The 144,179-nt window shown below is 44.8% G+C and overlaps 1 protein-coding gene and 1 long non-coding RNA gene across 2 annotated transcripts in view; both read right to left on the bottom strand.

The window, feature by feature from the left end:
- Positions 1–8,620, bottom strand: part of LOC146021250 (uncharacterized) — a 10,836-nt gene extending 2,216 nt beyond the window's left edge. Inside the window, exon 1 of the mRNA XM_083155044.1 lies at positions 8,572–8,620. Within this exon, the coding sequence (XP_083011170.1) occupies positions 8,572–8,620 (49 nt within the window). The remainder of the gene's footprint in view (positions 1–8,571) is intronic.
- A 26,020-nt stretch (positions 8,621–34,640) lies between these two features.
- On the bottom strand, positions 34,641–113,381 carry LOC146019574 (uncharacterized). Its single transcript, XR_014450610.1, has 3 exons — positions 113,260–113,381; positions 36,363–36,444; positions 34,641–34,869 (listed from the first exon to the last, which is right to left on the bottom strand). It is a non-coding gene; the product is annotated as an uncharacterized LOC146019574 (long non-coding RNA).
- Positions 113,382–144,179: the final 30,798 nt, after the last annotated feature.

Here is a 144,179-nt window from a genome sequence, read left to right as displayed (position 1 = left end):
TGTACATTCACATATACATGTCATGTCTGACCTCAGTTTTATTTGGTCATTGGAGTACAAATCTGCAATTACCTACTAAATCAGACTTACTAAGTTTGCCAGTTTTTTTTTTTTGCCGCAGCTAGGGGCGTGGCCTATGCACCGCACGATCGACGCTGCCGTACAGAACGCGGCCGTACGGAACGCAGGGTGTCGCTGATGTACGCCAATTACAGAAATAGGATATAAAGGTGTGTTAGACAAATGCAATGTTGTTGCAAACATGGCTGGCTCAGAATCAGAGGAAGACCAGGTGTTGCAGGACCTGTTTGCCAACATGGACTCCAGCACCACCTATGTCTCCATCAACCCAGACCAGCCATTGGGAGAACAGCTGCCAGATGGGCCATCTACATCAGGCCAATCGGCAGCTGGCCCATCTTCAGCCTCAGCAGAATCATTGGGAACACAGCAGGTGGCTTCCCAACAGAGTAGCCTGCCCAGCACTTCGAGTACAGCGACAGGTGGCCGTGGCCGTGGCAGTGGCCGAAATAGGGCAACAGAGGAACCAACCACCAGAAACATGGCATTCGAAGCGCAGGAGCTTGCCATCCTGGTGCCCCGCGCACGGGATTGGATCGAGTGTCCACAGGACCGGTTGACACACACAAGGAGATGGAAGATCTGGGAGGACATAACGGCGGAGATTAATGCGGTTGCTCCACAAGTTTGTGAGATGGAGCACGTTAAGAAGAGGCAAGTTCATGTGTGTTACATTTGAGCAGTACAAGACCAGTAATGTTTCCATTAGATGTTAGATGGAGTTGGTCAATGGGCGGTCACGTTGCTTGGAGGCACAGACATGTTTGCCATGTCATTTAATTGATAGTTATTGTAGGGTGAGTGTGAGTGTATCTTCTAAGGGTTGGTTTTCAAATATAATATAATGTAAGTTTGGTGTAATGAGGCACATGTTGTAATCTGTTGCAGATTGCAATGGGTGGTACAGCAAACATGAGGAGTGACATGTATTAATATGTAAACTTTGATTGCAGGTGGCACGACTTCAAAACGAACCTCAAGAAGAAATTGACCCAGCGGTGGGAACACAGCCACACCTCTGGGGCTGGCCCCATGCCATCAAAGCTGAAGCTCACCCCCCTGGAAGAGATGGCAGAGTGCTGCATTGCAGACGAGGAGGTCCGGGGGGTGAGCACCATGGACAGTGAGTCCCCAGCGGAAGTCATGGCTTCTTTGCTTGAAGGTAATTAGTTGCCATGCCATAAGTAGCTGCTTCTAATTTTGCATGGAATGTGTTGTAATTGTAATGTTCTCTTTCACCAGCATCCCCACCGCTTGGTCAAGAATCTCTTGAGGAGGTTGAGGAGTCTGTGCCACCTGCCACCAGTACCAGGCCCGTGCAGCAGCAGCAGCCACTGATCGAGGCTGAATTGACCAGGTGGGTGCAGGTGCTTGGCCATATTCAGCAGCAGGGAGAGTCGGCATCAGAGCGGGTGGGTAGGACCGAGGAGGACTTGCAGGGTTTGGTCAGCAGCCACCAGAGTATCGCTGGGAGCCTGCAGGCTATGGCTGCCACCCAGCAATCAATTGCTGCTAGCCTGCAGGTGCTGGCTGATCAAGCCCTGCGGCAAAATGACCTCCTCCTCCACCATAATGAGCTTATGGTGGAGCTAGTTACCAGCAATAGGGTCCTAATGTCATCAGTTTCTGGTGCATTCCCACCATCAGCACTCCCTGCTGCCAGAGGGGGAAGACCATCCACCCCCTCACCAGCATCTGCTCCACCTGGGCCACCATCTGACCGTGGCCGTGGCCGAAGAGCTGCTGCACGTGGCAAGGAGCCTGCCAGGGGCAAACGTGCCCGCAAATGATCTTGTGTCCGCATTAATCTCCACCCTTATGTCTTCCCAAATCTTTCATTGAGCTGTGTGTGTCAGCTTCCTGTGTCCAATTCCGTGCAGAGGGTACCCACATTTGCCCTCGTTTCGAATGTCATGTTTGGTTCCCCTGTTGGCCTCTTTCGGCTACCATTACTGTCTGCTGTACTTGAAGTGTTGGTGCTATACTTTTGTTGTGAAGCCACCTGATGTGTTCCTAATGATTCTGCTGTGGCTATGTATGTCTAAAAATCATGTGTTTATGATATTTTTTATAATTTTATTCCTGGCATGGTACCTTTAAATTTGTTACGGTTTCCGTTTTATTTGTTAAGTTCATGTAATAAATATTTTTTTGTTTCCCCCAAATGTGTGGTTTAATTGATACATGTAGAAGTGACATGTGTATTTCTATTATTAATATTAAGTTGTGATCATTATTTGCAGTGTAAAAGTGTGTGAAAAGTGCAGCATATATGTGTGTGCTTACTAATGGTCCATTTAAGCTGCAATGGTTCCAATTGAAGCAGTGACAAGCGTGTAATTAACAAGTAATGAGTAAAGGAGTGGATTGTATTGTGTTCAGCTGACAATGGTTTTAGTTATTAGGCGTAGCGATTGCCTAGCGCATGACTATACTTGCTTATGGACACCGCATATTTCTTGCCTTTTTGTTCGCGTGCATTCAACGTGCTATCCGAATGCACGCCTACCAAAATAAGTGCACTCCCCCGTGTCCGCCCATGTTTCCGCCCTGTTTAGCCCACTTTGAAAGTACGCCCCTGTGTATTTCCGAATGACGCCCATAATACGCCCATATTTCACGAGTGTTTGCGGTGCACATTTCTGTACGGGATTAGTGAGAACAAGTACGGAGACCATGCGTGGCACATGCGCATAGCGTTCCCCATGCATGCGCAGACAGCTAAAAAACGCCATCCGTAAGAATACGGAAATATACGCACCAACCAGAATAAGGCCCCATGTTGTCTTTAGATCAAAAGGTTGCACCAAGGTATCTGGATGACTATGCTAAGTGACATACTGTAAGTGGGCGGCACAAACACTGGACTGATACGGCACACTTACCTTCACCCCTGGACTTATACGGCACACTTAGCATCACCCCTGGACTTATACGGCACACTTAGCATCACCCCTGGACTGATACAGCACACTTGGCAGAACCCCATGAATTATACGTCAGACTTGGCTCACCCCAGGAATTATATGGCACAGATGTTGGCACCCCTGACCTGATACAGCATACATGGCAGCACACGTGAAATGATACAGCACAGATAGTGTAACCCCTGGACTGATTCAGCACACATGGAATTATTCAGCACACGTGCCCTTATTCAGATCTGAGCTCAGTACAAATTTTTGGGAAAATGGGCAAAACCATGTGCACTGCTGGTGGGGCAGATGTAACATGTGCAGAGAGAGTTAAATTTGGGTGGGGTGTGTTGAAACGGAAATCTAAATTGCAGTGTAAATATAATGCAGCCAGTATTTACCCTGCACAGAAACAAAATAACTCCCCCAAATCTAACTCTCTCTGCACATGTTACATCTGCCCCACCTGCAGTGCACATGGTTTTGCCCATTTTTCAAACAAATTTGTACTGCGATCAGATCTGAATAAAGGCCATGGTGACACTCCTGCAGTAAAAAGAGAAAAAAACATTTTGTTCTTTTAAGAAAAAATGGGCAGCACCCTGGATTGATACTGCAGACTTAGCAGCACCCCATGAATTATATGGTACATTTGGCTCACCGCTGGATTTATACCACATACTTAACAGCCCTTGCAGTCCAAAAAACTAAATCATTTTATTTTCATTTAATTAATAAAATGGCAGGACCCCTGAATTGATACGGCAGACTTAGCAGCACCTCATGAATTATACAGCACACTTGGCTCAACCCTGGACTGATACAGCACACTTGCCAGCACCCCATGAATTATACGGCAGAATTGGCTCACCCCATGAATTATTTGGCGGACTTGGCTCACCCCTGGACTGATACGGCACACTTAGCATCACCCCTGGACTGATACAGCACACTTGGCCTCACCCCATTAATTACACAGCAGACTTGGCTCACACCAGGAATTATACGGCACAGATGGTGGCACCCCTGACCTGATACAGCACACATGGCGGCACACATGGAATTATATGGCACAGATGGCGGAACCCCTGGACTGATATAGCACACATGGAATTATACAGCACACGTGACACTCCTGCAGTAAAAAGAAAAAAAAAAAACATTTTATATGGCAGACATTCTGGCACCCCTGGACTGATACGACACACTTCGCATCACCCCTGGACTGATACGACACACTTAGCCTCACCCCTGGACTGATACTGCACACTTAAGGCCCCCATACATTAGGCCGACTTGTCCTTAGGACAAGACGGACCCAATTTCCTGTGAGCCGCCCGGCAGCTCCCCGGGAGGCTCACATACAATTTGGCACTTGATGAGCCAGTTTTTACATGTGATAAATCGCTTGCAATTTATCACATGTAAAACAAATGGGGAGCTGCAGGGCGGTGAGGAGCAGTGGGGGCGGGCGGCGGCAGTAGTGGGGGCGGGCGGCGGCAGTAGTGGGGGCGGGCGGCGGCGAGTGATGCTGACCTGGCCGGGCAGCTGTGATCACAAATAGCAGCGCTGCCGCTGCGGGACGGGACGGGACGCACAGTGGCGGCTATTAGATTTTCAAAATTCCTGTCAAATGACCGGCCGTTCTGTGATTGGCTGAGAGAGCTCTCAGCCAATCACAGAACGGCCGGTCATTTGACAGGGATTTTAAAAATCTAATAGCCGCCACTGTGCGTCCCGTCCCGTCCCGCAGCGGAAGCGCTGCTATTTCTGATCACAGCTGCCCAGCCAGGTCAGTGTGTCTGCCCGCCGTGCTCCCCCGCCCCCCGGTGTCTGCATGCATATGCCTGACAGGTGGGCAGGCATATGCATAGCATACAGGGAGGTCGGATGATCTTATGTGCTGACCGTCCGACCTCCCTGATCCGGTCCGATGCGCACGGGACCGCGCATCGGTTCGGATCATACATCACACACCTGCGATTTTGGGGCGATTTCATCCGGTTATCGGCCCAAAGTGCCGAAATCGGATGAAATCGTCCCAAAATCGTATAGTGTATGGGGGCCTTTAGTGTTAGATTTGGCAGCAACCCATGAATTATATGACACACTTGGCTCTCCCCAGAAATTATGCGTCACACATGTGGGCACCCCTGACCTGATACAGCACACATGGAATTATATGGCACAGATGGCGGCACCCCTGGACTGATACGGCACACATGGCGGCAGACATGAAATTATGCGCCAGACATGAAATTATACGGCAGACATGGCGACATTGCTGCAGTAAAAAAATAAAAACTTTTATTCTTTTAATAAAAAAAAAAGAGTAGCACACCTGGAATTATACAGCACACTTGGCTCACCCCTGGACTGATACAGCACACTTAACAGCCTTCGCAGTAAAATAAAAAAACACCTGTTTTTTCTTTTCATTAAAAAAAGGGCAGCTCCCCTGGTCTGATACGGGACACATTGGGGCATCCATGGAATTATACGGCACACATGCGGGCACCCCTGGACTGATATGGGACACATGGGGGAACACCACTGCAGTCCCATTTAACAGCCCCCCTTAGTAGTAGCCTTAGTAATGCCCCCTTAGTAATTAACCCTAATTAGGGTTTCCTCCTCTCTATACAATGGTATATTCAATCAAGTGCAATAATAGCAAAAATCTCAAACCTGCCAAGTTTTTCACACGGGTATGAGAATATTGTATTACTGAATGAAGTTGGAGACACATTTGTGCAAAGAAACCTTGATGAGAGTCCCATCACCTCCTTACATGTAAGCTACAAGTAAGCACCTTTTACTGATGGGTATAAAGAGAAAATAAACCTTTATATAAGTGGTCCTAACCCTTCTCATGTAAGCAGAGTGTAAGCTGTCATAATACCATATCAAGGCACGAGGTGATCCCCTAAAAGAAGCCCACTAATTATTACGCGGGTGACATAGAGGAATCCACCAACTCATCTAGCTCCGCGGGAACCCCGACATATATATAAACTATATGCTTGTGGACTACTACATAAATATTTTTTTTGTTTCTGTTTTTATTCACATATTACCATACGAAATAATACTGGAAAAGATACAGTCCAGAATTTCAAGCTGGTAAAATACAATCATTGTTCCATTTATTAATATTATCCACAGTAGAGCGCTGTCCTCCCAAAATACTTTATGTTGTATATGAGATTTTTGGGTACTTGTGTAGTTTCACAGCGCCACTGTTTGTTTATTAATCCAGACAGCTGTGTTTACAGATTCTTAGCTGTGTTTACAGTTTCTTAGAAAATTGTCAGCCTACCAGAGTCCATGTCCTGAGTCTGTGATTGCTGGTTTCCAGACTCCTACACTGTACTAGGCTAGCTCGCGCTCACTCTGTGCTTAATCTGTGTAAAGGTGCCCATAGACGGTCCGTTCATCGTATCCGTTCGGCACTTATATAGTACACATCACATCGCATTGCATGCCTTGTGCATGCGATGCGATGAACAGCTAGTACAAAAAGTATGTGCAGCACATACTTTTTGTACCGTACGATGAGATGCGCGGTAGCACGCAACTCATAGAACAGAACGGACGGTCTGGGAACGGACCGTCTATGGGCACCTTAACTGTACTAAGCTACGTTTTCGGTGAAATAGCGGGGGGGACACGGTACGCGTCCGACCGACCTTTTCATACCCTCACTATCCACGTCGGCGTGGAGTTGATTTTATATAGTGTGGCAAGCGCAGCGAGCCACTGTGCCCGAAGCGTGGTGAGCGCAGCGTGCCCTGCGAGGGGACGCGCATTACTTCATATGTATTCCGCGTCCCCTCGAGGGGCTCGCTGCACTTGCCACGCTTCGGGCTCGGTGGCTCGCTGCGTTCGCCACACTATAGAAAATCAACTCCACGCCGACGTGGATAGTGGGGGTATTAAAAGGTCGGTCGGACACGTACCGCGTCCCCTCGCAGTCCTCGCTGCGCTCGCCACGCTTCAGGATGGCATGGATAATGGTACCACAATGAACTGTGCTCTGTTTGTGACTCAGGTGAAATAGACGCTATTTCTGAGTACTACTGTTACTGGGATGCAACCTCTTGTTGCGGCCAACGAGACACTGTTAGCGGGTACAGACGCAATTTGTGACTGAGACGCTACTACAGCGCAAAAAAATAACGCTATTTCACAGATAACATGGTAACGTAGGTTATTACAGTGAGCGCGCGCTACCTTAGTACAGTATAGAACTCTGAAAAGCCAGTGACGTGCGGTGAGGTTAGTGACAGGTGAGGCAGGTGCTTTCGCAAAATGGGAACAGTAATGGTGCGCACCGACATTTTAAGGGTGTCGCTTCATGGGGAAGGGACATGGCCACATAATTGTACCAATAACACTGTAATGCCCCTTACACATTATGCCGCACACTGTAATGCCCATAATCAGAAGGCGGAGCTGGCCAAGGTTAGGTAGTCAGCCAGGGACAGCCGTGTGGCGACTGAGATGCTGTAATGCCGCGTCAGATATCTCACCTGCCTGCAACAGCCGTGACAGTGGCTGCAGGTGTGCTGAGCCCCATCACCATGGCTGCCAGTGCTTTTAAATAATGGGAGGAGCCAGATCTCGGTAAAAGTCCCTTAAGCAGGGACCAACAGAGGGAGGGGAAGGACGGGCACTGCAGGGTTCCCCAGCGGGGAGGGAGGGGGAGGACGGCCGCTGCAGGGTTCCCAGCTGCCGCTGTCTGTCATATAGCTTGACAGAAGCAGCGGTGGCTGCCATCGCACAAGCAAGATCAAGAGATGGAGGGGAATAGCGGCGCTGCAGGGTTCCCCATCGCTGTCACATAGACAGGAGCAGCAGCCGCCATCGCCCGTAAAACATTTAGCAGGGATAAACAGGGAGGGAGTGAGGGCAAGGTGGGTGCCGCAGGGTTCCGCCAGCACCACATGTGACCAAGGCCGGACTGGGACCAGAAATCGGCCCTGGCATTTTGAGCACACAGGCCCACCATGGAAATGAAGCGTGGCATCACAAAAAGGAGGCATTACACATTATGGAACACACCGTTATGCCTGCACATGTATTGCACATTAAATATTGTAACACATAAGTAATCCCCATATTATGCCCCTAGTAATGTCCCTTACACATAATTCCCCCAAGTAGTGCACCTTATACATTGCCCACATAACAGCCCCTCCAGTATTATTAATATTAACATCCCACTGTCTAATTAAAATGTCAGTGTGAGAGGGAGGTGCAGGGTGGGATAGAATGCAGGGTTATAAGATGGGGTGCAGTTTGAGTGGAGGGATGGAGAGTGGGAGAGGACGTAGGGTAAGAGGGTATGCAGGGTGGGTGAGGACACAGTGGGAGAAGGTGGGTGCAGGGTGGGAAAGAATGCATGGTGGAGGAAATGCAGTGTGAGATGGACGGAGGTGCAGGGTGGGGTAGAATGCAGGGTTATAAGATGGGGTGCAGTTTGAGAGGAGGGGTACAGGGTGCTAGAGGATGCAGTGTGAGAGGGAATGCAGGGGGGACAGGACACATTCTCTAATTTAATGTTAAATCCTACCTGTCTTGTATGGCTCCAGCAGCAGGTATTGCAAACAGGCAGACATCATGTGGGCGCCCAGCAGTGACAAGCACAAGAGCCGGGCGCACATCAGCGCTGTGACCCGGCTGCAGCTGGGACCTGGCTGCAGCAGTGTAAAGCAGGTAACTGCCTCCGGCGTAGCGCTGGGACACGGCAGCGGATGTAGGCTCCAGCACTGCGCTGGGACACGGCTGCAGCTATAGCCTCCAGCAGAGCACTGGGACGCGGCTATAGCCTCCAGCACAGCGCTGGGACACGGCTATAGCCTCCCTCCAGCATAGCGCTGGGACACGGCTATAGCCTCCAGCACAGCGCTGGGACACGGCTATAGCCTCCAGTACAGCGCTGGGACACGGCCGGTTATAGCCTCCCGGACACTGGCGCAGCGCTGGGACCGGGAATAAGTCTGACTGTGAGTGACTTTTAAGTCAGCTCACAGTCAACGCCTGATGTTGGCTACGTGGACGTGTGGGATGTGGACATAGGGGTGAGGGAGTTGTGCCCGGTGCCCAGCCTGCAAAATCGGCCCACATGGCCAGTCCTGCCCCGCATGTGACGCCCAAGCACTACAGAGTAGACTCAGTGACAGCGGAAATAGGCTGTCAGTGTGTGACAGCCTGGTCCACTGTCCTATCACATCAGCCTCAGTGACTTCCCTGTCACTGAGGCAGATGTGTAGATGCCACTTCCCCATTGATTTTCAATGGGCTTTGCAGTCACTTTTTCTCCCCGTGGCTTAGCCCTGCCCCCGCTGCTGACAGTTTTCAATTGTCAGCGGGAGGCACAGCTCCCGCTGCCTTACAGCCTCACCACACAGTGTCTCACCTCATAATTTATTGCAAAAAAAACAAATAAGGTATTTATTACAAAGTATATGTGTTATAAATATCTTTGTATGTTTTTTTCAATCAATTATTACAGGTGAGGCACTGCCTCCCCTGACTGCACGTCCCTGTGTAAAGCTGACAAGTTTCATACTTTAACTACACACTGACTGAGCCCGCATGGTAGTGCGCTAGCTGCAAAGTTTTTCAAAGTAAATGTAAACAGACTGCTGAGTAAATGTAAACAGACTGCTGGGGAAGAGTAAACATGGAACAATAAACAGTGGTGCTGTGAAACTACAAAAGGAAAAAGAGAAAGTACTCTCTGTTTTTGGGGGCACGCTTTTAATTTTAAAACTTAACGTTTATTTATTAGTTCATTAAAATAGATTTAGACATAACAAGACAAACATACAAGAAACATGTACAATTCCTGAGACTCCAATATGCAGAGTTCTCTGTTAGTTATTGAGGTACCACAATATATGGAGTGGACCCCGAATATTTGTTATTTTGGTAAAATACCTTATTATGCACAGAAGATTCTAAGTTTTTCAGGCCGTTACAGTTTTCTATTGACAGGAAGATATTTGATGTAAGGAAAAAAGAGAGAGAGGAGGGAAGAAAAAAAGGGGGAAAGAAAAAAGAAGAGAGGAAGAGAGGGAAGGGAGGGAGAAAGGAAAAGGGGCGGAGAGGAAAGGCAGTAAGAAGGAGAAGTAGATAAGAACCAATTGGGTGTCAGTACACCCCTGGAGTTTGTTTGTTGTCACGGTGACTGCTGCTGATTGCTCTGTATGTCTGGCTAAACCAGACTGTGCAATTGAGCGGGTCTTACCATGCGACAGTTGCAGATAAGGGTGTTAGATAGTTGGACTGTAATTCCCTCTCTGTTAGAGTGGGCGACTCCCAGATTGGCTGAGCCCTTGCAGGGAAATCTACCCTCAATCAGTAGGTTTTGAGCCCAGAAAGTGTATAGTTTTAGAGAACAAAGTTAATTGCTTTGTAGGGTGTATGTGCACGCTGCTATCTCCCACTTGCTTTACAGTATTGGTGGGCGATGAGCGGTGAACACCACCTTTAAAGACAATCTTAGAATTTCCCAGTTATGTAGAAAGAGATATTTTTTTAGAGAATAAAAGAAATTAGATAACAGGTGAAAGCAGTGATATATAGAATATGTGATTCCCCCAGGCGCAGCGCCGGCGTCTCCGTCCATATCTTGTCAGATCAAACGCCAAACGGATGGGCGGGTGCCACAGTCGCCATGACGTGCGCCTGTGTATAGCGCATCGCCATGGCAACGTGTTCTGCGCATGGCTGTAGGGGCAGCGTGTCGCCCTGACGTGCGCTTGTATACAGCGCATCGCCCTGGCAACGCGTTCTGCGCACAGCCATGACGTGCGCTTGTATACAGCGCGTTGCCATGGCAGCGCGTTTTGCGCGTGGCTGTCTGTTTACATGTCCTCCGTCTAGTGTGACGGCATGGCGTGCGTCTGTATGAGACGCTGCGCCATGGCAACGCTTGCTTCATCTAGTGTTGGTAGTGATCTGAAGCATTTGGCCTGTACCTGGGTATACTAGTACCTTTAACCCATTCCTTTAATAGCTGACAATTTTTTATATGCATTTCCTATGGACTGTTGAATTCCTGTTTTGTATCCTTGCAAGCAGTTTTATTACTGCCTATAATGGATACACCTAATATGTATGGTAGTAAGTATTATGGGTATCATTATTATAGAGAGAGAAGGGGCAGTGGAAGTGGGGTGTTGGGGAGAAAAAAATGGGGGGGGGAATGGGGGGGGGGGGGGGAAGAGGGGGAGAGGAAGGGGATGAAGTGGACATGGTTGTCTATGTGAGACTGTAAATCTTTCCATTTTAGGAAAAATATCATTTTATAGGTAGGCTGTGAAAAAAGTGCTTGAAAAATATATAGAGTGTTAAGTGAAAAAAACAAACAAACACAACACAACTTAGTGGCAAACTGGTGCCTATAAATATATGATATAGGGGTGTCAGGCAAAGTGCAAGGATTTGTGGGTGTACAAAAAATTGACATGAGTGTGAAACTACACAAGTACCGATTTTTGTTATTCACTTAAGGTGAGTACACGGGTGCAATTTCATGTAAAATGATATTCATGATAAATCGCCAGCTGCGCGCTCCCGTGTGCACTGCCTAATGGTCGCTGGTTGCAGGAGCATGCTCCTGCGACCAGCGGCTTTCCCCGGCGATCGCTGTCCTGGGAGGTCAGCGCCGGTGAGATCAGCGTTGATCTCCCCAGCCCCGTGCCGCTGCTCCCTCCATCCTCCCATCAAAGTGACAGCAGCAGCGTCTGCTGCTGCTGCGCTCCCCCTCTGCCCTGTAGCAGTGTCTCCTTTTCATCGCTGATGAAAAGGAGACACTGAGCAATATGATTGCTAGGGATATATTGCTAGAGGAGGCGGTGGCGGCCTTCTCTAGCATCCTTAAAAACAGTCTGCTGTAAGGGGGCGGCCATTTTGTGAGGGACATTTTTCATAAGAAGCCAGGAGGACACAGACAAGTAGATCTTCGGGTCCCGGCCACAGAGTGACGCGGAGGGGTAAGGTAGGGTTGGGGGGGGGGGGGGTTATGTCTTAAATTTTAATTGGTCATTATGCCACTGGTTTAAATAGTTTGTGTAAATCTTACATCTCTCAAGAGACACTAGCCATTGGGGTGAACTGTTATATTTATAGCAGTTTATTCCTTTCCACCCCATTAAAGGACAATACTTTGCTTCTTAAAGCAATCCTGGATTATTAAGGAGGAGCCTGTTATCTTTCTTGACAGTGTAATATTTTATTTTTACACAAATCAGCAACTGCTAGTTGTCCTGACAAGCGTGGAATGGTCTGATACTGTATGAAATATAACTCTCCTCCCAGCCTTTGTGGTGTACACAGATAGAAAATCCATTAGCTGAAGGCAGCTGCAGGCAATTTGCGCTCCAGGATGATCTGCTACTGTCAGACACTGAAGGAACATGCCGGCTTGTCAAATATTTTTGCAAGCTCATTAGCAAAAATACAATAGGCATTTGTGTTAGATAAATGATGGCTGAGAGTAATGTGCGGCTTAAGGGAAGAGGTCACAGTTTATTTTGGCCCAACAGAATTCATTGTCATTAAATTAAGAACTTACTGAAAATATGTCATTAAACACTGTACTTTGATAACATAGGGAAAACATGGATGATCAAATGCAGGATAAGAGGATAAGGATAAGAAGACTTCTGCCAAACAACACACAGCGGAATGACCGGCTTGACGCATATCTCATGTATAATTGTCTATGCACAATCCTTTAACTCGAGCATGTTATATAGCTACTAATGGACTACAAGTTCCAGCATGCCTTGATGCCAGAGCATGATAGTATTTGTTGTTTTGCCATAACTGTGAAGTCACAATTTGTTTATGCCTAACCTAAGACAATACGGGTCGGATATTGCACATCGCTCTTATTCCACTAATAACCAATTTATGTATCTGTTATTTAGGTTCAGATTCATACCCGTACGCAGGGCTTTGAATCCGCAGCACTGCTGATTATCAAAAGACAACGTATGCACACGGTACGCTGTGCGCATGTGTGTAATGACCTTGCGAATGGACCAAGCAAAGGCTAGCCTTTGCTTGTCGCTCACAAAGTGATTGCCATGTGTGGGCATTTGAGGGTATAACGCTGGCGTTTTTCGGGAGTTTGTAGGCAAATACACAGGCATTCTCTGTCCGTTTGGATAAAGGGCTGCTGACGTCAACGGCCTCCTTCTCCCCGCGACTTTCACAGCACTAAAGGCCCATACACACTGTGTAAATTTGAGCTGAAAGCTGCTCAAAACACCAAGTTTGAATGACTTTCAGCTCAAAGCCACCCAGTGTGTATGACCCGGCGTGAGCGGTGATGCGTATTCCCGCATCATCGCTGCGAAAGCCACTCATGGCTTTGTGGAAGGCTTTGTATAGCACTGCGCTATGCAAAGCCCCCCACACCCACTGACAGCGATTTTCCCCATGTGTGCACAGCTGCAAACGCATTCACAGTCCTGCACAGGGGCAAGGGGAGGGAGCTCGGTGGGCGTTCAACATATTAAGAATAGAATTCATAAAAAATATCAAATGAGGTTGGAGCAAGGGGAGATAGGGGACTTGTAGGACGGTTGACCATAAACCATTGAATATTTAATGCCATATATTGCCTTTAATGGAAGAAAACCACTGGGTCTCCATCATTGATAGTGCAGAGTCACCATAATATCCTGCCCCCCCCCCCTCCCCCAATGATTGGTGAAGCCATTGATGGTTCATCTTAATATTCTCCCATCTGTAATCCCTTGCAATTCCGCTATGACGGTCGAGTGCATTGTTGGCCATCCCTAACTTGCAGTGCTCCTGCCCCTGTATTATTTTGTCTTCCTGCAGCAATATCAAGCACTTTGGTTTCACTCCTCGAAGGGTGACACCCGGGTGCATCCCGCCCCCTCTAGTGATGCCTCTAGCCAATGTACTGTATATGCAAATGACAAGTCCCACTTGTCAGCCAAATCAAAGGGAGGTTAAATAAGACGAGTGAGTAGAATTGCATCTAAAAAAAGAACGAAAGTAAAAACAATATTCATTTACAATTTTAGAGCCAGAGGGCTCTTTTAAAAACATGTCATCCTATATACAGTAACTTTATGTTGTCTCTTGTCTTTATCCAATATCAAAAAGTTAACCTGAGAATTAATAAGCGGGTGAACTCTCATGGCAAAAGGTCCCATCCCTTCTAAAATTTGAATGGCCCAAGTTCTTAAGGTGGAGTAGCAATATGGAACACATGCATGTACAAGCGGTGCTACCACACTCCACTGGGGCAGGGACAGGTGAGAATATTCTGTGCACAGCGGAATTTATATGAACTATATAAATAATTGGTAAATAATAATATCTGCTTGATTTCATGTTTTAGCATTTGATATTTTTATGTTTTTTTTGCCAACACTGAGCAATAGGCATGCCATAGAAATAGTGGTAATGATCCCCAAAGTGTACAAAATGAAGCAATGCTGTTATCTGCAGTTATTACAAGACAAGATTGTTTGCCGCACTCTTAGCTCTAGAGAGGCTGTTCTCACTATACAGCATGTCAGCTGTTCACAGGGCGGCAGTGTGTCAGTGATCTCCCAATGACAGTAGGATATTATTGACCATCACTGGCCACATTCCAGATCTCATTCTATGTTATCAAATAAAACAGGTTAATTCAGGCCACTGACATAATATCAGGTTAATCATTTTTCTCTTAGTTTAGTAATACCACTCAGGTGCATTAAACAGAGTGGTAATATTGGGTAAGAAAAAATCCATTGTTACCCCCAGCACACTGAATGGAATTGGTAAACAATCTTGAACACTACATGATAATCGAATTCAGAGATATTGGTTTCATTGGTGTGCTGCTCTGTTCTTTCTGGTTTATGGTGCTGCACCCCGCACCTAGATATTTTTGTGGTGCTGCACCCCGCACCTATATTTAGCAATAGGGACCCACAATATACAGATAAAGGGATGTGGCTTTGCAGGAATGTCTGGGATTGGGATGCTATGCCCCAATTTAGCTGCTGTGGGGGCGGAGCCAGTGCTCTGTGAGCTGCTGACATGCCCCCACCCCCTCTTCGTACGCACACAGCGTCTTTTCCCTACTGCCTCCCACGGGGTTGGCTGACTGTCCTGCGAAAAGTGGGACATAAGTGGGAGGTATAATAGGCCAGTACTACCACTCTGTATAACTTTAGCTTTCTGTACTATAGCTGTAGCCACCAGAGAATCCACACTAAATTCTACTTCCCTTATACATGGCTCTCCTCTTTTCCTTGCAGTCTGTTGCATACTTATCTACCCTCCTGGAATGGCCCGGAAATTGGGTACTCCTCCCAGCCCCCCGGAAGGGTGGGCAAGCCTCCCTTATTTAGTAGAGCTCCCACATCAGCCCCCCGCACCCCCTCCCTCTCCTGGTTAAATACCGGCATTCGCGGCTCTTTGGGGGGGGGGGGGATTATGCAAATCACATAATTTAGTACCACCACCTCCCCGAAGATCCGCGAACCACGGCATTCACAGGAATGGGGGTGGGGCTTAATGACAACAATTATGACTCATAAGGTAGGCAAGTATTGTCTGTTGAGTCTTATCAAATAGATTGAGATCTTTCTCTCTTCCCAAAGAAAGGGTTAATAAAGCAACACTAAGTGCATATTATACAATCACAACGGCCTCTGTTCGTCCGTTACAGAGCTCTTCCTCAAGTGTTATTTCTGGAAATATAAATTTAATGATGTGACTGACTTGCGAAAATAAACAATAACGTCATATTTCATTGAAGTGCCAATGGCACACATCCCATAATGCTCTTTGCAATATTCAGCAAGTAATCTAATACTTTGACATTACTGTTCCTATAATAAGAAAATGATTAGATTTAAATCTGTTTTCATTTTCATTCTACGAAAACAACGGAGAAAGGTAAATGTGACGCTTTGAACATGACAATAATAATTCACAAGCAGAAAAGGATGATAATGTATTCTCTACAGGTTTAAGCTAGTGACAATTACAAAGGATTTATACTGCATATAAAGGGCCCTGCCAGTGAGAGGCGTTACTACTGTATGGCTACTCATAGAAAACTCCTTGTGGTAATAGCATAAATACCTATAATTAAAAACATCTAAAGGATTTAATTGAGGGCTATTCAGGATGAAAAGAGAGTAAAAAGTACTGTAGCATGGTCAAGTAAAACTAAAACTCTATTATCTATCTATCTATATATACAGTATAGATAGCTGCAGTAGTGATTGTTCTTAAAGGCCAGTATTTAATTTTTGGTCTTCTATTTTAAACTGTAACATACCAATGATGACAACTCTGTCGGCTGGGTGCCCCACAGACCAACAATTGAATTGTTCTGAATCAAACACTTCAATTCTCCACATAGAAATGAAGGGCAGCATTAGCTTTTTATGATATAGGATTCTATGCAAAAAATGTAACCCATTTTGTGGCACGCCAGCCATGTGATCAACATGGTGTTTGGGAATCGGCATAATTTATTAGTGCTAAGCTCCCCAGACTTAGACTGAGTGCTGCAAGCAGCCAGGAATCAGTGCTGACAATCTCCGAGCATTTATTTAAAAACACAACCTGGGAGGTGTGTTTAAGAAAACATTAACTCATTAATGACCAAAACAAACATTAACTGACCAGCAAGTTGAGTGGAAGCCATCATGATCTCCCACTATATCCATTGATTCTGCTGATCCAGTGCATTCCCAGTCCCCAAGGTTTAGCAGCTCCCTCTCCTGAGCCCTCGTGACTCTCCTGCATCGGAAGGTTCTGTCCACGCAGCCAGGGAACGCTTATTAGCATTCCTACAGGTTGCGGCCTGCATCTACAGCTGAAGCCTGGGCCTTGAGTGATGAGCCGTGCCCGGGTCCGTGGCAATCCACTGATATTGCCATTGCTCCACCTGGGTGAGGCCCTCACTTACCACCCAAAGGTAAACTTGAGGTGTCGCAGCTGCAGTCTGTTCCATTTTCGTGAGCAGCGGTCTCACTTACTGGTGTGTTCCTGCCAAAAGCACTTCCCGGGTCACAACGGAATACGGCACCTTCTGCCCAGTGGGGGTTCTGCGCACTTCGAAGTACAGATACTTCACATGCACAGAACTAAAGACATCAGAGATGTACGCACGCCATCCCAGGTCGACAGTCAAAAGGTCGACATGGGGGTTTTGCGTTGTTTGTCCCGAATTTCGACATGGGCACTGTACCGGTGCATCGCATTCCTATTGCATGGATCAATACGCTCAGAAAACTATTATATTCTCCCTCCATGCCCAAGTGGATGGTAGGGCATGAAATACAGCCTGTCGGCACATGTCGGCTCTAAAGAAATGTGAAAAACTGACTGTCAACCTTCCCAACGATGACCTATTGATTGTGTCGACCTTTGACCCCGTTGACCTTAGGTTTGTTGACCTTTTGTCTGTGTCAAGCTTCAGTGGTTCACCTAATGTATGTCAACCTTAATCGTGTTGACCTAACAACCGTTCTGAGGGATAACTTTTTCTAATGAAATAAATGGCAAAGTTCTATTACTTTATTTAACATTGTATTCAGCGTATCACTTTAAAGGAAAATATTTTATTATATTATTTAACTTTAATATGATGGACACAGGCGAAATAAAGTTAAGCATTACTCAATGCAAATCTCAACGTTGAACCAGTTTGACAGTCAGGGTGTTCCAAGGAAGTGAAATGCTGATGTAGTGGGCAATATGCTGTGATTGCAGAATACAATGTGGTGTCTACCAGAGCATCAGATAATTGATCGGACTTGCTGTAAACCTCCGGGCTCTTGTCAGTAAAATTATCTGGCACATGAGAGCACAACAAATGGAAGTGCATTCTGCATGATGGCTGGAACAGGAGAGTCGTGTACACAGCTAATGACTGGTGGATGAATGGAATCTCTATTTACACATAAACATGTGATTCTTTTATGGTTAAACCAGTATTTATGTGTCAGGAAAATAGAAAAGCAAATACATTCAATTAGAGAAAATAAATAGCAGGGTCAAGGCTCTGGAATAAAGAGTTAAGGACCAGATGCACTAAGCTTCAAAAGTGATAACATGGAGAGTGATAAACAACCACCCAATCAGCTCCTGCCTGATATTTTCAAACCCAACCTGTAACATGACAGGTTCCTACCTGATTGGCTGGTTGTTTTTCACTCTTCATTTTATCACTTTATCTCCATTGTTATCACTTTTGAAGTGTATCTGTCCCTAAACCTGGAAAATCCAGTATATATGTATAAAAATGCAATGGAAAAAGAATATTAGAAGTCACCCAAAGTTCTATAACATTAAATAAGCATCACAGAAAGAGAACTGATAAGTAGCTGCACTAGCTAATATATAAGTGTCATTTAATTCCTGAATAAATAATCTATAATCCATTAAAAATATTCCAGGGTTGGAGTTGCCCATAGGGGCGCCGGGGAAATCACCAGTGGGCCCCACTTCCTGGGGCCCTACACCTCCCACTCTAAGGAATAGGTTCCAGGCTGTGGCCCTTATTCAGATCTGATTGCAGTACAAATTTGTTCTCAAAATGGGCAAAACATGTGCACTGCAGGTGGGGCAGATGTAACATGTACAGAGAGAGTTATGCTGTGTACACACGGTCCGATTTCCTTTCCGATGTTGACGATATAGTCAACATCGGATCAACATCGGATGCAGATCGCAAGGGTTTTAACCCTTGCGATCCCGATGCGCGTTCACGTATCGGAAGCCAGAAAGTCTTGGCTGCCTTGTCTATATAGTGCAGATCTGCACTATATAGTCAAGATAGGATGCAAATCGGATGTGCCTTAAGATCCTATCCACGATCCTATCTGATCAGATCGTGGATAGGATCTTAAGACACATCTAACGTGTGTACACACCATTAGATTTGTGTGAGTTATTTTGTTTCTGTGCAGGTGTAAATACTGGCTGCATTGTTTTTACACTGCAATTTAGATTTCAGTTACAACACACACCACCCAAATGTAACTCTCTCTCTCTGCACATGTTACATCTGCCCCATCTGCATTGCAGCATGGTTTTTCCCATTTTGAGAACAAATTTGTACTGCGATCAGATCTGAATAAGGGCCTGTGTACTTTGTATATTAATTATATATATATCTCAAGGGGACCAGCACATGCACTCTCTAATGTTTAGCCAAACCTATGTGTTGCCTGGTCAAACACCCTCTGGAGACTAGCAGCACCCCTAACATGGGCCTTTACCACTGCATTCTCCCAGTGGGCCCTTCATAGCCTAGACCAGTGGTTCCCAAACTTTTGTGGATCACGGCACCCTAGAGTATCAGATTTTTTTCCATGGCACCCCTAGGGAAAAAGTTTGATACCAAGAACTTCAGAAAAAAATATTAAATTAAATAAGTTGCGCTTATATGTCCTCCTTAGGTCCAGTTATGTGGTGAGGAACATGATTCACTTCTGTTTATCCACATATGTAATAATTGAAAGTCACAAGTACTGATTTTCCTTATTACATTGACCATATATAATTTGAATTTGTCCTGGACCACCAACCCATAGCACCCCTGCAAGTGCTCCGCGGCACCCCTGGGAGCCACGGCACACAGTTTGGGAACCACTGGCCTAGACCAATACTGTGGCACCACCAATATCATAAGCAATATTGGTGGTGCTCCCAGACGAATGGCATACCGCATACACACTGAACTATATTGTTCGGTGACATTATCTGGGTCCCCCTGCTGAGCATGCAGTCATTGAGGATAGGTCAAATGGAGCTGCATGCACACAATTTGACAATACCACTCAGAAGGGCCAAATGAGCAATAGAATTTAGAACATCTCCCAGTGAGTGCATTTCATTACAAGATAAATAGAGGCCAGTGTATAAAAGCTAATCTGAGGTCATAGGAAAAAGGCATTGGGAAAGGACTGGAAATGGGTTGTTAGTGAGTCAACCTGAGTCACTGTTTAATGTAAATGGTGTCAGGGGCAGTGTAAAGGGGTAACTCGGGTCATCCAACCCAGGACCTGTTTCCACTTATGGGGAGCTTAAACCTCGAAGTTTTGGCGGGGGGCACATACAGCCTCCACTGCTGTCTGGTGTACTATGCTGACAGCAGCAAAGCCGGGGAGGAGGTGAATGGATGCCTGTGTGCGGCATCCAATCCCCACACAGATGGCGGCTGTGGGTTCGCGGAGGCTGGGGGAACCCAGCAGCATATCAATGCCCCCAGTGTGTCAATGGCTGGCAGATTTCCTGGTGCCTGTGGATGATGTCATCTCCAGGCGCCAAGTAAGGATCCGCTGACGTCACCTGCCTGGTGGGGTGGGGACACTGGTGTAAATAGGTGCAAATGCCAGGTTGCACCCAGGTTGGAGCCAGGTCCAAAAACACAGGTGCAAAAGGGGTATTACAAGAAAGACTGACAGTGAGGCCTATATGGCCTAAGCAAACGGGATGTGACCATTATCCCAGCAATGTTATTTTGCTGGCAGTATATGTGTGCAGGAGTGGCAGAGATTCTGTACACACTAGACAACAAACAGACCAGTTACTTAACTCATGTAGTGGTTTTATTGGTGATAAAGCAGGTACAGCTGTACTCACTGTTATACACGCTGATTGAATGTATAGGGCATCATACAGATCACCAGCTGGTCGGTTTATGTGGCTATACTATAGTGGTACAGTATCACTCCAAATGCATCTGGATGGAATGTAATGGAAGGTCTCTGGAGTGGAAAACTACTGTGCCACTCTAACACATTGCCACATATGCACAGTACATTTGTTGGTGGCCATCTTGGTACAGGGAATGAAGCTTCCCTGACTGATCAGTATGGCATCTGCACAGTAGCACACTCCACCTTCAACAAATGTAACTGCTACAGTGCTAAACAGACAGTCGACCACGGCTGCAGCTATCTTGGTGGTGGTGGTGGCAATGATATCCTGGAATATTTATTAGACAATATTTGTGGGAAATTCCACAAAAACACCCATTTTTTGAGGAGTACCACAAATATTAAGGTTCCCCGAATGTCACATGGAGGGGACTGCAACATAGACTGTATCAGTGAAAGATAGACAGCTTCAATGGGGACTACTAGGCTGTCAGATTTACCATGAACTGGAAAATGAAGAGCCAATGGCTTCGAAGACTGCACAAGTACAGTAGCTCTGCAGATAGAGACGTGAAGTGATTGCAATATGCTTCTATGTGGTCTTCTATATTGTTGGACTTTACTAAGACCCTTTAGTCTGTGCTTTCTCTAAAAGAACAGCTGTTAGGACTCTATTCTATTTGACCCATGCAGTACTGGTGTGCTCCACTAGGGGTGGCTGTGTGGAATCTGCACCTTTTACTGTGGACTAATGACGTGCTAAGAGTTAATTTACCTGCTTAGTGGCGGCTTTGCTCTGAGTATATAAAAAAAAAGTGAATAGGGGTTTCATCCGAAAAACTCACTTCCACTGCGGCTGTAGGCTTCTCCTTTGTAAAGAAGAGATGCCCTTTCATCCTTACCGTAGACTGAAGGACTGGAACAAAATTACCATCATAAACCTTTATCAAGTTCCCGAGATATAAATAGAGATTCATTTTTTACAAAACTCAACATATCTGACAGTTATATTATACAGTTGTCCAGTGCATGAAATCGTTAGATGGCCATTGCCAATATCCAATGATGCCCCCTGCAATATTCTATAATTAAATAAATAGGGTGGATTATAGATTTCATTCTAATCAAGTCTCCTCCTTCCATTAGCATCATGTTACTGCTATGTCTACAAGTCAGTGGCGATTAATTACTAAGAATACGAATACAAGAGAATCTGAGGGTATGGAAGAAACTCCTAAGAGATCTCCAAAAAAAACCACAGAACCCGGCGCTTTAAATAATGATAAATATATAAATATTTTTTTTTTGAAAATTTGTGGTAATTTATAAAAAATATATATAGACCAGGTTTTGGCTGCAGCAGGGGCAAGTGGGTCTGCTTGTGACTCACTGAGAAACTAGACAAAAGAAGGTTTTTTTGCACTTGCGCTGCCAAAAACTGTTTTTTAAATCACCTGCGATCCACACTGAACAGAAGGACACCAGGGCACAATAAGTGTAGAAAAATTTGATATATAAGAAAAAGACATATAATACACAAATAGACATATAATAAAATTATGTATATATAAAAATATAATATGTAGGCAGATACCATATATTCAAAAGCAAGGGTTACTCATATGCAAATGAGATCCCAGGAGGCAAGAATGGGTTAAAAATGGCCAGCAGCACCAAATGGGTCATATAGTCCGCAAGTAAGCGTATCAGCACAGTTAGTATATAGTAGCACCAGGCAGATGATAAATAGCAGGGATGAATGGGTTAATGAAGGAATGGAGCAGGATTTTAGTAAGCCAGAAATATTTGAAGCAGTTTGTTAGAATGGAAGCTCAATGCGGTGTACCTGGTTTAGCGCTTGTAACGCCAGGTGATATGAGGTCAGGTAACGCAGAGACTTTCCTTAAGGTATGCTCACCCTCCTTGATGTTTTGAGGTGGAGGGGCGGGGAGCCCAGATGGCGGCGGGCTCTACCCGCTGTAGATGGTGACTGGCGTCCTTTAATCTCCAAAGATGAGGCTGTCGGGCCGTGAGCCGGTCTGTTGGTAGTAGTGGCTATGTATGCCGGGCGGGGGTTTGTAGCTGGAAGCCGGAATGTGCACAGCGAGGCGCTGGATCAGTGATGCTGTGTACGTGACCTCTCACGTAGTTTGGTGTGCTGGCGGATATGACGTCGACGCGTTTCGTTCCCTAGCAACGGGAACTTTTTCAAGACGAATTGTAGTGGAACCCAGTATACGGTATTTAAAGGCATCTGCCATCTGTTTTTAATTATCACTTAAATGGCTAAATTATCTGATGAATTAACACTCAAAAATGTGCCCGGTGTCATGGTAATACAATATACGTAAAAAATCTGTATTTAAATAAAACAGCATTGCAAAGACTATATATATAGTTCATTGACAGTCAATTAAACGGCATTTCTGTACAGAGAGTTTAAACAATTACATAAATAGGTTATACTTAATGATCTATTGCTAGGTCTATATACTTTTAGAGAGATAGAGTTCAGTTAAATATAACGAATATTTTCCATATGAGAGAGAGACTATTTTTAACATTAGTCCATAATGGATCCATATTCTAAAAGTTTATTTGGATTAATTACCATACGTCAATCAGCTTCAAGACATATCAGCAATTTTAGTGTACTTTTTTATATCAAAACAAATATATTGGTTGAGATATTATTATAATTATATATATATATGTACCCCCAATCAATTTATACATAGATGGAATTGTATTAAGAGACTAAAAATCAATTATTTATTTGTTTAATTATTTATTTATTTATTACTTAAAAAATATGTTGTATGAACCAGAATAAGGAAAATCTTCCAATACATAAGGGTAAAAAAAAATAAGGGGGGGGGGAGAGGGGGAGACGGGAGGGGGGGGGAAGGTTAGAGTCTAGTTGGTGTAAAGATTGATTCATGTACATACTTTTTAATTTATTTGTCACATATTAGTAGGTTCATATGCTATACCAGTATTGATTTATTACTATCAGTCTGAATAGATCAAGATGTAGGGATCAATGTGTTGGGAATGCGGGGAGTATCGTCTGCAAACCCAGGGCATCATGGGGAGCCCAAGTGTCCTGGGTAGACTTTAGTCCCCGCAGTCGAAACACAACGTCCCTATTTGATATTCATGATATTGGAATCCTATCCAATGGTTCCTAGAATGCAGAAGAACTAAAGGGAAAATATATATATATATATATATAAACCAGGAAGAGGGGTAGGGAAAAAAGAAAAAAAGGAAAAAAAAAAAAGGGGGGGGGGGGGAGAAGGCTTACAAGGACTGCCCCCGGGATCATCCGAGAGGTTAGTCCATACAGGTGAAGTCCAAAGCTTCGTTCAAACCTAAGGGACTCAGGGTGTCAAGTTTAAAAATCCAGGAAGACTCGATGATACACAGCTTTCTAAACCTGTCACCTCCTCTTTTGGTGTTCCCAACATGATCAATGCCTGTTATTTTGAGGCCGGCAGGATCTCCATTGTGAAATTCTGAGAAATGTCGGGGAATGCTATGATTGACTGTTTTCTTCAAAATATTGTTGCGATGTTCTCTGAATCGAGTCTTTATACTGCGGCTGTATTTTTTCCGAAAAATAATTAGTAAATAGGGCAGATTTAATAATGCATTCGTATTCTGCCTGATCGTATTCGTATTTAGCGGCGTGTATACGGCCGCTAAATACAAATACGATTCGGCATCCTGCACGGATCAGTCAGATCTGTGCAGGCTGCAGTGTAAAAAAAAATGAAAAAAATAATCATAAAAAAAAAATGGCGTGGGGTCCCCCCCACAGGCTCAAAGAGCCAGTCCTGGTTTTAAAAAATCAGGGAACAAAGCAAGTTGGAGTTCTCTGCATTTTTAAAAACCAGAACCAGGCCCACAAGTACCGGGGGCCCTTTTATGCCCTGCATGCTGGGACTTGTGGTTCTCCAAGTCCCTGCATGCGGTGCAGGCATGCTGGGACTCATAGTTTTACAGCAATGCACAATAGTTATTTCTATTTTTTACACAATCAGCCCGGTGCCCAATGCCCAGGGGCACCGGTGACAGCCCCAGGCTTTAGTCTGGGCTAGTACATTCTGGAGGGGGGGACCCCTAATCAGGGGGGTCCCCACTTTCCCAGGATCCCTGCCCAGACTGACCAGTCAGGGGGTTAATACTTTGGCCGGGGGGACTTGTATAAGAAGTCTCCCCCCGGCTGTGGCATTACCCTGCTGGCTGGGTAGGCCTGGTGCTGGTTCACAAAATATGAGGGCCAAAATGAGTAGGGGTTCCCCATATTTTGTAAACCAGCACCAGGCCCAATCAGCCAGCAGGGTAATGCCACAGTCGGGGGGAGACTTTTTATACAATTCAATTATACAAGCCCCCCCAGGTAAAATCTGCCACTGCGAGATGGCTCTGGCTACACTGTGACTGGCAGTGAACCAAGGCAGTCCCATTGGGAGGTGTTCCCTCCCTCCGGGACACCCCTACATAGGCTGCTGAGCAGTAGCCCATAATAACCGGGTTGTGTGCATGCACAGTATGGGGACGATACTGCGCATGAGCCAGACTCGGCACCCTGAATATGCCTCCAGGGCTGCTGCAAAAGCAGCCCATAGAGACTGGGGGCCAGCACATGCGCAATACCAAAGAAGCTACTGCGCATGCGCTGGCCCCACATCGGGGACCAGTGGCTGGGACCGGGATTGGTGGTAGCAGCAGAGGGGACCACGAGCACAGCGGCAGTAGCAGTGGAGGGTGGGATGCCCCCCTCCTCTTCTGCAGAGGTAAGAGCCGCCGCTGGGCTTTACCCTCATTTGCAGCAGTCAACTGTTACTATAAAATATCCTACTTTCACTTCTCATCTTTCTGACATTCATCTTAAACTGTTTTAATCTACATGGTCTTTCACAGGGAATCATCATGAACCATGAGTACAACTTGTGGTCAAGTCTTAGAGAGCTATCTGCAAATAAATTTGATGTTACTCAAAATGTTTCTCAGGCTGCCATCCAGAAGACAAAGAAAGTTTGAGGTCAGATATTGTATTTGTGTTTCGGGGAACTAGAGCAATGTACCTCTCTGTGCTGAGCTTGCGGAAGATACTGTACATGTATTAATGACTTTCACGACAAAACGATTTTGTTCACTTCAGTTCTCATCTAAGACTTCCACGGCCATTTCCTTCCTCTTTGTAGTTCTGGCAGCTGATAAAAACATAACCAGCTTTTTGTCTGGTCTGAAGTACACTAAAGACATTTTCAAAGCTACAGCTCATCAAAAGGAATCAATGGATAAAAAAGTAATAAAATTAGAAACAAAAGCCAGAGTGTTTTTTATTTTATATTGTTTTTGAAACCAGCGACTGAAACGTAGTAGAGGCCTTTGAAAGTTTAACCCCTGGAAATAAAAGTAGTATCTGGATGATAGACCTATAGGGGTAAATTAAATTTACTAACGCTTCTAGAAATGAAAAGAGGTGATGTTTTCCACAGCAACCAATCAAATTCTGTCTATCATTTTCTAGGATGCAATAGAGAAATGATAGACAGAATCAGTATGGGCAGCATAATTTATTTCCATTTGTAGAAGCTTAAGTAAATTTACCCCATAGTGTCTAGGTAGACAATAAATATGACCCATTATCGATGTGCATTAGGGCAACAGGTACAAAATGGCTAAATATTAAAGGTCAACAATGCTTAAAGTAGACAGGCACAAACATTCACAACAATTGCTAAATAACTATCCATCTAGACTACGAATGGGAATAGCAACCCAAAGCATAGAGAGCAAAGCAAGTCATCGATAGTATATACGTTTCTACTGATGGTGATGGTGGTTACAGATTACCAAACATACAAGATTTGAGCCAAAAAATGTGTCAATCATAACTATGGTGACCTTTTGACCCTGTCAACCTTAACCTCTGTCAATGTCAACCTAATGCATGTAAATTATTTGGTATGGCCTATTGACGTTGACCTAAATTCTGTAGAGCTTCTACACCACACAATGGGGGTTATTTTAGTTCATTCTTTCTGACAAAATCCTTCTTAGATGGACAAAACCATGTGCACTGCGGGTGGGGCAGATGTAACTTGTGCCGAAAGAATTAGATTTGGGTGGGGTTTTTTCTTCAAAGTGAGATCTATATTGAAGTGTAAAATCATGCAGTCAGTATTTTCCCTGCACAGAAACAAAATAACTCACCCAAATCTAATTCTCTCTGCACATGTTACATCTGCCCCCCTGCAGTGCACATGGTTTTGTCCATCTAAGAAGGATTTTGTCAGAAAGAATGAACTAGAATAAACCCCATTGAGAGTACTGTCTATGAAATTTACCTGATGATGCACAGGTTCTTCTGAAGGCCCTATAGAAATCAGCGCTGCTATATTTTGTCCTCGGTTAACCTTTGCATTTTAAGTATCTCATTGCCGGCCCTGGCACGTCTCCAGATTACCTTAGTAAATTTTCCACATTTGTTAAGTAAAACGATCAAATTTTGCCTCAACAGTTAAAAGACTTTTGGACTCTTCCTCACTTTTTATTACATGTTTAGAAACCTCTTTTTTTTTCTTACGTTCTAAATTATTTAAGTTAAAATGACCATTTTGTAAAATACATACCCTCCTTATTTTGAGACATTATTGAAAGACCAGATTGTTCTTTTTTTATATATAAAATGAAACTGGTAAAATGTTAATCAATTATGCATTCATTAGCACACATTCATAATTAATGCAGCTAATGGGTCCCCTCATTAAGTTTTTTATTTTTTTCAGGTAAGAAATAGCGAAATAGAAATTGACTTTAATTCTGTATTCCAGACTAGTAGACTTCCTATTAGCAATCAATTATCTTAGGCTATTAAATGAGATTTGTACAGAAAATCCCATTTAGCGCTGGCGGTGACTTGAATTGGGTTGAGATGGTTAAACAAATAAAGGAATGCATATCCATTCATCTTCAACTTATCCGCTAATCAATAGAAAGCCATTTATTAGTTGTCTCCTTTCACTTTCTCTAACTTCTTTTTCAAACTTTAAAATGGTCATTTAGAAATTTGCAAATGTACTCCTTCCATTGTGGGTCCCAGGTCTGCCGCCATTGCACCCCTATACCCCCCCATTTCAATTTTGGAGATGCCATTTCTACATGTATTGTACAAGTGCATCTTATCATATGCAACATGCATGGAATTTACAATGTCAGTTTCTATGAGATGTAAAATGTAACAGCTAAGGCAGGACTGATTAGTAAGTTACTTGCACACAGAGTAGCCAAGATGGGGAGGGAGCAGGCAATAAGTTACTTGGGCCTGCCACCACTCACACGCTTCCCCCTTCCTTGCCAGGCAGCAGGGCCACTTTAATGTATGGACTCAATGGGCAAACTTCTCAAGAGCACCACCAATTCTAGTGGATTTTGAGCTAGGTCGGATTGGGTTGTGGGCATCTGCCTCCTGAGGTTCTAGGTAGGCTGGTTGCTGTGTTTGTGCTTTAAACACAATCAGAGCAGCCAGGCAGCATTCTCCTCCTGCTTCCCAGCCTGCAGCCAGACAGTGGAAGGCTGCCAGCATGCTGATTGGTGGATAGCTGGAGGAACCCCCCAATGAGAGTCCAGCATTATCTACCTGCCTCCCAGCCAGACAAAAAATGGCTCTCAGCCTGCTGATTGGTGGATGTCTGTAGCGTTCCACCAATCAGAGTGCTAAAAGCCATTCACTGTATGGAAGCAAGTGAATTTTTTTGGTTGCCTTTTTTATTTGCCCAAAGCCTACAATGCTGTTAAGAAGTCCCTGCCGGGCGTGGCTACGGCGGCGAGTGAGTAGGACGCGTTGAAGCGGAGCTCCCCGGCTAGACATCCGTCACCCCATCCTGCTTCTATTGTGGCACCCGATATTACCGCCAGACGCTGCCCGGTGCCTCACCCGTGCCCCGTACCAGCCGCCCGCCCGACTGATCCTGCTCCGGCGCGGCAGCCAGCCCGCCGGACCGTGGTGAAGACTGCGGCCTACCTCTCCCGCCGCGCAGAGTGCACCCACCCAGAAGCCGGACACTGCCGCACGCAGCTGAGGTCGCGCCGTGGAGGTGACCCCCGCGAGCGAAACACCCGCTGCCACTCACCGCTTGCTGCGGAGGCTGCTGAGAGGGGGACATCAAACATTGGGACACTCTTCTCCTGGTGAGTCCTGCGCTGCGGGCGCCATCTTGGGCTCCACGCAGCACACACACTGTACACAGCCTGCAGCAGCCCACCAGAAGGGTAGTTACATACTCTGCCAACTACACCTGCTCAGGGTATTTTATAACAGGACTGCCAGTGCCTTAAAACACCTGTGGTAAGGGTGGCCCACAGCAGCCCACACCCCACACCCCCCCACTAAACAGATCCAGCATTATAATCCACACCAGCAGCGTCTGCTACTACTGAGGAGGGGGCATATAGTAGCCCATCACCACACAGCATGGTGAAGCAGAATCACAGCGCCTCGGCGGCAAAGCTGGCCAAATTTGCGAGGGGGCAGGAGGCACAAGGCCCGTCGACACCTCCCGGAGACTCCGGGCAGGGTTCTGGGGACCCAGCTGGCCCTGGGGCCCCCCCTGATGACACCTTACCTACACCCCCGTCCCTCCAACAAATCCTAGAAGCCATTGCTGGCACTGAGAAACGCCTGTCCGACAAAATGGAGAAGGTGCAGTGTGACCTATCCCTTCTCAGACAAGATGTGCAGCGTATTAGGGAACGTGTGGGGGAGGTGGAGACCCGGGTTTCAACGGTTGAAGACGCAATAGACCCTATGAAAACCACAGTTTCTACCCTGACGCAGCAGGTCACAAGTATTCAGAATAAGCTAATGGATATGGAGGGCCGTTTGAGGAGAAACAATGTCCGCTTCGTTGGCCTGCCGGAAAGGGAGGAGGGCACGGCGCCAGAGGCTTTCTTGGAGGCCTGGCTGATAGAGACATTTGGCAGAGAATCCTTCACCCCTCAATTTGCTGTTGAGAGAGCCCACAGAATCCCTACCCGTCCGCTCCCTCCGGGGGCCCCACCCAGAACTTTTATCGCCAAACTCCTACATTATAAAGACCGTGACACGATCCTGCGACTGAACCGCACCAAAGGCCCTATCAGTAGAAATGGTGTCACCATCTCCACGTTTCCTGATTTTGCCATCGAGGTACAGAAGGAGAGGGCCTCTTTCTTCCCTGTAAAACGAAGATTGCGTGACTTGGGCCTTCCCTATTCCATGCTCTTTCCGGCCCGGTTGCGGGTGGTGGCGGAGGGAGAGACTAAATTCTTCAGCAGCCCTCGTGAGGTGGCGGCCTGGCTAGATAGATTTGCGCCTGGTGCTCGCCAGCTGGCTCCGGCCTGATCCCCTACAAACACCCAGGAAGAGGACTAAACCTGCACCCAAATGGACATATTATCCCACTCATCCATACGATCTTCAGGAATTTCTGAGACGCCAGAGTGATTTCGATGATGTCCGGTCAACGTGAATATTATTAGAACATATTGTAGTTGATCTGTTTTACTATGCCTTAGCGGGAGGGGGGAGGGGGGGGGGGGGGGGGGGGCGGCGGGGGGGAATGTTACTAAACGTTGTTTATTGTATTTTGATTTGACTAGCATAGGTGTCGTTCTAGAAGTCAAGGTTAATAGATAGCCGGGGGGCCCCGATGCTTGCATTGGTAGCTATTAACTGACTGCTCCCATAGTTCGTAGATATTGCTGACCTTTCTTGGTCTACATAGTTACTAGGTTAGGGTTACAAGTATGCCTAGGTTGGGGAAGGTATACAGGGAGGGGGTGTATTCTGTTGGGATTGTTTTTTCTATGTCTTCTAGTCTTTCTTCTTTCTCTTTTTCTATTAGTCATGCAAGGTATTCTGATTTGATATGCATACAATTGGAGAGTAAACCGTGTTTTGCAGCAAGGGTTGCGGCTTACTCAGGCCCACAAGGTGACAGCACTGACATGACAGCCCTCTACAGCCATGACGGATCTTAATATCTTAACCTGGAATGTCCGGGGGATAAATGATAGACTTAAACGTTCCCTAGTCCTAAAAATGGTTAAGCAGTACGGCTCGGACATCACCTGCCTTGTTGAGACCCACCTGGAGGGAAATAGACTAATGTCCCTTCGCAGGCCCTGGGTGGGCTGGGCATACCACAGCTCCCATACCACCCACTCAAGAGGGGTTTCGATACTGATTAATAAATCAGTACAATTTGTGTTGCTAGATGTTAAAACAGACCCACTGGGTAGATACGTTTTCCTCCAGTGCAAACTATACTCCCAGCCCTTCTTTATCCTGGCGGTTTATGTCCCCCCTCCTTTTAACTACGATGTATTAAAACAAGCGGCTGCTTACGTGGCCCAATCCCCTGGCACGCCGGTGGTGTGCCTCGGGGATTTTAATAAGTTAATGAACCAACGGCTAGACAGATGGTTGCCCCCTGGCTCCGTCCCTGCTGACGACCGCCCCACAGGCTTTGCAAAATATGTGGAGTCAATTGGTCTGCGGGATGCCTGGCGGCTAAAACACCCTATGGACACCCAATACTCCTGCTTCTCTAAAACCCACAATTCCTTCTCGCGCATCGATTTGGCCCTAGTCACCCCCTCAGTATTGCCCAGACTTAAAAACATCTGCTACAAGGCGAGAGGTGTCTCGGACCATTCGCCTCTGATGTTGATGGTGGGGATGGAATGCCAGAGGGGACAGACCTTCTGGAAACTACATCCCTCCTGGTTACTACAAATTGGAGAATCCGTAGACCTCCAGACTATGTGGGATGGGTACTTTGATATTAATACGGGTACAGCCCCTGCCCCGGTAGTGTGGGAAGCATTCAAGGCATATATGAGGGGCACCCTCATATCTAAAATTGCTTCTATCAAACGAACACACAAAGCTAAGGGTATTGAATTGGAAGATGAATGCAGACACACTGAGATCACACACTTGGAAGAGGGTTCGGAGGAGTCCAGGGCAAAGTGGGAGTTAGCACAAAATACCTGGGTCTCCCATCTAGAGGAACGCAACGCACGCAGCCTGTTATTTAAATCCCACAAACTCTACATGAATGCGGACAAGACAGGCAGCCTTATGGCTCACCTGGTACACTTAGATCGCCCTGCCAATACTGTGGCCCAAATCTTTGGCACTGACGGTATACTGAGGACATCCCCCCGGGAAATAGCTGACGTGTTTCTCACTTTTTATCAGGAGCTATACAGCTCACGCCTAAGATGTTCGCAGGGGGAACTCATCGACTACATAGATAGCATAGACCTGCCCACGCTGTCTGAGGAGGCGAAATCCTCCCTTGAGGCACCGCTTACAATTGCTGAAATAGAGGCTGCGATCCGATCGTTTCCTGGTGGGAAGGCTCCGGGCGTAGACGGGGTTCCAGTGGAACTATACAGGGCACACTTGGACTTATTCGCCCCTAGGCTGTTGAAGCTATTTAATGATCTCCTTGAACTGAATGCCATGCCGGACTCTATGTCCGAGGCGGTTATAGTCGTCATACCCAAGCCTGGGAAGGACCCTGAATACCCCGACTCATACAGACCTATCTCCCTGATTACTACTGACATCAAAATATTGGCAAAGGTCCTGGCCATTCGACTAAATAGTGTGATACTGACCATAATTCATCCGGACCAAACCGGCTTTATGCCGGGTATGTCCACCAGTATAAATTTAAGACGGCTGTATACACATATCCAGGCCACCCATGAGGAGGAAATGTACTCAGCTATTGTCTCGTTCGATGCCAATAAGGCCTTCGACTCGGTCGAGTGGCCTTATCTATGGCAGGTAATGAGACGCATGGGCTTTGGCCCACAATACTTAAAATGGGTCCAGTTACTGTATCTCCACCCGATGGCCAGGGTCTCTGTTAATAGCCATGTCTCGCCCCCCTTTGCGCTGGGAAGGGGCACTAGACAGGGATGCCCCCTTTCTCCTGGTCTTTTTGCTTTAGCTATCGAACCACTTGCCTGCATCCTTAGGACACACCGAGACATAGTCGGGCTACAACTGGGTCATAGGACGGACACAGTGGCACTCTATGCCGATGACCTACTTCTCTTTTTAAAAGACTATAGACTTTCAGTACCGATTGCCCTGCAGCTGATGGAGGAGTTTGGCAGTTTCTCAGGCCTCACAGTGAACTGGTCTAAATCCTCCATGATGCCCCTAAGAGGCCCGCCACCGTTGGCCCAGGGCACCCCTCTTCCACTCAGTTGGGTCCCCCAATTCAAATATTTAGGGATTAATATTACCAACAACAGCCATGATTTTACTCCTAAGAACCTACACCCACTGCTGTCCGTTGTTAAGGATAAATTGTCGGTGTGGACCAAGTTACCCCTAAATGTCATTGGCAGGGTCAACTTGGTTAAAATGATATTGCAACCTAAGATAACATATGTCTTGAACCAATCCCCGGTTTACATACCCGCCTCCTTCTTCAGGCACCTAAATAGCTTATTATCCTCACTGATATGGGCCAATAAGCGCCCCAGAATCAGCATTAGCACTCTCACTAGACCACGGACTGATGGGGGTTTGGCTCTACCACATTTCAGACTGTATTACTATGCTGGCCAGTTCTCGCACCTCAGGCACTGGACGCAGGACACTGACCAGAGTTCGCTCCCTACCACTTTTCTACACCAAATATGTCCTGATATCACACCCACGCAGCTGTTATTGGGTGGGATGATACCTAGGGGGGCCCCTCCATTAGTGGTCCAGGCCATCAAGCTGTGGCAGGAGGCCCAATCCTTGATGGGATACACGGCTATAGATCCGGGAGCTCCCCTCTGGCATTCCACCAGGTTGTCTGAACTCGCCTGCTTGTCAGGCAGAAGTCTGTGGTCATCTGGGGGGGTGGTGACGATTGGACAACTATATGAGGCATCTCTGCTAAAAACCTTTCAACAGCTAAAGGGGGAGTTTGGGTTATCTCAGATATATTTCTTTAGATACTTGCAGTTGCGCCACGCCCTCAACACCCAGTTTAATAGCTGTCCTCCTGTGCTACTATCCTCCCCGGCAAAAATATTCCTGGCCAATCTCGGACAGGTTAAAACCATCTCTCTGGCCTATTCATTCCTGCTATCCTTTCTACATAAAGACTCGCTGCCCACCCTTAGGGCCAAGTGGGAGGTCGATGTGGGTGCCTTTGAAGAGGAGGAGTGGGAGGAGGCTCTGGTATCACCCCGGTATGCCACGGTCTCAGCAAGATTCCAACAAGTCCAACTATTTATCATACACAGAACATACCTAACACCGTGCATTATGGTTAAATTTGGTGGACGGGCCTCTCCGGCCTGCCCAAAGTGTGGTTTCACACAGGGGAACCTGTGGCATCTCCTTTGGGAGTGTCCCCTGGTTAGCTCTTTCTGGGGGACGGTTAAGTCAGCTATTATGTCAACTGGTATACCTGGCCAGGCTCTGACGCCCAAAATGTGCATCTTGGGAAGCAAAGAAAATACGTCACTGAACAATGCAGAGGGACAATACGTGACCAACCTGTGCTCTTTAGCTAAAGTTGTCATAGCCAGACATTGGATGGCTACTCTGGGACCTACGATGGCGGAGTGGAGGGCCCTGGTTAACACCACGGTACAGCATGAAAAATATGTATATATGTCCCGGGGTACTCTACCCAAATTTGACAAGATATGGGGTAGGTGGCTGGAGTCTCCACACTCAGCACATTCCTGATGACACACTGCTGGGCTGTGGTGTTTGACCGTGGGGGGGGAGAACTATATTGTTCATATACTTGTGTGAGCCGATCAACCCAAACCATGCATAGTTATATTACTCTAATCGGAAATGATTCCCATAGTATGCGCATTAATCTATGACTACTAATCTCTTTCTCTCTTTCATCTCTGTTTCCTCTCTACTGTTTCTCTTAAACTCAAATAAATAAATAAATAAAATCAAATGCTTAGATATTCAGTCAGAATAAGATGGCAATACCACCTCTCATCATCAATTGAACTTTTTATTATAATCTTTAATACATTGTAATAAGATGATATTGTATGTGAACTGTTTGTACATTTTGATATTTAATGCCGGATCTTGATTGACTGTTCCACATGCACAGTATTTGATTGCTGTTCTGTTCTGTATTAATGACCTGTGAAATAAAAATACTCTATTTAAAAAAAAAAAAAGAAGTCCCTGCCAGGCAGAAGCAAAAGTTTTCTTCTCAGTCCCACACACAGTAGTGTGTACAGTGAGGCCAAAGAGTTGCCTGTGCAGGCAGGGAGCAATTGCACTGATTGTGCTCCACCCTATAATTGCCCCTGGGTGAATGTGGGTGAAGGGCTGAAGGTACTCATTACAGTTTGTGCATCTCTATAAGTACAGTGTAACTGCAACATTATTTTGGAATATGCATTAAATTTTTGCACAATATAAATATTCAAATTGAATATGATCTCCACTTGGAACTAGAGTTTTTTCTTTAAATATATCTTTATTATCCTTTTTGGACAATGTTTCGTTTTTTCCTTACTCTGTATTTCAAGGTTTAGGGGGGTATTCAATGTTGAGTCAGGTCTGTCGGGCTGGCCCGACAGCTGCAACCCTGTCCTGTTCTCGGACTGCTCGACCGACATTTTGCAGGCAGGATTCAATGTCCTGCCTGCCGTGGGTCGAGAATGGGGCATAGCCGCAAAAAGCGGGTGGGAATCAATTCCCGGCCGTTCTCGGCAGAACGAGCCCAACTGCTTGTGAAGTCGGGCTCGTTTTGCCGAGATCCCCTGTGCAATGCTGTCGAGGAAGACAGCATTGAATAGGGCCCTGCTGCCATCTCCCCTGTTGGGAATGGCTGCGGGAGATTGAATAACTCCCTTAGTCACTGTTTTATCATAAAGGGTGTGGCCTTTAAGGGTTAAGGGTATAGCCAATGCAAATAACACATGGGGGGCATGGAATGTATAGTAACCAATTCTGAAATTTTTATATGTTCTCCTACATAAAAGAAAATCTTTGTTTATTATTATTTCATTATTTTATATGATTTTTTTTAACTATTATTTTGACAGTTATTATTCTTATTATTATGTAAAATGCCTCATGCCGTCAGGTATATAAAAGACTAATAATAATTTTAGTTGGCAATGATCCTACTTATTGTTAAGTTATTGTATCATTAAATGATTCCCTGTTAAACTCTCTCCACATTAAGGGGTATATATATGTACTAAAGTTCGGGTTTTTAGAAGTGACGTCGCTTATAGCAACCAGATTCTACTTATCTATTTTATAGAATATTTTGGAAAATAACAGCTAGGATCTGATTGGTTGTTTGTGCAATCACGGAGTAGCAGAAACTGTAGAGATTTGGAACAATAAACGTAACAAAAGTTTTAAAGACTGAAACATTCCACAGACTCCAATGAAGCTACTGATCCAAGACCTTCCTAAGCCAGGGATCTGCTATCAAACAGACTCAGCTGACAAATGACTGTTAAAGCTTTTATCTGTTGCTTTCTTTATTGTTTGTTTCGATTTGCCGCAATCCGTTTCAGCGCCCATATACGGCACCAATTGCTTCATTGCTTTTTGCACCTAACGCATGAAATATCTAGATGCGATATTTAAAGTCAAAATGTTCTGCTTTACCTCATTTTCTCTATTGTAAACCGCATTGATGAAGCATTCTTGTCAAGATTTCCTTCCCTTAGCTTTTCATGTGTATACCACACTGTCAAGAAAAATCAGATAATCCCCATATAAAGAATGACCTTTAGTTAGTACTGTAACAGCTTAAGCCTCACGTTGAATCTCATGAATTTTTGCGAATATAAAACGTCAGTCAGCGCCTTCACTTCTGTCACTTTTCAGAATAATAGCACAAAGTAAGCAGCACACATACGTTCTGGTTAAGAGTTATTTTGGCATATGTAATAAATAATGCAATCTTCAAATAACAAGGGACAAGATTTCAACTCATTCGCTGCTGGAGTGGAGCAGGCTGTTATACCCAACATCAAGGAGTAGGTTTGATAAGTAGACTTGTAATGAAAGTGACTTAAGTATGGATTTGTACAGTTTAAGTGCCACTTTTAATAATGCTTTGTAATTGCATGGCTTGTGAATGTAAAGTAGCTTCTCTAGACATCGTAACTGCTGTCTATGGAAATGTTTAAGGCGGCAGCTAAGCCTCTTCATAGATCACAAGAGCAACTGCTTCTTTTAGAGATGTTTAGAGACTTTGGAATGTGATCCCCAATTTACTGTAACATATCCTCCAACTGTACCTTTTTTGGCCGGTACAATAGCGTTTTTATGGCCTGTACAAGCCAAAAAGTGCTTTGTACCGATTTCCTGGGTCTCCAACAATCCATTGAAAGTAGGCTTGGCCACGCACCCTTTACCTATGACCATGCCCCGTTCTGAATTTGCACAGGTTTCTCCCCTATGATGTTGGAGGGTATGCTGTAAGCATTGTTTGCTTCCTAATCACCGCCCATCTGAATGTCACCCTTCAAGAGCATTCCATAGCTTTGCCACTTTTGGAAGAAAAAATAATGGGCAGGATGCAATAAATAATAAATTCGGTAAAAACCCAATTTTCAGGGTTATTACCACATTTTCCGATGCGGAGAGTAATGCCAGGCGTTACCCAATAGAATCCTGTGGTATTCTCTATGCAGCGCTGGTTGAGGGTTCCATCACGCATCCCTCCCAGGCATGCCCTGCTTCTGGCACTGTCACTCTGCACAGAGGGACTTCTGGGTCTCAGACCCGGAAGTCCGGTGACAGGGGCACATCGCAAATGACAGCTCTTATCAGTCCTTTGCGTTAATAATCGCATATGTTTGTGAATATGCAATTATTATGGATGCGATATCCCCGCGATTTGTGGCAGGATGCACCACCGCCCACCTTGCTCCCAGCCGCAATGCCCGTCCTGCTCCTGGCTGCACACTCGCACAGGTGAGTTAATGTGGCCAGTTTGGGAAGGGGGTGTTATTAGGGAAGCCAATCTCGGGGTTTAGCATTTTTCAATCCCGAACCCTGGGATTGGCATCCTTAATGGGCTGCCTTCTAAGCTGCACAATGGCCAAGTTCTCCTGACCTCCGGGGCCCATATATATTGCACCCTCATCAACAGTTTCTACTTTTATACTTGTTGGAATATGTGTGTACAGGTGGCAGTGGTATGGCAGAGTGAGTGTACACACCAGCAAATGCAATGAGACAATGAACCGCCTGGTATTTAACAACAGTCATGCATTTGGGCAAAATTCAAACCTAATCGCAGGACAACTTTGTTCTCAAATTGGGCAAAACCATGCTGCACTGCAGGTGGGGTAGATGGAACATGTGCAGAAAGAGAGAGTTGGATTTGTGAGATATATTGTTTCTGTGCAGGGTAAATAATGGCTGCTTTAATTTTACAGTTCAAGTTAGATTTCAGTTTCAACACACAAATCTAACTCTCTCTGCACATGTTACATCTGCCTCACCTGCAGTGCACATGGTTTTGCCCATTTTAAGAACAAATATGCCCAGCGATCCTCAGGCTACATACACAGACTTGTTGCATGAAGCAGAGCATACAGTTCACCAGACTGTATCTGGGTAGCGTTACTGGATATAAGCGGTACCAGGCTCGCTAGAAGTAGTAGTAGCACTATCTTAACATATGGGTTTATTTAGGATCCCTCAATTCTAGGGACCTTCTAGCAGGGGTTTGCTGGTGCCTCTGGAGTTTCTTGTGAGACTAAAAGAAGGACAAGTGATGGAGTGCAGATCTACTGTATATACTCTGGATCTGCTGCTGTTTCTTTAATAACAACAAAAAATTTAAACAAACAGAAACCAAACAAGAAAAAAAAGAACTGCGCCAATCCAGAGATAAATATTAAAATTTATTTTTACTTAATAGCATAGATAATAGACTGCAATCGCCGGCCGGTGCAATTTAAATAAATATACAACAAATACACATTAATTAAAAGAAGATATATTAATTTATCTAAAATATATAAATCAACTTTCTGTTAATATGGTAAGTGGCATCGGAATTAGTGTGTTAGTAAATTCAGTTTCAGGTCAACAAGCTCTCTCACAGGTTAACTTGAATAATGCTTGCATGCCAACAAAGATAAATTGTTAGTTACCATTATTAGCCAGTCAGATGTAGGTATGGATAAAGTGCAGAGTGGTGCATTAACTTGAGCCTCAGCTCGCCAGCCTTGCTTCCGCCGTAGTAATGTCCACCGTCTATACCGTGGTGACCCGGCTGCTGGTTCTTTTCCAAAATAAGCAGCCCTTCAGGGTTCCTCCACGGGTGTAAGCAGCTGATAGGTAGGCGGCAATATGGGTGGTGCAAACAGCTGTATTTGTGAGTAGTCAGCGGCTTCCTCAGAAAGGTTTGTACACGCGCGTACGTTTTAACTGAAAATGAGGCCTGGTTAGTAAATTACGTCCAGGCCTCATTTTCAGTTGAAATGCACCCGCGTGCACAAACCTTTATGAGGAAGCCGCTGACTATTCAGGTGGAGAAACACGTTAAAGGGAAAAAAATAAATTACTATCTCTTCTTTTAATTAATGTTGTGTATTTGTTGTATATTTTTTTAAATTGCACCGGCCGGTGATTGCTGTCTATTGTCTATGCTATTAAGTAAAAATTTATTTGAATATTTATCTCTGGATTGGCGCTGTTCTTTTTTCTTCTTGTGAGACTAGTAGAGGTGGCTGCCCGGCTGCTTTGATTGTGAATTACACAAAATTAGAGCTGCTGGAAAATGTTCTATACCGGCCTGCAGCCAAACAGTTACTGGCTGTATTCCTGCTAATTGATGGGTGGCTGATAGCAGGTGGGTAGACTGCGGGAAGTGATGATTTTTTAACTTAAGAAGGGGCTCCAGTGCATTGCTTTGCTTAGGGCCCACAATGTCGTTAAGATGGCCCTGAGCAGTAGCTCTAAGGTAATGCGCTGCGGAATGTGTGCGCTATATAAATAACTGGTAATAATAAAATGACAGTAATCACAGGTCTCTCTGACACATCTGGAAGACATCTGACTCCCACTGTTACGCCCTATCACAGTGACAAGACGCTGCCGCACATGTGCAGTAATAGGGTCAGCGGCCATCTTGGTTTGGGATTTGAAGTATGGAGTATGCACAGTAATGCTCTCCAAGTTCTATAACTCTGTGGATATACTACTGTCAGATACATGGAAGAGAAGTTACACCTTTGGGATATAGATCGCGCTGCCCTATGAGGCAGATTTATGAACAATTTTTTAAACTAAAATAAAAATTGTTCATAAACTGACTTTTATTTACTCTGCAGATCGTGTGATGTCAGCCGCCCACCCTGAGCAGGCATCGGACCAGCATTTTCATGGGGATGCCCATAAAAAGCTGGACGTTTTCCTGCTTCAGGCTGTTGTCCCCATGCATATACCTCATCTGAATGGGGTAAAATTCGCCCCCTGTTGGTCACTGTTGAATCACCCCCAGAGTGTATTGTGTTCAAATGCTTTACATGTTAATGTTGTTTTTGCTCACCTCGTGTGTTTTTTTTTAACATTATTTTGTCAGTTTCTGATACAACTGCCAATAAAAGATACATAGGGGGAAATATACTAAGATGTGAGTTCTACTTCACATGTGATGTTGCTACGGGAGACCAATCAGAATCTACTTCTTATTTATTTAGCAGCCTCTAGAAGATAGTAGACAGGATCTTATTGGTTACCCATAGCATGTGAAGTAGAATTCACATCTTAGTAAATTTCACCCAGTATATATTTAAAAAAATATATTGGGTGAGTTATTTCTTTATATTTAGGGCTTATTAGTGATAATGACTACGTCTCTTATATATTAACTTTAATGGAACACTTTTTCTGAACATAGTTCAGCACTTGGACAGCTCCTTCTGTATTAAACTGTTCCTAGTCTGGAAAAATGGGGACTGACCTCTTTAGGATGAATTTGGTCTGTTCTGGTGGAATTGTGGCGTCTTGGTCTAGATCAGTGATTTTCAACCGGTGTGCCGCGGCACACTAGTGTGCCGCGGCCAGCTGACAGGTGTGCCGCCATGCCTCGGGTCACGGCGACACACCAGCGGAGTTTCACTTTGACAGGGGGGACGGGCAGGCGGCTCGGCATCATCCGCCCCCCCTGTCAGTGTGCGTCCATGTGCGCACTGCCCGCCCGCTCACGGCTCCCCCGCTGTGCACTGTCCAGGACTCGAGAGACGTGCTGTGCTGCTATGCAATAATCATATATCCCGCTGGACCACTAGCCAATGGGCGCTTGCGGTCCAGCAGCCAATCAACTGGTGGCTGCTGGACCGCGAGCGCCCATTGGCTAGTGGTCCAGCAGCGGGAGATATGAATATTACATATCAGCACAGCACGTCTCTCTCCCGTACATAGCGGGGGAGCCGTGAGCGGCACACTGGACGCACACTGACAGGGGGGAGGGGTCGTCGACGTGTAAGCACAGGCAGGAGGGGGGTTTGCACACGGACGCACACTGGGAGGAGGAGGTGGGGGGGAGTGAGGTGAGCGGGCCGGCTAACCATCGGCTGGCTAACTTAGTATGGTGTACTCCCACCCACTCTCCCACCCTCCTGCACTCACCCAGCCACCCTCCCACCCCACTGCAGATACCCTCCCAGCCACCCTTACACCCCACTGCAGATACCCTCCCAGCCACCCTCCCACCCCACTGCAGATACCCTCCCAGCCACCCTCCCACCCCACTGCAGATACCCTCCCAGCCACCCTCCCACCCTACTGCAGATACCCTCCCAGCCACCCTCCCACCCCACTGCAGATACCCTCCCAGCCACCCTCCCACCCCACTGCAGATACCCTCCCAGCCACCCTCCCACCCCACTGCAGATACCCTCCCAGCCACCCTCCCACCCCACTGCAGATACCCTCCCAGCCACCCTCCCACCCCACTGCAGATACCCTCCCAGCCACCCTCCCACCCCACTGCAGATACCCTCCCAGCCACCCTCCCACCCCACTGCAGATACCCTCCCAGCCACCCTCCCACCCCACTGCAGATACCCTCCCACCCTCCCTCCCTGCTGCACACTACTGGCGGTGCATTGAATTGCAAATAGCGGACGGGAGCCAGGAGTGGGCCACTGCACAGTTCTGTCCCCCTTGGCAACGAGCAAATTCAGTCCACCTTGGCATCGAGCATGAAGCCCCTGGCATTGAGCATGTAGGTAAGTGGCACTTTTGTGTCAAATGTGTATGGTGTGTTATATAGTATGTCATGGGCATTGCGGTGTGTTATATAGTATGTCATGGGCATTGCGGAGTGTTATATAGTATGTCATGGGCATTGCGGAGTGTTACATAGTATGTCATGGGCATCATGTGTGGGCTTATGTGTAATCGGAATTACAAAGTTCACTAAAATGTGCAATGGGCATTACGGTGTGTGGCATAACATGTAATGGCCATTATGGCATGTGGTATACTATATAATGGGTGTGCGGTGTGTTGGCATTATGTTAAAAAATTTGGCGCGCGCCTTCGGCGCGCACTGTCCATATTATCCCTCGTTTGCAAGAAATTTGTTGAGTCCTGGCATAATGTGTAATGGCCATTGCGGTATATGGCATAGCTTGTAATTGGCATCACGATGTGTGGCATAACTTGTAATGGCCATTAATGTGTGTGATATAACATGTAACTGGCATTATGGTATGCAAAATATCTGGAATATCTGATTAAAAAATGTTGGTGTGCCTTGGCAATTTTGAAGTCTTGTCTGGTGTGCCGCGACCTGAAAAAGGTTGAAAATCACTGGTCTAGATGGTATTTCATACTTCCTGTGCCTTGGTCATGGTCAATTATGCTGCATAGTGAGGTTACATCTGTTGTGACTAACCTGAAGTCATCCTCCCATGTTCGGTGCTGTAAGTGATTTAGTATGTGTGTTGTGTCTCTTATGTATGATTTTTGTTTTTGTACGTACGTTTGAAGAAAGGTGTCAATGTAGTGTGAGAGATTTGAGGTTAGTGAATTTATTCCAGATATGATAGGTCTGGTGGTTTGGTTGGATTCTTGTTGATTTTTGGCAGATAGAAGAATACCGGTATGACTGGGTTTTGGATTTGGATGAATTTTGAGTTCCTGTGGATTGATAATGCCTATTTCGCTTCCCTTCTTTAAGTGTTGTTCTAGTTCTAGCTTGAATTTGGGTGTAGGATCACTGTTAATATCACTGTATATAACCATAATATGCGCATGTAAATATAGATATTTGTTCATGAAAGTCAATGAATATATCAATCACTTTACGTTTACAATAAAACAATTTGTTATCAAAATATTTGTAGAATTTCAGTGACAGAGCGCAGCATTAAAACCCGCATCTTTATCTTGTTGAAGTTGTAGGTTGGTAGTCAGAACAGCAATTATTTGACCAGCACACAGAACAGATACAATACCAAATACATAATGTGTTTGTACAAATAAAAATAAGCTTCCTCTTTGATATCGTTTGCCAAGAATATAGTAGACAGGAAATGCTAACCAGAAAAGTTCTAGAGCATCAGGGCGGCACAAACTTAAAACAGAAACATACGTTCGCTGAGGTTTACTGAAGGCCGAATCTGCTTCTAATGCTCTAATTAAGAAAATTGTTAATGAATCATCTCTAGTTACTGAAGAAGTCCATAAAACTATGAATTGAGGTTAAACTTGTTTGGTACTTATATGTTAGTTGTGCACCCACTATAGTTAGTACGCTCATACCCCCACTATCCATGTCAGCATGGAGTTGATTTTACATAGTGTGGTGAGTGCAGTGAGCCACCGAGCCCATAGCATGGCGAGCGCAGCGCTCCCCGCGAGGGGACGCGGAAAACTAAGCAAATAGCTTAGTGGGCGCTCAACTAACCTCTTTTTTTAAACCGACTTGTTCTTACGTCTCCATCCAAGTCGGCATAGAGGGAGAATCATGCTGCGGCACACTCTGCACCCATTTTGCGGATATGTTGGCACTAGTCTGATCCCTCTAGTGATCAGACTCTATAGCACTGCACAGAGGAGGGGGCGTTGAATGGAGAAGGCTGTACATGAGCCTCCTTCTTTCTTAAAATGACTCTGGTTAGAGGTCTTATATTTAATTTAATTCCAGGGCGTACAGGGTCTGATTCAGGAGAGTATGCGCACCCGATGGTTCGCATACATCTTCGGTGGTGGATGGACTATGCATACCTTCCAGCTCTGAACACCCACTGTCTGACTGTGCACCCGATGGTTAGCATACATCTTCGGTGGTGGATGGACTGTGCATACCTTCCAGCTCTGAACACCCACTGTCTGACTGTGCACTCGATGGTTAGCATACATCCTTGGTGGTGGTTGAACTGTCCATACCTACGAGCTCTGAACACCCACTGTCTGACTGTGCACTCGATGGTTAGCATACATCTTCGGTGGTGGTTGGACTGTGCATACCTTCCAGCTCTGAACACCCACTGTCTGACTGTGCACTCGATGGTTAGCATACATCTTCGGTGGTGGATGAACTGTGCATACCTTCCAGCTCTGAACACCACCTGTCTGACTGTGCACTCGATGGTTAGCATACATCTTCGGTGGTGGATGGACTGTGCATACCTTCCAGCTCTGAACACCACCTGTCTGACTGTGCACCTGATGGTTAGCATAGATCTTCGGTGGTAGTTGGACTATGGAAACCTTCCAGCTCTGAACACCACCTGTCTGACTGTGCACCTGATGGTTAGCATACATCTTCGGTGGTAGTTGGACTATGCAAACCTTCCAGCTCTGAACACCACCTGTCTGACTGTGCACTCGATGGTTAGCATACATCTTCGGTGGTGGATGTACTGTGCATACCTTCCAGCTCCGAACACCACCTGTCTGACTGTGCATTCGATGGTTAGCATACATCTTCAGTGGTGGATGGACTGTGCATACCTTCCAGCTCTGAACACCCACTGTCTGACTGAGGCTTAGGAAGAACTGCATGTAATCATGCAGGACCCGTTCTGCGCATGTGCGTAATGGGTCCTGTGTTGTTTGACACAGTGCCCCCTAATCCGCAGTCTGATTGACAGCCTGCAGCCATTTAGGGGTCAGTAAGGGTTGGTTGGCGGGAAGGGTTTCCCAAAAAGTGCACAGGCTAGTGTCTGCGTCTTCCGACACAGATTTTCTGCCCTCTGCAATGTTAATTTTTTGACCATACTTCGAGCAGGGGTAAATGTTCCAGGTGCCCTAGGTTAATACCATACATACCGACTTTTTTTTCCTCCTCTCTGGGAGAAGCCCGTGGAGGATACCAGATACTGCTGCCAGGAGGGGAGGGACTAGGCTGATGTCAGCAAGCCCCGCCCACATGCCACTCAAACTCAGCAATTCACTGGTCTGTGGATTGGAGTAGGGGCTAAAATGACGCAAAATTATGCAATTAGCTGCATTTTGTTGCAGATTCTCAAAATCCCGGACTCGGCAGGCTTGGTGCAGCGGTGAAGGGGGGAGCGTGCGGAGGCTGTGGGTGGGGGGAGCGGGAGACTTGTCTACCTTTACGAGGGGCCGGAAGGGGACACGATTTTCAGGAGCCTCTCTGCCATTCCGGGAGAGTAGGCAAGCAACAACTGGTATGTAGGATCTAATGCTTGTGGCATTTGAAGGAGAAATTGGAATTAGGCTTCCCAGCTAGCACTAAATTAGGCCTTAGTTTTATTCCTCGGCTGCCCCCCTCCCCCCCCCCTCCCCCAGCCCTGGCGCCCTAGACTGCAGCCTAACCAGCCTATTGGTTAATCAGGCCCTGCCTGCGGCTTATACTGATGGCTAATGTTTGCACCGGGTGATCTGATGTTGCATTGTGGGATGCAGCTGCAGATAACACAAGCATTCAGGAGGTACCTGTATATTTTCAAATAGCAGCTGCATCCACAGCTGCTGTGTCTTCTGTGTCCATCTCTGGATCAGGATAATGGCCATAAGATGAGCCTTCTGCCCTTTTAGAAAGTTGAAAATAAATTCAATCTATTTTAAATTATTCATTTTTATTTCTGCAGAAAATCTGCTTGACTGAGAGCTTGCAAATGAGAACATCAGCCGCGATGTGCAGAGTGCTAATTGCAAAGCGCTACTGTATTGTATGAATAAATATGGTTTGTGAAAAATGTAAAAAGTGTGATAATAGGGTTGAGTGAAGCTGTGCGATATGTGGAAAATTATTCACAGTACAAGGGGAGGGGAAATCAGTTTGTAGTTAAGGGAGATTAGATTATATCTGTATGTAACACAATTTACAGTTCAACTGTCTAACCCTGGCTCCAATCTACCCGACACTAGGGCATTGGGGCAGATGTATTTAGCCTTAAATAGAGATAAATGCAAGGGTGATAAGGAGAGATAAACGTCCAGCCAATCACCTGCTAACTGCCATGTTACAGGCTGTGTTTGAAAAAAGTCAGTAAGGAGCTGATTGGCTGGACGTTTATCTCTCCTTATCACACTTTCATTTATCTCTTGTTAAGGCTTAATACATCTGCCCCATTATGTCTGCTCCCTACAGCACTCTTTGGGATATGCATTCCATTACCTTCATTGGTTTGTAAGACCTAAATGCAGCTAGGTCTATGTGGGGACAAAGGGTAGGCGATCATCAGGGGTAACTCAAAAGGATGGACTAACTACCGGGCCTGACTGTAATGTACCCCTGTCTGCCGGCACCGGGCCAAATATGGGAATGCGACCCAGTCGCAGGCACAAGAGACAAGTGAAGGGGAATCTCCACATAAAATAATAATAACAAGGCTGGCAGCGAATCCCCAAAACAAAGACAGGGACAGGAGAAGGGAAGGCCCTGCCTATCAGAGAAAGAACTAATGGTGGGCAAGGGCAATAAGGTAACAGGTAACTAACAGATATAGGAGTGTGGGCTAAGCCCACAGCGGGGCAAAGTCCAATACCCCACAAAGGATAACCAAACAAATGGCTGGACAGCCTAATGGCACCAGAGCTAGGCAGCTCCAAAAGAAAAGAACCAGGCTCCACAGGAGCACTTACGTGACCTAGGGAGATCACCAGGGAAGCTGGGCTGGGACACAGGAGCAGGATGGTAGACTCCGGTTCCCACCAGCAGACACTGACAGGAGACCAATGAAAGGTCCAGGAACAAATCTGGGAGGCTGGAAGCAGAAATTGCGCCAGGGACTGGGAAGCAGCTTGAGAAGCTATAACCGGCATCTGTGCCCAGCAGACGCCGTCTCTTTATTTGAAAAAAACTCGCGCCGCCTAGCTGACGTCAGCTGGCGACGCGGGAAGCCGCCGGGCGGAAGTTCGGGGACATTGCCTAGCAACGCCCCGACGCCCGAGTCCAGAGTGAGGCGTGAGATGCTGCCGATGACTGCCCCCAGTGCTCACGTGCCCCCTGACGTCCGCCGGCTGTCCGGGTGTTGGAGATCCCGGACAGCGGCATCTAACAGTAGCATCTTTCTTTATTGTGTAGAGCAGGGGTGGGGAACCTTTTTTGTGCCAAGGGCCGTTTGTATGGGGAAAAAATCCTTCGGGGGCCATATGTAAAAATTTCTCTTACAAATTGTCCTGCTGCAGTCGTCCCACGCTATGGCGGCTGCCACTGAATAGGACTGACAGTCTCCAGCTGCTGTTGATTAAGAGGAACTACGGACCTATTGCGAGAATTCCCCTGTACTTGACTCCCAGCAAAGCCGCTGGGCCGGTGGGAGGGCCACTCAGACCGGCTATGGGGGCCGCATACGGCACCCGGGCCTGAGGTTCCCCACCCCTGGTGTAGAGTGACATGCTTACTCCTCACAGTCTACTTATGATTTACCAAATGATCAAGGAAGATACGTTTTCTAATTTAAAAGCATAAAAAGAAAAAAGTTATTACTGTATGTTCTACTTTTTATTTACTGTGAAAATAATGTAATGCAATATTCCCTATACACAACGCAAAGGAGCAATACTATATTTTATGTTCAGTACACACAGACAATCCCAGTGGCTAAGTAAACAGTAGGTCACAGAAAACAAATAAATGCAATAATTCCCTCATTGCTTTTTTAATAAAGCGACTTTTACTACCACATCTCTGATCCGCTGTAGTCTGGAACTGCTACTATGGAGCTACTGCAAAGCCCAGGCTATCACAGGAAATGGGTTTTAGAATTCATTGGCAGGTTGTGCTTTGCATGCATGTCCCTGAAATAAAGATATTGCACACCCATGGCCGGATTAAAGTAGGGGCAACGGGGATCAGTACACATGGGCCCCCCCTCTAGCTAGGGGCCCCCTGTGGTTGGCTTGTATTTTTAATTATTATTTTTTAGCTAAAGGTTTTGTGCATGGGAGTGGGGTATTGCTGCAGCTTCACCTATCTGCTAATGTGACAATGATTCATGGTGCTGAGCATGGTGGGCCAAGACATACTGACTGCACAAGTGTGCAGTGCATTACTGGGAGTTGAATAAGTCCCATGACACATTGCACAAGAGTGCAGAGGCTGAGAGGTTTGTGCTGAACATTAATTGGTGGAGCTCATTACATGCTTCTAAGGTCCATGGAGGACAGCAGCAGCCTAGTCATGGGAGGGTTTTTAATCAGAGGCAGCACTGGGACTGCGAAGTCTCCTACAGTCCTACAGAGTAAGGTGCAGAGGGACAAACACAGGCTTTTCATGTGGTATGTATGTATACATATATATATATATATCCCCTGCAGTTACCCATTGACCAAGTTTATACTGTCTTTACTCTGTGTTTTGACAGTGTAATATTATCCCATGCAGTTTGCGGCCAGTAATGACAAGTGCAAGGGGCCCCACTGTCTAAAGTGCTCCGCCCCCCCCCCCCCCCGAAGGCTTAATCTGGCACTGTGCACACTTAGAGATTTGCTGTAATGATGGAGAATTGGCACTACATAATATCTCTATACTGATAATGTTCACGTCAATTGGTGATTTGCTATTGCCCATGCACGAGAATGCCTAAACATTTGAATGGCGCATGCGTTACATGGTGTATGTACTGCACCACTGCAGTACTGATCGAGATGCATGGAGTCTGCAATGTATTGGGCATTCTTGGGCGGTGGCAGTCAGATGCACAGAGATAGATGCCGCTCAAAGTGGATGTCCCAGCCCTTGCACATTATGATGCACATTTGTAGGAAGCACTTATACTATCCTTTACGTTGGGGCTGCCATCAGAAATTGTGGGGCCCAGGGCTGACAAAATAGGCAGGGCCCTCCTTCCCTCCCTGGCACATCTGGAATGACTGGGGAGACCTGTGTCTGCAGCACTGGCCTCACTACTCAACCTCTACATTGCTTCAAGAGAAATTTGAACTACAGTATGTAACATCATATCATAGTTTTTAAACTCCAGTCCTGGGCCCCCTTTCTTTCTAGGCCCATGACTGGAGTCCCAGAAGTCCCCCCTGATAAGTGTCCTGATTTACATTTACACACGGGGTAAATGTACTTATTTATCACCTTCTAAAAGATAATAGATAGGGGACCTTATTCTAGTTGACACGCAGCGCTGCAAAGTTCGCAGCGCTGTGTGTATTTTATAGTCCAGCCACCGCTTGCATTGCATAAACATCCATTCATAGCCCATGGGGCGACACCCACATGATTCAATGGTCGCCAAGTGGTGATGTCAGCTCCCCGCCCCTGGCACCCGCATCATTGGGGCATTATCATGAAAAGCCCAGCGTTTTCATGGGAATGCCCATGAAAAGCTGGGCATTCCCATGGGCGAATCCCCCGGCCCGCCACCCCACGGCCGCACTGTTGTGTGTGAGCAACCGGCAAACGCTCTGCATGCACAAAACAAAAACATTGCGTTCCCGTGCATATTTGCATGGGAACGCATGGACCAGAATAAGGTCCAGTATATGATTGGTTGCCCATAGCACCACCCCATCTCCAGTAGAACTCCCATCTTAGTAAATGTACCTCATAGAATATACACCACCATATATGTCCATCTCTTGTAGGCTAGTGGAATTTGTAAAAAAAAAAAAAAGACTTAACCCTTTGAGTGCCAACGATGCTGTGAGAGATGTGCAAAATATCCACTAAAAAGTACCATCCCCACTCACAACATTTTGTTGGGGAGCAATATTTATCTAAACTTGATTGACTTCAGATCATTTGTCAGCAAAAGCCAAAGCGATTCAAATTCCTCGACTACGGCGCGTCTCTCGCAGCAGTTGGCACTCAAAGGGTTAATGCCGCTATATACTAGTGCGATGGGACTCTTTTCTACACAATTTCCATGCATCAGGCTGAAAAACACGTGAAAAGTGGGAAATCATATCCAATGCCCAGTCCCAAACTCATTGGATCTGATCCATAGATTGGGACTGATTCTGGTTGGCTTGGTAAGCTGCGACGATTGAAGCTTACCAAACGCCAGAGAGGCCGCCCTGCCGAATACCATCGGGGGTAATCCGCATTGCGAGCGTAACATTCTGTTTCTGATCGCAGCACATGCACCTTCTACCAGTAACCCCTGCATTGCGTGATAATCGCCTATAGCGTTTAAACATGAATGAGACCCCCAGCACATACATCCCCATAGTTCTCCCTACATACGTGTGTACAAGTTATATATTATGTTTCTTACAGGCTCATTATCATGTGCACACAAAAAAAGGCAACATACTATTTGCTTAAATACTGTTGTTACAAAGAAACCTCATTTGACCGTTTACTTTAGGTAAACAAACACTGCATATAAATACCCAGGGAATTTACTGTGATGGGTAAAAATGGGATGCGGTCATCTATTAGAATAACCTTAGGTCTACAGTCATTAGGTCGACCCCACTAGGTCGACTGGCAGGAAGGTCGACCTGACTTAAGGTCGACATGGGCCAAGGTGCGCTGCGAGGGTCCGATTCTCATGGCCAACTGTGTCCATGTCGATTGTGTCGACATTCGGATCAAAAAACAGTGAAAAACCCATGTCGACTTTCCTCATGTCGACCTTTATGCAAATTCGACCTTAAGTCATGTCGACCTTGGCCCATGTCGACCTTAAGTCAGGTCGACCTTCCTGCCAGTCGACCTAGTGGGGTTGACCTAATGACTGTAGACCTAAGTTCATTCTGACAGATGTACCGCTTCCGGTAAAAATACAGTTTTACTATTGACCAGGCATGGATTCAGTATTAGACTCAGCAGGCTGCTCCCTGGGAGCTGCAGAGGTGGAAGCTGTGTATTGTTCTGTACAACTCATCTGCAAACCTTATTAGTCACCAGCTGATGCATCTGGCATAAAGAGATGTTACATAACTGTGCGGGTAGCTGGGGTTTAGGACATTGGGCCAATTCAGACTCGTTCATAGGGCTTCAAGTTTGCAGGCCATCCGAACATATGAGAACTGCACATGCGCACAGAATTCCGTGTACAGACCGTACACTAGGTGAATGACAGGCAGGGGGAATTTCGGGGAGGACCCCCAGCATTTCATGGGAATGCTCACAAAAACAGTGGGCGCGCACATACAAACGCTGGGCGGGCCCCAGTGAACGCAGGCAATTCCCTGTCTGTCTGGTTTGGGCACTGACGTCATGCCCCGAGCAGGCAGGGTAATGCCTGTGTGGATGCATGCAGCATGTGGCGGCTGTGAGCAGTGGCCACATTAGGGGAAATCATTCGATGGTAAGTGACCATCGAATGTTTTCTGCTCTGTGTGGCTGCATACGGATGGATGTATACATATCCCTGCACGGGGGATTCATGCAACAGGGGGGGGGGGGGGTGTTTGTCCATTTGAGAAGGAATTTGCCTTTGCAAGTGAACCTGAATAAGGGCCAATCTGTTACATAATTAAGTGCTAGTATACACTTCATACATGCCAGCTTATATAGGGATACTGTGAATGTGTTGTCCCCCCATTGCCCTCAGTTTCCTGGTACCGGTCGCCTCTTCATGACATTGCAACATCACATTGGTGGATGGTGGGACTGGCACAGGGCACAATATTGCCCTACTATAGCTCTGGTAGAAAATCCTACTAAGTGTACAAATTTCATCCTGATCATTGGGAATGGACACTGCATAACAATGGTTTGCCACCATCAATGTTTTTGTTGTGATGACAGTGGTTGTAGCATTTGATGGCGGCGTTCCAATGTTTGCTGCCATCGAATGGTAAACAATTCCATCCTTAGCTGGCCACACCGCAGTGGATTTAATCATGTGTGGCCATGCTCACTAGCGCATGCAGGGGGGGAAGGGGGGGTTCTGAGTACCCATAAACCCCCCTGACAGAAGAGCAAGCAAGCATGAAATTACAAAAGCCCTGCCCCCTTACGGCAATTTGCCACAATTAGCTGCTTAATAGGCAGGCTGGCGGAGCCACTATGATGAGACTCCCTGCCTTTGGGGGCAGAGGGGGGTCGAACCAGGGCCCCCACCGGGTCCCTCCAGCAAGCCCGGGTAATTAGAACACCCCCCCCCCTCTCTCGGCAGCCCTGACCGAGATCAGCAAGTTTAGAAAAATCCTTTTTCCAATGAAGTTGAAGGTTGCACTTTTACCTGCATTCCATAGACATAGAGGTGAATTTTCAACAAGGCAACCTAGGCACCCACCTAGGACCCAGCAGATCCCAAGGGGCCCCATAAAGAAGATATCCTGGCAGTCTAAAATGTTCCATGTGGGCAGTTAGTTTATTTTAAATGAGACACACAAAAGACTTATGCTGGGTACACACCAGAACGATGTGGCCTCAATTCCTCCTGCTTATCACGGGAACATCCCATTTTTTTAGGATGTTCCCGCATCCCTCACGGGGCCGGCAGTGTCCCACGGCGGAGAAGCAGTTGGGAGTCTCCCGTCACACATGCTGTTTCTGCAGCCGGAGGGGCTGGGGGCATAGTTAGCAGCTCACAAAGCTACTGAGCATACCCCCACAGCGGCGAAAACAGGGCGTGGTCTCACAGCAGCACCACCAGTACAGGCCACGCCACCTTCCCGCTAGGTCACGCCCCAAAATTTTCAACGCACGTCTACAGCGGGACATCCACAAGTTGGGAAGTATGCAAATTGGAGATGAACTAGGAAACACGCCCCTCTCATTGCAAATCATTCTGCACAGTTTAATTTGGCCACTCGCAGTGTAACATGATTCTGCTGGGGTGCAGATTTATTTTCTGTGAGCTTCTGCCTAAAATCTTCTATTCCCAAAAGTGTGAGTGAAGGAAGTGAACCGTCACTGAAGGGATGACCGCAGTCTGTGCCTGCAGAGTTTCTGTTATGAATATTGTCTGCTTTACCTATAAATCACTGTATTTATTCCCAGGCTGCTTCCTTATTTTTCGTGTATACTTTAACAAACTCGCTTTCATTTGAGGTTTACATGCAATTCACGCAGAAGGGGAACCAGCGTATGTCTGTCTCAAGGTCGTCATAAAGCTGCAAAGTATAGGAGGATCTTGTAATTTCTATTCAAAAGAGCTCCCTGATTCTTGCTACGTAGTCTCTATTGCTAACTACTGTATATAGATTTTAATAAAATTTGGAAGTGATGTTACGATGATAAAATCTGCTTCCCACAAAGCTACACATTTCTCTGTGCAAAAATATTGATCATTTTCTTTCTACTAAAAGTTATTTTTTAATCATAGAATTTACCCTTTTGGAGCTCCTGGTGAAAGCTCTGGGGGTCTTTACCAGTGGAGGAGAGGTGCCCTCCTGGGAGCAGGAGTCCGGCGGCAGATGACTCTATTGCCTCCCATAGTTACACCCCTGGTCTCTCCCACAACAGCAGCCTGGTGCTGCCAACATGGGGACAAAGGGTCTCAGTAAAATGTGCACTTGACCTGGCAGTGATAAAGTGAATATGTTTTGTCTTTACAGGTCCCCGCTGTCATGTACCGGCCACTGGAGGGCAGCAGTTGGGAGCAGGTGCCCCCTGGATGGAGGTAAGCAACTCTCCCCCCCCCCCTCCCTGGAGTGACTCGGCGCCCGCTGCTGCATCAAACAGTACAGTGACTTGGCTCAGCGCGGCCGTAGAGCGCGGCGGGCGGCCCGCGCAGTGTCACCCGCCCCCGACCCCCTCATGGAGCGATGCCTGGGGTGCTCCGGTACAACTTTTAATTGATTACTAAATTGCAGTACTATATGCTTCTGTTACCATAGAGGTCTATGCAGAGGTGGATTTAGACCTCATGGACCCTAGCCAAGATACCAGTTTGGGGCCCTCCTCAAACAATCCATAGCACTATATTTTTGCTGGTGATTGCAGGTGGCATCCATTAAGCACCTTGGCACATGTTCAGTCTACCAATAAATGCTCAGCTGTGTCAACATTGGCATTGCGTACAAATCTGAATCAGGCTCTTATGTAGGGCACACACCTGAACGATCATGATATGATCGTACAATGGTCACACGATCTGTATGGAACAGATCTCAGTGGATCGGCTCACCACCTCACGATCTGTACCTAGTAGAAGGAATCGACAAATCTGCAGACTGCAGCAGGTAGGATCTCCAGACGACCAGCAGTGATACGCAGCGGATCAGAATCGGATCTAAAACATGCCCAATTTACATACAATAAGTTGTGATTGTATCGAAATTGGAGGAATTGAGGCCACATCGTTCTGATGTGTACCCAGCATAAGTCTTTTGGTACAAGTAGGATTAATATCTGTGTTGCATTTAAAATAAACTAACTGCCCACATGGAACATTTTGGACTGCCAGGATATCTTTATGGGGCCCTGCTGGGTCCTAGGTGGATGCCTAGGTTGCCTTGTTGAAAATTCACCTATAAAATGCAAGTAAATGTTAGGGATGTGCATCAGCCACTTTTCGGGTTTTGGGTTCTGAATACCTTGAGGTTTTGGGTTCTAATGGGTTTTGGCAAAACACCTCCTAAGTGTTTTGTGTTTGGATTTTTTGGGGTTTTGGGTTCTGATTTTTTTGTTAAAAATGCATAAAAATGGCTAAAATCGCAGAATTTTTTTTTTTTTGCTCCTACGCTATATTAACCTCAATAACATTAATTTCCACTCATTTCCAGTCTATTCTGAACAGCTCACAATATTGGTTTTAGGGCAAAAGGTTGCACCGAGGTAGCTGGATAACTATGCTAAGCCACACAAGTGTGCGGCACAAACACGTGGCTCTGCAGCAGCAGACAGGATGGCAGTTTAAAAAACTAGGCCCCAAAAAGACCCCTATCTGGCTTGATCGTGCACTGTTTACCATGTGCAGCCAAGGAGCAGTGCGCATTTCGTGCAGCACAGAGTTTGTCTGCAAGTGTGTAACTGTTTCGATCAGTTTAACATCCAACAAGACCCCTATCTGGCTTGATTGTGCACTGTTTACACAGTGCAGCCGAGGAGCAGTGGGCGATTGGTGCAGCAATCAATTACTCTCATTAGTGGAATGCAATCAGTTGTATGCATTGAAAAGACAATTCCCTCATACGAATGACTCTCAGCAGTGGGCACCAGACCAGACATGTAGATGAGGCAGTAGTAGGCACCACACGGTAGATACTGCAGTACTAGGCACAAGACCGTTAAATAAGGCAGTACTAGGCACCAGACGGTAGATATGGCAGTACTAGGCAGTGAGCCCCAGACCAGACGGTAGATACGGCAGTATTAGGCAGTGAGCCCCAGACCAGACAGGTAGACACGGCAGTATTAGGCAGTGAGCCCCAGACCAGACGGTAGATACGGCAGTATTAGGCAGTGAGCCCCAGACCACACAGGTAGATACGGCAGTATTAAGCAGTGAGCCCCAGACCAGACGGTGGATACGGCAGTATTAGGCAGTGAGCCCCAGACCAGACGGTAGATATGGCAGTACTAGGCAGTGAGCCCCAGACCAGATGGTAAATACGGCAGTATTAGGCAGTGAGCCCCAGACCAGACGGTAGATATGGCAGTACTAGGCACCAGACAGGTAGATAAGACAGTACTAGGCACAAGACAGGTAGATACGTCAGCAATACTAGTATTGTGCACCAGCAGAATTTATAATAATTAATTTTATTATTAGGTACTGCTTGGCAGTGGCACTCAGTGGACAAGCAGCATGCAATTAATTTTTACAGTCCCACACAGCACAAGTATTATTTTTTTATTAAATTAGATATAGCAGCCTAGTATGTAGTTGTACTACTAGGCAGGTACACTTAGGCAGTAACACTGCCAGTGGCAACAGTGGACTGAGTAAATAATACTGGCAACCTCTATTCACAGTATTCAGTGCAGGCAGGCAGCACCAGTGGACTATATATAAGTCAATGAATTATTAATAATATAGCAGCCTAGTAGGTAGAGAAAATAAACTACTAGGTAGGTAGGCAGGCAGTAGCACTGCCAGTGGTCACCACAAAAGGTAGTTTTTATATTACACACCACCAGTAGCTTTATGCAGTGCACCAGCAGAATTTATATAATAATTAATTTTATTATTGGGACGGTACTGCTTGGCAGTGGCACTCAGTGGCACACGTCAGTGCACCAGCAGCATGGAATTATTTTTTACAGTCCCACACAGCACAAGTATTATTTTCTAATTAAATTAGATATAGCAGCCTAGTATGTACTAGGTAGGTACACTAGGTAGGCAGTAGCACTGTCAGTGGCAACAGTGGACTGAGTAACTAAATAATACTGGCTGATTCAGTGCAGGCAGCACCAGTGGACTATATATATATATTTAATTATTAATATATAATATAATATTACAGGCACAGCACAGCACCAGAGGTAGGCCCCAGCACAGAGGAGACAGTAGTACTACAGGTACACAGTTAGACTGTTCTCCTAAGCAGAGAGGAGAACAGAGTACACAGCAGCACTGAGGGAGACAGCCCCAGCGAATAAAATAAGTAATTACAGCACAGCACACCAGAGGTAGACTGCACAGAGGAGACAGTAGTACTACAAGTAAACAGTTAGACTGTTCTACTAAGCAGAGAGGAGAACAGAGTACACAGCAGCACTGAGGGAGACAGCCCCAGCGAATAAAATAAGTAATTACAGCACAGCACACCAGAGGTAGACCGCACAGAGGAGACATTAGTACTACAAGTACACAGTTAGACTACACAGCAGCACTGTCTCCCAGCGATTAAAAAATATTGCGTTCAAGGTCAAGCTCAAGCTCAAGTTTAAGCCCCAGCAGCAGCACCAACACACCCTCTCCCAACCCACTACTTGACTAGAGTGAAGATGGCGGGCGCGGCAGCCGCTTTTAAAGCCTCGCGAAATCCGGCGCCGGGAGATGACGTTCTGACCACGCGGACGGACCCGAGTCAGGCGGGAATCTCCGAGCGCTGCTCGGAACCAGGCTCAGAATGGTGACGTTCGTGGGGGCTCGGATCTCTGGAATACGAGTCTGCACATCTCTAGTAAATGTGCAACCTTCAACTTCATTGGAAAAAGGATTTTTCTAAACTTGCTGATCTCGGTCAAGGCTGCCGAGAGGGGGAGGGGGGGGGATTGGGTACTAATTACCTGCAGGCTCAGCGTGAGCTTCTCACTGACAGCGTGAGAGCTCATGCTGACTCTGAGCCTGCTGTCAACACAGCACTTGCTGTAGGTGTGCTGCTGCTGCTGATAAAGGGGAGGGGACAATAACACTCCCCCCTCAACTTTAGAATGTTTTTTTCACAACCTAAACATTTTGGGGGCATGGCCTAATCGCGGGAGGTGACCACGCCTCCCGTGATTAAGCCACACACCCCAAATTTTACCGGGGCCCGGCATACCTCTCAGCAGCCCTGATCTCGGTAATTTACATTAAATTACAGTTTGTACTACACTACATACAGTAGGTCTACTGTGCTCTCTTCACTCCTCTGCAACAGGGTGCCACTGTAAGAAGGCACAACTAAGCCAGTGGTGTAGCTGTAATGAGTGCAGGGTGTGTGGAGCGCATAGGCCCAAGATCAGGAGGCCAACACCAAACTCTGCATTCACATATCACACACACCTCTCCGGAGTCCCTACATCAGTTCTGTAGAAGTCTCCAGGAAAATGGAGATTTTTATCATGCCTATTAGAGAAACCACTGGGACCATGCCACAGGCACCATGTTTAGGGAGACCTGCATATGCACAGTAGACTCTGCCACTACTGTGCAGAGGGGGAGAGGAGGGCCCACACGAGGACTGCACACAGATACTCTCTTCGTTTTTAACTGCCCCCTCATCTAAAGAGACAGAGAGGGGTATTCGATTCCCCTGATGGCGAGCTATCGATGGCGAGTCATTCCGATAGCTCACTGTCAGTATTCAACTGACTCCCCCTCACTCGCTGTTTGCACTTCGCCTGTTTCCTGAGTCGAGGCAGAAACGTCGAGTGTGGCCATTAAAACAGTGGGGCTTGCCACAAATTCTCGCTGAATTTGCAGCAAACCTCGCCATTTAATGGAATCCTCGCTGTCCTCTCATGGCGAGGATTTTGCCCTTACGACGATTCAATGCAGCCGTTGAGGGGGATTGTACGGTGAGAATGGCTGTCCTCGCCGTCAAATCCCCTTGCTGTTCCCTCGCCGAACAAACCTCCTCGCCGGCCACACTGAATACCGCGTGTGGATGGCAGTTATACAGGCTTCCTGTGCGCACAGTGCGGGTTTGTTTGTATATACAGTATGGATGGAAGCAATGATGCCAGAGAAACTTGGGTGACTGCAGAATTAGCTGACCTTTATCCAACGCACTGTTGGTAATGTTCTCTATCAGCAGCGGAGTGAGGTCTATTGAAAGAGCCACAGTGGAATTTCAAGTTAATAGTGAAAAATCAGCTTCACCTTTATTTGTCATATATGTATATATGTAAATTTGGGAGTTAGTGCTGCTTTATTAAAATGCTGCAAGTATAAAATATAACAAGTAATCAGTTTTCATTAACTTGACTAAACTAGATAAATTATAGAAAATAGAACCAATGGCGAATAATATGCATTTTGTGAGACACATATTTAAAGGGACCTAGTATAAGACTTGCATTTGTAAATTGTAGTATTTATTTTTTTATTTTATTACATATCTAAACTTTACGTTTATTTTTATTCAAAATATACCTTTATATTACAGATACTCTGTATTATTCCTAGATATTACATTAGAATAATAATAATACTCATATTCATAATAATAATAATAGTGATGAATGAAACGCTGGAGGTGCTTGTGTGTGATGCTGACAACCTGTATGTAAGTTGTCAGGTGATCACCCATCTGTATAAACACATCGGTCTGACAACTTATTACACAGCTATTGTACATGAACTGCAGGGAGCTGGAATAGAATGGGATGACAGACATCTTTAACTCAATGGGCGGTATTCAATGTCCTGAATCGCTGGTTACAGTGATTCAGATTTAACATTCGCCTGCCAATCGCCGGTTTTTAGCAGTGAATCGCCATGCATGGGGATTCGTGGGGAGTCGCCAAGTCACCCTATTCAACGTGGCTGAGAATCGCCGGCCCTAACGGCGATTCTCAGCCATACCGGCGTTTCCCTACACAGCCTCATTAATGTAGTCAGTTGTTTAAAAAATCGCAGATAAATGCTAGAAACAAGCAAATTACCCTGGACAAACGCTTCCCATACAGCAGACGGCAAACGCTGGGAAATCTGGTCAAAGGGCAAACGAAGGAGTGAGGTGGGGAGGAGAATCATGGGTAAGTGAGGTGCACCATGGGTAAGAACAGTGCTTTGTGGGAGAAAAAAAAAATACCTGAAAAAATTAAATATATATTTGTATAGCACTTCTACGACCATGACATCACACAAGGGCAGCAAATAATAATACATTAGACTTGCATAGTTAAATAGAGCACTTAAAACCAATTATTTGACATGTTCCTATAAAAGTTCACCATAAAAAGATGACGAGGGGCACTCGGAGAGGAACGGCGATATGAAAGAAGAAAAAGGAATCGCCAACTTCACATTGAATACACTTTTGGCGATTCCCCTCAACTACCGTCGATTCCCCATGAAAAATCCTATACACAAAAAACGGCGATTTGTACATGAAAACATTTGGCGATTGCAGCTTCATTCACCGGTCGTCAACGGCGATTCTAGCTCATTGAATACGGTGATTCGCATTTGGAGCTCCAAAAATCACCGTCAGCCACGAAAAAACCCCGGAATCGCCATAAAACTTAGCGATTCCGGCTCATTGAATACCGCCCAATGAGTTTCTGTAACATAGATTGACAAGGGGGTCTCTCCTTCACCAGACAATGTTAAGCTGGCCATACACTTGGAGATTTATTGCGCAATCTGGCTGGTTGGAACAAAAATCTAGTAATTTTTGGGAGCAAATGACAGTTGACCAATTCCTTTGAAATGCTGGAAAACTGACAAAAACTGTAATTCAAATATTACCAGATTTTTGTTCCAACCAGCCAGATTGCGCAATAAATCTCCAAGTGTATGGCCAGCTTTATAATCGCCAGTCACCTAAAAATAGCTATAGACAGAACTTGTGGCACATTTAATAGCTTGCAAGTTACTTGGAGATTTAAATGCATATACATGGCAACATACTGTAGCAGATTTAGGTTTATATTTGCTGGTGATTGTGCTCTAGAAAAAAATCTAGAAAATAGCTGGGTTAGTTTTAGTCATGCATACAGATAGTGGTATATGCTCAATTAGTTCAGTAATATTACTCAGGTGCATGAGGAAGGGGTTAATACTGAGTAAGTAACAAGACATTGGTTCCACAGCTCACTGAATAGTATTAGTAACCTTGAACACTACATTATAATAGAATTCAGAGATATTGGTAACATATACCTGCGCAGGTGTATGATAGGTTACGGTACAACTGTTAGACCACACTTAGGTCGACAGTCATTAGGTCGACCACGGAAGGTCGACATGTGCCAAGGTCGACAGGGTTAAAGGTCGGCATGGGTCAAGGTCGAAAATGACTTAAGGTCGACATGGTTCTAGGTCGACATGAGTTTTTCACTGTTTTTTTACCCGAATGTCGACACAGTCGACATTGACACAGTTGGAGCTGAACCGCATCGCTCGCTATGCTTCGGGCACGGTGCCTCGCTTTGCTCGGCACACTATTTTATTCTCCCACCACGCCCTAGTGCAGGGCTGGGCAATTGCGGCCCTCCAGATGTTGAGGAACTACACATCCCAGCATGCCTTGCATCAGTTTCAGCATGGCCACATAGCAAAACTAATGCAAAGCATCCTGGGATGTGTAGTTCCTCAACATCTGGAGGGCCGCAATTGCCCAGCCCTGCCCTAGTGGATGGTAGGGCATGAAATACCACCCGTCGACACATGTTGGCTCAAAAAACAGTGAAAAACTCATGTCGACTTAATGCATGTCGACCTAGAACCATGTCGACCTTGGCCCATGACGACCTTAAGTCATGTCGACATTAACCCATGTCGACCTTTAACCTGTCAACCTTGGCCCATGTCGACCTTCCGTGGTCGACCTAATGACTTTCGACATAGATGACCGTTTCCCGTATGATATGCCCCCAAGCCACGTCAAGGCTTCTCTGTATATTGGGGGTCCCTAGCGCTATATCTAGGTGCAGGGTGTGGCACCCCAAAAACTATCATAAGCTAGGAAGCCCAGTGCGGCATGCCAGTGAGATACTAAGTGTTAATAATTAGTGATAGGAAGCCGAAGCTATATATAAAGAGAGAGAGATAAAATGAAATGTAATTAAAATAAGAGAGAGATAGTGTTAGTGAGGGAAAAGTGTTAATAGAATGTAAGGGCATGCCGCACTAAAGCCACCCAGCCCAACCAGTCCAGGGGCAACGCACCCCACTCCACCGTTACCCTAAATTGGGTCTACGATTAACCAGCAAGGAGCCACATGATAATGGCTCCTTACTTGATATATCCAAACTAAGAGCTAAATACCTTGGAGCAACCCCGGACTACTCCATGTGGCATATCAGGACCCACATCTCCTCCTAATATAGGCTCCCTTCTGCCTCTAACAACATACATACAGATAGTGGTAGATGCTCAATTAGTTCAGTAATATTACTCAGGTGCATGAGGGAGGGGTTAATACTGAGTAAGTAAAACAAGACATTGTTTCCCCAGCTCACTGAATGGTATTAGTAACCTTGAACACTAGTTTTAGTCATGTTCTGGTAGTGGTGCCTGGACCACTACATACAGCGCTGAATGTCTGGGCGGTGGGATTGCTATCTGTCTGGTCAGAAACTAATAAGGAGCCACATTCAGTACATTAGGGGGCTGATTCAGACCCATTCCTACGGGTATGCAGTCATGAGATTTACAATGTCTAGGTCGACAGTCAAAAGGTGGACGACTATTGGTAGACAGTCAAAAGGTCGACATGGTCAAAAAGCTAGACAGTCAGAAGGTTGACATGGTCAAAGGTCAACATGGAATAGGTCTACATGAAAAGAGTCGACATTGGCGTTTAATATTTTTATTTGCGCCGACATGTGTCGACAGTTGGTATTTAAAACCGTGGCGGGAGAACATAGTGTGGCGAGTGCAGCGAGGCACCATGCTCGAAGCACGGCAAGCATAGCGAGCCAAGCAAAGGGACGTGGTACACTTAGACGGTGACCATACCTATGTCAACATAGACACCCCAAAAAAACACAAAAACTAATGTTGACCTTCATCATGTCATCCTTTTGACCATATCGACCTTTTGAATGTCGACCCTTTGACCATGTCGACCTTATGACTGTCGACCATTTGACTGTCGACCAATAGTTGTTGAACTTTTGACTGTAGACCAATACATTGTAGATCTAACATACCGTAACCAGGTGTACAGGCCCGAATTCAGCCCCTTCCTGGCCGAGCCATTTGCTCCTGGCAGGGAGGGGTGGGCAGATAGCGGGCATCTGAAAAGTAAGTATGGACTTACTTTTCAGAGCGAAAGCTGCAGATATCATTCGATGGTCTGAGACCATCGAATGATTTCTCCTCCGTTCGGCAGCATGTCCTTGCATGTTAGAGAGAGGATTCGTGCGGCGGAAGGGCGGATGATCGTGCGATCGGGTAGCAGGCGGCGTTTACCCATTCGCTAGGCTGCAAACATACGCAGCCTAGCAAACAGGTCTGAATCAGACACAAGGTGTCAATGAGGTTCCACTCCTGAGTGTACAAATATTTGTTCTTCTGCAGCTGTTACCTTGCCACACAAGCCTCCGCCCCCTGTGGAGGTCTAGGTGCATTAGCGCAGATGGAAATTGGTATATTGTTGTTGACAATTCAGTCTGTAAACGTGACTTCTTCATGTACTGATGTTGGTGGTAAATACGGTAAAGACATTTATCAACAACATCCACAAGGGTAAGTAATGCTCTAACAGAATGTGTGGTCACTAGGACTTCCTCCTCAGCCTCGTATATGGGGATAGGAATCAGGAGGCTTTTAGAATAAACCACCAGGGATCGCCTCTGGGTTTTAGTTAATTATAATAAAATCTAGAGATGGACATGAAGCAAACTTGTTTCGAAATCCATGCTAATACCAGCCAATTAGGACTAGAAAAGGAAACTCATTTAGATTGTTGTTTGTAGATGTTTTTTGCAATGGAAAAATTCCCTATAGATTGTAAACTTGCAGCAGGGCCCTCTTACCTCCAAGTCTGTTACCCAGTTTGTTTTATCACTGTCTACTATTGTAAAGCGCAACAGAATCTGCTTCCCAACAGTCCCGATTTTCGGGGATGTTCCCGTGTCCCACTAGGGGACGGCAGTGTCCCCCGCAGTGAGGGAGGGTGCTGTTGGGAGTCCCCCTGTCAGCTGCTAGGCAGCCGTAAATAGACACAGCATCTATCCCCACATCCAGAGGAGCTGGAAGCATGGCTAGAGGTTCATAGGGCCTCTGGGCCATGCCTCCACAGCATCAAAATGGGGGCGTGGCCTCACGGGAAGACGTGATTTATGGGCCACACCCCCTTTCCGACTAGCTTCGCCCCCTAATTTCGGGCGCGTGCCTGTGTCTCTCTTTATTAATCATGAAAGGTATGCTATATGTGCAGAAAGAGTTAGATTTGTGTGAGTTATTTTGTTTCTGTGCAGAATAAATACTGACTGCTTTATTCTAATACTGCAATTTAGATTTCAGTTTGAACACACTCCGCCCAAATCTATTTCTCTCTGCACATGTTACATCAACCCCATCTGCAGTAAAACATGGTTTTGTCCATTAAAAAAGGAGTTTGCTTTGACAAACCAACCAGAATCATCCCCAAAATGGGTTGGGTACAGGTTACTGGCAATTAGAATATTGGAGGTCTGGACGCCGGTATTCCTACTGCCATAATCCCGACAAAAAGCAGCCATTGAACTAACCTTACCCCCCCCCCCCCCCCCCCCCCCCCAATCCTGCCCTTTCCCAGGATTCTGTCGCCGATTTTCTGACCAACTTCATCCCGTCTGTTGGGATGCCAACTACATCCCGATAAAATGACAGACATTTTATCTGACAAATCTAACTCTCTCTGCACAAGTAACATCAACCCCCCCCCCCCCTTGCAGTGCACATGGTTTTGTCCATTTGAGAAGGAATGTGCCAGAAGGAGTGAACCAGAATAACCCCCATAGTCGTCCTCGCTGTGACATGCCCATGATCCAGCTGGAATTGACTATCGACTGTTCCTTTGCATCTTTGTCAATACCTAGGTCTATGGTACAATGTACAGGTAGGACCCCACAAGAAGGTTGTGTTCTTCATGCGCAATATGTCAGATGTAATAGTTTCATTGTCATTATAGTCTCATTGTTTTCTCAAATTGACTTAATTGGCTATTTCACTGTCATTCAAAGTAGCATTCTTTCCGGAGAATTACACTGATTAAAATGTTTCTGGTCTCATAAATGGCAACCTGAGACTTTGTAGTTGAGAATTCCAATTACTGAACTTGATTGTGTTGTCCACAAATTGGGATGCAAATCTCTGAGCTATTTCCTTGCTCTCCCCATTGTATCTCTTGGAGCGTTCTTCAATTTTTTAAATTGTGTCAGCCGGCTGAACTTGGGTCATCGATATGCGTTCAATAGATTTCAAAGGAGAACAATCTGTCTTGATGCTGAATTGAGCTGACCCGAGGTCATTTCACAGTTTGCTGTATTCTTTCCAAGTCCTTCTCCTATTGAATTACACACAACTAAAATTGTCATATGACCGGGGGAGTTGCAGTAACAAAATAATGTACTTTTTCCATGAAAATGGGCCTATGGGGGTTATTCTGGTTGATTCACAAAGCTGCGAATTCGCAGCCGTGTGAGTACACCAAACCTACCCTTGCGAATGGTGGCCTGGCTGCTGCAGTTTGTTCGCCGTGGCCGCATGCACCCTGCGCATGAGTATTGCAAAAGCATTGAGCTTGATTGCGAATAGGCATGCGAGTGAGCAGATCTGAATAAGGTCCTATGTGTTTTTTTTTTTTTTTTATTCGTAGATGGCATCGTAGCTATATTCAATTTTCATTAAAACATTTGGGGTAATTCAGGCCTGAGTACTGCTGAGCAAATGTGCAGCTGTCAGCGAACAGGTAGACGTTACTCCGCTATAGTATAATTTGTGTAGAATGAATGTGTATGCTGTGCAAATAGATGGGTATACTTAGCGATCTTCATTAGAGGCTCACCATTGAATCATTTTTCCACTGGGCACCAGTTATCGCAAGCTAGGAGTAGCCAGGGACTTAAGGTGCCCATACACTAGTAAGATTTATCTGCAGATCTGGCTGGTTGGAACAAAAACATGTTTATGGATGAGTGACAGTTTGGCAGTTTTCCAGCATTTCCAAGCAAATGGTCAACTGTCATTTGCTCTCATCCATAACCAGGTTTTTGTTCCAACCAGCCAGATCTGAAGATAAATCTGCGTGTGTATGGCCACCTTTACTCACCGGCTGCGATGAATACAGGCATATCCGGCCTGAAGCTGACAGCACACACCCTCCCTCTAATATGCTTAGCCATGTCCAAGGACATAACTGCCATAGGTGCAAGGGGTGCAGCTGCTATGGGGCACCGAGTTGAAGGGAGCCCATCTTTACTTTCTAACGAATACATTTATCACCATCAGTCGCTAAATAGGGGGCCCTTACAAACTTTTGCTATAGGGCCTATGAATATCTAGTTACGCCCCTGGCCACGCCTGCATTTTTTCTGGCGTGCCTGTATTTTTATTAGCTCTCCCACTAATCAGGCTGTTACCACCCCCAGAGGCCGGCTTTCTGGCAATCACCTTACGGACAGCTAGCGCAGGAAAAAAGTAGCAGGATTTATTTGCTAGCAGGCATGTGTACTGCGGGACGTACGCATGCCCAGTGTATCGATAATCGGCTGCGGTGCCAATTCACACAGCAGCGCTCAGGTCTGAATTATTTTGTGGTCAATCCACTTTACGATAGCCCAAACTTACTCAAAACTTCTCACTAGTCCTTATTGCTGGGAGCAGTTTTGGGCGAATTTGGTTAGTAATTGACACATGAAGGGCTCCAGATATAGTACCGTTGCTGGAGTTGAAACGCTGCTGCAACAGCATCTCATGCCTACCTAATTGAATTGACCCCTCAATGTGGTGCCTATATATAAATAATGCTGCAGTCAATGTATAACAACAGAGTAAATAAACCTGCCATAAGCGCTACCTGTACATAAACACTGTCCTAGGTTCTAGAACAGCCACACTTGACCTATTCATTCTCTTGGGAGATGATTCATGGCAGTAAATCATTCACTATCAGAGCACCAGGGCAGGAGGCCCATTATAGAGCTTTCTTATAAAGCAGCCAGGATAATAGAGTGTAGATAGAGTGTAGAGCCAGGATAATAGAGTGTATCTATATAGTGGTTAATTAAATAGGAAATACATTTACTGTCTCTGCACCATTGGTTAGAATGAGAGAGGTGCAGCCAAGGGCAAATATATAAATCGACCAATGGATAAAGAAATTACGCTGAAATCGGGGCACACTTTCACTTATGATGGGTTAAACATTTCCTCTTAATAGACAATACTAAAATAACATAGCACTATAGATCTACAGTATAGGTTACAAAAAGGTATGTGTATAAGTATATAGATACATATCTGAAAATTATTATAGGAGGAATAATAACCTTTTATATCAATACATTATCAAGTGGGAGAAAAAGAGGATAGGACCTTCCAGTTATGTGTGTGAGTCAGTGGCAGTTTTTACCTATGGGCTGCAGCAGTACCCCCGTAGCCAGAGGCAGCCCCCCTCCCCCAAGAAGGTAGGAGCCGCCACTGGTGTGTGTGCATGGGGTCTTGAACTATTTTGCTCCGGGACACTGTCAGACAATTAAAATGATTACAGGACCCCAGCAAGTTACCGCAGAATGGTCGTCACACGTGTGTGGTCAGTAGACGGCACATGCATGGAAGTATTGCAGAGGCACAAAATGATGCGAGGAATTTACAGTAATCCAGGTAGTCTGAAAAAACTGTTGAATTGTCTGACTGAGATATCAGAGTCATCAGCGTGATGGTCAGCAACATGGAGTCGCGGCCCCATGCTGAGAGATCAGGACCCACAGTTTGAGAACCGCTGATTTAGTGAATTAAAGAAAATATAAACATATAGGCATGTATTCAATGCTCCTATGTCGCTGTAAATAACGGTGAGTGTGCATGTTTTTTGGAGAGTAGTGAACTTTTCTCTCCTGTTTTGTGCTTCCCTGTATTCAGCTCTGTTGCTTCTCCAAAAATATTTTGCGAAGCTAACTCAGTTCACCCTGCACTTCTCCCCGGTGTTCGCAATGTCTGTTCAATAGGGATTTTAGTATCTCTCTCAAAAAGTGTATTCAATGCACAAATTGCGAGTCCTGCTGGTTTCTTTTTTTAGAGATGTTCTCCATTTTTCCCTCGGCATCTTTTTTAGGTGAACTGTAAGGTTATCTTTGTTAAAGTTGTTATTTTTTTTTGTTTTTTTATGGCTTATAAATAAAAAAAAATGTACTCTAATGTATTTATTGCAAGTGCCATAATGCTGTACTTCTATATTAATTTATTTGGAATTTAATAAGTTATTTTAATGGTAACCAATAAGAAATCATTTTGGAATGCTCCTAGTAATTTCCCATGCTTCCTCTCTTCTTCCTCACCTAACCCCCAAACAGGCTTTTAAACACACTAACAATTATAAAATAAATTAAATAAAAACACAGGGCAAAGAAACAATGCTAAAAGCACAACACAAGGATAAAGGCCAAACCGAACAAAATACACCCGTCTGCACAAACCCAATTAAAATAGTCACACAGCCATTTAATGTAAAATAAATACTGAACAAAACATTAACCTTTCTAAACCTTTGTAAAAAAATACAAGTCCACAAATGCGAGGAACACGCTGCTGAGATGAACACCCTGCTCAGAAATATCCCAGTCTGACCAGCTCACGTGGAGAGCAGGAGAAAACAGATGTCTCCAGTTACAGCACTCCCATTTGAACTCGCATAATTATGCTAAGTTCGCAAAAGGGGCCGGCGAGCTGGCCACAAGTTGAATACTGAGGAAGTCAGAAATGAGGAGATAAGAAAAAGTGGTGAGCACTTCAGCTAGATCACAGGGACACAGAACAGTGAGCGGTGAGCCAGACTCTCAAAAAACATTGAATACTTCTTATAGTAAGCACCATTGAACTTCAATGTATACAATTTCTATGCATGAATTGCAGGATAAGTTACTGTCGCATGCTGGAATTTGTATTTTTTATTTCACATATAGGAGGTCATTCTGATTCATCCTCACCGTTGTTTCGGGCTCGATGCCTCGCTACGCTCGGCACACTATTTTGTTCTCCCACCACGCCCTACTGTCGGCTCAAAAAACACTGGCTAGATCTCCATTTCCATATTCTTCGCCATTGTCAGATTTCAGTACTTTTATCTTCAGGCCTGTCTGGTTCTCCACTAGACCTTTGCACTTTACAATCTTGCATGAAACTTTCCATTTATTTCTCAGGAAGTAAATGTGCATCATCCTTGTATTATCATTGATTGAATATTGGCCCCTATTCATGGATTACTCATGGATTACACTTTCATTGGTCGAGATACGTCTGCATGCACTAATTCCAATAATGCTTTAGGTGCCGATTTAGACCTATTCGGACGCTGGCGGATGGTCTGGCCACTGCGCATGCACGTTTTCCATAATGCACATGTGCAGGGCCCGACTGCAAGAGCCTTCATAAAATGTCACCTTGCCAAGGCGTTGGAAACCTGATTGTGTGGGGGGTGTGCTGTGGGTTGAACCCCGGCTTTACATGTGCATTCCCACGAAAACGGTGTGGTCGTGCAAATGAGGCATTCCTTAAGTCTATATGTTGACTTGGGAAAGGTGCAATGTGTTGGCTTGCCTTTCATGCAGTTCTCACATTCTGGTTTTTCATTATTGTTTCATTACTGTCACCAGGCCTAACTCTAAATCTAAAAGGTTCTGTACTTTGTTGTACCCTGGGTGCCTCCGTCTCTTGCAATAGCTACATTGACTGGTATCCAGTATCCAGGATATACAGTTTTTGGTACCAGGTGATACCACAATTACCCTCTGGGACTTTACATTTGTACCCTTGTTCACCAGTAGACTGATGGCAATCATACTGGCATCTAGATCAGGCAAAAATAGTACATATTTTATGTCTGTGGCAACTGTATTTCCTTAATCATTTGTTAATTATCCCATCTTTTGTGGCATTAAGGTCTATATCTGCCATTCCTCTGATGTTCACAGGATCACATAGCTTTAAGGATTTGAAATAGCTCTTGTTGCAACTTAAATGCCTTGTGGCTCCTGAGTTCTATGTACCAGCAATCTTTGCGGTAACTGCTATATTTAATCCTTATCATATGAAGTACCACTTGTCTCAACTTGTCCAAACTTGTGACATTTGAAACATTTGTAATTTAGTGGTTTAGGTTTTGTGCTCTTTAATGGCAGGACCGAATTCTCAGAATTAGTCTCTACAGGTACTGTATGTGCTCTTGAAAGTGTAGTAGATTGGACCATACAATTTCTGTCGATCACTTTGCAATATAAGACTCCAGTGCCACTATTAAAGAATCGTCTGTTGGAAGGTTTTGTGGCATCGCCATTGCAGCCTTCTTGTCATCTACTTGGATGCCTACTGAAGTCAACTGCCGAGAGATAGACAGCATTTTATCTATGTTTTATTTTTGCATACGTTTAGCTTTGTGCCATATAAAGTACACTTAAGGTGGTTTCTTCTCATTAGACCTCTTTCTTCAGAAGACATCTGTAAAGCCACCCACATATAGTAATGTGCACTTGTCTTCCCATGAGTATATACACTGTTCTACAGCTAAGCCTATTGTCCCCATGGCTCTAGCCACATCATCTGGATTTGGATTTTCCCCTGGATAATTAGTAACTTTCCACAGCTTCTCTGATTTACTAATATCCATGGAAAGCTTCCATATGGAGTAAACCTACTAATTTGTGATGCTTATACTGGCCCCTGTACTATACATATCCACCTGTATAAATAGAGATTTTTTTTTACTCACTGAGATAATTGTTGCTGAAGACGCCAGTGGTATTGCCTCTGTGCGGAACCACATTGGGTCCTAGTGCCTGACAGCTACTGCAAAGAGCAGAGGAATCACATTCTATGCTTTCAATAATTTTGTAACTTTCAGCTGTTTTATATATGGAAATGGCATGCACATTTTCAGCACGGAGGCCCAATGCAGCCAATTTCTAAGGGAACTGAAGCGCTAAGAGGAACTGTTTAGTGCAACTGAAGTCACAGTGTATGTTACATCTCTTTATATCCATTAGTCAATGACTTTGCTATTAGCCCAAATTAATAATTACAAAATTATTTCTATGCAAAATAGGGACATCATGTTTACTCACATAGTTATGCTGAGATGTACTGGGTAATTGGTGGTTTAAAAGAACTACAGAAACATTGGGACTACATTACTCCCCATTACAGTGCTTTTTCTATGTATACACAATAATTACTGTGTAATGCGCAGAGACGCAGATTTTTAAGTCTGGTGAAGTGACAAAAGGCCAGATGCACTAAGCCTGAAAAAGTGATAAAGCGGAGAGGGATAAAACACCAGTCAATCAGCTCATAACTGCCAGGCTGTGTTTGAAAAATAATAGCTCAGAGCTCATTGGCTGGTAGTTTATCATTCTCCACTGCCCAATCTGCCCAAGAGTGCTAAATGCTTGAGAATTTCAGAGGAGGAGGACACAGTTTGCCCTCAGTTTGCCCTCATTACACTGGCCCAACCAACAGTCGCTTAGGTAACCTATAACCCCATATAGTTAAAACATGAATATGATATATATGAAAGTAAAAAGGTTGTAAAAACAGGCTATTGATGGTGCCAACAGTCCCCAGCAGTGGTGTAAGTGTGGCAGTCCACCCCAGAGGTGTCCCTGTGCCCTCAAAGAAGGTAAATTGCAGCTAATGCTGCTCAGAGAAAGAACTGCATTTTTATAGAAACAGCAGGGCTGTGAGGGGTTAACAGACAGCTAGTGTCCCAGCTCCCCTGCACTTGTGACAGGAAGCTGAGAGGTCAGAGGTGATCCCAGCAGCAAGGTGAGAGGGAGGAAGTGTGCAGAGAGTGAGAAGACATGCTGGGAGCAGGGTGAGACTCAGGCAGAGAGAGGAGAAAGCCCAGCAGCGTGTGTGCAGTGAATGGAGAAGCTGTTCCCCTGTCCTGCACTGAAGAGGAGATCAGGTGCTGCTGATAGGTGCCAGGCAGAGTGAGACCCAGAGAGGAGTGAGAGACCCAGAGAGGAGTGAGAGACCCAGAGAGGAGTGAGAGACCCAGAGAGGAGTGAGACCCAGAGAGGAGTGAGAGACCCAGAGAGGAGTGAGAGACCCAGAGAGGAGTGAGAGACCCTGAAGAGTCATGACCAGCAGGAGCTGGCATCTGCAGCTGAGAGTTAAGGTACAGGAGCTCCCCGACCCCCAGGCTGGCCTGCACCCCAAATTGGCCCACTTTACCCAGCTATTGAAGTGGCTCTCCACTGCATAGGGGACAACTGTTATTGGGGTGCTGATCACCCTGCAACATTACCAGCCCAGAGACACCTGCAACGCCCCTCTGGCTGCATGCCAGATTTGCCACCACTGCCAAGCCTATATCTACAGCCTGTGTTGTATGTCTAGCAGGGAGTTGCCCTAGGTAACGGGGACTCGCCTGTACCCCGTTATAGGGGACCATTAATATTTTCTGGCCTTTATATAGTAGTGTGCACACTAAGGTAGGGCCTACCCTTGTACTTGTGAGGATCTTCCTTCGTGGGACCATTTCTTCATTGACTGTTTTCCTTGCACCAGGGACTATAGTTCAGTATAGTGTTGTATGTGCAGTATAGTGTTATATGTGCAGTATTGTGTTATATGTGCAGTATAGTATTCTAGTGATGTCATATTATTGTCTTTAATATTGCTCTCTTTGATGTCATTGTTTTGTGTTTTTTTTATCTTTCTTATTGATGTTTGCAAATGTGTACGAGTATATCACAGCGACTAGTGCAGTTGTTTTCCTTTAATAAATATTTGTCGCTGCTAACCGAAGTAGCGTTGTCTTTTGTGGGTCCCTTGGGTTGTGCCGTTCCCTGCCACAGGTTCTCCAGCAGAAGCCGCAAAGAATCCAGAAGCCGCCGCCGTCACCAGCTCCAGATTAAGGTACGCCATCTTGCACCACACCGAACAGGGGCACTGTCACACTTGGCGTCTACGAACAGGATTGCACAAGACCCCTGTGAACGGCAAGATGTGGCGATCGCAGTACATAGAACCGCTGGAGATGCGAAGAACCGCCACTCCACCAGCCCAAGCCAATCAGAACTCGATTGGGGCCATCATCGAAGCGATGACCAAAATGACCAGGATGATCCATGAGATGCGTCAGGAATGGGCGGAGGATGAAAAGGAAAGACAGCAACGTGAAGGTGGCAGAAGGCATAGATGGCAACAGAATCGCCAATGGAGGTCGGAACGACTACACCGTGACCGAGCCGATGTATGCCCACAGACTGTGAGATGGCATGGGAGAAGAGGTCCACCGGCAGTGTTCCAGAACACGTCAAGAGCATCCGGTGTAACGCAGATGACTGATAGGCCGCGAACCGGCCCAAGAAGGATCACAGGTCGTGTCCTGTGGTTTGATGTGCCACGCGGATATGGATTCATTAAGCGCGCAGACACTGGCCATAGCGTGTATGTCCACTATACCGCCATCCAGCATGCCAACCCCCAAAACAGCTTCCGGAGCCTGAGCAACGGTGAGGCCGTAGAATTTGAATTGACAAGCGGGAAGAAAGGCACCAAGGCCGCCAACGTGACTGGACTGAATGGAACACCGGTGCTACGTAACAGACGCACCCCAGCACACTATCCAAGTCATAGAGAACCCCAACCGTACTACCAGCAAGAGTACAGCCACAGCGGAAGTAGAGCTGAACTGAGGGAAGTAAATGGCAAGAGTGACCGATTTAATGCCAACCCTCCTCGACCAGGACAGATGCCCCGCCCACCAGAACCTGACATCACGAGGTCAAGCAAGAAACCGGTCGTGCGGAGTGAGGCAGTCCATCAGAACTGGCAAAAAGCGACCAGGCCTCAACTTCCGGAGCCAACGCGGGAGTATGTGCCCAGGATGGACGATGCCGATTACCGGGTGGCGAATCTAAGGCCGAGAAATGTCGGAATGGTAGACCAGCAGAGAAGCCCGAGACCGTGGTTCAGATGGCTGTGACGCAGACAGTAGAGCCACCAGAAGCAGAACCAGTGGTGCCACTGCATGAATCCAAGGCCAAAGTAGAAGCACCAGAGAGAGAAGACAAAGCCAAGATCTGTTTCATCGGTGGGAAGCTGGTAACAAGTGGTGAATATACGACCATCTCAGGAGAGGAATTCGCCCTCAGAATCCAGCAGGCGATACAGAGGTCGAAGAGGCAAGATCGAGAGGTGAGACATGCCTAAAGATGCGTACATCGTGAGAGTGGGCGCCATCCATTGACAGCCTTGGAGAAGCTGGACCGCAGAGGGATGGGGGTCCTGTGGCAGGGGGATGGTTGACCTGGGGAGCCCACATTAGATATCAGGTGGCAGGAAGGTAGTGATGCTTATAGTTGTTATTAAATGTATAATTGATCACACCTGTTTTCGTTTAGCGTTTGAATGTTGTCATGGACATTGACAGGACTTTGTCAAGAACTAATTGGTCCGGGTAAGTTGCCTGCGGACAGGCAAATTTCCAGCAGGGAGGTGTGTGGCAGTCCACCCCAGAGGTGTCCCTGTGCCCTCAAAGAAGGTAAATTGCAGCTAATGCTGCTCAGAGAAAGAACTGCATTTTTATAGAAACAGCAGGGCTGTGAGGGGTTAACAGACAGCTAGTGTCCCAGCTCCCCTGCACTTGTGACAGGAAGCTGAGAGGTCAGAGGTGATCCCAGCAGCAAGGTGAGAGGGAGGAAGTGTGCAGAGAGTGAGAAGACATGCTGGGAGCAGGGTGAGACTCAGGCAGAGAGAGGAGAAAGCCCAGCAGCGTGTGTGCAGTGAATGGAGAAGCTGTTCCCCTGTCCTGCACTGAAGAGGAGATCAGGTGCTGCTGATAGGTGCCAGGCAGAGTGAGACCCAGAGAGGAGTGAGAGACCCAGAGAGGAGTGAGAGACCCAGAGAGGAGTGAGAGACCCAGAGAGGAGTGAGAGACCCAGAGAGGAGTGAGACCCAGAGAGGAGTGAGAGACCCAGAGAGGAGTGAGAGACCCAGAGAGGAGTGAGAGACCCTGAAGAGTCATGACCAGCAGGAGCTGGCATCTGCAGCTGAGAGTTAAGGTACAGGAGCTCCCCTACCCCCAGGCTGGCCTGCACCCCAAATTGGCCCACTTTACCCAGCTATTGAAGTGGCTCTCCACTGCATAGGGGACAACTGTTATTGGGGTGCTGATCACCCTGCAACATTACCAGCCCAGAGACACCTGCAACGCCCCTCTGGCTGCATGCCAGATTTGCCACCACTGCCAAGCCTATATCTACAGCCTGTGTTGTATGTCTAGCAGGGAGTTGCCCTAGGTAACGGGGACTCGCCTGTACCCCGTTATAGGGGACCATTAATATTTTCTGGCCTTTATATAGTAGTGTGCACACTAAGGTAGGGCCTACCCTTGTACTTGTGAGGATCTTCCTTCGTGGGACCGTTTCTTCATTGACTGTTTTCCTTGCACCAGGGACTATAGTTCAGTATAGTGTTGTATGTGCAGTATAGTGTTATATGTGCAGTATTGTGTTATATGTGCAGTATTGTGTTATATGTGCAGTATAGTATTCTAGTGATGTCATATTATTGTCTTTAATATTGCTCTCTTTGATGTCATTGTCTTTGTGTTTTTTTTATCTTTCTTATTGATGTTTGCAAATGTGTACGAGTATATCACAGCGACTAGTGCAGTTGTTTTCCTTTAATAAATATTTGTCGCTGCTAACCGAAGTAGCGTTGTCTTTTGTGGGTCCCTTGGGTTGTGCCGTTCCCTGCCACAGGTTCTCCAGCAGAAGCCGCAAAGAATCCAGAAGCCGCCGCCGTCACCAGCTCCAGATTAAGGTACGCCATCTTGCACCACACCGAACAGGGGCACTGTCACATAAGTTTGTCCCATTTGCCTGGAGGCAATACAAATATGTATGCCCCCCAAATAGCTCAAACAGTAAGGTGTCTGTCTTCAGTAAGACAGGTCATGGGTTCTAATTCTAATTAAAAAATGATGTTAGGGGGTAGTCAGCCACAGAAGTAATATTGATGGCTTTCAATTAACTGATTCAAACTGGCAGGGGAGGGAGGTGCCTCCTTGAGAGCAGGAGCCCGGTGGCATATGACTCCATTGCCTCCCAGAGTTATGTCTCTGGTCTCTGGTCCCCAGCCCTATGAACATGGCATCCCCATGCATCTGCTCTGGTAGAACAGCCCTTGATCCAGCCACAAAGGCTAATAGGCTGTCGTTAACGTCACTGCTCGGTTCCGTGATAAAACATGGTAGCTTATCTCAGTATAGCTCTCTGCCTGGTGTGATATGTCACCTGGATTATGTACATGAAGATACAGTATCCTTGGGCCATGGAAACTAAATGAAGAAACTGCGCAATAACTGGAGTTTTAAACTTTATAGTCCCCTTGTAAGTCATTAAATCATATTGCAAGGATTATAACAAGCTATTGTCCTGAATGAAGGTTCATGTCTGAAGTTCAAGGATATGTAATCCTATTTTCTGTCTCTTTGGGAAACATCTAATCTGTTTAGCACAGAGAAACATGCAAGGTGAGACTAAGCCAGCATTCTAATATATCACAGCTGTCTCACTCCTAACTACATTACATGGAGAAGTAGGCTCCTGCCACTGATTTATAATGTCGGTGTTCTTTAACTTCTCATCAGGTCTGAAAACTTTTTTTTTATCTCAGAACAGGGAATTAGTTTCCCACAAAGGAAACCGATGAGAACATATTTTAAAGTAGAAATAAATATAAAAATAATGCCTTTATGAACACTATATACCTTTCAAAGGAAGGTTTGTAAGACTTAGAAATCTTACAAATACCTGTAACTATGCTTTTGGTAGCCCTGTGCAAGACAGAGAATTTCCCCCCTTACTAGGGACATAAGGAGCATGACCTTGTGGGGATGGGGCATGACAAAACTGATCCCAGAGAAAGCCCATGCTATGATGTACCTTCCCCACATGAGATAAATAGCTTTCAATGCAAAGTCTTAAAACTCAATGAATAGTATGTCTGCCTGCAATCCTACAGGTGATGGGTTCATATCCTGGCTATGTCAGCATCTTGAAATGTGAAGTGTGACCGAATAACAAAGAGCTCTCCAGCTAAGTTCATGAATGTCATACAGGTATTTGCATGGAAGAGGTAGGGGATGGAGTGAGAGAGACAGTCAGGAGATGCCTGTCCTCAAAGAGGAGGGAAACTATAAGTGAAAGTAATTGACAGTGCCCTCTACTTTGCAGCACTGTGTGGGTTAAACCAATATTCATGCAAATGTAGCATTTCCATTGTCTATGGTGATTTGACATCTCTGACACGTGAGTGCTGTTTCTAATTCTGAGTTAATTGATAGGTTAACTATTGGCTGTATTTTAGGTAACCATATACAGTTAGTAATAGGGATAGCAATATACTTTCTAGGCACAATGAACCATAACCACCTCAAATGCAACACTTGCGAATGCATTACAACGGTCAGCTCTGAGTGCTTGTATGGTATGGAGTAAGTTTGACATCCAGAATGTTGACACCAGATTTTAGGGTTAGTGTCACATTTGTGGTTATTTGTGAACCCATACTGCAATCACAGGATGGACTAGGGCATGGGTCTTCAACCTGTGGCCCTCCAGATGTTGTGAAACTACATGTTCCAGCATGCATTGCCACAATTTTTTCTATAAGTGCATGCCAAAACTGTCAGGGCATGCTGGGACATGTAGTTCCACAACATCTGGAGGGCCACAGGAAGCTGAACCACCTACTGAACTTCCTTCTCACTCATTGGAGCAAATACATATGGGCCACTGGCGTTTCTATAGTGGGTGCAAGTTGTGCGGTGCACATGGGCCGCTAGGTCCAGGCTGGCCTGCACACCATGCACCTACTGTATATAATTATACTCACCTCTCTGTCGGTGCTGGCTACAGGGCAGGAAAATCACTGGGAAACGTTTGCACATGAGCAATGGAGGGGCCCTCGGGAACATGGTGTGGGCGCCATTTTCCCAAAGACATGTGCATGCGCCGTAGCTTCTGGCACAATGCCAGAGTATACTGCTCCCTCGGAGAGGAGGGGGCCCAATCGGAGCCTGCACATGGGCCCCTTCCTTTCCTAAAGTGCCTCTGAACTGGAGCTCAAAGAGCAATATATATATTAATAATAATTTAATGGAAGACTGAAAGAGTCAAAGAAGATAGCCTCTAGATAGCTCTAAAACACTGGAGTTGGCATGCATTGGGAAAACTGGCTGCCAGATACAGTAGCTTTGTGACATAACCACCCAGGAAACTAAAGTAGGTAGGCATTGGGAGTGCTGGACCATTGAACAGTGCAGTAGTAACTTGCAACCAAAATGGCATTAGACTGAGCAAAAACCAGAGTGGCAACAGAGTGACCAGGAACCAGAATTACACCGGAAAAAGCAGGAACCAGAATGGTACCAGACTGACTGCAAAGTAACTGTATAAGAGTGTGCTCTATAATAATCACAGGTAGTTAACACTGTGGAGGACACAGTCTCTGGATACAGTTAGGACCATGAACAACATTGCACTGGCCACCTGAAGCTCTTCCAGAGAGACCTTATATACCTGAGCACTGTTTCTGATTGGCTGGCCACATAAGTTGAGTAAGAGCTGGCATACCATTGGGGATAGAGTGTTCATCTGATTCAGACAAGCTGATTTTTGTGACAGAATAAAAGTAAATGGGAAATTGTGTTGCTACGATACTGATGGTTGTCATCGCAATGTCAACATTATGTGTCCATATTCAAAACATGTCGACATTATGTTGTCAACCTTCTATATGCCATCAAATTATACCATATGCATATGTATGGCCAACAAGCCTGGGAAGTTATGACCGTCAGATATGTATTAGAACTTAAGAAACACACAACACTTGTAGTTTATCCAAAACTTTGAAATATCGATATGTAACAGTGATCTCTGTATAACGTCACATAGCGTCTTTCTGGATTTTTCATGCATGGTTGCTAAAAAATCGCTTAACTGCACAAATGCCAACATTGCGTCCTCCTCTGAATCGGGGCAACAAAACCATGTAAAATGGCAACATCTCATTTGAATTTCAACCCTGATGCTTTGTAAATGTGCAGATGGACACATAAAGTTATATAAATAGTGTGGCTGTCATGGGACTTCCATTGACAAGTACTTGACTTTGTAAAACATTATATAAACTCTTTCTAGACTTTGATGAGTCTCGCGGACAATAATTCAATCTGTATAGAATTTCGTGCAGATACATAACAACGTAAGAACTTTACATAGCCGATCAGAATAACCTTGCATTAATTTGATTGGGGATTTGAGAGTTACTGGCTTGGTGCTATGGGTCAGTAACTCTGCTGCCAAGTTAACATCAAAGCTTTATCTCTGATGATAATTATATTCTTGTATCCCTATTTGCATATTTTTAAAGCTCGGAACAATGCTTCTAATTAAATGCTCCTCGTACGCCATGGGGAGCGGAGTAATAAACATGAGCAGTTTCTTGTTAACTTAATTCATTTTAAAGTATAATTAACTGTGTTAAAATTGTGAGATCATAAAGTTGTATAAAGGTCTCTGTTTATTAAAGGGGATTATTTTGTGATGACAAAGCTAAAGTCCTCATTACAAAGCATACAGGAGGTGCAACTGATTCTGCACTGATGCAAATACGGGTGTGGATGATTAGATAGACAGTCTCATCAGGCATGTCCAGCTGTTATGAAACTACACATCCCAGCATGCCTTGCCATAAGTTAGCATTCCCTAATAGCAAAACTGTGTTAAGGCATGATGGGACTTGTAGTTTCACAGCAGCTTGAGGGCCTTAGTTTGGACATGCATGCTCTAGATAGACAGTCAACAGTAGGGATGGCCATCGTTGCCATTGCCATCGATGGTTGCCATAGATGGCAATAGTGCAACTGGCCATCGATAGTGTTAAATATGCAATGGATGTCCATCAATATTTTTACCAATTGATGGTCATCCATTGTGTTTGCCTGATTGGCCTGTGGGCCAATCAAAACAGGGGGACGGGGCTTCACGGGTGTCAGGGGCGAAACTATGCTCCGTGTCCCGGCACTTTGAAAAAAAAAAAAAAAACAGCAAAACATTGTTTTGCTATGTTATCGGTGGAGGTAAACCATCTGGTTCTCTCCCATCGATGGGAAAACATTTTGAATCATCGATGGTCGATGGCCATCCCTAGTCAACAGGTCTACCCCCAAAAGGTTGACATGCAATAGGCGGACAGGGTCAAAATCCATGCTGGATTGCCACTATGGGAGACACCTTAGCAAGCCAGGAATGAGCTCGGTTTCCTAGGAGGCATAAAAGGACATAGGCCCTCATTCAGGATGCTTCGCTCCTCTGTTCGTTCGCATAAGCGATGTTGTGCAACTGTGCATGTGCAAAAACTTTTATGCGCATGTGCAGCCGCTTTGTGCGAGCGGGCACAGTGTATTGATTATTCACTGGCCCATTCGCACACAGCAGTGTGGACGGGGGTCATGGGGCAGCAGACATGGGTGGCGCCCATGGGATTGCCCATCGTTTCATGGACGTTCCTATGAAAACACTGGGCGTTCCCATGGAAATTCACCAGTAACGCTGATGTCACCGGATGTCAGCTGCCCGCCCTCTTTCCGCACAGGGGCGCTGTGGATCTAAGTCAGCAAAGACTGACTTAGATCTGCGAGCGCTTAAGAAATCATTCTATGGTTGGCGATTTTCTCTGAAAGTGCGTTTATGCAAAGTTGATGGAACTTTTTTTATCACGTGGAGGGTAAAATGGCGGCATTTCCCTCAAGGCAGCAAAAGATTGTTTATGCTCCAATAATCTCGCACTGCAAAACATTATTATTATTATTATTATTTTCAAAGTTCCCAGAGATAGACTGGGTCTATCATACAGTCCTGCCAATAAATTGTGCGTGTGCACAAAAAGGAGTAGTGATCACAGATCAAGTCTGGCATGCCGCAAGTCACCAGCATGCCCCTGTATCTCTATGCTGAATGGCCAAGTAGAGCCAAGTAGGGAGGTGGAGCTGCTTGTCCTGCCTTTGTCTATTTGAAGCGCTCAGAGTTCTGGGAGGTGGAGCTTGGCCTGCCTTTGTCTTTGTGACCCGGGCAGAGTGCTGGGAGGCGGCGCTGCTTGGTCTGCCTGTGTCTATGTGACCCAGGCAGAGTGCTTGGGAGGCGGAGCTGCTTGGCCTGCCTGTGTCCATGTGACCCAGGCAGAGTGCTTGGGAGGCGGAGCTGCTTGGCCTGCCTGTGTCTGTGTGACCCGGGCAGAGTGCTGGAAGGTGGAGCTGCTTGGTCTGCCTGTGTCGTTGTGACCCAGGCAGTGTGCTGGGGGTGGAGCTGCTTGGTCTGCCTCTATCTATGTGACCTGGGCAGAGTATTGGGAAGCGGAGCTGGTGGACTTGCCTCTGACTATGTGAAATTTGGCCTAGTTGCCTTAAAAGCATTGCTAATTAATATCTACATACAAGAGATCCTAAATTGTGAGTTAGAAAAGGATAATGCAGGTGCAACTCAGACAAAGCTGTTTTCGCTAACATACTCAGATTTTTGTTTGTTCTGTAGCAAAGCTGTCAGGTTAGAGTGTAGGATGTATTTCAATGAGAGGTAACTGTTACACATGATAGGTTCCATTAAGCAATTGTTTCCCATAAATAAGCAACACTAGACTAAAAGAGAGTTGAGCAAACTAGCTTGGCTACATAGTTAAAAAAAACATGCACCATTGTCATTACATGACCTTTGTATTTTACCCATAAGCCTTTCATAAGTAGAATATAAAAAATAGTTATACTGTAGATGTAATGGACTGCCAGTGACAGCGAGCTCTAAGATCATGTGTTACATCCTGTATTTGGCTTTTGTATACATAGAAAAATATGTTCTGACAATGCTCTGTTTAAAGCCAGCTAGGGCAGCATGGGAAGGCAGGGAGTGGCTTCCTGTAGCAAGCCCAGACTGACAGTCCAGGAGGGATGGAACACCTCCCAATGGGACTGCCTTACTGTGGGTGACTGGCAGGTAGGACTTCCAATAGGAAGTCACTGCCAGTCATAATGAAGCCACTGGTGATGTCGCTGAATCCTAGCAAATTCATGAACTGCAGATATTTTCCTACCACATAACTGGAGACTCCGCTGTGCATTGGAGACATGTATGTATCATAGTTGCTTACCCTCCTGCATTCTGCAGGAGACTCCCTGAAATAGCAGCAATCTCCCTCTCTACCTCATTAGTCTAGCAATCTCCCTCATGTCACCTAGCACACATTACATTGTTACATTTTTGAGGAAAGAGGGAACAAGAGACAGATACATTTACATGGAATCGTCATCACCATTTCCCAGCACTTTGCCAAGTATAGTATCTCTTACTAACTGCTTTGGGGATCATCTACATTTGGATATATGTCATTTTAACCCCTTCCCGACGCAGCATGTTTTTGCCTTCCTGACAGAGCCCTTTTTTTCAAATCTGACATGTATCACTTAAGTGGGGATAACTTTTTTTTGCTTTTAATTATCCCAGTGATTTTGAGATTGTTTTCTCGTGACACATTGTACTTTAAATTAGTGGCAAATTTTGGTCGATACAGTTTTTTTTGTGAAAAATACCAAAATGTCGTAAAAAAATTGAACATTTTGCTATTTGCAAAATGTAAAATTTTCTGCTTGTGAGACAAATAATCATACCACTCAAAATAGTTAATAACTAACATAGACCATATCTAAACTTTATTATTACATCATTATTTCAACTTTCTTTTATTTTTTTGGACGCTAGGGGGCAGCAGAGTCTAAATTTTACACATCACACAGTAAACGCTGCTTTTGGCTGTTCACGTTTGAACAGCCAATCGCAGCGATCGCCCATGGCAGGGACAGCAGACATCGTCCCTCTGTCACCGCGTCTCTAGACGCGGTGACAGTTACAAGTCATGACGTACATTTATGCCATGTGTCAGGAAGTACATCCCGACCATGACGTAAATGTACGTCAAATGTCGGGAAGGGGTTAAAAGATTCCTCTCAGATCTAGCAGTACACACCCACGCTGCTAGGTGCCACTTTCACAATCTCTTTTCACAATCTCTCCATATATGGAACTAGGCACGCCCTTTGGGTGGAGTAGGACATGCCCCCTTAATGGGGTGCTGTGCAAAATTGTACTACCAACTATAATCTCCCTGAAACTAGTTTTGGAAAGTACGCAAATATGGTATGTATGTATGTATGTATGTATGTATGACTGACTGTTGTGATGTTATGTACTGTTCTGCAACACAGGTAATATCTAAATCACATTTGAGCTTTCTCACAGCTATAAAAAGAAAGATGCACAAGATTGTTGCCATGCAAATGTCTACTGAAATAGCTGTCAGAAAATAAGAATATGAACCAATAATGAACAGATGAGTCTCTCTGAGAATCCTGCTCACTAGCAGGCAGGCAGAGCATGTTAATACCAGTTGAAGCATAATAACCATTTATGAAACTACAAGTCCCAGCTTGCCTTTCCAGTTTTGCTATTAGGGAATGCTAAAACTGTGGCAAGATGTGTTGGGATGTGCAGTTTCACAACAGCTGGAGAGCCGAAGGTTGGCCAGGCCTGATTTAGGGATTTATTCTGATTTGCAAACAGTAGTGGCTCTAGAAGTGGGGCTGCAGCATGGTCCAAAATTCAAATAAGGAAGCCACACCAACTGCCAGTGAGTCCCAGGTGGTGATATTTGGCAGTGTTTGGACCTCCAATAAGAAATCACTGCCAGTCACAATGAAGCCTGTGCACTGCATCTGGCTCACTGGCGCTGAGCAGGATCGCAGATATTAACACATGTAAAATTTGCCACTGGCCCCACCTCCGATTGCACACTATATAAAGGTCAGACTTAGTTATTATTTATTTATTATCAGTTTCTTATATAGCGCACACATATACTGTAGCGCTTTACAGAGAATAATTTGAGCATTCACATCAGTCCCTGCCCCAGTGGAGCTTACAATCTATGTACCACATGTACACGCACACATAGACATTCTAGGGTTCATTTTGTTGGGAGCCAATTAACCTACCAGTATATTTTTGGATTGTGGGAGAAAATCGAAGTACCCAGAGGAAACCCATGCAAGCACTGGGAGAATATACAAACTCCGCACAGTTAGGGCCATGGTGGGAATGGAACCCATGACCTCAGTGCTGTGAGGCAGTAATGCTAACCATTACACAGTCTGTACTGCTGTACTTCGTTGTGCAAATTTGTATTACTGCACTTACATATAAGATCCACCATGTATGCATCACAAATGTGTTTGCAGAGTCACAGTTGCGATTTCTGCAAACACATTTGTGATCTGTCTTATGGATGTGTTCTGAGAGGGTCCTGAGCGTGTTACTGAAGTGTTTGTGTATGCAGACATATAAGAGCTCACACTGGAGTCCACACTCAACTCAAATAGCAGATACAGCTACAGAAGAATAAGCTAGACAATATCACCTTCATCTTGAAACATAATTATGTATGGTTCGAAAATCAGTACTACCTTCAAACCACAGGGACAGCTATGGGCACGAGATTTGCCCCCAGGTATGCCAACCTATTCATGAGCTGGTGGGAGGACCAGTTAATCTGGGGGGAGGACAGGCTGGGGGCAAATCTTGTGCTATGGAAGAGGTTCATAGATGATATTTTGTTCATTTGGAGGGGAGACGAGACATCCTTACAGAATTTTTTGGGTTACATGAACAACAACAATAATTACCACCAACTACAGCAAGAAAGAAGTAGAGTTTCTGGATTTTATTATTTTCATAGAGAACGGTAAAGTACACACAAAAACTTAAAAAAAAATCAGTTGATGTAAATAGCATCATCCCAACTGGCTAAAATCAATTCCCAAAAGCCAATTCATAAGATTAAAACGCAACTGCTCTAAACACACTATCTTCATAGAACAAAGTAATGATATGATAAAACAATTCAAAGAAAAGAAATACAGAGTAAAGGCCCCCATACACTATACGATTTTGGGACGATTTCATCCGATTTCGGCACTTTGGGCCGATAACCAGATGAAATCGCCCCAAAATCGCAGGTGTGTGATGTATGATCCGATCCGATGCGCGGTCCCGTGCGCATCGGACCGGATCAGGGAGGTCGGACGGTCAGCACATAAGATCATCCGACCTCCCTGTATGCTATGCATATGCCTGCCCACCTGTCAGGCATATGCATGCAGACACCTGACCTGGCCGGCTGTGATCACAAATAGCAGCGGCAGTAGTGGGGGCGGGCGGCAGCTCACAAATAAGTTCCCGGCGGGTGATGCTGACCTGGCCGGCATGCTGTGGTCACAAATACAGTAGTAGCGCTGCCGCTGTGGGACGCACAGTGGCGGCTATTAGATTTTCAAAATAGCTGTCAAATGACCGGCCGTTCTGTGATTGGCTGAGAGCTCTCTCAGCCAATCACAGAACGGCCGGTCATTTGACAGCTATTTTGAAAATCTAATAGCCGCCACTGTGCGTCCCGCAGCGGCAGCGCTACTACTGTATTTGTGACCACAGCATGCCGGCCAGGTCAGCATCACCCGCCGGGAACTTATTTGTGAGCTGCCGCCCGCCCCCACTACTGCCGCCGCCCGCCCCCACTACTGCCGCTGCCCGCCCCACTGCTCCTCACCGCCCTGCAGCTTCCCATTTGTTTTACATGTGATAAATCGCATGCGATTTATCACATGTAAAATCTGGCTCATCAAGTGCCAAATTTTATGTGAGCCTCCCGGGGAGCTGCCGGGCGGCTCACAGGAGAATTGGGTCCGACTTGTCCTAAGGACAAGTCGGCCTAATGTATGGGGGCCTTAACAGAATTAGAAACAGCACGTAAAGAGGTAGAGGGATTAGAAAGAACTGATCTCTTAAAATACAAAGAAAAGAAAAACTAAGTATACCAGGAAGTACCCTTCATCACCCAATACTCAAAAGAATCAAAAAACCTCCAGAGCATCTTGATAAGACAGTGGCCACTATTATTAGAGGATGAGACGCTCTCAGACATTCTACCACATAAACCCAGAATAGTATACCGGAAAGCACCCGACATAAAACAGAAACTGATAAACAACCACATTCCCCCTAAACGACAAATTCAGTCAACGCTCAAAAAAGTCGAATCCAACAAAGGATTCTATTACTGCGGGACATGCACAAAAAACAAAAAAACACTAAACCAACAACATAATTCAAATCTTCATCAACACAAGAGGTTTATAACATCAAAAATAGAATCACATGCAACAGCAAAGGGGTGATCTATCTATTAGCATGTGGATGCAACAAACAGTACGTAGGTCGCACAGCAAGACCTCTTAAAATAAGAGTGGATGAGCACATACGCAATATAAAGAAAAAGAATGAGGATCACAATTTATCCAAACATTTCTATGATCACCACAATGGTGATCCAAGCTCATTAAACTTTATAGGCATTTCAGGAGTACAACAAAATTGGAGGGGAGGGGACTTCACACACAAAATCAACAAACTTGAACTAAAATGGATGTATGAGCTGAAAACTCTGAAACCACGAGGCTTAAACCTAGATAATGAAGTGAAAGCTATAGTAGTCAAAAAAAAAATAATAATAAAAAGACACATACATCTGACCTACAGGATAATGAAGTAGGACTTGATCATACAATAACACAGTGATTTTCAACCTTCTTACCTTGCGGCACACTAAATAAGATTTTAAAATTGCCAAGGCACACCATGAGATCCCCACAGGGCAAAACACATTGACCCCACAGGAAAAAAACAATCCTATTGACCCCCATATAAAAAACAATCGCACTGGTCCCCACAGGTACAAAATAAAATACATTGGTCCTTTACATGAATAGAAGAGACCAGTAAATAACAGTTGAACTGGTGGTGGCTGTAAACTGGTTTGGGCATCTCTAGGTCTGTGGGCACACTTGAGAACAGCTCAAGGCATACTAGTGTGCCACGGCACAGTGGTTGAAAAACATTGCCCTAACGATTAGGTAGCATAAATAAATAGACTGAGAACCGCCCACATTATTGACGTAAGATTATGTCCAAGCATCAGACTATAGATGGAAACTTTTTAGAGAAAAAAACTGTCTCCCATTATAGAGCAACATGTAATTATGTTACCAAATCTATGTAACATGTATAAAGTTAAGTAGTTGCAACAAATATGTACATAACACAAAGATACGGCTGCAGACTGAGAGTAAAAAACAAACTGACTCATAATAGACATCCCTGACAACCAATCAGAGACAAAACACAATCAACCAATCAAATTGGAGGAAAGGAAAATGGAGGGTCATTTAAACCCAGGGACATGCACGATACTTCGGGGGAAATTTACTAAAGGAAATTTGTAAAAAAATAGGTGTATTTGTATCCAGAAATACACTTATTTTTGACATTTACTATCCCGAAAATACGGCAATTCGTATTCGTATTGATGTGCTATCAATACGAATACGAATTGCCGTATTTTCGGGATAGTAAATGTAAAAAATAAGTGTATTTCTGGATACAAATACACCTATTTTTTACAAATTTCTTTTAGTAAATTTCCCCCTTCATCTCCCTAGAAGAAGGCGTGAAAGCCGAAATGCGTTATAAGGAGGTTAAAGAAAAACATCACCACTTTCAATCCAGCACCTCAGCAAATACCTGTGGAGATCCACGGACAGGAGACAATCGGCTTGTGCACACGCCACAGAAACCGGAGCCGGAGGAAGATATACACCAAGCGGGTGAAATGGCAGTGGTGAGTATGGCAGTGAGGAGGAGCAGGGTGAGTCACTAAGGGACCTGTAAGGAGGGAAGCAGTCACCACAGCGGACAGCAAGGCATCCCAAAGCGGTGAGCTGCGACACCTCACGCAGCTGCCGGTGCTGAACAGTAACACGGATACAGCCCCCACAGTCCAGGGTTTTTGTGCAAACAGGTACCAATTAATCATATTTTTCTGGACCATTACAATTTTTCCACCAAAAGGATTACAAATAGCGGGACGCCGCTCTATACTGTCATCCACTTAACGAGACTGTGATTACTTTAGGACTGAGAAATGACGTGTACACACTGTCCAACTTACGTGTACACACTGTCCAACTTACGTGTACACACCATCCAATTTATTGTTTACCACACCAAGCATTTATGCAATACTTTTCTTATATTTATTTTTCACATTTCTTGCTTGTTTGTTTTTTTATCTTCTTTCATACGTATATTTCTTTGAAACTTGGTTTCCATTAAGTTTTAACACGGTATTGGAGCTAACGTTGACGGAATCAACTGATCCAACCAAATAGGCTGGGCAGTTCATTGAAAAGGTTATTCCTCCTTTTTATATAACCATAATATGCGCATGTAAATATAGATATTTGTTCATGAAAGTCAATGAATATATCAATCACTTTACGTTTACAATAAAATATTTTATTTTTAAAATACTTGTAGAATTTCAGTGACAGAGCGCAGCATTAAAACCAGCATCTTTATCTTGCAATGCCAAACGGAATCAGTCTTCCGTTCTAGTGCAGCAACTAGTCACAGGAAACACAAAATAGATTCAGTGCGCAGGTAGAAAATCCCTTTATACTCTATACAACTTCAACAAGCTCAGACAAACCAACCATATAACAAGCCTCCTAAATGACTTTCTATTCTATACTGTATGCTCTTTGGTCTACCTATCCAAATAGAAATACATGGGATGAAATGTAATAGGATGAGAGATTTAGAAAGTGACAGATTTGGTAAGAAATCTCCTGTTCTTTTAAAGCGGCAATCATTACACTGCTAAACCAGTTTGATTTTTACTTCAAACTGTCCATATATGAATATTTCCACAATCCTGTAGTTACTTCCTACAATAGTTAGGTGGCTTATTTATGGAAAATATATTGATTCTGGTAAGGACCTTTGTTAATCCATAAAGAGCCGCAGACTTGTAAATCCATTGATTTTATTGTTAATTTAATAATCTGAAGGATTAATGATAGGTTGATGTCTTGGGTGGCTCAATGCTTATTCCAGCCTTGCCTCTCCATCAACAATACTATCATCTACTTAACTTAGTTCATTAATGGGCATATTTGTAAAAATCATTTTTACTAAAATAATGTGAAATGGGGCAGTTTTCACACCCGTTTTACTTTATTTTAGTATCACCTGAATGTATCAAATTGGTTTTATAGCATTTTTTTGTATAAAATTACTCCAAGAACTTTAAGTCACGTATTTTAGGTATATTTGAAGCATTTTAAAAAATTTATTAAAACAACAAAGTGTTTTGGAGGGTGTCCGGTTTGGTTGTAATGGTCATGGGGGGGGGGGGGGGGGGGGGGGAGAATTCTGGTTCACTAGCAAAGGCAAATTCACTCTCTAATGGACAAAACCATGTGCACCGAAGGTGGGGCAGCCTAAAGCAGCCAGTATTTACCCTGCATAGAAAAAAATTACACCCAAATCTAATTCCCTTTGCACATGTTACATCAGCCCCACCTGCAGTCCACATGGTTTTGTCCATTAGAGTGAATTTGCCTTTACGTGGGAACTTGATTTATGTATGTATGTATGAATGCATGTATGAATTAATCCAGGGGCTAGTCAACAATACAGTTTTACGTAGTTTGTCAATTGGAATACAACATGGGTGTACCAATGGTCTGTCAAAATGGTTCTCCAGGATCAAAGGTTCAATGCATATTTTTCATCTCAAATTCAACATTACAGTGGAAAATAAAATATTTGGTGTAAGTGACTCTTAACAGGAAACAGCTCATTTACTCATCATACAAAATGTAAACTAGTCATGTTGCTGCTCAAACTCTGTATCATATTTATCAGCATAGCTAATACATTGCATCTATTTATCACAGTGACATAAGAGGTGAATAGGGCGAGTGATTTATCTCAAATCAAGAACATGTTGCCTTTATTCTGACACAGCGCTCCGCCTTCTGCTACTAATGAGTCCTGTAACATGCAATTTTCTGTTGCCCTTGGACAAAATATGTCACCCAGTGGAATTAATGTTAAGCAATTGTAGTTTATTATTCCAAAAACAAAACCAATAATTTGAAGCAGATAGGGTACAAATATGTATTCCTGTGTTATTACACTTTGTATATTAGCCATAGTATACATATGATTTCCAAATCAATATATATATATATATATATATATATATAATGTTGTGTATAGACCGCACTCTCACTTAGTTCAAGACAGCACGGGGTGCCAGACAAAGGTTGCAAGTGTTTAGCCTGCATCCAATTATAGTCCAAGAGATATCCACACCTAATCCAAGTTGTGGAATGTCAGGCACTCGCCTAATAAATAATCCAGAGTAATCTGTATAAAATCCATATAAAGGCGTTTTATTCCAATAGGTTTAGCAGATTTAATTTACATGCAGTAGGACATTGCCCCGACGTTTCGGTCCTGTGTGGACCTTTCTCAAGGAGCTTAGTCACAAGAAGTACATCGCAATCAGCGTTGTTGGGGTAGTAAAAACCCTAAGGAACCCGGAGCAGCTGCTTGGATTAGGTGTGGATATCTCTTGGACTATATATATATATATATATATATATAGTTAACGACTATGATCCCTGGCACTCTGGACCTCGGCAACAGGTCACTTTGCCCTGGTGCCTTCCCCTGGACGCACGCCTCAAGTAAATACAGGATAACAGGCGGCACACAGAGAACTCTATCTGGGCTCTCAGGTGCTTACTATTGAAGAGAACCGCGACACGATACATTCCCAACTATCACGTCTCCATGACACAGTTACCCAACAGTCTACGAGTATGAGAGCTATGCAAACCAAATTAGACAATCTGGATAACAGAGGCCGCAGGAACAACATCCGCATTGGGTCTGGACAACATCATTATCCCAGACAAGCTTTTTCTCTCCCGAACACCCTACCCCCTATCCTCCCAAGATGGGCCAGATGGGAGCAAGTCCAACGTGCTAAGAAAAAACCCAGAGGAACCGAAGCCCCCGGGGCAGCTGACCCACCATGAACTCCTTGTTCTCCTTCATTGCGGCCTATTTTACTGTTGTTCAGCCACACTCATTTCTGGCTGTAAGGTACTCATTAGCTTTACAAATTATTGACTTGCAAGTTACCCCAACTGCAAAAGGATAGTTTCCAAATATCAGTGCGCGATTAAAAATACAGTGCAGCTTGAATAATCAACACCAGAAAGGTATATATCCACAAATACCTGAAGTTACAAATAGACAAAAAAGGGGTGGTGTGAAAATAATAGCGCTCAGTATTTAACCACAGTGTAAATAATAAAATGGATATCACCAATTTTATGCACTTTTGTTCCAGCAGATCAACCTGCAAATACAGACCCCCCTTTCTCACACAGTGGTGTGTGTAAGGGGAGATAAAGGGATACAGAAATAGTGCAAATTATCCTTTTTTAAAAGATATTTAATATGACAGATCCACACTTACAATATGTAGATTGATATAAAAGCAGGGTATGTTTCCACAATGGCAAAACAGCAAGGTCCAGATGGAAGTAAGCGGATCCAAAGGTGAGTCCTAGATTGCCCGTCCGGAACAGGGAACCAGAAGCACCAGGGGGACACCGCAACGAACCAGCAGCTGTTCTCCTCCAGGGGAAACGTCCACAGCGATACACTCAACGCGTTTCAGGATTGTCCTTCGTCAGGAGTGTCGAAGGACAATCCTGAAACGCGTTGAGTTTCCATTGTGGAAACATACCCTGCTTTTATATCAATCTACATATTGTAAGTGTGGATCTGTCATATTAAATATCTTTTAAAAAAGGATAATTTGCACTATTTCTGTATCCCTTTATCTCCCCTTACACACACCACTGTGTGAGAAAGGGGGGTCTGTATTTGCAGGTTGATCTGCTGGAACAAAAGTGCATAAAATTGGTGATATCCATTTTATTATTTACACTGTGGTTAAATACTGAGCGCTATTATTTTCACACCACCCCTTTTTTGTCTATTTATAAGTTACCCCAACTGCCATCTTTCTAAAGTGTTAGTGGGAATAATACCTATACTACATAAAAAAAACCACAGACAATTAGGATGAATATTAACCCCTCCTCTATGTTAATGAGGATCTTTTTGACCCCTTAGATAGTATTGCCTTTTCCTACAGTGATATCTGACTTTAAGATTCCAGTTGTTAGCACTGTTTTATGTTTTGTTTATTTGTTTATAATATTTACTCAACGCCTTAGCATTGGTGTTGACTGGGTTATTAACCCCCAGTATGCCCCCTACCGCAACCACTCTACACCTACTTTCTTTGCATAACAACTCTCTGTATTCTTTGCCGAGACATGGGTGCCCTGGCGGCTCCAGGTATGTCCGGATGCCGTTTCTTTCAGGTTTTCCAGATTTTTTCACATAGTACTAGTTTGCTACTACTTAATTGTCATTGTATGTATGTTTCCTTTTTTTCTATTTTCATGTGCTCCTCTTTCTTCTTCCTTGTGCTCCCATAGCTCCGAACTCCTACACCCCTCCGCAACCCACTTTGCCTAAACATTTATGGCTGCCCCCCTTAGAATAGTTTCTATTAATGCTAGAGGTCTTAACCTGAAAAGTGAGCTACGGCCTTGCGCTCACTATATGCTGCTAGAGCAGATATTGCTCTTTTTCAGGAGACCCATTTTCGCCAGTCTGCCACTACCCCCAGCCTTAAAAAACAGTTTTATCCCACTGTGTACTATAGCAACTATGCCCAATCCAAATCAAGGGGAGTGGCAATTCTATTTGCCAAGCGCCTGCCAGTGACTAACGTGGAGATCCATGAGTTGGAGGAGGGGAGGTGCCTGCTAGTCAAATGCACTGCCTTTACTAAGGTTTTAACCATTGTCAATGTCTATGCTCCCAACCAAGGTCAACCAGCCTTTCTAGATAAGATCCTGGATAAGGTCAATAAAATTAAGGAAGGTGTCCTAATACTCGGAGGTGATCTGAACTGGGCTATGGACCACCGACTAGACGTTTCTTCCGGCTCCCCTGCCCCCTCAGAGCGCTTGGCTCGGAAGGTAAGGCGCATTCTCCACGCTCATCAGCTGTCCGACGACTGGCGTTTTCTCCATCCAACAGACAGAGATTTTACCCATTTCTCTCACCCCCATCGAACATACTCCAGAATTGACTACATACTGATAGGACACAGACACCTCCATTTAATACAGGATTCCTCCATAGGCCCTATGACCTAGTTAGACCATGCCCCTGTACTGTTGGAATTATCCCTGGGTCCCTCTGACCCCACATCTAGGTCATGGCGTTTCAATGAGTCCCTACTGCATGACTCCTATTGTAGATCCCAACTTGTAGAGGCTATCGACGACTACATCAGCCACAACGTGACCCCAGAAATGTCCAAACTCACTATTTGGGAAGCACATAAATGTGTCCTTAGAGGGAAGTACATCCAGCTGGGCTCCTTTTTAAAAAGCAAAGGACAGGCCAGGTTGAGGGACTGCTTCAGAAGATGCAGAATCTAGAATCTTCCCACAAATCCTCCCCCTCCCCTGATATCTATGTAGAACTGGTAGCAGCTCGATCCGATCTGAACAAACTTCACACGCAGAGTGCCCTCTCTTTCATACCCTCTATTAAGGACGGAAAGGGGGTGGCCATCCATCACACCAATAAGATTGCGGCGGAATTTTGCGCCTTTTACTCCTCTCTTTACAATATCCCCGCCTCAGCAACATACTCAGATGCCTCGGTGAGACAGCAAGCCATTAGGGACTATCTGACGAGAGTGGGGTTTCCCCGCCTCACGGAACAAGATAGTGAGACTTTAGAGAGGCCCTTTACTTTGATGGAACTAGAGGAAGCTATTAAATCTTCCCCATTACATATTACAAAGCATTCAAGGACAAACTGCTCCCCTTACTCTTAGAGGCCTTTTAATTTCAACTTTATTTTATTATTTTTTTTTGTACTTTAAACATACATCATAAAATAGATAGGGTGCAGAAGTAAGCACCTTTTTTTTTTTTTTTTTTTTTGGAAGACAAAGAACTTGGTCTGTAGACTACAATAGAGTACATTTTATACGATGTCATATAAAAAAATCTTAACAAAGCCTTCCTTTCATTATCGCCTGGTGTGCTACACCGTTATCCGTCCTCTGTGTTTATTTTAACTTCTCTATGCTACACTCCATTGTGCTTTTACTTTAATTTACATATATTAGTGTTTTGGTGTCTTTTATTGTGTCTATTTCTTCCTCTCCTATATTGCAATTATTAAATAATAAACAAGTTTAAATTATAACTTGTTGGTGTATTAATTCCTTTAATTAGTAATATGTTGTGTTATGTGCATATATAAATGTGCTTCTTTAAATGTTGCCTTCTTATGTCTTCCTCGTGTATTACTTTATCAGTGAGTTATTTGTGTTCCTTTATTTCCCTCCTTTTGGTCGGCAACCGTGTAGCGCACCATGCGATTCACACTTTTTTTTATTTATTTATTTATTTATTTTTTTTTTAGGTCAGCATTCCTCTACCCTCCATTATCATCCATTACGGTAATTATGGTCCCAAAAATGGGCCCCTGTCGAGTTCTAGCTTCAAGGGAATTCCAAACTCAGAGCAATTATCTATACTTCAATCTCCTGCGACCCTTTATATCTATTTTATGTTACAATAACTAATAATAACACCCCCCCCCCCCCTCGGATTAGGCTACCTCCCATTCCCGTTTCTATGTATAGTATATATTTTTTTTTAAAAGCTACCCTCCTTTCACCCTATTTATGTGGTGGGTTATGCATTGTAAGTGAATCCCTCTTACACCTTCCAGTTGCTCCATATCTTATGATATGTTGCTACGGATCCTCTTGCCAGGTAAGTGAATTTTTCGTGGGACATGGTAGCGTCCATCAGGGCTTTCCAGACCTCTATCTCGGGACTTTCTTTGGCGAGCCATTTCCTGGCTATACATATCTTTGCCAGCGTCAAAGCGATTATAGTAAACTGTCTAAGATATCTATCCATGAGTCCTCTATCAATTATTGCCAGCAGGCAAACTATTGGTGTACAACTTTCCTTAGGGATCCCCCTATCCTCCAATTCTTTAATTACTAATTCCCAGAATTCTGCTATTTTAGGGCATTCCCATAGTAAATGCATGAATGTTCCTGGTCTAGTCGTGCATTTTGGACATGTCGCATCTTCCCTACCTCCTATCCTGTATAGCAGTTCGGCTGTCATATATGTTCTGTGAACTATGTACAGCTGAGACTGTTGCCTGCTGATTTGGTTTGTTGCTAGACAAACATTTTCCAGGGCCTCCTGCCATTGTTCAGCCGAAATGGGTCCAATGTCTATCTCCCATGCAATTTTTAATTCCAATAGGTTGTCGTTTTGGATTTCCTGGCTCAAGGACTTGTATAGATAGGATACTTCATGTTTATTTGGACATTTCGTTAACAATTTTTTAGTTAATGATAATTCTATCCTGGGCCCGTCCTGAGCAAATTGAGCATTGCAGGCATGTCTCAGCTGTATATAGCTGAACAAATATTTATTTGGGAGGGAGAACTCAAGTTTTAATGACTGAAAGGATCTGAATTCCAGATTGAGGTACAATTGGCCAAGAGCTTTTATTCCTTTCTCATTCCAGGTCTTCCTAACCTGTAACTTATTCAATTCTGTAAGGGCTCTTGCCTTGTTAATAGGTGTTTCGGAGTCTATTCCCTGAGTTCCCAGTATGCTTTCCACCTGTTTCCATACTAGGGCCATCTGCTGAATTATGGGTGGCCAGCTGCGTTTCCTATTTCCACTAAGGAGCATCTGTAAAGGTGTATGTCCATGAGATAGAGTCTTAATTATCTCTATGAAACTGTCATCCCTTACCCCTTCCTGGATTAGCCATTTTAAATGGGCCAATTGAACTGTGAGATAGTACAGCCAAAGATCTGGCAATGCCAGACCTCCCTCTCCCTTCGGCCTCATCAGAGTTTATAACTTTATCCTAGGTCTTTTATTGGACCAGATCAGTGACGAGATAAGTCCTTCTATCTGTCTGAAAATTCGCCGCGGTAAATATATCGGTGAGTTCTGGAGTACATACAGTATTTTTGGCTGCACAATCATTTTCACAAGGTTCACCCTACCAGTTACTGTAAGTGGAAGCCGTCCCCAGGGTTCTATTTTAGATTTTATGTATTCTATTTGGGGTGCAATGTTTAACTTCTCGAATTCCGAATTGTCCCTTGTCACCCGTATGCCTAAGTACTTAAACTCCTGGACCCTACTCAAAGGTGCCACGGCCATGCTCGCCGGTGAATGCTGGCTCTGTAGGGGCAGGATACATGATTTTGCCCAGTTTATTCTGAGGCCCGAGTATCCCCCGAATCTCTCTACCATCCCTACCACAGCCGGTATTGCCTCCACCTGGTTTTGTACAAAGAGGAGGATATCATCGGCATATAAGGCGACCCGGTCCTCCTTCTCGCCAATTATAAGCCCACGAATGTCTGGGCTTTCTCTCATCAGGCATGCCAGGGGCTCTATGGCAATGGCAAAGAGACCGGGGGACAACGGGCATCCCTGCCATGTGCCTCTGCTTATTTTGAATTGGGGGGAAATATAGTTATTTACGGAGACTCTGGCGACTGGGGATTGATATAATAATTTTATCCAGTTGATAAAGACTGGGCCGGCCCCTATCCATTCCAGAGTTTCCCACAGGTAGCTCCACTCTATTGTATCGAAAGCTTTGGCCGCATCGAGTGAGATTACGGCTGCATCCTGCATCCCATCCCGATGGGCCTGTAGATGTAGAAACAACCGCCTTATATTAGTAGTTGTGGATCTACCCGGCATGAACCCCGCCTGATCGCTATGTATTACCTCACCCAGTACTTGATTCAACCTTTTTGATAGCACCTTCGAGAGAATTTTGACATCGTTAGTGAGTAGGGAGATAGGTCTATAGGATTCAACCTCCCCAGGGTCTTTTTCCTTCTTCAAAATTACCGTTATCAGTGCTTCTGACATCGATGCTGGCAATTTCTTGTGAGCATAGATATCATTAAATAAGGTCAAAAATCTTGGAGAAAAAAAACTGCTATATTTTTTATATATTTCCTGAGGTATCCCATCCATCCCGGGGGCCCTGCCTGCCGGGATGGATGCGATTGCCTCCTGTATCTCTCCCAAGTTAATCGGGGCGTCGAGTAATTCCCTTGAATTCAGTGATAGAGTTGGTCGTTTTATACTGGCTAGGTAATTCCGTATTTCTACCAATGTATGTTTCTGACGGGACTGATATAATTGATAGTAGAACTGTCGAAATTCTTCGACTACCTCTGGGGTCTGGTGTGCACAATTCCCCTCCCTTGTCTTAATTTCTGTTACTACATTAGTAGTTCTATCATGTCTTGCAATGCCCGCCAGGAAACTTCCTGGCCTATCGCCCTCTAGGTACCTCACATGTCCAGCATATAACTCTCGGTACTTTTCTTTCTCTGTCAGACATTGCACCCATGCTTCCTGGGCCTCCCTCCATTTCTGCCTATTTTCCTCACTGGAATTCTGGAGATATTCTGTTTCCAGATCTTGACTTTTTTCCTCTAGTTCTCGCTCCTTGGCTCTGAATGATGCCTTAAGTCCGGCTATTTCCCTTATTAGGGTACCCCTGATGTTTGCTTTGAAGGTGTCCCAGATTACTTCTGTCGGGGCCGATCCTATATTTTTTTCCAAAAACTCTTTCCACCCGCTCTCTAATCCCCCCCCCAAACTGAGTCTGGGTCAGCCAGAAGGTGTTTAATTTCCAAAATGAGTAACCCCTTTTATCTCCTATATCTATTTTAAGCAGAATCGGGGAGTGATCTGATATTCCCCTGGTCAGATATTCAACTTCTTGTATATTGGGGATCAACTCTTCTGAAACGAGGGCTAGATCAATCCTAGAAAAAGTGCTATAGGAACTAGAAAAACAGGAGAATTGTTGTCTATCTGGAAATTTTTCCCTCCAAACATCTCTCAGCCCGATCTCCTTGATCATATCAGAGAACCCTGTTTTACGTGCTGAACTGATTATACCTCCCCCACTTTTCCTGTCAATCATCGGGTCCAGGATATTGTTAAAATCCCCCATCATTATGACAGGGATCCCAGGGTAGAAAGCAGAAAATTCTGCAGCTGCCCTCAAGACGTCATAAGAGAATGGCGGTGGCACATAAACTGCCATTATTACTAGGGTCAAGGATCCTAACCGGCATTTAAGGAAAACATATCTCCCCCGCTGATCAGATACAGTATTTTCAGCCGTGAAGGGAACTCCTTTTCGAACCAATATTGAGACCCCTCTGGAGGCGGAGGTGTGGGTTGAGTGAAATGCCCACCCTATCCAGGGTTTTTTAAGTGCCAGTACTCTCCCCCCCTCCAGGTGGGTCTCTTGCAGGCATATTATGTCTGCAGCTTGTTTCCTAACATGGTTCATTACCAAAGATCGTTTCACTTTATTATTCATTCCCCTCAAGTTCCAGGTGAATAGGTTATAGCTTACAGGTTTTTGATTCCACGCTTTTCCTTTTCCCATGATTCTTTTTGGTATATTAGCAGCCTAATCCTTTTCCCTCCCCCCCTTCCTCCCTGTACCCCCCTCTCCCTCCCTGCAAGTCCACCTCCCCCCATGGCTTGCCTTATCCTGTTCCCTCCCTCCCCTTCATTACACAATACATACAAAAGGGAAAACAAAAACGAAAAACAACAATACTACATAAACACGTCTCTTTTTTTGCGGGACTATAATTCGATGACCACTAGCCAGGTGGTGCTCTCCCACTCCTTATTTGATTTATTTTTTATTACTCCCCCCCTCCCCCCATATCCGCCCCCCTGTTACCGCTGCTCAATACTACTTCTAGTGATTTACCATTTATCCCCTCTGGGGTCATAAGCTACCCGTCAATCCCATTAATGTTCTATAAATGGTAAATACGTTTTATCAAAACACAATCAGACATTCAACTTCCAATAGACCCTAGGGAAAAAAAGAAAAAGGGGGGGCAGACAGGCCTACTCTGTTATGCCAAAGGTACATTTTAAATCCCCATGATGAGGAAAATAAATAAATAAATAAATAATAATAATAATAAATTTTATCGACAAGGAAACACCAAAAACATTCAGGGTCCACTGAATTGTGTGAAATAGGAGATATGTATATATATCAGTAAACCATGAAGGGTTACCCCCGCATAGGAGAAAAAAAAAAAATATTTATATATATATATATATATATATATATATATATATATATATAATATGAAAGGAAAATAAAATAATTGTTCCGGATTCAATGTCCGTTAGATTATATGAAATGGGGATATATATATATTTCCTTCATAATTTCCTTTCTGCATAGTTCTTATGCGGTCTATAAAGTACACTGCAGCTCATGATGTGCTTTTATCACTTTCGGTGGGTCCTCTTACTCTCGGAGTGCCATCATCCGATTTATTGGGAAGTTCCCATCCAACCATTCGGCCGCTTCACTTGGTGTCAGGAAGAATTTAGAATTGCCTTGGTGTATCACTTTAAGTTTCGCCGGGTACATCATTGAGTATTGCAGCTCTAATTCCCTTAATCGTTTCTTGATCTGGAAAAATTGAGCTCTTTCTCGTTGCACCCCAGTTGCATAGTCTGGGAATACTGCGACCCTTTTCTGATTCCACAGCAAGGGGCCCTTTGTTCTCCCCAGTTTGAGGATTACATCTCTGTCTACGTAATTGAGAAGTTTTATAATAAAAGTGCGGTCCTTAGAGCCTGGTGGGGGGGCCTTCATAGGATCTCTATGGGCCCGTTCCACAGAGAAGAATTGGGAAAAGGCCTCCCGTCCATACGCTTCCACCAGCCACTTTTCTATAAAAAGTTCCGGAGTGTCTCCTTCTACCTTTTCTGGCAGCCCTACGAACCGTAGGTTGCTCCTACGTAGGCGCCCCTCCATGTCGGTAATTTTTGCATGGATTAGTTTAATCTGTTGGGTCATGTCTTCCATTCTCCCTGCCATAGGTGTAACTGAGTCTTCCAGAGATGAGGTTCGGATCTCTAACTCCTTTACTCGGTCTTGTACTTTACTCACTGACTGGCGGATTATATCCAGATCCCCTTGTACTTTTTCTATTTTGCTAGCCAGCCTGCCCTCACTAGCAGCTAATGCGTCTAGGACATTTTGTATAGACAGGCCCGGTTGTTCTGGCTGTTTATCACTTTCAGGTGGGGTAGCTGGAGGGGTGACTCCTCCTTTAGCACCTTTAGGTGAAGAAATTGGGGTTTCTGGTTGCCTGGCAAATTTAGCAAGCCGGTTGGCCGCAGCATTTTGGCCTTTTACCATATTTGCTCTCTTTTTCTTATCCCAATGGGGGGATTTCTAGCTTTTAAAATGCCTGGGCTATTAGGTTTTAGCAAGTCTCTTTCCCTCTCACATACAGCACTAGTGTGCCAGTCTTTTTGAGGGTGCCTATACAGATGTGGCAAACTCTCTGCTCCCAACCAAAAAAAAACTATTATTCATAGCCTGGCCCAGCAATCATCATAGGAGCGGTCCCTAGGCAGGTCCAGAAACCAAAACAGTCACAATAAACACAGTCCCGAAAATTATAGACTTTTACTGGGGGTTTACTCACACTGTCGCTGGGAGCATCAATTGCTAGTTACCCTTCTTCAGGGCCAGACCGATTTCGGATTTCCACTCAGTGTGCCACTCGGTGGGTTCTGTTTGCCAAGGTTCCAGAGGGGTATCCAGACCACTCCTGCTCCCCTTGGTGGGGCAGTGCAGCTTCCCCCAACACTGTCACCACTGCTTTAGCTGCTGTTCTGTCCTCCAGTTCCTCTCCTCACGTTCCTTCAGCGTGTGTACAGCGGATGTTCAACAGCCCCTTCTATGTCTCCAGGGTTCTGTGAGCAGCGCTATTATACCCTCCACTGCCTTTTTTTTAAAGTGGAACGTTTGCCTCAGTAGCGGGGGAGTAGCGCGGTATTATGCCTCGCAGCCTCTTGCTGGATCGTGGCGCTGCTGCGGCTCCGGCGTGGACCACTGGTGCTGCTTCCGACCCGGCTCTAGTTTCCGGCTTCTGGCTGCGTCACAGCTTGACCTCGGGGGACCGAGCTCTCCTCACTCGAGCCTCAAGTCCCGATAATACGAAAATAGCGGCGCCCACCTCAATAGCAGCGGGTCTGGGAGGACGGGATTAGCGGGGTAGGTGAAGCCTTACTCGTGGCATGCTCAGCATAACGGAGCGGGAGAGCACAGCGTCCTACGACCTACTCCCTGCTATCCGTGGTCACGCCCCACTGCGTTTCACTCTTAGAGGCCTTTAATGCTGTATCAGAACAATCCCATTTCTCCAGACAATCCCTAGAAGCTCATATCACGGTAATCCCTAAGGAGGGTAAGGACCCGTCCCTGTGCCCTAGCTACCGGCCGATATCCCTCCTCAACTGCGATGTTAAACTATTCGCTAAACTCCTTGCCAATAGGTTGAAGGTCTATCTCCCATCTATCATACATTCTGATCAGGTAGGGCTCATACCGGGCCGCGAGGCTCGGGACAACACTTCCAAAATACTGGCTCTAATACATCACATCTCCACTACAAAGGTCCCAGCAATCTTACTATCTACCGACACCGAAAAGGCATTTGATCGCATTGACTGGGGGTTCATGGCCGGGGTTTTGCGGCATCTGGGGTTGGGCCCTCTGTTCTCCCAACGCATCCTCTCCCTCTACTGCTCCCCATTGGCGAGGGTTAGAGTAAATGGATCCCTCTTGGCCCCTTTCGCTATCAACAATGGTACCCACCAGAATGCCCTTTGTCCCCCCTTATTTTCGTCCTATGTATGGAGGCGCTGGCATGCTTAATTTGGCTGAACCCTAACATTTCCGGGTATGCTGTGAATGGGACGGAGTATAAAAAGGCGCTTTTCGCTGATGATCTACTGGCCACTTTTACCTTCCCGTTCACCTCACTACCTAACTTACTAGAGGAATTTAATTTGTTTGGGGATCTTTCTAACTTTAATGTGAAAGTACAAGTTGAAAAACAAGCTCTCCCAATCCCTATTTCTATAGCCCCATGGCTCCCCGTCTCACCTAGGTCTTCCCATTCCACCATCGGGCCCACGTTAACATGCTGGAGTTCTATGAGAAAGAACCCTTCTATTTCCTCTAAGAACTCCCCTTATCTGTCTTTCCTGGCAAACACTCATTTCCCCCCAGGATTGGATCTCAGGGCCTTCCACTGCTGGCTGGAGAAGGGCCTTTTTAGGATCAGACAGTTGGTGAGTGGGGGAACCATCGCGTCCTTCAATGACCTACAAAGTGGATGGGATCTACCCCATACTGAATACTGGCGATATCTTCAGGTACACCACTTCCTTAAATCGCTGGGTCATTCCAGCGCCCCTCAGAAGACCCTGACACCATTTGAATTTCTGTATAATGGCCCTTCTGCTCCCACCCATACTATTTCCCTGATATACAATCTTCTCTCTGAAGATGCAAGCCCCGGTCTTCCGCACTTTACTAAAACATGGGACTTGGAACTAGGGGAAGAAGTGGGGGAAAGTCTCTCAGTGTGGGGGTCCGGGAAACTTAATATAAACTGGTATCCCGTGGGTATAGATGCCCTGACGTACTTACCAAAATGGGGATTGGTGTACCTGATGTCTGCTGGCGCTGCTCTAATGCTCCTGGCAACCCACTCCATATATGATGGCAATGCTCACTCCTCAGCCCATTTTGGTCAGAATTCCTTAAACTTTCTGCTGTTATTATAGGTGAACCTGTCCCTTCTAACCCACTATTTTGGCTTTTTCCATCTCTCCTCTGCCCCGATCGCAAGCTACAAGAAATCCTTGCTCTGTCTCTTAAATAATGCAGCTAAGGCAGTCATTCCAATACATTGGTGATCCTCCTCTCCTCCAACGATCAAGGACTGGCTTACTAGAGTAGATTCTTACAGGGAAATGGAAGACATTGTATCCTCCGCGGAAGATGCACATGTAACTTTCATAGATACTTGGTTCCGCTGGATGGACTTCAAAGATTCAAAAACTTTCAAAGACATCCTCACGTCCCCCCCTCAGTCCATCTGTCAAACAGAGACCCTTCCGACCCCAGCTCCTTTTGGTTTGGATGCAGACCTCTATGTGCCCAGCTTGGCTTACCTATGCTTCCATAAGATGATACCTCCATTCTTGCACTATAATACTTAACTATGATATGATAACCCCTAATAGGATTCGGAGCTACCCCCCTCCCTCCCCCACCCCTTTAACCCTAGTCTGTTTCTCTTCCCACCTTTCTCTTATCTCTAACTTCTGTCTTGGTTCCTATACATTTAATTCACTTACTGCATCTTAATAGCCCGCTTCTAGGAACCATTGTTTGCCAAAGCATATTCTGTACTATTTGTTTATGTACTTCTATGAAAATAACAATAAAAATTATTTTGCACTAAAAATTCTGAGGAAAACCTTTTCCTACGAGCCATATTAAGAAATCTTTCTCGTCATTTAAAAACGATTTAAAGACCTATGAGATTTATATAATAACTATACCCCTGATGAAGTCTCGCTGAGACGAAACGTGTCGGATACTTGTTCTCTTCGAGATTAAAGGAACACCAGTAAATCAAGAACTGATGAGAAAAATTGCTTTTTTATCTGTTAAATATTCATTTTTTAATAAATGTTTTGATATATGTCAAAAAATCTTTGATTTCTTAAGGAGTTGAAAAAAACTGAAATTATCGAAGTAATTATTGAAGCGCTTAAATAACACTATTGGGGTGGTATGTTGTTTAGAAAATCCCACTAGTAGGGGATTAAGTGTTATTAGCGACCAATAGGACTATTCAGAGCGCAACTTTAGAGATTTTGGGTCCTGATATATATATATATATATATATATATATATATATAGAGAGAACAAGGATGTAGGAGCGGCACTTCAGCAAATAAATGTACAAGTAGACTTATGCAATTTGCAACGTTTCGAAGTCTTTAATCCTTCGTCGTCAGGCAGAAATAAAACAACAGTTACAAAGCTCACCTTATATCCCCCCTGTGCTACCGGACACTCCCACGTGCACGGACGGACGCCGACGGTCAGACTCACCTGAGTGACGTCACCGACCATGGCCCGTTACCATGACAATGGGTATAAACAACCGCCGCCAATGATCAGTTCAAGCAGCCCGTGATCACCTGTCAGACGCCAGCCAAGCGCGGCGTCACACAACTGATCCCGACCGCTATGAAAGAAATTGACAGACGCGGTCCCAATAGTGCATAAAATATATTAAAAACAAATGCAGGACAGTGTTACATGAAGTATATAATAAAGGATATTTTACATACACATTTAAATACAATGTTTACAGGAATATCATTCAGAAAAGCAGGAGCGGATTACCATAGAAAAAGAGCTGGTGTGCACAGTATACATAATAAAGAACATCAGTAAATCAATGCAACATAGAATGTTAAACCAATCATTACCAATTAGTCAGAAGACTATTAATGACAATTTAAAGAAACATTCTCAACCCAAGATGCTCATTTAAGCCTCTCTGTGTTTGGGTGCCAAGTCGATGAATCCATCGTGTCTCACATTTTAATAACTTAGCTGAGCGATCCCCCCCACGTAAAGAACTAGGAACATGGTCAATTATAATGTAACGTAAGGTAGCCAGACTGTGACCGGCCTCTAGGAAGTGCCGGGCCACAGGCTGATCACCCACACCTGAAGAAATAGCATTTTTAATAGAGTGTCGGTGTGTCGCCATTCTCTCCCTCAGTGTACGGTCGGTTTTCCCGACGTAACTGAGTCCACACGGACAGGTGATTAAATAAATAATAAATTTAGTGGTGCAAGTTACTCGATGTTTAATGGGTATCCTGCTGCCATTAAGGGGGTGACAGAAAGAATTGCCAGTTGTGAGGGCTCGGCAAGTAATGCATTTCAAACATTTAAAGCAACCCAATTTAAGAGGAAGAAATGAAAAGGAGGGATGACTCGAATCCAGGCCAGTAATATCAGTACGCATGACCTTGTCACGTAGATTACGTCCCCGGGTGTAGCAGGGCATTATAGATGTGTTTTTCAAATTTAAATCAGGGTCGGTCCCAACTTTGCCTGGCAAATTTAGCAAGCCGGTTGGCCGCAGCATTTTGGCCTTTTACCATATTTGCTCTCTTTTTCTTATCCCAATGGGGGGATTTCTAGCTTTTAAAATGCCTGGGCTATTAGGTTTTAGCAAGTCTCTTTCCCTCTCACATACAGCACTAGTGTGCCAGTCTTTTTGAGGGTGCCTATACAGATGTGGCAAACTCTCTGCTCCCAACCAAAAAAAAACTATTATTCATAGCCTGGCCCAGCAATCATCATAGGAGCGGTCCCTAGGCAGGTCCAGAAACCAAAACAGTCACAATAAACACAGTCCCGAAAATTATAGACTTTTACTGGGGGTTTAGTCACACTGTCGCTGGGAGCATCAATTGCTAGTTACCCTTCTTCAGGGCCAGACCGATTTCGGATTTCCACTCGGTGTGCCACTCGGTGGGTTCTGTTTGCCAAGGTTCCAGAGGGGTATCCAGACCACTCCTGCTCCCCTTGGTGGGGCAGTGCAGCTTCCCCCAACACTGTCACCACTGCTTTAGCTGCTGTTCTGTCCTCCAGTTCCTCTCCTCACGTTCCTTCAGCGTGTGTACAGCGGATGTTCAACAGCCCCTTCTATGTCTCCAGGGTTCTGTGAGCAGCGCTATTATACCCTCCACTGCCTTTTTTTTAAAGTGGAACGTTTGCCTCAGTAGCGGGGGAGTAGCGCGGTATTATGCCTCGCAGCCTCTTGCTGGATCGTGGCGCTGCTGCGGCTCCGGCGTGGAGCACTGGTGCTGCTTCCGACCCGGCTCTAGTTTCCGGCTTCTGGCTGCGTCACAGCTTGACCTCGGGGGACCGAGCTCTCCTCACTCGAGCCTCAAGTCCCGATAATACGAAAATAGCGGCGCCCACCTCAATAGCAGCGGGTCTGGGAGGACGGGATTAGCGGGGTAGGTGAAGCCTTACTCGTGGCATGCTCAGCATAACGGAGCGGGAGAGCACAGCGTCCTACGACCTACTCCCTGCTATCCGTGGTCACGCCCCACTGCGTTTCACTCTTAGAGGCCTTTAATGCTGTATCAGAACAATCCCATTTCTCCAGACAATCCCTAGAAGCTCATATCACGGTAATCCCTAAGGAGGGTAAGGACCCGTCCCTGTGCCCTAGCTACCGGCCGATATCCCTCCTCAACTGCGATGTTAAACTATTCGCTAAACTCCTTGCCAATAGGTTGAAGGTCTATCTCCCATCTATCATACATTCTGATCAGGTAGGGCTCATACCGGGCCGCGAGGCTCGGGACAACACTTCCAAAATACTGGCTCTAATACATCACATCTCCACTACAAAGGTCCCAGCAATCTTACTATCTACCGACACCGAAAAGGCATTTGATCGCATTGACTGGGGGTTCATGGCCGGGGTTTTGCGGCATCTGGGGTTGGGCCCTCTGTTCTCCCAACGCATCCTCTCCCTCTACTGCTCCCCATTGGCGAGGGTTAGAGTAAATGGATCCCTCTTGGCCCCTTTCGCTATCAACAATGGTACCCACCAGAATGCCCTTTGTCCCCCCTTATTTTCGTCCTATGTATGGAGGCGCTGGCATGCTTAATTTGGCTGAACCCTAACATTTCCGGGTATGCTGTGAATGGGACGGAGTATAAAAAGGCGCTTTTCGCTGATGATCTACTGGCCACTTTTACCTTCCCGTTCACCTCACTACCTAACTTACTAGAGGAATTTAATTTGTTTGGGGATCTTTCTAACTTTAATGTGAAAGTACAAGTTGAAAAACAAGCTCTCCCAATCCCTATTTCTATAGCCCCATGGCTCCCCGTCTCACCTAGGTCTTCCCATTCCACCATCGGGCCCACGTTAACATGCTGGAGTTCTATGAGAAAGAACCCTTCTATTTCCTCTAAGAACTCCCCTTATCTGTCTTTCCTGGCAAACACTCATTTCCCCCCAGGATTGGATCTCAGGGCCTTCCACTGCTGGCTGGAGAAGGGCCTTTTTAGGATCAGACAGTTGGTGAGTGGGGGAACCATCGCGTCCTTCAATGACCTACAAAGTGGATGGGATCTACCCCATACTGAATACTGGCGATATCTTCAGGTACACCACTTCCTTAAATCGCTGGGTCATTCCAGCGCCCCTCAGAAGACCCTGACACCATTTGAATTTCTGTATAATGGCCCTTCTGCTCCCACCCATACTATTTCCCTGATATACAATCTTCTCTCTGAAGATGCAAGCCCCGGTCTTCCGCACTTTACTAAAACATGGGACTTGGAACTAGGGGAAGAAGTGGGGGAAAGTCTCTCAGTGTGGGGGTCCGGGAAACCTAATATAAACTGGTATCCCGTGGGTATAGATGCCCTGACGTACTTACCAAAATGGGGATTGGTGTACCTGATGTCTGCTGGCGCTGCTCTAATGCTCCTGGCAACCCACTCCATATATGATGGCAATGCTCACTCCTCAGCCCATTTTGGTCAGAATTCCTTAAACTTTCTGCTGTTATTATAGGTGAACCTGTCCCTTCTAACCCACTATTTTGGCTTTTTCCATCTCTCCTCTGCCCCGATCGCAAGCTACAAGAAATCCTTGCTCTGTCTCTTAAATAATGCAGCTAAGGCAGTCATTCCAATACATTGGTGATCCTCCTCTCCTCCAACGATCAAGGACTGGCTTACTAGAGTAGATTCTTACAGGGAAATGGAAGACATTGTATCCTCCGCGGAAGATGCACATGTAACTTTCATAGATACTTGGTTCCGCTGGATGGACTTCAAAGATTCAAAAACTTTCAAAGACATCCTCACGTCCCCCCCTCAGTCCATCTGTCAAACAGAGACCCTTCCGACCCCAGCTCCTTTTGGTTTGGATGCAGACCTCTATGTGCCCAGCTTGGCTTACCTATGCTTCCATAAGATGATACCTCCATTCTTGCACTATAATACTTAACTATGATATGATAACCCCTAATAGGATTCGGAGCTACCCCCCTCCCTCCCCCACCCCTTTAACCCTAGTCTGTTTCTCTTCCCACCTTTCTCTTATCTCTAACTTCTGTCTTGGTTCCTATACATTTAATTCACTTACTGCATCTTAATAGCCCGCTTCTAGGAACCATTGTTTGCCAAAGCATATTCTGTACTATTTGTTTATGTACTTCTATGAAAATAACAATAAAAATTATTTTGCACTAAAAATTCTGAGGAAAACCTTTTCCTACGAGCCATATTAAGAAATCTTTCTCGTCATTTAAAAACGATTTAAAGACCTATGAGATTTATATAATAACTATACCCCTGATGAAGTCTCGCTGAGACGAAACGTGTCGGATACTTGTTCTCTTCGAGATTAAAGGAACACCAGTAAATCAAGAACTGATGAGAAAAATTGCTTTTTTATCTGTTAAATATTCATTTTTTAATAAATGTTTTGATATATGTCAAAAAATCTTTGATTTCTTAAGGAGTTGAAAAAAACTGAAATTATCGAAGTAATTATTGAAGCGCTTAAATAACACTATTGGGGTGGTATGTTGTTTAGAAAATCCCACTAGTAGGGGATTAAGTGTTATTAGCGACCAATAGGACTATTCAGAGCGCAACTTTAGAGATTTTGGGTCCTGATATATATATATATATATATATATATATATAGAGAACAAGGATGTAGGAGCGGCACTTCAGCAAATAAATGTACAAGTAGACTTATGCAATTTGCAACGTTTCGAAGTCTTTAATCCTTCGTCGTCAGGCAGAAATAAAACAACAGTTACAAAGCTCACCTTATATCCCCCCTGTGCTACCGGACACTCCCACGTGCACGGACGGACGCCGACGGTCAGACTCACCTGAGTGACGTCACCGACCATGGCCCGTTACCATGACAATGGGTATAAACAACCGCCGCCAATGATCAGTTCAAGCAGCCCGTGATCACCTGTCAGACGCCAGCCAAGCGCGGCGTCACACAACTGATCCCGACCGCTATGAAAGAAATTGACAGACGCGGTCCCAATAGTGCATAAAATATATTAAAAACAAATGCAGGACAGTGTTACATGAAGTATATAATAAAGGATATTTTACATACACATTTAAATACAATGTTTACAGGAATATCATTCAGAAAAGCAGGAGCGGATTACCATAGAAAAAGAGCTGGTGTGCACAGTATACATAATAAAGAACATCAGTAAATCAATGCAACATAGAATGTTAAACCAATCATTACCAATTAGTCAGAAGACTATTAATGACAATTTAAAGAAACATTCTCAACCCAAGATGCTCATTTAAGCCTCTCGGTGTTTGGGTGCCAAGTCGATGAATCCATCGTGTCTCACATTTTAATAACTTAGCTGAGCGATCCCCCCCACGTAAAGAACTAGGAACATGGTCAATTATAATGTAACGTAAGGTAGCCAGACTGTGACCGGCCTCTAGGAAGTGCCGGGCCACAGGCTGATCACCCACACCTGAAGAAATAGCATTTTTAATAGAGTGTCGGTGTGTCGCCATTCTCTCCCTCAGTGTACGGTCGGTTTTCCCGACGTAACTGAGTCCACACGGACAGGTGATTAAATAAATAATAAATTTAGTGGTGCAAGTTACTCGATGTTTAATGGGTATCCTGCTGCCATTAAGGGGGTGACAGAAAGAATTGCCAGTTGTGAGGGCTCGGCAAGTAATGCATTTCAAACATTTAAAGCAACCCAATTTAAGAGGAAGAAATGAAAAGGAGGGATGACTCGAATCCAGGCCAGTAATATCAGTACGCATGACCTTGTCACGTAGATTACGTCCCCGGGTGTAGCAGGGCATTATAGATGTGTTTTTCAAATTTAAATCAGGGTCGGTCCCAACTACCGGCCATAATTTTTTACAAGTACATTTAATGGAATTGCTGTGAATGTTAAAATGATTGATCCAGGGCATCTTGTTTTTCTTATTTAGGGGGTTTGTCCTTAGCAATTAACAAATTGGCTCTGGGAATCGCCAGAGCCCTTTCTTTCGCCTTCAGTAAATCTTTACAGTTACCATCCCCGATCCAAACTGTCGGCAGTCCCTTTAGGGGTGCGAACCCGCTTGCAAAACCGACCCATAGACGCCGCTACACCCGCAGGGGCGGGCAAGGCTACAGGACGTGGAAGAAGCGGCAGACCGCCAGCATCAAAGAAGAAGCCGTGATTAATTTATCTTCAAGGACCCTTACAACCACTGAACTTCAAGTATTAGGCCGAGGACTTTCTTTTGTTCCCTCTAGCAACTTTCGTGAATTTGACTGGGAAGTTGAAAAATACCGTATCAATCGACAGCTCCGCCTACATGAACACTTCAGTGGGACGAAGGGTATAGTGAAACCTGTTAATGTGAAGCCATTTATTAATGCTGACTTTGTTCCCCCGCAGGTGTCCAAATTACAGCCTGAATCTACTTTTGAACCATTTACTAATAATGCTTCCATTAAATCATTCAGTCGTATGCTTAATTCTGAAGCTGCTAATGTCATCTCTTCTTCTGTCGATGCTTCTCCCAAAAATTTATCTGGTCCTGAATTTCGAGCACTGGAGAGTCTGTCTAATTATACCGATATCATCATTCGCCCCGCTGATAAAGGCGGGGCGATAGTTATACAAGACCTTGAGACTTACAGGCTCGAGATACAGCGCCAGTTAGCTGATGCTTCAGTGTATTCTAAACTTGCTAATGATCCTACTGATTTGTTTACTAAAAAATTGTCTGATCGCTTGGGGAGGGCTGTAGCAGAGGGAGTTATCACCCAGACAGTTTTTGAGGCACTTGTGCCCAAATGTCCGGTGGTACCCCTCCTCTACACTCTCCCCAAGATTCATAAAAATATGGATAGGCCACCAGGCCGACCAATAATATCCGCAAGGAATTCTTTGTTTCAAAATACATCCGTATACATAGATGCACTTCTGCAGCCTTGTATAGTTGAACATCCCAAACATCTTAAGGATACTACTTCTTTTTTAAACAAATTGGAAGCGGTACAGGATATCCCTGTTGGTAGCTGGTTATGCTGTGTTGACATAACCAGCTTGTATACTGTCATCCCTAATGCAGCAGGGGTGAAGGCTGTTAGAGATTTGATCACAGGAAATCCACTTTATATTGGACCCGATGTTGACTTGATCTGTGATCTTCTACACATGTTACTCACCTCGAATTACTTTTTATTTGATGGGGCATTCTTCCTTCAGGTATCTGGCGTAGCGATGGGGTCTTCAGTGGCCCCATCGTACGCCAATGCCTATATGATGCAATGCGAACGTGAAATTTTTTTCACTGACGACTATATATCTGGACGGATTAAATTCTATGCCAGATATATAGATGACGTCTTTATAATCTGGACAGGCTCACAGGTTGAGTTTGAGACTGTCATCAAATCTCACAATGATACTAATTGCCCTATTAAATTTACACACACCATCGATGGTAATAAAGTAAATTTTTTGGATGTAGAGGTGACATTACATCGGGGTAACATCAGTACCGATCTTTTCCTGAAGAAATCTGATCGTAATACGTTGCTACACGCATCTAGTTTTCACCCTAATGCATCCAAAGCAGGGTTACCGTTTTCACAGTTTATTCGTGCACGGCGTATCTGTAGTGAGACAGCTACGGCTTCTCTCCAGATAGACGTCATGCTCAATAAATTTGTATCCACGGGATATAACTGTAAAGATTTACTGAAGGCGAAAGAAAGGGCTCTGGCGATTCCCAGAGCCAATTTGTTAATTGCTAAGGACAAACCCCTAAATAAGAAAAACAAGATGCCCTGGATCAATCATTTTAACATTCACAGCAATTCCATTAAACGTACTTGTAAAAAATGATGGCCGGTAGTTGGGACCGACCCTGATTTAAATTTGAAAAACACATCTATAATGCCCTGCTACACCCGGGGACGTAATCTACGTGACAAGGTCATGCGTACTGATATTACTGGCCTGGATTCGAGTCATCCCTCCTTTTCATTTCTTCCTCTTAAATTGGGTTGCTTTAAATGTTTGAAATGCATTACTTGCCGAGCCCTCACAACTGGCAATTCTTTCTGTCACCCCCTTAATGGCAGCAGGATACCCATTAAACATCGAGTAACTTGCACCACTAAATTTATTATTTATTTAATCACCTGTCCGTGTGGACTCAGTTACGTCGGGAAAACCGACCGTACACTGAGGGAGAGAATGGCGACACACCGACACTCTATTAAAAATGCTATTTCTTCAGGTGTGGGTGATCAGCCTGTGGCCCGGCACTTCCTAGAGGCCGGTCACAGTCTGGCTACCTTACGTTACATTATAATTGACCATGTTCCTAGTTCTTTACGTGGGGGGGATCACTCAGCTAAGTTATTAAAATGTGAGACACGATGGATTCATCGACTTGGCACCCAAACACCGAGAGGCTTAAATGAGCATCTTGGGTTGAGAATGTTTCTTTAAATTGTCATTAATAGTCTTCTGACTAATTGGTAATGATTGGTTTAACATTCTATGTTGCATTGATTTACTGATGTTCTTTATTATGTATACTGTGCACACCAGCTCTTTTTCTATGGTAATCCGCTCCTGCTTTTCTGAATGATATTCCTGTAAACATTGTATTTAAATGTGTATGTATAATATCCTTTATTATATACTTCATGTAACACTGTCCTGCATTTGTTTTTAATATATTTTATGCACTATTGGGACCGCGTCTGTCAATTTCTTTCATATCGGTCGGGATCAGTTGTGTGACGCCGCGCTTGGCTGGCGTCTGACAGGTGATCACGGGCTGCTTGAACTGATCATTGGCGGCGGTTGTTTATACCCATTGTCATGGTAACGGGCCATGGTCGGTGACGTCACTCAGGTGAGTCTGACCGTCGGCGTCCGTCCGTGCACGTGGGAGTGTCCGGTAGCACAGGGGGGGATATAAGGTGAGCTTTGTAACTGTTGTTTTATTTCTGCCTGACGACGAAGGATTAAAGACTTCGAAACGTTGCAAATTGCATAAGTCTACTTGTACATTTATTTGCTGAAGTGCCGCTCCTACATCCTTGTTCTCTACATACGTGCTCTCAGGTGAGAGTCACTGGTGAAGGCACCGGCCAAGTTTACCTGTTATGTGAGTGTGCTGCCACGCTGGGACTATATATATATATATTATGTATATATACACACTGTATATATCACTGTTGTCTGGGGACCTGGGGGACTTCAGATCACAGGTCCAGCGCAGCTTCTTGATTTGTACTGGGAGATATACAGTGTGTGTGTGTATATATGTATATAAAATCCCAAACTCAGCACTTGGCGGACTTATTATTAATATTAAACTCATAACATCATGCTGCTATACAAAGTTTCAGGCTTTTTTTAGCCCGCCGTCATGCGATATATATTTGAGAAATAAAAAACAAGTGTTACCACTTTACATACCTGAACTTCTACTCTCTGCAGGATGCCACAAGCTTCTGCACTGGAAAACTGGAAGTTTGGCGTGCTGTCCACACATCCCCTCTCATCCAACAGTAACGTGTGTAGCCATAGTAACCTGGCACCTGCCCCAGAGAATAAGATATAATACATAATCATCTAGCATCAATAAATAAATGCAATAAAAAGTACTCAATAAAATCGGTTGCACTTAGATTAGGATCAGGCAACTTTGCAAGACAGGGGATTGGTAATTTGCCTTTCACATTGTCATTGGACATCACATATTTAGGAGTAAGGATTCCGAGGAGCTCAAGGCATGTATATAATCTAAATATTGCTCATTTTATTCAAAGAATTGCTGCTGACCTGGAAATCTTTGCAACTGTTATATTTGTGGAGAGACCATTTAATACAAATGGTGTAATTTCCTCATCTTACAGTATGTATAGAATTCAAACATTCCCAAATATGATTACGCTTAACAGCCCGCTACGTAGCGGACTAATCTCTTCTATTTATTGCATTTTGGTAGAGACTTCCTCGACTTCACAGACCCGCCATGAGCAGGAATGGGAGAGACCTGGGTTCCCTCCAGAATCTAGGAAGTAAGGGAAGGTATAGCCAAAAGCTCTATCTCAACCCGACTCAAGGAGGTGTCTTACAAACTATGGGGGTTATTTTGGTTCACTCTTTCTGACAAATTCCTTCTTAGATGGACAAAACCATGTGCACTGCAGGTGGGGCAGATGTTACTTGTGCAGAGAGAATTAGATGTGGGTGGGGTTTTACTTCAAAGTGAGATCTATATTGCAGTGTAAAAATAAAGCAGTCAGTATTTTCCCTGCACAGAAACAAAATAACTCACCCAAATCTAATTCTCTCTGCACATTTTACATCCCCCCCCCCCCCCCCCTGGTTTTGTCCATTTAAGAACGAATTTGTCAGAAAGAGTGAACCAAAATAAACCCCTCTATTACAGGTGGTATTATACTCCTGACAGATTATCTAAGATGTTTCCCTCAGGCACACCTGTCTGTTGACGGGGATGTGGGCACCAAGGAACTCTTCTTCATATTTGGTGGACTTGTCCCCACATTGTCCCGTTCTGGACTAAAGTGCACGACATTTTGAATTCCATCTCCGATATCCCACTTCGTTTAGATCAATTGTCATTCCTACTATCCCGACCTTTCCCAGACTTAGACCCGCCCATGAACAAACTACTTTCTCATATTTTAACAGCCGCTAAATTGCTATTAGCTAAAAACTGGAAATCTCCTGCCACTCCTTCTGTCCCTGCCCTACATAATTATATCTGGTTTGTCGCAAGCATGGAGAAAATTACATACTACCTCCATGACTGTCCCCATAAATTTGATCTGATTTGGGGTCCTGTTTACAATGTCCCACCAAGTACCACCCTAATAATGACTTCACTGTTATCCTCACGTTCTTGATTGCTAAGCTGCCCCACCCCCTGGAGTCCTCCCTCGCCTCTACTGTTTCATTGGTAGAAGTCTCATTAACATACATTGCATTATGAATGACTCCCTATCTTCACAAACAATTGACCCATTTGTGTCCCCTTTTTTTCGCCCCTCCTCTTTTCCTTCTACCCCTGTTTGTTCTTTTCATTTTACTAAAATGTGTTTTAAGTTTATGAAAAACGCAAGGAGACTTGTCAATGTTATAAAGCCTCTGTCTATGTACGCCTTTGTCTATAATGCATTGCTTTATCTTTGAATAAATAAAGTATTAAAACATATATATATGATTACGCCTAAAGACACCCAACATCTGAGATATTTGTTTAGAAAATTCATATGGCAGGGGAAAAGGCCAAGGATTAGTTTACTTAAATGACAACAGATTGAAAGTAATAGGGGGGGGGGGTTGAATTTATCTAATCTAACGTGGTATTCCCAAGCAGCACAATTAAGATACCTTCATGATAGGATCCATAACCAGGAAAACTATGCCAATACTGATTTAGAGAGAGAATTCCTGCAAGGTAATGACCTGATTAGTTATCTGCATGCGCATGGTCAAGAAATTCCAGCCCACATCAAAGACAATCTAATTTTATGGTCTGTGAAAAAGCTTTGGGTGGGGATGAGACACAAAAATAATGTGAATACTCACAGATCATTATTTATTCCATTCCTAGTCAAACCAGAATTCCAAGGAGGTAGAGCACACCATCCATATAATATATGGAATTTAGTTAATACACGGGACAGGAGGCCCCTAACATTCCAGGAGGCAGTGGGTACATTTCCACCGGTGGAACCATACCGATTGCATTTCTATTAGCTCAACATTGTATTTAGCTGCGAGCCTCGATGTTTTGACGGCCACACTCACCATTTCCACATTACTGGAAGAACCCAGGTAGGTGGAAAAGGCGGTTAAATACTGACCAGCGAGCTGTGATGTCGAGCGATCGGCAGCACTCACCATCACAGCTCGCCAAAGAGCATTCAATACCGCCCCTTATGTGAGCTCTACAATAAGATATTTATCTTCCATAGATTGGCAGAACCCAGTAGATGAAATGCTTAAATGAGAACCTTTAGTTAAGAAAGCCATTACAATAGCTTATAAACACAACTAAATTTGGATTTTTCGTCAAGATCAGAGGGCCTTTAGCTGCTTGGAAATTGCATTTCCCAAACATGGAACTATCCAAAAGACAGCGTCTGTGTGTGAAAAACAAATAGAAGAAGTATCAGCAAGACTCATAAATAAGGGGTATAAAATGAAAACCCTAGAAAAGGCAAAAACAAGATTGGAAACTATTAAAAGAGAGGATCTTTTCAAAGTGAAGGAAAAGAAACTTTGAATGACAAATTCCAATGGGCTTTTATCTCTCGTTTTAGTTTGTGTTTTAAAGATATTGAAAAAATTTGGAAAATTTTATCACAAGACCCTATCTTATCTACTGAACTACCCTCCTGTCCCACTTTTATTTATTGTCCCTTAGGGAAAAATTAGTCAACAGTAGCATGGAGTCCAAAATTAGGCAGAGTATACGCACAAAAGGATTTCACCACTGTGCTGCATGTTTGATGTGTAGGACGGTGAAGAGCACTTCCAATAAAATGACTAGTTTTTTCATGAATGGTAAATCTTATCCAATTAACGAGTTTATTACGTGTAATTCAAGGAATATTGTTTATGCTGTTGAGTGTTTGTGCCACCTCACCTATGTTGGAAAAACTACAAGAAATTTAAGGGTTAGACTGGCCGAACACATATACAATATTAGAAAAGGTGTCAACACACATAAACTCTTCACTGTTTTTATTACTATTTTTTATCATTGTTTTTATATTTTTAACTCTACGTATGTTATTATATTATCTGATTGTTTTTATGTATATTTGGTTGTTTCTTTGGAATACCCGCTCATTAATTGTATGAACTGAAGCATTTTAATGTTACTTATTATGGACGTCCAGATAAAGATATAAATATGTCCGGAACGTAAGAACTGAGGTACTGTATAGTGTTCCCGCTCCCAGCAATGGTTGAAGGACCACTAAGATAACTTCCGGCTAATCTGGAATGCAAAGAGAACTGCAAGCGTCATCTCCGGGAGTGTAAGTTGACACATTTCCGCTTCCGGTCTGGCGAACACGTGGAGACCAGGAGGGAACGCCCGGTCATGGCATGACCAGATACAGCTGATTTTGGACATTTGGATAATCAGCGTTAATGTGACTGGGTAAAAATACATGGAATATGTTGGTACAGACACACTTCTGATGAAGGACACTTGATGTCCGAAAGAGTCCACAATGGAGAAACGTGTGTTTCTCCATTGTGGACTCTGCTGCTGCCTTCTTGATGGGTTACTGGATCCTTGAGCCGGCACCTGGATTCAACTGATATCCCCTGGAACATCTTGGGTGAGAGGATACCGCTTGAGATAGCCCAGCAGCATTTGCCCCTATGGAGTGTAAATACCTTCTTACAGTATATCGAGAAGTATTGCACGAATTGTTTTCTTTTCTCCAACCATCCCCACTATTAAAACTTCGGTTGGGAGATTGGCTTGGAGATTTATGTAATTACAGATTCCTTTGTGACTGCCTCCGAATTTAGCGGACAGCCCAGCAGTGATTGCCTCTCAGAAATATACATGCTATATATTCTTGTTTGTGAGTGCATCATTAAAAATAAAATGAGTTTTCATTTTTTAAGAAGTATTGCACCAATTGTGTTTTCTTCTATCGCCGATCATCCCACCCTAAAAAACCCTTTGGTTGTGGAGGGGTGTACTGGAGAGCTCTTTTTCCGATACAACAATTCTGGACATATGGATTTATGATTCATTGGATGCCTACTCATTGAGTTATGTACTTCTATGATCCATCTATATTGTATGGCAATTAGGTGTATGAAACAGGAGACAGCGCTACTGGTTATATAAATTGATATAATTTTTTTGCACGAACATGGAACTAGTTGAGATACTAAAAGTACATACCAAAGAATGTAAAGTTCTATCTTCCAGAAATGAAATGTTTATTAATATACTTCACAAAAGATACCTCTCCCCTCACAAACTATTTTTAATTGGCCAATCAATTTCCCACAAATTCTGGAAATGTAGTGAAACTCAAGCAGACCTTTACCCCTGCCTATGGTTATGCAGGTAAGAGGGTTCTGGGTGCAAATGCGAAAATCTGTCATTGATCATTTAGTGAATTAATTTAGGGGTCGATTCTGGATCACTCATAGAGATCCGAATTAAGCCCCTGTCCCAATGGTCGGGGTTTGTGCATACGCATTTCTGTGCAAACCCCAACTGTGAACAGCCGCTGTGAGTTACTCACTCGCCGGGAAGGTCACAGCGGGGAGAGACAGGGTGGACCGTGGGGATGGGGAGCGGCCATGGGAATGCCTATCATTTTATCGGCATTCCCATGAAACTGTTGGCATTCCCATGGGTAAGCAGGAAGGCCGATGCCTGCCGGGGGCGTGCAGCTGACGTCACATGATGTCAGCCACCCGCCCCGTCTTTGTCCAGGTAGTTGCAAATAAAAGTCAGTTCAGACTGACTTTTATTTGCAAAGGCAGAAGAAATCATTCCATGGTCGGCCACCATCAAATGATTGCTCTTGCTAACGGCTTATGCGAGGGGACAGTGGCGTAGCTAAGTTTTGGGCGCCCCCCCCCCCACCGTTAGGTTCCGGCGGCTCTGTTCTTCTGCTGAGGACCACCACAAAATGGCCTCCCCCATACAGCAGACAGTTTCAGAGAACTGTGTGCTATATGGGGGCGGCCATTTTGTGGTGGTCCTCAGCAGAAGAACGGAGCCGCCGGGACCAGCGAGATAGGTAAGTCTGCGGGGGATTGGGGGGGGTGTAACTATAGCACCGCAGCCCCCGGCGCCCCCACATGCACAGCGCCCCCCCCCCCGCAGTGGCGGGGGCTGCGGTACTATAGTTACGCCGCTGTGAGGGGATGTGCTCTCACTACACACCTCCTTGAGTTTCCGAGGGGAATCAGTGGCGCGTGGGGGGTATTCAGCAGGGTGGCGTCTCTAATGTTTGGTATACTGCAATCCTCACATCTTACCGGGCCAACCAGAATCACCCCCTTATCGCCAGTATAGGCACTATAGGCTTTGGTATCTTTCCCACTGATCAAGCTATGACAAATGGAAGTAAAACGCTACTTACGGCAGTGCGCACTGCTGTTTGGAAGTGTGGACATACCCGGAACCTCCTTCTCTGGCTTTATTCAAAACAAAAATATTGTTTATTTTTGGAATGGAGTGATGCTAGAGAAAGACAAAAAAGTTTAAAAGTTCTTCAATATGTGGGAGAGCTACATACAAATATTGTCAACCCCTATAAAAACACAATGAAGTCCTTAAAAAAAACACTTTTTGGGTATATGACTAGGATGTTGGGATGTGATTCACCCATCCACCTGTGATGATTTATGTTTGGATGCCTTGGGGAGGGGTAGATGAGAGCAGAAACTACTTTATTACTATTTATACCAAAAAAAATGGTTTTTATTGTTGGCTTTTATTGTTCAATTGCATTGAATTATATAATAGTAGTATTGTATAATAGGAAATACATTTCTTTGGTGCACAATATAAATGTAAAAGACAGACGCAGACAATTGAAATATGTAATCTTGTTTTATTTGTATTTCAATGTGAATTTGTACATGATTTGAGCTGACGGTTGTATGACAAGTATTGTATGATGCATTGCTTCAATAAAAAGAAGTTTAAAAAAAGTACTCAACATTTTACAAGCTATAAAGTGTAAATCAACAAAAATTACTCAATATACTGTATATATTTATAACAGGACGTAGTCATAATGTCAACATTTGTAGGTCCACCACATGCAGTGATTACTGCAGACACCACTCTTGGTAAACTGTACACAAGGTCCTGGACAGCAAGTGGTATATTTTGTCATTCTGCCTTATGTACAGTGACCAACTGTGACACGCACAAGGGTGAAATCCATAGAGCCATTGTTCCAATCCATCCTAGAAGTTTGTAATGGTGTTAAGATATATACTCTGAGCTGACCAGTAGACCAGACTTACCAAATTTTTAGTTTAAAGCCACCACCTCAATGCTTTACTACTAATGTACACATTGGTATCTGACATTTACCAAATCCAAACACATTGCACCAACCACTTTAGTCTACAAAGTGTATATCAAAACATTTATTGTCCTGAGTATTGAAGTCTATGGACTGTATATCAATTTCAGGTGAAAATCATAAGCCAATCCCCACGGGTAACTCCAAAACTTGGCGTGACAAACAAGCACAAACAGCCAAATCACAGCAACGATGAGCACGTCTACATCTGTGGTTTGAGAAAATAAAAATTAATAAATGAAAACGGATGTATACATAATAAAAAATAAAAAAATTGTAGCCTCCATGTCTACTCCAAAAAGATAAACATAGAGAACAATAATGTACTGCGTGACAGTAAATATGTATATATAGGGATTCGAATATTTTGTCGATATGATAGGAATGTCAACGAAACAGTGTGTCCCTGGCATACCTGCTATCAGATCTCTGGCGGTGCATTCTGGATCCAACAGTCATGTGATTGTCAAGTAAGAGGTCGGTAGTTCTCGCAAGATTCCTCTTAATCAACAGCAGTCGGAGACTGTCAGTCCTATTCAGCGGCAGCCACCGGAGCGTGGGACGGCTGCAGCAGGACAATTTGTAAGATACATTTTTACATATGGCCCTCGAAGGATTTTCCCACCATACAAATGGCCCTTGGCACACAAAAGGTTCCCCACGCCTGATCTAGACACTGTCAATCCGTAGACCAGATATGGTTATGTATAATCTCCACAACCTTAGCACTAATGTCCGCCTTTGTAATTTTAGTTTCAGGTTCCATTTTATGCCTTGGTTGTATGTACGCCATGTCAGGATCACCAGACAAAATTAACCCAATTCAACCATCCAAAAATCAACTGAGAAAAAAACCCCAGTAAAATGAATTATTAATTGTTATTATATACACCTGCATAACCTTAACTTTGGGAGCACGCACCTGAGAATTTAGGTCATCAAATTCTAGCTTGTGTCGTAGATGCCTGTAGCTAAATGACATTTCCTTATTTGTGCTAGGAGGCTCATTAATACTATTTTTTTTTCTCTTCAAAACACACATCTAACTCCTCTCCTTATTTCACAGCTGAGATGTTTCTAGTTTCTCACATTTCGATCTGAGAAAGCACAAATAGCTCTAATTTTAACCATTTTTTCTATCACTCAGAGACTGAATTCCAGGATAGAAGCCCCGCAGACTGGCACAGAGTGCTGCGCTGTGCCCGTTTTCCGTGCGATTAAAATAAGATATGCCACTGTGTTTGATGAATCTCATCCTGAGGAAAAAAAATATGGTAATTTTATTGTACAGATTTTCTGCGAAGCAAAAGTATTTTTACACCCACTATAATCTGATTTCTGATAATGATCCCAGTAGGTTGCCTGGGATTAAATTGGATTTTTGATTTCAGAATGCTGGCTGCTTAAAAAAGAACATTTCTACAGCTGCTATACTTTCCTGAGACGCGCTTATCTGATCAGAATAACAAAACGCTATTTTATGCAGCTCCTATAGTGTTATTAAATTTTAATTATAATACACTTCTTTGAAATGGATACATAATAGTTCAAGTCATAACAGCCACTGGCACCTCACTGCTTGATTTATATTGGTAACATTCAAACAAATGCTACGGGCGCCGCAATTAATTGAATATTATGTTAGGATTTAAATGGACCACATTAAGGACAGTATTCAGGCAAGGGCTTATGTTCGCATGGGGGCGATGGTTTTTTTGACTGCGCATGTGCATTTCTGCGCATATGCTGGACGTGTGCGCCCACGGGAACAAACTGTTCGCAAGGTGCATGCACCTATCCTTGCAGGCTGGGGGCGGCGGGCTGGAACATTAGCATATGGCAACGCCCAGCTTTTCACGGGCGTTCCTATGAGGGGCATGAAGGGGATGTCAGCTGTCCGCCCACTTCCTCTTAACCGTGCACACAAATGTGTGGTTCCTCAGAGCAACCTTACATATGCGTGCACCTTCCTCATCTTTTGATGGTCGACAACCATCGAAAGATGTGGGAGGTTCTCATTGACATGCGAATCAATGTTTATGTGAAACCTCTATATGCATGCCGTGCGAACATACGCGCCCTGCGAATGGTGAGCCGGCGTATCACCATTGGCAAGGCAGGATCTGCTTGACTCGCAAGGATGCAAATTCACATCTGAGCTAATCGGCCAGAATAACCCCCTAAGTGTTGCAGAGATGACATTAGGGCCACTCCTAATGCTACATGCGGCAGCCGTGTGACTACCACTCCCCCACATGGAATCATTTAGTGTTATGAAACAAATAAAATGCTGTAAGTTTCTTTTTTAAGATACTTAGGTGCATAAACACTGGACGATGTATGCACTGAAAGACGTTGATGACCAATTTCCCTTGAACTTCCCCAGTGTCCTGGACGAAAGATGTGGTGCATACACTGAACAATTTGATGAAAGACGGAAGACGAACGATCTAGATACAGTCTACAGTATAGGCTTTATTTGAAAGATATCCAAATTGAGCTGCCTGCACAGTCAACGAACAATCAAAATGAACGATCGGCAAGTACGAGCATCATCGTTCGCCGTTTGTAGCATACACACTGAAAAAATATTTTGACCAATATCGTTCAGAAGGGCAAAAATTTACGATATTGGTCAAAAAAATTGTACAGCGTGTATGCACCTGGCCCATACACACTTCATGATATTGGTCACAATATTGCCTATTATTACCTATTATTAACGACCCCCACCCTCATCCAAGCATGTCTGGACGAGCAAGGCACTTGCTGTTGCCCGCCCCCCGCCAGGTCCCTGTCGACAATATCGGTGGTGGCGGACATGTTGTGTGTATGGACCTTAACTTGACCTGGCTCCAGATTCTGGCACTGGAGATGAGGTACTGGCATTGCCTAATAACAGTATGTTCCCGATATGTTGCTCTAATTTGCGGGATTGGACGACATATCGTCTGGTGGGTACCAAGTTTAGGGAACCTTACATCAGAGCAGCATGGGTTTGCACAGTTGCTTGCTTTTTTGCATTGCTTGCTAATCTGAATGAGGCACTTGAGACTAATTAATGCTGCCAAGAGCATTCATTAAGAAAGACTGCTTATTAATAAAGTCTCACATTTTGCACTCGTTTATAAACAATATCAGTGATGGGAATTTATATAAAAAAAATAATTTTAGCAGGAAGAAACTCAGAAACTAGTGAACCTAAAACATATTACACGTAAAAAAAAAAAATCTTTAAAATTAGGTAATGTAGCCCAAATGATTGTGACTAGGGTGGCCAATCCCAGGACTGGGGTCGGCTGGATCTTGGGATTTGGACCTAAAATTGCCGGAATTTGAATCCTGAGATTAGCAGACTCCGCCACCGCCAAGGTTTTTTTTATTATTATTAATAAAAGTTATAGGGAAATTGGGTCCAACTTGTCCTCAGGACATAAGAGCCTGGAAGGTAAATATATAGTATTATAATTTTGGTACTTGTTTCCTAGCACGGCCACACCGATTTGCATCAGGGTGGTCGTGTCGGAAAAATTGCGTCGGTCGCATCGCATGCGACCAAATCGCATGCGATGCGACCGACGCGATCGACCCGAATTTTACATTCAATAAAATGTGAATAGGGTCCCTGGGACCCTATTTTACATTGGATTCAATGTAAAATATTCCCCAGACCCCCAATTCTACCCCCTCAATGCTGCCACCCCACGATTGACGCCAACCCGAAGCGTGGCGAGCGCAGCGAGCCCGCGAGGGGCGGCGGTGCACGTCCTCCGACCTTCTTATACCCCTACTATCCACGTCGGCGTGGAGTTGAGAATATAAAGCGTGGAGAGCGCAGGGAGCCCCGCGAGGGGACGCGTATAACTTCACAGGTATACGCGTACCCTCGCCAAGCTTCAGGCTCGGTGGCTCGCTGCGCTCGCCACACTTTATATTCTCAACCCCACGCCGACGTGGATAGTAGGGGTATATTTTAACATTGAAGCCTATGGCAAAATCGCGGCCATCGCGTCGGTCGCGTCGGGGGCAATGTTAATGGCCGCGACCGACGCGATGCTCCCGATTTTGCCTTTGACGGTAAAATGGGCCTGATTTCAAAGGAAATCGGGTCCATCGCGGGCATCGTGTACCTTAACTTTAAGGTACACGATGCCCGCGATTGTGGCCGTTCTAGGAAACAAGTACCATAATTTTTATTATAACTGAATTCAGAAAAAAAAAAATCTCAATTCTATTATAACATTGGGCCTTATTTTGGTTCATTCTTTCTGACAAAATCCTTCTTAGATGGGCAAAACCATGTGCACTGCAGGGGGGCAGGTGTTACTTGTGCAGAGAGAATTAGATTTGGGTGGGGTTTTACTTCAAAGTGAGATCTATATTGCAGTGTAAAAATAAAGCAGTCAGTATTTACCCTGCACAGAAACAAAATAACTCACCCAAATCTAATTCTCTCTGCACATGTTACATCTGCCCCCCTGCAGTGCACATGGGCCCTTATTCTGATTGACGCGTACTTTTCCGCATACTTTCGGATCGCGTCTTTACGGCGTCTGCGCATGCGTGGAGAACGCCACGCGCATGTGCCACGCCTTGACTCCGTACCTGTTCGGGCAAATCCCGTACAAAACTGTTCACCGCAATCAGTCGGGAAATATGGGCGTATTATGGGCGTCATGCGGAATGACACATGGGCGTAGTTTCAAAGTGGGCAAAACGGGGCGGAAACATGGGCGGACACGGGGGAGTACACTGATGTTGGGGGGCGTGCATTCGGATACCACTCCGAATGCACGCGAACAAAAAGGGAAGAAATGTGCGGTGTCCAAAAGGCTACTATTGCTTTGCGGACACCACTCGTTCCTGCGGTAGGCGAACGGACCGCCTAATGACTACAAGCATTAACACCTGAACCCAATAGAATCGACTCCTTTACTCATTACTCACTAATAGGATGCTTGTCAGTGCTTTAATTGAAAACATTGCTGCTTCAAGGAAACCTTACTAATCACCCACATATGCTGTACTTGTCACACACTTGAAACCTGCTAACAATGGACATGACTGAATATTAATAGTATCAATACACATGTGTATTCGACATGTACTAATGAAACCACACAATTTTAGTAAAGTAAAGACATTTATTTATATACATTTCACAGTCAATGCCACTGTGATGCAATGACAAAAAAATAAAAAAACCAAAAAAAAAAATACATGTTAGGAATGTACAAAAATAAATTATAATACAAAACAAATATAATTGCACACAGATGGACTCCAGCACCTCCTATGTGCCACTGCACATGCAGGCAGTGGGAAATGAGGAGGCTGCTGGCCCTTCTACAGCAGGGCAACCTGCACCTGACCATTCTACAGCAGGGCAACCTGCACCTGGCCCTTCTGCAGCAGGGCAACCTGCAGCTGCCTCATATGCACCATCAGCAGAATCATTTGGAACACAACCGGGGACTTAGCAACATCACTCCAAGTACAGATGACAGTAATGGCAGGCAAAAGAGGGCAACAGGGGAACCAAAAATGACATATGAAGCAAGGGCTCATCTGGTTACCCTCAGCACGTGATTGGACACAAGAAGCTGACACACACAGCACAATGGAAGAGTTGGGATGACATAACGGTGGAGATTAATGCAGCCACAAGTTCATTTGCGACCACGTTTGGCCTTGGTAGGCTCCTTGGCCTGTGCAGCAGCTCTTCGGCCACGGCCAGATGCTGGGGCAGGTGGAGCAGATGCTGGTGAGGGGTTGGCTGGTCTACCCCTCCTGCCAGCAGGGAGTGTTGCTGGTGGTAATGCACCAGAAACGGATGACATTAGGACCCTGTTGCTGTTAACCAGCTCCACCATAAGCTCATTATGGTGGAGGAGGAGATCATTTTGGCGGGTGGCTTGCTCGGCCAGCACCTGAGCACTTGCAGCCATGGCCTGATGCGCCTCAGCCATGGCCTGCATGCTCCCAGCGATGGCCTGCTGGGTGCTGACCAAGCTCGCTATGATCTCCTCGGTCCTACGCATCCGTTCTGATGCAAATTCTCCCTGCTGGTTTATGTCCCCAAGCATCTGGGCCAAGGTGGCAAAATCGGCTTGGGCCGATGGCTGCTGCTGCACAGGCCTACCACTGGGGCCAGGTGGCACGGACTCCTCCACCTCCTGAGCAGAGTAGTCACCAAGCAGTGGGGTGTCTGTGGAAAATGAAAAACACAATTAGGACACATTCTAAGATAATTACTTGCACAAGCTTATGGCATGACAAATATTTACCTTCAATAAAAGACACAAACACTTCAGCTGGGGCCTCGCTATCCATCGTGCTCACCCCCCTGATCTCCTCAACTGATACACAGCTCTCGGCCATCAACTCCAGGGGGGTGAACTCTAGCCCTGATGGCATGGGCCCGGCCCCAGATCTCTGGCTGTGTTCCCACCGCTTGGTCATCTTCCTCTTCAGGTTGGTTTTGAAGTCCTGCCACCTGCAATGTAAGTTGACATATTAATACATGTCACTCCAGATGTTTGCTGTTGCAGCCATTGCTCTGTGCTACATATTACGACATGTGCTTAATGTCAAAAAGATAACATTACATGCAACTATGATATCAACCGTTACAAGACACATTCACAATCACCCTACTCTAACTCTCAACTAAATAACATGTCAATAATGTCTGTGTATCGTAACAAACTCACCGGCCATTTGCAAAATCCATCTAAGCATGAATTCAATCATTACTTGTCTATTACTGGGCACATGTATCACAAAACAACTTGCCTCTTCTTGACATGGTCCGCCTCACGAACTTGTGGCGCAACTTCATTAATCTCTGCCGTTATGTCTTCCCAAATCTTCCATCGGCGTGTGTGTGTCAGCCTCTCCGATGGACACTCAATCCAATCACGTGCTCGGGGAACCAGGATGGCAAGCTCCTGTGCTTCATATGCCTTATTTCGGGAACTTGGTTCCTCTGTTGCCCTCTTTTTCCCCTTGCCACGGCCATGGCCACGCCCACTGGCACGTGGCGCTGTACTTGAAGTGCTGGCCATGGTACTATCTTGTGAAGTCCCCGGTTGTGTTACAAATGATTCTGCTGATGGTGCATATGAGGCAGCTACAGGTTGCCCTGCTGCAGAAGGGCCAGGTACAGGTTGCCCTGCTGTAGAATGGTCAGGTGCAGGTTGCCCTGCTGTAGAAGGGCCAGCAGCCTCCTCATTTCCCACTGCCTGCATGTGCAGTGGCACATAGGAGGTGCTGGAGTCCATCTGGTCAAATAGTTGCTGCAGCTCCTGGTCCACCTCTGGTTGTGATCCAGACATGTTAGCAACAACATTGTCACATTCTAATACACCTTTATATACTGTTTGTGTATCCTGTTTGGCGGACATCAGCGGCAGCTGCGTTCCGTGCGCGAGCGTACGTCGCTGTTTTTTCGCGCCGCATACGGTGGCGGAAATTCCATTGTGTAAAACCTGGCGAAACTTCGACATGAAATACTGGTCACCAATTCTAACATTGCATAGAATCTTCTGATACACCTGTGACTATCGCACAATACACATGCTATTTGCTAGCATGACATGACATTTGGTTCATGACTACTGTGGTATTGTGGAGTTTGATTGCAAGCTAAAAGTAGCCCAATCCCTTAGAAAATCCAGGCCACAAGTCATGCAATACTCATCACTACTCTTATAGACCACACATGTGAGAGGCCTATAAATAGTGAGTTGCTGCTAGAATCATTTGTCTCCAGATCTGGACTTGTCAGGGTCTAAGGTAAGCTTTTCCATGGTCCTTGTAGATATGATATCCATTAACAATGTCAGTGTATGAATGTATGCACCATTGCCTCACTGACTACAGATTGTTGGGCCAGCAAAGTCTTTGTAGCATTATTGCAACATGTCACATGTTCACTATTTCACTCACAGGTCTTAAACCTGTGTGTGTTCATCTATTGCAGGACAACATGTCCCAGCAATAGCTGAAATGTCTCATAGTACATGATGTCGGCAACAAATGCAGACACCTTTGATACTCAAGTAGTGTTTAGTAGTTCGATGTTGTAAGCATCTGTGTGTTTAGGACGGTGTGTATTGAGTTCATATTATTGTTACATCATTATAGAGTCAAATGGATATTCGGGATTTGACGGGGCGGCCATCTATTGTACGTATTGAAGCCTACAAATCTATTTGTAGTCGGATATGGCCATTATGTGCATAGGTGCATCAGTATTTATGTTCATTTCTTTATAGGTTGCTGAAGCAATGATGCGGTACATGGAAAGGAGGCTAAGGGCACTTGCGGCTCTCCCCACTCGTCGCCCAAGGAGGCCAGGACGTGCTAGAATCTATCGCACACGGGTGACTCTGTTTGCTATGCCCGATGATGAGGTACTTACTAGGTACCGGTTACCGCCACATGTCATTCTGGATCTGCTCTCGTTAATTGAGAGTGATCTGGAACCTCTACACGGGATCACGACAGCAATTCCGCCTCACACACAGCTGCTGGCGGTGTTGCATTTCTGCGCCTCAGGATCATTCCAACAAGTAGTGGCAGTACTTGCTGGAATATCTCAGCCGGCCTTCTGCCGAATCCTGAGGCGTGTGACGTCGGCCATGTTCAGGCGCAAGGGGCACTTCATGGCCATGACATTTGCCACCGAGACCCTGCGCAGAAGCCAGCAGGCCTTCCATCAAATTGCTGGCTTCCCTAATGTGATAGGGGCTGTGGATGGCACCCATGTACCATTTGTGCCTCCATCTCGAAGTGAGAAGATATATAGGAACCGCAAATTGTTCCACTCACTGAACGTGATGGTGGTATGTGGCCCATCCATGGAAATTCTCGCCTTCAACTCGAAGTTTCCCGGAAGTGCCCATGACTCTCATGTCATCCGACAAACCGGGATATGGCAAAGACTACAAGAGCTGGAAGGCCGTGATGCGTGGGTTCTGGGTGACTCCGGTTACCCATGTACGCCCTGGCTACTTACGCCGTACAGCTCCCCAGCACCGGGCCCACAGGAGGCATTCAATGGGGCGCATGTTGCCACCAGGCAAGTGGTGGAGCGCTCAATTGGCCTTTTAAAGGGTCAAATTTAGAGTGCTCCACCGCACTGGTGGTGACTTACAGTATGCGCCTGAAATGGTGTCGAGGATCGTGGGCCTGTGTATATTTTTCCATAACATAGCTGTGCGGCGTGAGATACCCTTTGATGAGTGGGAGGTTCCATCTGAGCCGCAAGATCCGCCCATGCGCCCATCCCGCGCCCCAGAATGCCGGAGGGGATACCAGCTGCGGGACTCTGTGGCGCAAAGATTCTTCAGGTACATTTTATATAGTTGACCAGAACACACCAATTGTTGTAAAAATCACCCCTTCAAATAAGTACAGTGTGTTAGTTGTCAGTGTTACAAAACGACAATTAGCCAGCCTGCCCTCCTAATGCCAAAGAAATTGTAGATATTTATCATATGTGCTTAGTTTTGGTGGAAGTACAATATAGGTGCTCATTATTATACCTTGTGCAAGGGATCTTATGTGTTTGTTATACTGTATCTTCATTATTGTAGTTGATACTATCCCTGATGTCTGGTGAGTACATTGATTTATTCCCTAATGTGGTGGGGACTTTTTCCTGTGTTGATGTATGATTTGTTTGCAGATATATATATATATATATATATATATATATGATATTGGAATTTATTAACATGTTTTAAAATTTCAAGGAGCAGCCAGGCAGCCAGGCAGGCAGGCAGGCAGGCAGGCAGCCAGCGCTGGTGTATAATGCTGGACTCAGGATACCTGCAAGTATGTGTATGTGTCTTTTAAACATAAATGTACACATACACATAGATGCATAGAGTAAGTAATGCTAAGTACAGCTATGCGTTGCTAAGCTATAGCACGCGTTGCTTGGCGGAACGAGGCGTTATTGGATTTGCTAAGTGCATACACACTGTGTTTTATATATATCAGATTTGTTCATTCCCATACATCAGCACTACTGTTTTTAAGGCATGCGAATTTGTCACCATTTGTGTTGGCGCAGAGACGCTGTTCATGTAAAGATGAACAATAAAGTTATTAACACAAATTACTGTGATAAACCAATGCCACCACCTGATTGGTTGATTGATGCCATTGTTAACATGGCGGAGACACGCAGGGCAGAGCCGTTTTCGCCTGCGGAACTGAGGGCTCTGGTCTCCGTCATGGAGACAAGGCTGGGCCGTGCGGGGCCCTTTATCACTAATGGCCAAAAGCGGCAGGCCTATGCTGCGGCAGGGCGCAGGATTTTCGCACGCACTCGGGTGCGGAGGACCATCGGGCAGCTAGAGAGGCGGTGGTCGGACCTCCGCAGGCGCCAGCCCCAGCTTTTACAGCAAATTAGGGGTGAAATAGCTGATTGTGAGTATTTTAGCTATGAAATTTCGCACTTACATCATAGCATATATAAACAATAAAATGTGTCTCATGATAAGTGGGTGTCCATGGGTTTAAAAGTCCATAGACTGTTATGTGTGCTTCTTCCTGGTTAACATGCAGTCATGTGGCTTTTATATGTAATGACATAGCATTCATGATTCTGATGCATACAATGTGCCAGATCTAATATGTGTTCAACATTGATAAATGCCAGGGTTGTAATGATTGAACAAATTACTAACAATCACATAATAACTTAAATGTCACATTTTGGAGTCCATTAACAGTAAGGAGCTACTTTCAAGCATCGTTTGCCAACATTATCACCCTTCCATGTATGTCTTGTTATGGATTAATACATGTGCACCAATGACCCGACATTGACCATGATTTTGTTTTCTACCACACAGCACGAGCCCGAGCACGACAGGCACGGGAACAGGCCGAGGCAGCCCTGGCCGAGGAGGAGGCCCAAGAGCGTGATGAGGAGGTGGCGGCGAGGGTGGAGGAGGAGCAAGTGGAGGAGGAGGAGGAAATGGTGGAGGAGCAAGTGGAGGAGGTGGAGGAGATGGTGGAGGAGATGGTGGAGGAGGTGGTTGAGGAGGAGGAGGTGCCTGAGGAGGTGGTGGTGGAGGAGGTGGAAGAGGAGTTGGTGGCAGAGGAGGAGGTGGAGGAGGTGTTGGTGGCGGAGGAGGAGGTGGTGGTGGTGGAGGAGGTGGTTGTGGCGGAGGAGGAGGAGGTGGAGGAGGTGATGGTGGCGGAGGAGCTGGCGGAGGAGGTGGCTGAGGAGGCCACAGTTGCCCCGGAGTTGGACGAATCCGAGGGGGAGGAGGCGTGTGAGGCACCGGAGTCCCATCAGATCGGTATGTTTACATAATGCATCATTCATGAAGTAGTTGTACTGGTATTTGTTATGTAGCACTGGTGATGAAAAATTTGGGTACAATACTATTAATACAGAACTCAAAGTGGGTAGCTACAGATACAGGTACGGGTTAGATGGGGTGTCCAAGGCATCCCTTTCATCCAGGACACCTCTGAATTACACAGGTTTGTGGGATGGCTTGGAGCTCGATTTTGACTGCCACATAACCGTTGTAGTTAAACAGGATCCTGGAGTAAAGGGATGAGTGGATCATTTGTGGATTAAATTCACCTGCTGCAAGCCGCGATTCTGACCCATCATATAGTGGAATCTATATTGTTGTTGAATGTTATTTATAAACTATAGGATGTATGCTATAAATGGAGTATGGGCCGGCCTACCTGGGAATGGAGTCACAAGTTGCCAGTGTCCCTGGAGCCTCCTCTACCTAAACACCCCCTGTAGTTCAGATTGTTTTTTTGCCCTCACAGAATTGTAGGTTGGTTTAGACTGAATTATGATTTGGAGGATGTGTACTGTGCATTCCTGACATTTGCATAACTCCCATGCCACGAACCATCACTGAACTTAGACTGAGGAGATTGTGACAAGTTCTTATTGACGGAGGCCATGACATGCTTGTCATTGGTTAGTCATGGGTGGGTTGTAAATGAGAAGAAACACTATGACTGTTATGTCTTCTGCAGAGTAAAGGGTAGAGGGAAAAAAACACAGTATGTAGTAAATAAGTTTGCATGTATGTATATATGTGTGTGTCATATCTATTTATCTATGTGTGTCTCTATCTCTCTACATATATATATATATATATACACATGTCACCTAGCATTTCTGCTATTTATGTAGCAGTATGTGAAATGTATGCATGAATATCATGACTAATTTTTGCCCCTTTGACATGCCCACAGATGACACAACACCGGCAGATGAGGGGGTTCGTGGGGCCCTCCTGCGTGCGGAACACCATTTGCGGCTATTATTAGCCGATCTCCAGGACCTGCGAGATTTACTTATCTAATTTATTATTTTATATTTTTATATTTAAATGTTAATTTGTCATGCAAATAAATGGTTTATGCAAGTTCACAGTTGTTGGTTTTATTTGCATATTAAACAGTATATGTGTAGATTGTTTATAATCTTTTACACAGGGTCTAATACAAACCATTGCACTTCAATTGCTGTAAGGGTTAATGTGTGCAATGCATGTGTTAGGCATGCTTGTAAGGATATATTAGCATCTAATTGATTCCAATTCCAAATAAGCATTTTTGTATGAGGATAGGTAATTGAATAAGTGGGTCATGTGATGTATTGCAGAATAGACATAATAGTGGGTTGTTTGGCGTAAATACACCGCTTACGAGCGGTAGCACCGCTTGGCTCCCGTTCGGATGCGGTATTCCCGTGCATACTCTGTAATACTCTGTAATACCGTGCAGAATCGGAGTGTTTCTCCCGCACACGCATGGTTTGTATGTCGTCCGTAAACACGCCCTGTTCTTAAAGAGTGAGTCCGTCCGAATGCGGAGGACACGTGGGCGTTTCTACGGACGATGGCCGCACGCGGCAGAACACCGTGGCGTGCGGGCCGCACCGTAAGAATGCGGGAATATCCGCACCGATCAGAATAAGGGCCATGGTTTTGTCCATCTAAGAAGGATTTTGTCAGAAAGAATGAACCAAAATAAGGCCCATAGTTTGGTACATACACATCACAAATACCTCATTTACAGTAGAATTGCTGTTCTGACTGTGAAGTCTATGTTCTCAGAAACACAGCTTCCCTCAGTCTCAGTTACTCTTGCTGGCCAGCCATTAGTACACTCAATAATGCAAATATCCACACGGGAAACTGTTGACATTCTCTCTGTCTATTGATTAAACTAAAAGACCGACAGCCATACAAATAATATGCTGCTTAATCTAAACAGCACAAAACAGCCTGATGTACAGTACAAGAAAGAATATTTGAGCTTCATCTCATCATTCTGTGACATACACCAGCAGATCACACAGACATAGAAAAACCACTTAGCAAATGAAAGCAGCGAAGGTGAATAATCATAATAATAATTCTAGGCAAAGATGCACACCCATACTCTATGCTCCAGCACTGTATCACAATTGGGGGGTTTATTACTGCAGATTCCAAATCACAGTTTTGCATATATTTTAACTTCAAGTTATGACCAGAGGCAAATTCAGCAGATTCCCAGGGGTTTGACACACACACACCCCCACACAAGGACTGCTTTGTTTGCTGACATGTGACCCCACTCCCCGCAGACAGCTACCACACAACACTGCATTGGCCCCATTCCATGTCTGCATTATAGAAACTGTGCCATGCAGTGATGCTACCATTGTTACATGACATGTTATACCTCTTGCGCAGCCCATGTTGTCCCATTTCTACAAAATTATCCAGGGACACTTTTAGTTCCCAATCTGATCCTGACTTTGACCCTGAGAATCAATGTAACTGAGGTATCAAATAAATGTAACTGAGATAACAAATCAGTGTCACTGATATACAGAATACGTGTAACTAAGATACTGAATCAATGTAACCAAGATAACAAATCAGTGTCACTGATATAATGAATCAATGTAACTGAGATATCAAATCAGTGTAACTGATATACAGAATAAGTGTAACTACGATACTGAATCAATGTAACTGAGATTACAAATCAGTGTAACTAAGATACTGAATCAATGTAACTGAGATAATAAACCAGTGTAACTAAGATACTGAATCAATGTAACTGAGATAACAAATCAGTGTAATTGATATACAGAATAAGTGTAACTAAGATACTGAATCAATGTAACTGATATACAGTATCAGTGTAGCTAAAATACCAAATCAGTGAATTGAAACGCAGAATCTACAGTATATAACTGAGATACCGAATCAATGACCTGAGATATCACTGCATGAACCCCCTTCTATTAACTGGGGGATGAGGATTCCGGGCAAATGTCTGAAGTTCTTCTGTGAGGGATATACACTAAACTGATGGGAGCTTTATACATCATATTACATAAAATTCATCATATTACATGTCATTTTTATTATGTTTTAATGGTTGATCTGTATTGGTTTGCAGAAGGTCACAGCAGATACAGACAATGACAATACGCTGTACAGCAATGTATAATATAAACCCAGCATTCTATTTATAGCGGATATTGTACAAATGTCTTTCAAGGGCTGGGGAAAAAAAGTAATATATAAATCTATTGTCTGAGTAGTTACCATGGGAGATGTTACATGAAAGCCTTTGTACATGAGCAGCTTGTGCTTTACTGCTAGGTTGCAGAGGTCCAGTCTTCTGAGACAGTTGGAGTGAGTAGACAGATATTGACATCTAATACTATTCCTACTTGATTGATGTTTGGAAAAAAGACCCATGAAATTCTCCCTGTGGCCGTTTAGCCTATCATTGCATAGCGCAGACTATTTTTATACAATACCATCCTTTCCAGCATCGATCGTGCGCTGTTACGTCACTTTGCTTAGTAAGGCTAAAGAAAGTGGAAGATGCATTCAATTCCTGATTAAACATAAAACAGATCATGAGCCTGGGGTAGGCGTGGGCACCTGCAGTGTATGTGGGCTGACTACAGGATTTGGGGACATTATTTTTACCCCGAAAATCTGAAAAGGGGTGTTTTCACGCCTTTGCACATTATTTTAAGCTTAGTAGTTTTCGTATTTTTAATCAGCGGATCGCATTTCCTACAGTTATAATGGGAAATGCGATTTGGGCAAATTTACGGGGAAAAAAAATTATTGAAAAAACAAAAACCAACGAGTCCTGTGATATTAACGCCCAGTGAATCACAGGGCTTACTGCAAATTCCCTACCCAGGCACAGCTTTCTCTGCTCCTAGGCAGAGAAAGCAGTGCAGGACCAGCGTAATCAGCTATGTGTGAACAAACACCCCCCCCCCCCCCCCAGTGCAGTAAAGCTCTCCCTTTACAGCACTGGTGGTTGCAGAAGCAGGGAGCCCTAATGACTGCCAGCCCTCTAGAAGCTCCAGTCACCGGCCCCGACTGGTGAATATGAGCCGTGTGGATCATCATATGAGCAGGAGGGACATGTCAGCGACTGATATTTGCTGTTATTTACAGCTGAAACATTTTGTTCTTAGTACACATATATGACTGGCCTGCAGCAGGCCGCTGACTCATGTTGAGAACGTGCCTGACAACGGCATGTCCTTCACATGCTATAAATCAGCGGTTGAAAATGCATGCTTTAAACCTCCTGGGAGACTCGCAGGTATCTCAACAGCAGGGACAGTGTTGTCCCTGCTGTTGGCTCTGGGGTGCGTTGGAGATCTCGTGTGAGTAACGAGATTCTGCGCATGCCCAGGCCAGCCGGCCGCGGGGGAAGGAGACAGCGCATCAGTGTAAACTGGTGCGCTGTCTCCAGGAGGGGAACATCGCCAGAGGGGGGATTTTGCGCTCCCCCGCTTCACCAGACAAGACCTCGTTAATGAGGTGAAGCAGGAAGCATTATAGCGGCGCACTATGTGCCACTATAATACATTTGCCCCTTTATCAGAATTGTTTCCTATTGTGTCTAACAGATGTTGGCTTTAGAATTCCACTTGCCCTTATATATTTGGTGGGACCGTCTTACACAACACCCTATCTGGGAGGAAGTTATCACATCAGTTATGAGTTGTGCAGTGCTTTTGGACAATTCTTTTTGTCAGGATTGCTTTGCGATTGAACAATAGGGTATGATGCTTCCCTCCCCTCCCGTCATTTTTACCTCTCCCCCTCCTCTTACTTTGTCACTGTCCTTGGTTTCTGTTTCTATTTTTATGTATATCACTAAAGTATATTATTGTACTTAGTTGTAATCCATTGTATTGATCTATGTACCTTAATGTATGTACTGTACTTACTCTGAAGGATTTTTGTCTGCTGTTCGGTTCTATGTTTGCTTTAAAATCAATAAGCATATATTACAAAAAAAACAGCATTAGCAGTGGCACTGATGCACTGGGACGTGGAGAGCCTTCTAGGGGAATGAGATATTAGGGGCTCATCAAACCGTGTGTGATGCCGCTGAATCATACTTGCCTACTTTTGAAAACTAGTTTCAGGGAGATTATAGTTGGTAGTAGAATTGAGGGGGCGTGTCATGCTCCACCCAAAGGGCGTGTCTAGTTCCATATATGAAGAGATTGTCAAAAGAGATTGTGAACGTGGCACCTAGAAGCGTGGGTGTGCACTACTACATCTGAGAGGAATCTACAAATGTAGATGAGCCCCAGAGCAGTTAGTAAGAGATACTATACTTCCTAAAGTGCTGGGAAATGGCGCTGATGATTCAATGTAAATGTATCTATCTCTCATTCCTTTTTCCCCAAAAAATGTAACAGTGTAATGTGGGCTAGGTGAAATGAGGGAGATTGCTAGACTAATGAGGGAGAGAGGGAGATTGCTGCTATTTCAGGGAGTCTCCTGCAGAATGCAGGATGGTAGGCAACTATGTGCTGAATGAGCATGCCAGGAGTGAGAGGTCAGCCTAAACAGGACATACCGTAGGGCCAGATGTATCAAGCTTCAAAAGTGATAAAATGGAGAGTGATAAAAAATTAGCCAATCAGCTACTACCTGCCATTTTTCAAATCCAGCCTGTGACATGAAAGATTGGAGCTGATTGACTAGTTGTTAAGCAATCTCAATTTTATCACTTTTTAAAGCTTGATACATACGTCCCTAAGGGTTAATATGGTGCGTTCTGCACCTGTCCCCACAGCTGGTGGTTCGTTTGGCAGTTGCGCTTGCCATCCCTAGTAGTAGGCAGCACCAGTGGCCCTGTGCGCTGTTGCACTCTTGAGTGACGGCGCACTCAGCCTATCAGTGGCCAGCGAGCCTTTTGCAGCAGTGACTGTCCGCGCACCTCCTGTCTGTGAGATTGAAGTGACAGCGCGCCCACTGTGAGGAGACAGTGATCCTGTGCTAGTGTGAGAGAAACAAACTGACAGGACTGCGCTATTATAGCTTATCAGGGCACCCTGAGCCCCGGCTGTATAATACCCCACCGGGGAGTGGAGCTGTCAATCACCGCTCAGCGGTCCATTATATACAGCGCCTGCAGCGTTAACCGGAGAGGGGGCGTGGCTAAAATGACACGATAAAGGCATTTCACATCATTTAAGCCCCGCCCCTCTCCACAGCCAGCAAATCACTGAGTTTTATGGCATGGGGTGGAGCCAAGTCAGCCTTTTACCCGCCCCTCTCTGGCGTGTTGCTTCTCTGGGCTTTTCCCAGAGAGGTGAAAATCAGAGTAGGCGAGCATGCATTAGACTGTCACTGCACCATTACAAACCCATTTACGCTTCACATAGTTACCTCCCCTCCTGCATTCTGCAGGAGTCTCCCTGAAATAGCAGCAATCTCCCTCTCTCCCTCATTGGTCTAGCAATCTCCCTCATTTCACCTAGCCCACATTACACTGATACATTTCAGGGGGAAAAAGGATTTAGAGATAGATACATTTACAGTGAATCATCAGCAACATTTCCCAGCACTTTACCAAGTATAGTATCTCTTGCTAACTGCTTTGGAGCTTATATATATTTGGATATAATTCATTTTAAATGATTCTAAGTGCCACGTTCACAATCTCTTTTCACAATCTCTTCATACAGTATATGGAAGCAGACACTCCCCTTTGGGTCGAGCATGTCACGCCCCCTTAATGGGGCACAGTGCAAAATTCTACCAACCAGGGGTGCCGAATTATGTTTTTGATGGAGAATGCTCAAGGAGGTGTGGCCTCATGAAAAGGGGCATGTCATTTGGGGAGGGGGTGTGGCCCTGCAATATGCTGACCTGAACGGTCCTTAATCACAATTTACACACAATAAGCAATAGCTAATACTGCCCACTGTAAGCACACATACTACACAAACAGGGCAGTGTGTATACAAAAAGAACACACATTAGGTAGCACACTCCTCCTGGCATACTGCCTCGCATATCACAGGCAGCAGGTTCGCCAGTGCAAGTGCAGTGGACACAAATCAGCAAGTAAATGTGGCCTGGCTGTGGGACTCGGGAGGTTATGGGCCCGTGGGTGCTCATAATTATTTGTGGGTGCTTGGGCCCCTGAGCACCCACAGAATCGGCGCCTATGCTACCAACTATAATCTCCCTGAAACTAGTTTTCAAAAGTAGGCAAGTATGATGCTTCAGTGTATTTAGTTGCTCATCCTATGACTCTGCATCACCTGAAGGTGAATATGCTTGGTTTGTGAGATGGGCAGAGCAAATACACAAGATGCACTCTGAAAACGGACTTGCGTTCAAGTAGGCAGAGGTTTCAGAAACTGCTGTAGATAAATGCTGTAGAAAGGAAAATCTCAATTTTGTAGTTGTCAGTGGCCACTAGGGGGCAGTGCAACATTAAGAAACAAAATAATGGCAAAATAAAGTAATTATATAGTCACATATCCAAAGTCTCTGTTCCGCTGTATTCAGACAGGTGACTGACAGAGGGCAGGGAAGGTTTGAGATGCTTCTAAATGAAGGAAAACAAGTTGTTATCCTCAGTATTCAGGCAAGTAAAGCTGCTTAATAAACCAAATGATTTTAACAGATTATGGTGGCATACAGTGCCTGGGGCATTTTGATTTAAAGACAGGAGGGGACACTTGTGCAGATGCCCCATAGTCCACTCTTGAACAGTCCAAGAGCCTTCTACACAAGCACAATATTTCCAGAACTATACCTATGTTCAGCATCCAGGCAGTGGTGGATTGCTCTGAGGGACCCAACAGAACACTATTCGGCCAGGTGTGAAGAGGGAAATGTGGAGGTGTGCCCTAGCGGCATGGCCTAGTCCCATAAGGCCACGCCTCCATTTTCACCGATGTGAGGGCATGGCTAGTGGCTCAGCTGCCGCCTATTTCCCCAGCCCCTCAGGCTGCAGAATAGATGCTATGCGCATAGCATCTATTCACGGGTGACAGGAGGGACTCCCAACTCCCCCCGCCCCTTCCCGTGCGGCATACTGCTGGCCCCGGGCAAGATGTGGGAACGTCCAAAAAAAAATGTGATGTTCCCGCGAAAAGCGGTACAGTTGGGAGGTATGAAATAGGCTACAGTGGATTACCTATGGTGGCTACTTCTGCTACTGGAAGAAAGCTCTTCATACATTGAGGTGAAACGAAATACTTCTCCTGAAAATGCCGCAAATACATAAATCGGACACTAAAGGCACAAAATGTGTAAAATAGATAAAATGCCTTCAAATACATACCAGATAATTCTAGACTAGGTATTTTAAATGAAGAAGCTCTTTGGGGGCCCTAGGTGTGGTATCGGTATGTTGGGAGCAAAATGGGCCTGATTCAGGTCTGCATTAAAATAATAGATAATGGGTTATCGATGTGATAACCTCAGACCACTGATGTTTAACTAGCTTAACCTACCCCACTGGATGTCTAGATGGAGTTGAATGTCAATGAAAGGGGTGAAGGAGAAGGCGAGCTGTGTCTGTATTCTAATGTTAGGACACTGCTGATGAGCTGAAATCCATAGGTTTGTACAATATATCACTGTGTTCTACAGCATTTATTATCATCTGTGGAGCCAGGTGTGCAGGCGGGGGGCGGGGTAGTAGAGGAGAGTGGAATACGGGTGATATAGACAATTTCCAAAAATGGGGCGTGCCCATCCAATTTTTGGGAGCCTCTTGGCCATTCCGGAAGCGTCGACAAGTATATGACATTATCTCTCTACACTTTTCCACTCTCCAATGCTTAGTACCCTATTTATTATTTCACACACACACACCTGCATCACCTATCACTATCTAACTAGACCGACTGTCACACCGAACCGCCTCAATGCCACTAAAGGTCCGTACACACTGGGCAATTTTCCCCAGCGTGTATGCTGACCAATGATGGGAAAAATCAATGGGCTGAAAAACGCTCAGTTCATAAACAATTTGCATTTCTCACCCATTTTAGCCATTTTCCATAGTAGGACACTATGTAAAGCGGTCCACGCCGTCGCTCATCTGCGGGTAATACCAGCAGATGAGTCGCGGCCGCTGGCGATGATGCGGGAACGAGCATCAATGCTCATCTCTGCGCCGTACATACTATAAAGCATCTCAAACAAATAAACTGAGCCGCTTTCAGCTCACAGTACCCAGTGTGTATGGGCCTTTACTGTGGGAAAGAAAATTAATATAGTTGTCAGTTGGCAAATGCTGACATTTCATATTGAAGAGTTAGAGGCAATATAGAGCTGTCATTTACCAGTCTCACATGAGCAAACATCATCTTGAACATGCAAAACTAACAGCATATGTATTACTCTGGTTATGCAAGGCTTCATCAGATCAGACGAAGAGAAAACTCAATAGCTGTAGCTGTTAGAATTTTCCTTTATCTCCCATAGATGTACTAGTATATTGATTAAGGAACTGCAGTAGATGGTTCTTTAGCACATTCTCCTAATGTTCCTAAAGACTCATATGTGATGGTAAACTGCTCTAACTCTAATCTCGGTTCTTGTTTAGTTTCACGGCGGCAGCATGGCCGCCCGCTACATCAGGGTTCGGCGCTCGGCAAACTTTCTAAAATAAAGTTCATGCCAACGTCAATAGTTCATACCCCCACTATCCACGTTGGCATGGAGTTGATTTTAGATAGCGTGGCGAGCGTAGCGTGGGCAAGCGAAGCGAGCCCCGCAAGGGGACACACAGACACTGCTGCGACTGAGACGCTGCCCACGTGAAACTAAACAAGTACCCTAATCTCTGCATTTGGTCACATGTGCAGGTAATCAGGTACCACATTGTTTGTCAGTGACAGGAACTGCATGGGATGTATACTCAGGACTGTCAGTCTGTCTAACCTCTTATAAACCGTAATGCGGCTTCCCTTAGCTACTCTGTTAACTAGTCACATAGGGCGAGATGTAGTAAGCCATACCTCCTCTCTGTCCCGCTTTCCATGGGACCGTCCCTTTTTTTGGGGATGTTCCTGTGTCCTGCCCGGGGCCAGCAGTGTCCTGCGATGGTGGAGCAGTTGGGAGTCCCCGCTGCCACCCACTGGGCAGCAGTGAATAGACGCTGTGCACATGCGCACAGTGGCTATTCCTGCAGGCAGAGGGCCAGCAGCAGCAAAACAGGTCATGGCCTCACGACAGTGATGCGATTTGAAGGCAACGCCCCCTCATCACTAGGCCATGCCCCACATTCCGCGCAAAGCTCCCGCTACTGCCGCGTACAAAATTGGGTGGTATGACTAAAGGCCCATACACACTGGGCGACTTTGAGCTGAAAGTTGCTCAAAACAACAGCTTTCGGCTCTAAGCCGCCCAGTGTGTATGCCCCGACGATGAGTGGTAAGCACTGCTGCATGTTCCCGCATCATCACCGGGAAAGACGCTCATCTGCTGGTTATTTCAGCAGATGAGCGGCTTTGAGGACGGCTTTGCATAGCACTGAGCTATGCAAAGCCTTCCTCCCCTCTCCGTCAGCGCCAGGCAGGGGGAGAGCTGCTCAGTGTGTATGCCCCCTCATAGTGGCTTTCCCCCCAGGGATGAAAGCTATAATCGCTGTCCATACTCGCTGGCGGCGGCGGCATCACCCACATCCCTTCAAATGTATGAGAACCCATACCCTCACATGCGGCTGAAGGGGAGAGAAATCATTCGATGGTCGCCGACCATCAAGTTATGCTGCTTTCTCATTGCCGCCCCTGCAAAATCCCGGGTTTTTGTTCCCGTGTCTGCCCCGTTCACGCTGCTTCTCCTGGTCTGCCTGCCATCAAGTGTGTGGCATCTAAGAGCTGCTTTGATTGGATGTTTAAAAAGTATCTTTGATTGGCTGTTTAAAAAGCAGCTTTGAGCAATGCAATGAACTTGCTTTTTTGCATTTTGTGAGAAAAACCCGGGTCTAACCTGTTCACACTGCCATACACCCGTGTATTACCCAGGAAAAATCCTGCAAAAAACCTGTGTGTAATTCACGGGGTATAACACCCGGGAATTTCACAAAGACCCTTTCACACAGAGACGCGACACAGAAAATTTCCGCTTGCCCTGGAAAATTCCCGGGTTTTTGCAGCAATGAGAACGGGGTATCATTTCTCCCCTTCAGAAAAAAAGCAGCCAGTATTTACTCTGCACAGAAACAAAATAACTAACCCCAAATTGAGAACAAATTTGCCCTGCGATAAGGTCTGATTTAGTTTCATTCCAGACTTTGAAGGGTTATTTTTTTAATGTGTCTTTAAAACACTGGGTATTACATTTACATAAGGCAGTTTGTAACACTGAGTATAGAACATATGCACCGCTAAATCTATTCAGTTATAAATAGCATGTTAGAGTGTGATCCTTCTTCTCACTATTCTCAGTATGGTCTCTGTATAACTGGTGTACAAACTATTCAGGTCTCCAGTGAAAGTGAGAAGTCATGAATAATATTTGCTAACGGCAGAGAAAGCTCCAGTGGTTTTTGTTTCATTTCTTTTATTTATTTCCCACTACCCTGATGAGATTCTGCACATGGATCAGCAATAGAACAATTTCAGACTTGCTCTACAAAGTCCTAGGGGTAGTGTTACAAAGGTCATTTGATAAAAGTGTGGTAAAAAAAAAAAAAAAAAGTAAAACACATTTTTTGCGTAAAAAAACACATTATTTTTAGCATAGTCTCCCTCGATGGCGCTACACTCGGGCCCTTACTCTGGTTCACTCGCAAAGACAAATTCCTTCTCAAATGGACAAAACCATGTGCACTGCAGGTGGGGCAGATGTAACATGTGCAGAGAGAGTTAGATTTAGGTGAGTTATTTTGTTTCTGTGCAGGGTAAATACTGACCGCTTTATTTTTACACTGCAATATAGATCTCACTTTGAAGAAAAACCCCACCCAAATCTAATTCTCTCTGCACGTTATATCTGCCCCACCTGCAGTGCATATGGTTTTGTCCATTTGAGAAGGAATTGCCTTTGCGAGTGAACCAGGATAAGGGCCTTGGTCAAGTGAGTTTCCAAATTTTGAATACGGTCGGAAAATTAGGGTGTCTCAAACCTTGCAAAATACTTATTGACGGTGGTGATGACTTCCTAATTTGAAGTAGATTTCTTCCCACCGAGGCAGATTTTAAAATGTAAAAAAAGGAAGAAGTTGCTCTGAGCTAAATCAGGAGAATAGTGTAGATATAGTTAATCTATTTGAAGCCCAGTTAGTGTCATTTTGCCATAATGACCATTGGCTTGTGGGACAGAATGTCACCTTGGTGGGAAAGCGCTTTATTTGCACACCGGTCTTTCAAATGGTCCAAAAATGTTGCATAGTACTATCCTGTTATTATAAAGAGAGTATCAGCTATGAGCACTTAGATGAGAGAGAATGGGAAATGCCTTGGAAATTGACCCCATATAGATGGAAATGCCACATAACTGTAAGGGAATCCAGGTGAAAACGTTTATAATCTGGTGCTGGAGTCCACTGTATACTTGTATGTAAGAACAGTGACCTGCTGTGGAATTACTGAGCAAGCAACACATGAGGATACCATGTAAAATAATGGTTTGTATATTTGGCTGAGCTAACCTCATTGGAGATATCATGCTCATACCTAATTTAGCACACTTATTCACAATAAACTGCACATATATGTTTGGTTCTATACATTGTTTTTTTATTTATCCACAAATTCACAACCCCAGTGAACCAAAATTTATGGTGGTCACATCCTGCATCGCTGGTCTTCATAAACCACCAACATCCTGAAGACTTTGAATAAAAGATACCTTTATAGATACCTTTATACGTTTGATACATCCTGTTCTTTGAGTGAGTGGGATACGCCCATCTGCGTTCAATTTTATTTATTCTACATTCAGCATTTAATGATAT

The sequence above is a fragment of the Crinia signifera genome, chromosome 7 (assembly GCF_055691185.1).
Source record: "Crinia signifera chromosome 7, ASM5569118v1, whole genome shotgun sequence".
NCBI classification, from domain to species: Eukaryota; Metazoa; Chordata; class Amphibia; order Anura; family Myobatrachidae; genus Crinia; species Crinia signifera.
The sequence above is the reverse complement of the archived record's forward strand: the minus strand, read 5'-3'. Positions and strand labels throughout refer to the sequence as shown.